The 140,583-nt window shown below is 51.6% G+C and overlaps 4 protein-coding genes and 2 non-coding genes across 13 annotated transcripts; 4 read left to right on the top strand and 2 right to left on the bottom strand.

The window, feature by feature from the left end:
- The first annotated feature begins 27,064 nt into the window (after window positions 1-27,064).
- Window positions 27,065-69,735, top strand: MAP3K14 (mitogen-activated protein kinase kinase kinase 14). 2 transcript variants are annotated; one of them, XM_036837631.1, is made up of 16 exons: window positions 27,065-27,164; window positions 49,984-50,259; window positions 51,476-51,545; window positions 52,684-52,894; window positions 53,016-53,636; window positions 54,213-54,350; window positions 60,197-60,326; window positions 60,556-60,687; window positions 61,133-61,237; window positions 62,561-62,724; window positions 63,206-63,356; window positions 65,118-65,507; window positions 65,673-65,779; window positions 66,214-66,358; window positions 67,536-67,636; window positions 67,999-69,734. In XM_036837631.1, exons 2-16 carry the CDS (start codon window positions 50,004-50,006, stop codon window positions 68,161-68,163), a joined length of 2,886 nt encoding a protein of 961 aa, XP_036693526.1. In that variant the 5' UTR covers window positions 27,065-27,164; window positions 49,984-50,003; the 3' UTR covers window positions 68,164-69,734. The 2 variants fall into 2 exon arrangements, with proteins under 2 accessions (XP_036693526.1, XP_036693527.1); XM_036837632.1 differs by lacking the exons at window positions 27,065-27,164; window positions 49,984-50,259 and having other exon boundaries at window positions 52,655-52,894; window positions 67,999-69,735.
- On the top strand, window positions 69,482-83,086 carry SPATA32 (spermatogenesis associated 32). The gene is given in 8 exon segments (XM_036836746.1): window positions 69,482-69,590; window positions 70,075-70,198; window positions 70,450-70,733; window positions 70,736-70,759; window positions 80,108-80,162; window positions 80,987-81,041; window positions 81,363-82,354; window positions 82,977-83,086. Coding segments are annotated over 8 exon segments (1,728 nt in total). The 3' UTR covers window positions 83,062-83,086.
- A 1,040-nt stretch (window positions 83,087-84,126) lies between these two features.
- Window positions 84,127-89,005, top strand: LOC118886682 (EF-hand calcium-binding domain-containing protein 3-like). The gene is given in 10 exon segments (XM_036836745.1): window positions 84,127-84,188; window positions 84,638-84,689; window positions 85,143-85,284; window positions 87,015-87,074; window positions 87,077-87,157; window positions 87,516-87,587; window positions 87,672-87,792; window positions 88,035-88,213; window positions 88,319-88,477; window positions 88,872-89,005. Coding segments are annotated over 10 exon segments (1,062 nt in total).
- Window positions 86,542-86,648, bottom strand: LOC118887620. The gene has a single exon (XR_005018094.1). It is a non-coding gene; the product is annotated as a U6 spliceosomal RNA (small nuclear RNA).
- A 144-nt stretch (window positions 89,006-89,149) lies between the features above and the next one.
- On the bottom strand, window positions 89,150-114,818 carry FMNL1 (formin like 1). Of its 7 annotated transcripts, none has more exons than XM_036835249.1 (28): window positions 114,401-114,818; window positions 105,035-105,118; window positions 103,318-103,431; window positions 102,483-102,556; window positions 102,037-102,120; window positions 101,566-101,703; window positions 101,252-101,269; window positions 99,857-99,965; window positions 98,815-98,891; window positions 98,511-98,604; window positions 97,561-97,635; window positions 97,135-97,245; window positions 95,893-96,042; window positions 95,303-95,404; window positions 94,871-95,123; window positions 94,326-94,625; window positions 93,998-94,122; window positions 93,117-93,319; window positions 92,424-92,658; window positions 92,195-92,263; window positions 91,562-91,642; window positions 91,346-91,475; window positions 91,047-91,210; window positions 90,691-90,792; window positions 90,447-90,542; window positions 90,057-90,177; window positions 89,801-89,899; window positions 89,429-89,546 (listed from the first exon to the last, which is right to left on the bottom strand). In XM_036835249.1, exons 1-27 carry the CDS (start codon window positions 114,527-114,529, stop codon window positions 89,808-89,810), a joined length of 3,330 nt encoding a protein of 1,109 aa, XP_036691144.1. In that variant the 5' UTR covers window positions 114,530-114,818; the 3' UTR covers window positions 89,429-89,546; window positions 89,801-89,807. The 7 variants fall into 7 exon arrangements, 6 of the variants coding, with proteins under 6 accessions (XP_036691143.1, XP_036691147.1, XP_036691145.1 ...); XM_036835254.1 differs by having other exon boundaries at window positions 103,348-103,431; XM_036835248.1 differs by lacking the exon at window positions 89,801-89,899 and having other exon boundaries at window positions 89,150-89,546.
- Window positions 114,819-118,909: 4,091 nt separating this feature from the next.
- TRNAG-UCC lies at window positions 118,910-118,982 on the top strand. The gene has a single exon. It is a non-coding gene; the product is annotated as a tRNA-Gly (tRNA).
- The last annotated feature ends 21,601 nt before the right edge of the window (window positions 118,983-140,583 follow it).

The raw sequence follows: 140,583 nt of genomic DNA, 5'->3' as shown, positions 1-140,583 counted from the left end.
GGATATGCCACATTTTATTTATCCATTCATTAGTTGACGGACATTGGGTTGTTTCCACTTTGGGGTTATTATGAATAATACTTCTATGAACATTCATTCGAGTTTTTGTGTGAATGTATGTTTTTAATTCTCTTGGGTACATACCTAGAAGTGGAATTGCTGGATCATATGGTAACCCTGTGTTTAACCTTTTGAGGAACTCACCCCTCTGGCCTACAGCTGCTTGTGCTTGTGCTGCCCCCAGTCAGAGGTCTGTCGGGGCCTCCATTAGGGTTAGGTGAGTTTTCAGTTGTTTTCCAAAGTGGCTGCACCATCTGTGTTCCCACCAGAAGTGTATTTCTCCACATCCTCACCAACAGTTGTTATTATCTATTGTTGTTGTTGTTAGTATCCTAATGGGTGAGAAGTAGTGTCTCATTATGGCTTTGATTTGCATTTATTTCCCTTAAGACTATGATGTTGAGCAGATTTTCATGTGTTTACTGACCATTTGTATATCTTTTGGGGGGAAATGTCTATTCAGATCGTTTGCCTATTTTTTTCTCCCATTCTATGGGTTGTCTTTCACTTTCTTGATGGTATCCTTTAAAGCACAAAAGTTTTTAATTTTGATGAAGTCCAATTTATCTATTTTTTTCTTTTGTTGCTCGTGCTTTTGTGCCATATTTAAGAAACCAGTGCCTAAGCTGGGGTCACGAAGATTTATCCCTGTACTATGTTCTAAGAGATTTACAGTTTTAACTCTTACATTTAGGCCTTTGATCCATTTTTAATTCATTCTTATATATTGTGTGAGGTAGGGATCCAACTTCATTCTTTTATATGTGGATATCCATTTGTTCCAGCACCACTTATTGAAATTCTTTCCCCATTGAATTGCTTTATCCATGCCAAAAATCAATTGACCATAAATGTGAGGGTTTATTTCTGGACTCTCCATTCTATTCCATTGATCTCTATATCTATCTTTATGCCAGTACCACACTGTCTTTATTATGTAGCTTTGTAGTAAGTTTTGAAATTTGGAAGGGCAAGTTCTTCAACATTGTTCGTTTTCTAAATAGCTTTGAGTTCTGAATCCCTTGAATCTTCATATGAATTTTAGAATCAATTTCTGCAAATAAGACAGCTGAGACTTCAGTAAGAACTGCATTGAATCTAAAAAATAAATTTATCATCTCAACAGTATTAAGTCCTCTAATCCACAAATATGGGATATCTTTTCTTTTATTAGAGAAGCTAGATCTTCTTTAACATCTTTCAGCAATGTTTTGTAGTTTTCAGGAGTATAAAGTTTCACTTCTTTTGTTAAGTTTATTCCTAAGTATTTTATTCTTTTTTATGCTATTGTAAATGGAATTATTTTCTCTATTTTCACATTGTTCATTACAAGTGTATAGAAGTACAACTGATTTTTGTATTCTGAAATCTTTTTGTACTTGCTTATTAGTTCTAATAGTTTTTTAGTGGATTCCTTAGGATTTTCTATATAAAAGATCATGGTATCTGAGAATATAGATATTTTACTCCTTCTTTTCCAATATGGATGCCTTTTATTTCATTTTCTTCCCTAATTGCCCTGGCTAGAACCTCCAATTCTATGGGGTTTTTTTTTTCAAATATAGTTTATTTATCTATTTATTTTATTTATTTATTTTATTTTTGGCTGCGTTGGGTCTTTGTTGCTGCGCACGGGCTTTCTCTAGTTGCGGCAAGCGGGATCTACTCTTCATTGCAGTGCGCAGGCTTCTCATTGAGGTGGCTTCTCTTGTTGCGGAGCACGGGCTCTAGGCGCGCGGGCTTCAGTAGTTGCAGCACGCAGCCTCAGTAGTTGTGACTCTAGGGTTTAGTTGCTCTGCAGCATGTGGGATCTTCCCAGACCAGGGCTCGAACCCCTGTCCCCTGCATTGGCAGGCTATTCTTAACCACTGCACCACCAGGGAAGTACCTCTCTGGGGGTTTTTTAAACAGCTTTATTGAGGTATAATTGATGTACCAAAAACGGCAGATATTTAATGCATACAATTTGGACACATTTGATGAATTCCATACACCCATGAAACCATCACTACAGTCAAGGTAATAAATCTCCAAAAAGTTCCCTCTTGTCCCTTTGTTTTGTCTTGTTTTTTGTGGTAAGAACACTGATCATGAAAGAAATCTACCTTCTTAACAAAGATTTTAAGTGCACAATACAGTATTGTTAACTGTAGGCACCACGTTGTACAGCAGATCTCTAGAATTTAGTCATCTTGCATAACTGAAACTTTATGCCCATTGAACAACAGCTCCCTATTTTCCCCTCCCTCAGCCCCTGGCAACCACCATTCTACACTTTGCTGAGTACAGTATTGAATAGAAAAGGCAAGAGTGATCATCCTTGTTTTGTTCCTAATCTTAGAGGGAAACAATTCAGTCTTTCACCATTAAAAAACCTACTGTGGGGTTTTTGTAGATGTCTTTTATCAAGTTGAGGAAGTTCTTTACTATTCCTAGCTTGAGTGTTTTTATCACGAAGAGGTGTTGGATTTTGTCAAATGCTTTTTCTGTATGCTTTGAGATAATCATATGGTTTGGGTCTTTAATTCTGTCAATATGATGTATTATGAATAGATTTGTTAAACCAACCTTGCACTTCTGGGGTAAATCCCACTTTGTCATGGTGTGTAATCCTTTTGATACGTTGCTGGATTTGGTTTGCTAGTACTTGGTTGAGGATTTTTTCATGTATATTCATGATATATATTGGTCTGCAGTTTTCTCTTCTTGCGGTGTCTTTGCCTGGTTTTGTTATTAGGGCAATACTAGCCTCATAGAATGAGTTGGAAGTGTCTAAGTTTCTTTTTCACTCATGTTTTGGTCAAGCTTATCTCTTGATCTTTACAACATTCTGAGAAAAAAGCCAAGGCCTGGGAAGATTTATCTGGGGTTCTCAAGTTGAGCATGCATCACGATCAACTGGGAGCTTGTTCAAAGCAGTTTCCTGGGTCCCGGCTCCATATACTCTGACTCAGAAACTTTGCAGCAAGACTGGTGACCCTGTATTTCTAACAAGCACTCCCCAAGAGATTCTGAGATAAGTCTTTCTCATTTCACTTTAAAAAACACTGATAGACTTGCCCAAGCCGACCCAGTTAGTAGCCTCAGAGGATGGGCTAAGAAAGCATTGTTTCTTCATATAGGAGTCTCAGAGGCTTCAGTGTGCTCATGTCCCTCATGAATATCTAAAGGGGAAGCTAAAGTAAGCACTGTTTCCCAGACTTATTTGTCCACAAAATCTTTTATTTGTGGAGGACTGGTGTTCCACAGAGCATAGTCTGGGAAACACTGCCCCCAGAATTATTCAAACGTCCCTCTGAACTTTCATGGGACTTTGTTCTAAGCACTCACCCCTTTGGCCTGCAGCTGCTTATATATGTGTGGCTGTGTCAGACATCTGTCCAGGCCTCAGTTAGGGTTGGATAAGTTAGGCATTTGCCTCAAGAGCAAAATTTCAGGAAGTGCCAAGAAACTCAATTATCAAGATAAATTATTATTTGGAGGATGGGTCAACCAGATAGCCCATCAGGCAGCCAATGGGATAAAGGAGGGTATAGTAGTGTAAAGGGAGCTTAATGATTACTGTGTGTGGGACCAAGAGCCACGGTCTGTCCAGAAGGGGTCAAGTCCTGGAGCAGTGGGATGGTTGAGCCAGGTCTGTTGTTTGTCTCCCCCATGGACTGCGACCCTCTCCAGAGTAGGGGCGGGTCTTTCTCACCTCTGAACCCCCAGTCTGAATCCACAGTGCCTGGAGCACAGACTGGTTCCACTCCCTCACGGGAATAATGCCACATTGTCTTACCTCCCAACTCCTACTTGAGCCTCTAACCCACTGCTGGACACAAGGAGACTCAGCCAATTCATATTTTGAAGTGATTGAATGGATTTCATCTAGAAAGCTTCCCCAGAGTATCTGAGCCGTCTGCATGATGGTGCCTTGCTTTGGATGTGCTCCCAAATCTGAATTGGGGAGAGGGGGGCTGGGTGCCAGAGAATTTCTGGGAAAAGTCTGTCCTTTCCCAAATACCCTTCCTCTCTGTGTCCAACAGCGCTTGACCTCAAATGTGCAAGCTCTAACATTTGTAAAAGTTGGGCTGATTGGGCTGCCGCTAGATGTTTGTGATTTGTGCAGTCATCATGGCCTGATTGGGCTCTGTGACTAGGAGGCCCTCAGCCCTGACCTTGGAAAACAATCTGAAAGCCAAGAGTGGTTGCCCAGGGGTACCGTCCTGGGCCCACCCTTCAGGCTGGTTCCAGGGCATTTCCCTGCCTCAACCCTACTCATTCTTTGCCTCATTAAAACTGCTTTAGGGGCTTCCCTGGTGGCGCAGTGGTTAAGAATCTGCCTGCCAATGCAGGAGACACGGGCTTGAGCCCTTGTCCGGGAAGATCCCACATGCCGCGGAGCAGCTAAGCCGATGCGCCACAACTACTGAGCCTGCGCTCTAGAGCCCGCGAGTCACAACTACTGAAGCCCGCACACCTAGAGCCCACGCAAAAGCCACCACAATGTGAAGCCCGTGCACCGCAATGAACAGCAGCCCCCGCTAGCTGCAACTAGAGAAAAGCCCACGCGCAGCAACGAGGACCCGACGCAAGTAAAAATTGATTAGTTAATTAATTTTAAAAAAACAAAAAACTGCTTTATAGGCCTAAAATCTCATCAATTAATTGGGCAACAAGGAATAAGAACAGGGTTCCCTTTAAATAACTTGTGTAAAAATTATTACAGTGGCTCCATGTTGACCTGCTCAAGAGAGGAAACATGTTCACTCTCTTAGGCAACATCTAACTGTAAATAAGCCTCCAGCTGATTATAGAAGATTCTCGTCTATGCCATAAAAAGCTGATCCCCCATGACCTCTACTTATCAACACCTCATAAGTTTACTATGGGTTGCTTCATAACCTCACGGGTACAGTGATGTCTTCTGGGAACTAAGCTTTATAGTAACTCGATTGTGTTAAATAAACTTCAGGGAGACTTCCCTGGTGGTGCAGTGGTTGGGAGTCCTCCTGCGAATGCAGGGAACACAGGTTCGAGCCCTGGTCCAGGAAGATCCCACACGCCGCGGAGCAACTAAGCCTGCGAGCCACAACTACTGAGCCCACATGACACAACTACTGAAGCCCACGTGCCTAGAGCCGTGCTCCACAAGAAGAGAAGCCACCACAATGAGAAGCCCGTGCCCTGCAATGAAGAGTAGCCCCTGCTCGACGCAACTAGAGAAAGCCCGCCTGCAGCAACGAAGAGCCAATGCAGCCAAAAATAAATAAATTTTTAAAATAAAATAAAATAAGAAATAAATAAATAAATAAAAACTTCAGGAAGCAGGGCAAGCTAGAGCCCAGGGAATCTGTGTGGATGAGCAGGGTTTAGGATGGTTGGAAAGCTGGTTCTTAGGGATTGTGGAATTGGCCCTGGCTCTAGGATGATGGCTTTCAAAGGAATGTCATCTCACAGAGGGGTTACTGAGACCCCGGTTGAGGGAAAGGAGTGACTTGTCTATATTTACATGGTGGCAAAGCTGAGGTTAAGACGTGGGTCTCCAGACACCAGACCCTCTCTCTCCTTTCCCTTCCAACTCCCAGGGCCCAGCCCCTCTGCTCTAATCCCCTTCCTGCTAGGAAAGCAGAAAAGAATCTGACAGCTGACTGAGAGCATGTGTAGGAAAGAAATTCAGCCATTTTCTCTCCTCAATTCGTCCTCTGCATTTTAAGCCGTTACTTTTTATTGTGCCATGAAAGTCTTTGTGCTGTGTCAAATGAACTTCAGGCAGGTGGGAAGAAGGCAGTGTAGAGGTAGGAGGCCACTGAAGTCACACCTGGGGTAAGGCAGCAGGTCTCACCCTTGGCTGCCTGGTAGAATCACCTGGGGCCATTGTAAAAGTCCCAATGTCCAGGCCACGTCCCAGATCAATTACATCAGAATTCTCTGGAGCTGAGCTCAGGCATTAGGATTTTTTTTTAACTCCCCTTTGATTCTAACATATAGCCAAGTTTGGGAACCACAGCAGTAACGCCATTCTAAATCCGATGAAGCCAACTTCGGAGTGGAACAGCTGTGGTGGATGTTCACCACTGATGTAGACAAAGTCAGTGGACCCTGGGCCCTCACCCTCACCCACCCCTGTCTCCAGAGAGAATCCCCATCATAGCAGCCTGCTCCGCTTGCATTTGTTCAGTGCGTGCTCTGCCCCAACAGGCGTTCTGTTAAGTGCTTTATGTGCGTTGCCTCACTTTCCCCACAGTTGCCCGGTGATCCAGGTGCGATTATTACCCACACTTTGAAGATGACAAACCTGAGGCTGGCTGAGATGGCACATGAACCCAGGTCTGTGTGACTCCTAAGCTTATCTTCCAGTAAATAGTTGTTGAAGTCATTATTCTATGGATTAATACTATATGCTTAGACATAATAATGGCGTCAAGAAATATTTCCCGTGTGCCTCTTGTGGGCTGGGCACTGAGCTGGCGCTGGGTATAGAGTGGTGAGCAGGACCGGACAAGTCCTGGCCCTCGGGGAGCTTACGAGCCAGTGGGGCAGATGCACTCAATTTAAAGACTCTACGCCAACACTCATGCCCATAAACATTTCCAGATGCTGAAGGCTGTGAAGAAGGCCACCTGGAGGCTGGAATGGGGAGTAATGGTGGGCCTGTGTCAGCCAGAGGGAGAGGAAGTGAGATGTGGAGAAGGAGCCAGCTGGTTCCAGCGGGCAGGGGGCATGGTCCTGCTGGGCTGGGGAGGGGTACAAGCCAGAGGGGTCCCTGAGGGTTTCAGGCAGAACAGTGACAGGATCAGATCTGGGTCATCAAGAGACCACCCCCAGCAAACGGATTCCCCTTCCATTTCAAAGCCGATTAGCTGGGTGACCTGTCCTCCCCACCCCTACCCTCTTCCTCCTCTGGCAAAGGAAGGGCAAGACCAGTGATATCTCAGGCCACCAAGCCACGGAGTCCATGGGTAAAGGGCTGAGGAGCAGATTTGTCATCCGGCCCCAGCTCAGATTCTTAGGAAATACCAAAATAACGAGAGACCAACGTGGCCTAATTCAGCTAGAAGAGCTGGGAGGTTTTAATTAGAAACATCACAGAAATAAAAACCTTAATCCAAACCATCCCCACCAGCTGGAAATTCAGTCTCTCTTTCAAGGTCTTTAAAAAGAGTTTGCTTTACACTACACAGTGATAAGTTTTTGTACTTAAACAATATTTATGAGCTGGGAATTCTTCTTCGTCCTGGGGCTAAGACTTCTTTACTGAAATCTAACATGAATACCAGCTTTTCAATATATTTCTATTTGTGAAATCACGTATATTTGAAGATAAGAAATTATTGTCCAATAAAAAGTTAAAAAATTAAAGATGACTCTGGAGCTCTAACATAAAGGAGTGGCCGTTCTCTTAAGCCACTTTCTTCCCTGGGTCCTGTACCCAGTAGGTGCCTAAATATGTTGCTACTAAGGACACAGCGAGTAAAGAGGAGCAGGAGCACGGAAAGGAGGGAGGGAGGGGTGTGTCTGGAGCAGCACAGCAAGAAGCTGGTCTTGGCCCAGGCCCCAAGCAGGGCAAAGACAAAAGTCCAGATCCTCAGGGACCCCGCGGGGGACAGCAAGAGACATGTTACATCTATGAACCCCCTGTCAACATATCCCAGCAAGGTCCTGAGCCCTTCCACAGTCACTCCAATCATTGACACCTCCTTGGTCACAAGAACCAACACACACACATACACACACTGGTTGCCATGAACATCTTGGGGTGTCAGGTTTAACAGAGTCAACTGAGGTCAGGGTTGACAGATCTAAACTCTTGTCCCAGCTCTGTCCCTGCCAGCTGTGTGACCTTAGACAAGGTACCTAACCTCTCTGTTGGTCAGTATCCTCTCTGGGAAAATGGGAGGAATAAACACATAAGACATTCTTCGTGGGGTTGTTGTGAGGACTGATGGGGTTATGGGGTGAAGTGGTTTGTGAGCTGGACCCACACGATTCATTAGATTCATTGTTACCTTGGGTCTGACTCTGAAGCAGGGGTCAAAGAGGGACAGACAGGAAAGGAGGGAGAAGTTAAAGAGGTTGGAACTCTGGGACTGTCCCCAAACCCCAAGGCCAGGCACCTTGCAGCTGCTGTGGTCTCCCCCTGGGCTCTGAAATTCACAGACACTGTGAAAACAGCGGGGGGGCCTCCTCCGAGCAGGTCCTGGGCAGACACTTTTCACAAGATCAGATGTTCTCATGGCCCCATTCTACAGAAGAGGAAACTGAGGCTCAGCGAGGTTCTATTTCTAGGCTGAGCCAGGCATTCCCCTCTAATGTCTGAGTGCTAATCCCTGTGTCACGGGGCCATGTGTGGGGAGCACAGCTTCTGCAGAACAGGAAAGCACTAGAAGTTTCCCCCACGGAGCTGCCTTATCTTTTAGGCACAGGGCCCACAGTACTTTCAGGGGCCCATGCAAATGTTTTCATTTTAATTTATTTTAAAATCAAAAGATAAATTGAATAAAATAATGAATATATAATCATGAATCCAGCTTGGATTATATTCATCTTTATACCGATACAGTTGTATCATATACTTTTTAGTATTTTTTATGAAGGAAGGGGCCCACAAAGGCAAAAGTCATAAGTGGCCCTGGTGCCCCATAATTATGTCCCCACCTGGGAGAGGAAGGTCAGGAGCTCCTCCTCCTGACACCCCACCTTCCCGCATGTTCCTGGTCCCTGGGGGCGCTCAGCAAGGCCAGGCCAGAGCAAGCCCAGCCTATTAAGCCCAGCCCCTCAGCGAGGCGGCGGGGTCCAAGCCACCCTGGCTTGGGCTGCAGAGCGCCAACCCCACACGCTGTCCCATGTCCTGTCCCCAGCACCATCACAGTGTCCTCCAGCCCAGGGCTGAGGAAGGGTGTGTTCCGATTCCTGGCAGAGCCCAGCTTCCTGTTTTTCTTCAAGTAGACGAGGTCAGGCTGCTGCTGGAAAGGGACACAGGGACCAGTTATGGGCCAGCAGATCCCGGCCGCGCTGATGGGCTCGGCAGCTGAGGGAGGAGGGGCCGGCAGGCAGGCACACTGGGCCCCAGGACCCAGAGGGGGCCCTCTCTTCCTGACACCCCCTTGGACCCCCCACAGACCTCTGCAAGGCCTCCTCGTCCTCTCTGACTTCCTGGGCTTCAATTTGCTCATCTGCGAAACAGACAGGGAGGTTCTGCAGTGCCTGCCCGCCTGCTAAGAGGATCCAAGTCAGGCTGAGATGGGAGCAGAAAGGGCTTTGTCAACCGTAAAGACCCCATTGGCCATCCGCACAGTAGGGCTAGTGACCAGGAGCTGCAGTGTAACAGCGTCTATTTATTGCCTCTCTGCCCCTTGTGGGGTCTGTCCCTGTGCAATTTCATCTCCACAAAGACCCTATGAGGATGGATCTACTATTCCTATTTTCTGATGGAGGAAAGTGAGCCTAAGTGCCTCTACTCTGGCCTCGGGGGCAGGAAATGACCGACGTCAAGCTGTGCCCACACCACAGTCTCCTCACTCCTCACACAGTCGGTGTGGGTTGTGGGAACTGAGAACTGGTAAATCCAGGTCTCCTTCTGGCTGGTGGATTTCGGGGCCCTGATCAAGGTGGCTGAGGAATTACGGGGTGGGGAAGGTAAGATGCTTCACTAGCCGGTGCCTACAGACACCAGGGATTTACATAGTCAGTTCGTAGCCTTCAGCCTCAACCCGCCTGAATCCCCATCCATTCAACACTATTCATCGAGTGCCAGCTGTATGCCAGGTGCACGCCCTCCTCCTCAGGATGCCCTGTTGGGACTTCTACACCCTCCCGCCTCCGGGGAGTGGAGACAGACTCTGAGTTCAAATTCGAGCACTGCCACTTACAAGCCATAAGGCTTTGGGCAAGTTTCATAATCCAGCTTTGCCTCCTCCCCTGTAAAATGGGGATGATAATCGTGCTGACCTCACAGGGCTATTATGTGGATTAAGGCATCAATGTGTTAAATTCATGTCACATGTTGTCATCGGCATCCTCCCTCCCTCCTTCCGTTTCAACCTCCTTTCCTCGCTTGGCCCCACTTCTTTCTTCCACTTGCTCTGCCCACTGCTCTCTTTGGATTACCCCTCCCTCGTCTCTTCCAGAGCCTTTCCTGACATCAGGAGAGACATCCAGGAAAAGAAAACACAGGCCAAGAGTACACAAGGCCAAGGACAATGTAGGATGCGGTCACATGAAAGAGGAGGGCTCCATGCTGCAAAGGGCCTTCCCTCCCACTGAGCCCTCTGGGGTCCAAGAGGAAGGATCCATGGGGCCGTTCGTGACACTCACTCTCAGCCAGCAGCTGAAGGTCCAGAAGGGAGGACAAGAGGTAGCTGGGTCACATGGAGACTGGCTTTACATCTGGGTGACCCTGAGCGTGTACAAGAAATGGGGGTCAGGGGGACAGGGCCTCCCATCTCCAGCAAAAGCAAACCCAAGGCAGGACTTGTGGGATGCTCAAGGATTTGTGAGATGCAGAAGACTAAAACAAGAGTTTAGTGGCCGGTACCATGGGTAGGCATTCAAGAACTATTTGTTGAATGGATAAATGACTCCATGTGGGAGTGGGGTAGGGTGTGTTGGAAACAGGAGCAGAAGGAAGATGGGGACCAATAAGGGTACCAACAATCACATCTGCCATGCAGAATGTGGACCAAGATGGCAGCTCACAGGGTAATACCGGTAGCTAACCCTGGAGAAGCACTTCCTGTGTGCCCCAAGCACTGTTCTAAATGTCTTACCCATAGTTCTGTTATCATCACCTCTGTCTTACAGACAAGGAAATTGAGGCACAGAGAAATCAAGAAGCTGGCTCGAGGTTACACGAACCCAGGCACTCTGACCTCAGTGGCCGTGTCGCTAACCACTGTGCCCTCCTGCCTCTCAATTTACTCTGGAGAGGGAATAGCTTCAAATTTCAGGTAATGTGCTGATTTTCCAGATCAAGTATCGTGTTTGTGGCTTTCCTAAAGTTTGTTTAGTTCATATGCTCTACTTGAGGCTCCTTCAGTTGTCTTATTTTTTTGTTCACATTGTTACCCGTCTTTTCAGCAGCTCCATACTGTTGGCCATCTTGGCTCAAAATCAAAACAATGTCAGCAGTTAGGAAAGAGGTGGAGATGGAGAAAGGGAATAGTCTGGAGCTCTGTTTTGGAGGTCACAGTCAGAGGACTTCCTGATAGTTTGGATGTGGGGGTGAGAATAAAAATTACACCCTTCTCGCTGCAAATCAAGTGATACAGTGCGTGTGAAGTGAATGATATAATGCATGCAAAAGCCACAAATGATCCCCTAAAGCAAAGGAAACAGATGAAGGAAAGGAGGAGAGCTAGCAATGAAGAGGTTGCAGACTGAACCAGCCCTGATGTTGTTCCTGTTGCCTGGAGCTTCATGCCATCCTGCACTGATACAGGGTTCCAGCTGAAACATCCAGCAGGTGCTCCTGCTGTGGGCACCTGACACAGCCTGGGTTACACCTATTGCCCGGACATGGTTGTCATCATGCCCCTGTGGCAGATGCTGTGAGGCACCATCCAAATCCCCAGCTGTTGGGTTGGCTACCCAAGCTGCCTTCAGCTGTCAGCCCTCTTTGGGCGTTACCTCAGCTAAAGGAAACAGCCTCCCCCGAGGTCACACCTCCTTCCAGAGGCCACAAGTATCCAGTGACTGCTCGTTGTTATACAAGATGTTATACAAGCCAGGCCCCCGGCCCCAGCTGGAGATGATAGTGAAGGGCCATCTTAGCTCTGGGCTCCCCGTGGGGTTAGCTGAGACCTTCACTCAGACTGTGTCACATCTCAACTTCTCCCTCTGCCCAGTCTGGCTTCTGTCCCTTCCTTTCCACGTGTATTGATCCCAAAAGTACTCCTAATAATCTTTCTGCACGCAAATCCCACTCCGACCTCCCACCCTCATCTTAAAATCTGCTTCCTGGGGAACTTAACCTGCAACGATCATTTTTACTCTCAATAGTGTCCTAGTTAGAATACTAAACGGTACGGTCACCCTAGCTCCATGAGACCTACCAGGTCACAGCACTTGTCACAGCTCATTGCAATGACTTATTTAGTGACACTAGACTGGGAGCCCCCTGAGGCAGGCAATGTGGAGGTCTCATTCCCAATCATGCAGAACCCAGTGCTTGTCACAGCAGTGCTGAATAAATATTTGTTGAATGGATGGATTAAGCACCTTATCTGAGAGTTTAGAGACCAGACGAGCTGGAGGGTGGGGGGGTGGGGGGGGGGAGGAGGAGGAGGAGGAGGAGGAAGCTGCCCTGAGCCCCTAAAATGCAAAGTAGCAGCAAGACACATGCATCTACCACCGTCCTCCCCAGTCTGCCTTTGCTCCTCCTGGCTTTATTGCCTCCTCCCAACAACATCCCATCCCTGACTATAGTTCTTCTTGTTTATGGCTTCATTCATTTGTTCATTCATTCATTCATTCATGGAATACCTGCGGAGCCCTCCCTGTGTGCCAGGCCCAGGGCAGGACACTGGGATACAGAGGTGAATACAACCAGCCCTCTGTCCTCCAGGAGCTCACAGGTCAGAGGAAGAGACAGATGTGGGAAGGGCTCTTGTGACATAGTATGAGAAGGCAATAGTATACCAAGGCTACCCTTGATTTTTATTTTAGCAAGATTTCACTTGCACTAATGTTGGGCGGAGGGAGGAAAAAGGATCCTTGGGTTTGTCTGCAAGCCCAGGAATGGCTCTGATCCCAATTGTACCCATCCCTAAGAACTGGCCCCGACCCCGACCCCACTACTGCTCCCACTCCCTCCCCCTCCCGCCTCCTCCTGAAATCCATCAGTCCTGCAGCCCAGGCCAGGTTAGGTGCCTTCCAAGATGACAAGTACCGAATCCTAAAAATGGCCCTGGGGTCACATTTCCCTTCCTGGGTAGAGGTCATGTTGTAAAGCTGGCCTTCTAGAGACAATGGCCTCAGATTGGTGGCCTGCTCCAGACCAGGTGGGCAGAGAGCTGGATCCTGGGTGGGAAGAGAACCTGTCTTGTAGACTTGCCCCACACCTTACACAGCAGGCAGCCACCCACCCTTGTGGATGAGGTTCTTGGGAGACCCAGGTCAGCTCCTGGAGGAAACCTGGAACCGGTCTGCAGAATGGGCAGTGCCCAGGAGAGCCGCCAGGCCAAGCTACCTCTCCACCCGCCCTCTCGCTTCCCATTCTCATCTCCTGTTAGTCAGAGGGGCCTTGGCAGCTGAGGGAAACTCATACACAAAGCAGAATTCCAGGAACTCCAGGCTGAGCAGACTCCTGGCTGTTCTCTCAGTTCCTTTTTGCTTTTCTTAAAGGTCTCTGGTGCCGGAGCTCAGCCCCATGACCTTCCAAGCAGAATCCTGGTTGATGGTCTCCATGCTGCCTCCCTCCTTCCCCCACAATTACACTTCTCTTCGGAGGCTTCTGAGAATCCTAGAAGGTCACACCGCTGGAAAGGACCGTATATAGATAGCGAAAGAGGAAGCTGAGAGGCTCCAGCCTAAGGAGGCAGCCTCCATCTAGCTGGTTCCCACCTGTCAGGCTGCATCTCCCCAGGGTCCCCAGCCTCCAGAAATGCCGCCACTAATTAGGTACCAAGAGGTATGGAGCACTGGAACAATAACACCTTCACACTTGTATGCCTGACCCTTTCTACAGGTGATGAAATAAAAAGGTGGAACAGAAAAGGGTACGGGGGTTGTTGATAACATACAAAGCCCAGGATATGAAAGGAAAAGGCAGAGAGCTCCCCATCCCACCAAGCAGAACAGGGGGAGATGCAGATTTTTTCCAGAAGGATGAAGACTACCTGGAGGGACTGCTAAATGGAGTGTCTGAGTGCCAAGTGATGGGAAGATTGAGTAGAGGTAACTCCAGGCAAAAAAGAGGATGACCTGAATTGCTTTGGAGTTTTTAGGAAGAGACGTTTCTAGCCTGTGATTCATCCTGTGATTTTGATGATGCAACAGTTTTGGATAAGTGTATATAAGTGCATTACAACCCCCTTCCCCTCCCCTATCCTCACTCCTCCTTCTTTGGGGCCACAGAGGGGAACTCTGGGTAGGAGGGACTCATCCTGCCTTCACATGAAATGTCTATGCATTTATTTATTCATTTCTTTCTTCAGCAAAGATTTTCAAGCACCTATTCCAGACCCTGATGAAACAATTTTAATCAAGGTAGATGCAGTGTCTGCTCTCATGGAGAGTACAGTCCAATGGGGACAATGAAATGATTCCACAGTAGTGTGGAGTAAAGTGCTATGTGGGCAGAAAAAAGTGAGAAAGCTAAGGAACACAGATGAGGGACCCCTCAGTGAGACCTGTGTGAGGGAGGAAGTCAAGTCTCCTCCCTCATGACAATGGGTTAAACAAATGACAATGCTTCAGACTCAGAGACTAATTGCCTCCAAGATCACACATCTAGTGACAGTCACCAACTGAATCTCATCTCTATAAACTGACTTTGACTCCTAACTCTGCCACTTTCTAGCGAAGTGCCCTTGGGTAAGTTACTCAACTTCTCTGTGCCTCAGTTTCTCCGTCTGTTAAATCGGGATAATAAGAAACCTGCCTCATTAGGCTGTTTGGAAAAAGTAAATGTATTAGTACAGCAATTCTTGTTTTTTAAAATTTATTTTTTATTGAAGTATAGTTGAATTACAATGTGGTGTTAATTATTGCTGTACCGCAGGTGACTCGGTTACATATATATATATATATTCTTTTTCATACTCTTTTCCATTATGGCTTATCACAGGATATTGAATATAGTTCCCTGTGCTATACAGTAGGACCTTGTTGTTGTTGTTGTTTTCTAATTTATTTATTTTATTTTTGGCTGCGTTGGGTCTTCGTTGCTGCACGCGGGCTTTCTCCAGTTGCAGCGAGCAGGGACTACTCTTCGTTGCTGTGCGCGGGCTTCGCATTGCGGTGGCTTCTCTTGTTGCGGAGCACGGGCTCTAGGTGCGTGAGCTTCAGTAGTTGTGGCACATGAGCTTAGCTGTTCCGTGGCATGTGGGATCCTTCCAGACCGGGGCTTGAACCCGTGTCCCCTGCATTGGCAGGCGGATTCTTAACCACTGCTCCACCAGGGAAGCCTGACCTTGTTGTTTATCCATTCTACATATACCAGTTTGCATCTGCTAACCCCAAACTCCCACTCCAACACTCTCCCACCCCACTCCCCCTTGGCAACCACCAGTCTAATCACTATGTCCCTGATTCAGTACAGCAGCTTTTAAAGTGTGGTCCAGGGACCCTTGGAAGTCCTCAGGATTTTGTCTGGGGGTCCAAAAGGTAAAAACTATTTTCATAGTAATAGTAAAATATTATTTACCTTCATTGCTCTCCAGTGTTTTCCAGAGACCATATGATGTGTGACATCACAACAGATTGAATGCAGAAGATGTGTGAATCAAACAGTCTTTGATTGAACTAGACGTTACAGGGAATTGCAAAAATATTTTTAAAAAAAAGTCACCCTCTTCACTAAATATTGTTTATTTTGGAAAATAACAGTTATTTTTGCAAAGAATGTTATTTATACTGACATGCAATGTGTTTGTTATTAGTATTTTTAATGGATGCATAGTTTAACTTTTTCTCAATTTTAATTTCTAATACCTTAAATATTGATAAATATCCCAGCAGGGTGCTGGAGTCAGCTTGCACTGGCTTGGGAGAGTTGATTGTGCACATCTCTCCCCATTTCACATTCGGTTATGTCAGGGGGAATCTTAAAATGGGTCACAGTAGAAGTATTTACACCATGGGAATTGGCAAATGCTACACCTCAGAATTTTTCTCCCAGAGAACCAGTTATTAAGCATCACACCACCAGATATAATCCACAGAAATAAAAGCTCTTTGGGGGTTTTCAAGAATTTTTGAGGCAGCCAGAAAAGTTTGAGAACCATTGAGTTAAGTACTCACAAAATACTTAAATCAATGCCTAGTATGAGGTAGGTCCTCAGTAATTAATTATCAATAATTAATCTCCACCAGATTTCAAAGTTCAAGGATGTAGTCATTAATAGAGGGCCTTATTTTTTGTTTTTCATTTTCCAAGTCCCCAATGCTCCTTGCTCTCACCCCCAACCTCACCCCTCCATTCGACTGTGGCCCTCTTATCTCCCACCAGAAAGTTTCTCTGCTCCAGGTCCTTGAGGCACCATCCACCCTCTGACCATAGCCAGCAACCTCTGCCAGAGGCTTTCTACCACCTACTCGGCATAAAGAGCCCATTTGTGAAAGGTACTCTTGTTTACACTTGCAACCACCCAGCTAATTGTGTCTTTAGCTAACAAGCTGTGGGTGATTACGGGCCCACTGGTGGCTGTGGGGATTGTTCAGAAGGTTCTGGCTTTGAGATCTCCTCAAAGGCCTACTTGGGTTGGTTGTTTCATCATATTATATTTTAAGAGCATTATCGAGCAAGCCTCAACCAGATTAAGAAAATCTGACTAAGGGTGCTGCATGAACACCCCTGGCAGAGGCATTTCCAAATATCTCCAGGGACGGCAATGACATAGAGGCTGGGGCATCTGGGGAACCCAAGTGGAAGAGATTCTGTGAGAGAATGCAAATTGGAACAGTTCAACCAAAAAACAAAACAAAACAAAACAAAAAAACCCTTTCATGACCAGAAGCTCAGTGCAATTTAAGCATAAGAATTAACAAGCAAATAGTAAATGACAAACAAATAACCTGCCTAGGAAGAAATACGGATGCAAGTCCATTTCAACACCAAAGATGAGTGAGGATACAAAAATAAACACCAAATACAGTAGAAAGAGCCTCACCTTTTCTCCTTGCTTTGTTTCCATCAGTGATTTCCCAACCTCAGTCATTTGAATAATACCTTCGCGGGTTTTGCGGGTTTTTTCCACCCCCGAATTCCCACCTATGTTATTATTTACTTAGCATTCTTCTCTAAATTGACTCACCTTTTTTTTTTAACTTAAATTATTTTGAAAGGAACCTTCATATTTTGATTGTAGATGGAAAATCTATGTAAAACTATATCCAATAAAAACCAAACATTGTTATTATACTCTAGCTAGGCTCCGGCCAAAGACTCTAATCCGAGACCAACACTCTGTCTTGAAGAGATTAGCAAGTATTAGAGAAAGATAATATTAAAGACATATTGGCACTAGTGAGACTTTCTCACCCTAGTGAGATTCTTCTTGACATCATTAGAAGGATTGAAAGAAAGTGTGACCCACTTCTAGGAATTTATCCTGTAGCTTTCTCCACTATAGATTGTCAGCTCCATGATGCAAGGACTGGGCTTGTTGTGCTCACTACTCTGCACACACACACACACACACACACACACGCACACACACGCACACACACACCATGCCTAGAGCTGGCCTGGTGCATAGTAAGTGCTCAATAACATTTGTGGAATGCATGGATGAATTAATATGCAAAATGAAATAGGTACAAAGATATTTACTGCAACAATTCTTATAGTAGGAAATGGGTTGGAAACAGGTAACTCCATCAATAGGGGACCAGGTAAATTACATACCAGACGTACAATGGGGTAGAATGAAGCATGTACAGTGTGGAACTCACTGATATGTAAAGTGAAATAAAGTACAGAGCTGTTGTGTATAGCATGCTTCCGTTACTTTTTTTTTATATATATATAAATTTATTTATTTTTGGCTGTGTTGGGTCTTTGTTGATGCACACGGGCTTTCTCTAGTTGCAGCAAGTGGGGGCCACTCTTTGTTGTGGTGGGCAGGCTTCTCATTGTGGTGGCTTCTCTTGTTGTGGAGCATGGGCTCTAGGCATGTGGGCTTCAGTAGTTGTGGCACGCAGGCTCAGTAGTTGTGGCTCGCGGGCTCTAGAGCACAGGCTCAGTAGTTGTGATACACGGGCTTAGTTGCTCCACGGCATGTGGGATCTTCCCGGACAAGGGCTCAGACCCGTGTCCCCTGCATTGGCAGGCGGAGTCTTAACCACTGCACCACCAGGGAAGTCCACTTCCGTTACTTTTTAAAAAAGAGGCTACCTGAATTTATGTGTTTGTAGATGCATGAAACACATCTGGAAAAATACATAAGAAACTATATTTTTGAATTGTTGTTTCAAAAGAGGGAAACCTGGGGCCAGAGGTGGGAGAAGCACACTCTTTTGAAATTTGTACAAAGTGCACACATCAACTATTCAAGGAATAGACAAACCTGGAGGACTGGAGGTTTGAAAAACGAACTGGAGGACTTCCCCAGTGGCACAGTGGTTAAGAATCCGCCTGCCAATGCAGTGGACACGGGTTCAAGCCCTGGTCCAGGAAAATCCCACATGCCAAGGAGCAACTAAGCCCGCAAGCCACAACTACTGAGCCTGCGCTCTAGAGCCCTCGAGCCGCAACTACTGAGTCCACGTGCCACAACTACTGAAGGAACCGTCAGGGACTCAAAGCCCATCTAGCTTTCTGCTCTGCCATCAGAGGATGAAGTTTTCATGCTTATGCTCAAACACTGGCTGCTATACCTCCTGGCAGTGGGTCTACATTCTAGACTAAAGAAGGATAATAAGACAAAGGACAAAAGACAAAGGGTATGTGCCAGCTGGGTTGGTCCTCTTTAGCAAGTTTTCCCAGAAGCCCCACCCAGAGACTTCCATGTACATCTCACTGGCCAGAATTTTGTCACATGGCCATCCTAGCTTCAAGGGAGTCCAGGAAGCATTTAAAAAGGAGCAGGTCACCATTATGAACAAAATTAGAATTTCAATCTTAAAGAAGGAAAGGCAGGAGAACTCGTGAGTGAAAGATATTATTTTAAACTGATAGTAGTTATCAGTAGGCATAGTTTATCCACCCTGGTAGATACGGGAAGGGAAGGCAGGGAAGGTGTATTTTATTCATTTTTCTATCTTTCACACTTCTAGCATAGAGTTGAAATTGAACAAGGGCCATATTTGGGGGAACAGTGGGGGAATAAGATTAGATACCTAAGATGGAGCCTGGGAAGCCACTAGGAACAGGTTTGAAGCGGTGGACAATGAGGAGCCACAACAGGTTCTTGATCTGAGGAATGTTTTTTGAGCCAATTCAGTTCAACACACATTTAGTGAATACCAACTCCTCATACGGTGATTAAAAGCTGCCCTTAAGGTGCTGTCTGTTAAGAGAGATGAGGCAGACAATTACCTGGGAAATATGGTGCGTGGAGAGGAAGCATTTCATCGGGGCCTTGAGGGATGGGTGTGATTTGACAGGCAGAGGCAGGAGAAGATGCATTGCAGTCTGCAGGAAAGCCTGTGGTCTGGACGCACAAGACGTGGCATGGTTTGGGGCGATGGTAAGGGTGTCTGCCAGGAAGTTGTGAAAATTAAGAGCCAAAAAGGTAAGTGGGGGCTGGACTGTGAGGACCTTGAGAGCCAGAGAACAAGCGTGTACTTTATCAGTAGGCAATGGGCAGGCACTGAAAGTTTTGAGCAAGGGAGTGTCAGACAGACAGTAGGAAGGATCGGAATGGAAATGACAGGAAGCAAGAGGAAATGGTGGACATCACAGGGGCACTGGCAGAAAGAGGAGCCAAAGGGAGGCCACAGACTCAAAGGGCGTTATGGAGGCAGAATCAGTGTGGCTCGGGGTGAGTCGGCGAGAGAAGGAGAGGACACTCCTGGGGTTGGTGGTGACGTCACTAACAGAAGGAGACGGGCGAGGCACAGGTTTGGGGGACTACGTAGAGGTAGAGGTGACAGGCGACTGGCTAGAAGGTGGAAATGCTCTACGGGCCCCTGGAAATTCCGGTTTGGAGCTCAGGATCGAGGTCAGAGCTGAAGGTGTTCATTTGGAAGTGAACAGTCAAGAAGGACAATTGATGGGGCCAGATGTACTTCAGCTACAATATGTCCAAAGCCGATACTCCTCTTCTTCCCAGAACCTGTCTCCTCCAATGGGTCCTGACCTCAGCAGTATCAGCCCAGACTCGCCGTTCCCACCCTCGGTCCACGCCCTACCAGCTGACTTCTTTTCTCAATTCTGAATCTCTCCATATTTTGCTAGACTGTCCTGGCTCCGCATCCCCTTGCACTGCCTGAGTCCAGCCCCCATTGTCTCTCACCTGGTTTACTACAAAGCCCCCCAACTAGCCTCCTAGTTTGTAACCTGCTCCACCACCCCAACCCTTTCACACTACAGACAGAGAAACGTCTCTAAAATTGTGTTCTACGGACTTGAGGACACGGGGGGAAAAGGGAAGCTAGGACGAAGTGAGAGAGTGTCATGGACATATATACACTACCAAATGTAAAATGGATGGCTAGTGGGAAGCTGCTGCATCGCACAGGGAGATCAGCTCGGTGCTTTGTGACCACCTAGAGGGGTGGGATAGGGAGGGTGGGAGGGAGGCTCAAGAGGAAGGGGATATGGGGATATATGTATACATATAGCTGATTCACTTTGTTGTACAGCAGAAACTAACACACCATTGTAAAGCAATTATACTCCAATAAAGATGAAAAAAAAATTTTTTTTAATGAAATTGTGTTCTAGAAATGTTGTCTTTTCCCCAGCCCAGCCTACTAAGTATATAAGGCCCTCTGCAATCCAGATGGAAGCCTTCCGGGCCAGCCTGAGGCTCTCTCTCTCCCCGCATACCTTGCATTCCACACCCAAGTCCACAATGTGCCTTGACATGCCCCTTGTCTCCATGCCTGTTCACATGTTATTCCTTCCACCTGAATGTTCTTCCCAGCACATTCACCTGGCTCACTGCTAGCGTACCTGGCAGCAATCGGCTCAAAGGTCACCTCCTCCAGGAAGCCTTCTTTGATCTCTTCTATGTGTTCTTACCTCACCCAGGACTTCCTTCTATCATCCACATTGTATTGCAACTTTGTCCATCTCCTCTTTGAGGGCGGGCCTCATGACTCATTCATCTCTCACTGTCACCAGGGGCCTACTCAAGTGTCTGGCACACACCAGGTGCTCAATTAATGTTTGTCGAATGATTAAGTGAAGTTAGGAATGGATGAGAACTCCAAAGGAAAAAGTGCAGAGAAGTGGGGGGCTTAGGACTGAAACTTGGGGTGTGCCTCAATCTTTAAGAATGGGAGAAAGAGGGAATGCCAGGGAACTAAGATCCCACAAGCCGCGTAGCACGGCCAAAAAAAAAAAAAAAAAAACTGGAGAAAGAAACAGAAAGTACAGTATCTGTGAAGTCTCAGAAGGAGAATGGGCAAAAAAATACCACTGACCTTTTTACTGTCTCCATACTTTTGCCTTTTCCAGAATGTCACATAGTTGGAATCATACAGTATGGAATCTTTTCATACTGTCTTCTTTCCCTTAGTAATACGCATATAAGTCTTTTAAGTAATATGCATTTAAGTCTTTTCATGTTGGACAGCTCATTCCGTTTTAGCGCTGAATAGTATTTCATTGGTTGGATGTATCACAATTTATTTATTTATTACTATGGAGATAGTAAAAATATCAGTGGCTGCCAGGGTTTGGGGTGGTGGGGTGGGAGGAGGGAGGAATGAACATACAGAGCACAGAGGATTTTTAGGGCAGTGAAAATACTCTGTATGATATTATAATAATGAATACATGTCATCATACACTTGTCCAAACCCACAGACTGTATTATAGACTGTACAACAGCAAAAGTGAACCCTAATGTAAACTGTGGACTTTGGGTGATTACAACGTGTCAATGTAGGTTCATCGACCGTAACAAAGGTACCACTCTGGTGTGTGATGCTGATAGTGGGGAGGCTATGCGTGTGCGGGGGCAGGGGGTAGATGGCAAATCTCTGCACCTTCTACTCAATTTTGCTGGGAACCTTATGCTCTAAAAAATTAGTCTTTTTAAAATGTCAGTGATTGCTGGGAACATTTTCTCCTCCAATTCCCCTTCACCTTGCAGGTCTCAGCTTAGTTCCTCAGGGAAGCCGTCTCTGAGCCCCCTCCACTAAGTCAGTCCCCCCTCATCCTCTCCCATCCCATCCTGGTAGTGGTCCTGGGCTGTTGCCCTCCCGTCTGGTCCTCACCTTCTCTGTTCTGCACTGCAGGTGACTGACCCCTGCAGGCTCCGGACCAATGAGAGGCTCTGGCAGGAGACCAGAGGGTGGAACGTGGAAGGAAAGGAGAATCTTCGTCCGGCTCAGTCCTGAGCGGTATCTATGGAAGTGGATTGTATCTCCTCTGTGGTTCCAACTTCTTCCAAGTGACCCTGGCCCTCCACCACTGATTACACTGTTTTCCCCCCAACCCAGGACTAATAGTGGATTCCTGGTTACCTTGCCATCTCCTCCTGGGCTTCTCAGCTCTTCCAACCTCTGTGTAACCAATTCCTTGTATGAAATTCCATGTTTAAAAACTCGGAATGAGTTCTGTTTCCCTGGTTGGGCCCTGCATGATACAGTACACTCTGTCCATCCTCTCAACATCCTCAACACTGGAATGATTTCGGTCCTCATCTGTAGTCACTTTTCAAGGTCTGCCCACCCTTGGGAAGGGTGTTCCCTAAGGGCAGGGCAGGGACTGGTCTGGAGGTCCCACACTCCCTCCCCAGGGCCTGGCACCGTAGGTGCCCGGAGCATCACATCTGTAGCTGGCTGCATATGAGAGCTAAGACAAGGTCATCTGACTCGGAGGCGGTTAGTGGGGTGTCCATGGAGAGAAGGGATAGTGGGCCAAAAACAGACTGCCGGGGTTACACACAAGTGGGAGATGAAGCAGACACCAGGAGTACCAAGAAGTTTGGAGCTGAGAGGGGAAAGAAGGCTGGGGCAATAGTGTAGGGGAGAGCCAAGACAGAGGAAGTGTTTTTTTTTCTTTACTGGTCTGTTTTTCGGCTGGGGAGACTCGATAACATTTGGAGGTTGAGAAGAAAAAGCTAAAGGTGAGGAATTGAAAGGCGAGAGATGTGGAGACACTGGGGCTAGAACACATGACCTAAGTGGTCTCTTAGGAGGATTAAATCCACCAGAAGGGTTGAGAATGATGTTGAGAGGAGACTGGAGGCAGGGAGGTGAGTTAGGAGGGGATAACCCATCAGGAAGTGAGAAGAATTTGAGTCAAGCCTTAACCCAGGGCTCCCTAAGAAGCCTAAGAAGGCTCCAAGGTCAGGAGGGGTCTCGGGTACGCCCAGGAGATGACCTCTTGGTAAGGTCATTTTTGCCCAGTGCTCCAGAGACCCCCACCCAGGCAGCTCTGTCCTTTGTGGAGATGAACATCTCTCTCCTCAGCCACGTCACCAGGGCTCCTCCTATTGTCCCACAGCTCTGTGGCTCGCCATGCCCCCTCCTATCCCCCCTTGTGAAGCAGAATTAGTGAGAGTCAATCAGGATCCAGAATCTGCATGCAATGGTGTGCTGGTAAATGCTGAACAACCAGCTTGCTGGTAGGTAGCCCTGGTTTATATTGTTTGCTAATTTCTCTGGTGTAAATACTCCCATCATGTCTGATTTCAAGCAACATGAGTTCCTGGCGGCAGGATAGGAAGAGAGCCCCAGCACACCACTGCCTGCACCCATTCCCTCTCCTGCTTCCCTAGTCCCACCGATACCTCTGGACTGGGTGGCAGCAATGGGGCAGGTCCAAGCCTGGGAGGGCAGCAACAGCACTACAGCTGCAGCCTCGGCCAGGCCCCTGATGGAGAAAGAAAGCTGCTTCTCCTTCAGGAACATCCATTCCCACCCCCCAGTCCTCTCTGATCTCAGCCTCACATCCGAGTTCTTCTCAAGCATAACTTCAGGATCTCCCAGCAAAGTGGGGCCTAAGACCCACAGACACAGAGATGATTCACTAGCTAATTTCCCACTAGACATCACTGGACACCGTGAACTGTGCTGACCAAGGCAATAAAAACCAGAATATAATTGCCTTTCTTCCAAAGCAAACAGAAAAGGAGAAATGATCCAAGAATGGCATTCTCTCACTGATTCACAGAATTCACTCACTCTTCATCACTCTTCTACAGAAGTGATTGGGCAATTTGCTCCTTGAAGCCCACAGTCTCTTTGCAGAGTCCTGCACGCAGAAGAGCAGGGGCTCTGGGTCACACCTGGTTTAAATCCCAGATCTTCTATTACAGTGAAGTGACCTTGGGCAAGTTACTTTTCTCTGAGCCTCAGTTTCCTCATCTGTGAAGTGGGGATGATAATAATAGTTATTATTCTATGAGGTTAGACTGCAAAGTTTCTCAACTGGGGGCAGTTTTGCTCCCTTTGGGACATCTGTCAAGGTCTGAAGACATTTTTTTTGTTGTCACAACTGGGTGTAGGAGGGCGGTGTTACTGGCATCAAGTGGGCAGAGGCCAGGAATGCTCTTAAACATCTTATAATATATATGATAGCCTCCCCACAACAAAGAATTATCCAATCCAAAATGTCAGTGGTGCCAGGTTGGGAAACCCTAGACAGGAGTGAATATTTAGCGAGGTTATTATGCATACAAAGCACTTAGAAATATCTGGTTTATTTTTTATAAGCTCTCAAAAAACAGAAGCTGCTATTCTTTTTGGAAGAGCATAGTCTTGCCCTTCCATTTCCGGACTTGAACCATGGGAGTGGGATGCAGAAATCCTTGAGTGCTGAGAACCCAGCTCACTGCTCCAGGTGTGAGTCATCCCATAAATAGCAATTTATTTTATTTAAAGCAGAGCTGAGGCTGCACGACTGACTCAGGGCTAGAAGCCTTCCCAGGTTCTCGTGACTTAACTAGCTGGGCTGGAAGGAAGTAATTTTACCCTGAAGCTCTCCTTCCAGAAGATGCCAGCATTTCAAGGCTCAGAAGTGCTCAGTGCTCACTTGCAGTGGGTGTCATGTTGTTTCTTACCTCACATCACACACAGTTGGGCTTGGAAAGGCCTGGGGAAAGTAGCTGAAACCAGGAGTCCCAAATCTTGTCCTCATTAGTCTGTAGAGGTTTGTTCCTCTCCTGCAACCTGATGTGAAATTCCTTCTTGCGAGTTGCAACTATGGGTCAACAGGTTCACTCTCTCCCAGTAATACACATTAGTGTTAGTGGATAGATTTAAAGACAGATAGTCTTGATAGGGTGGGTGGGTCATCGCAGGACCGAGAGACGTGTCGAGGGAAGCTGGGTAAAGTACATGGGCACTGGGTGTCATAAAGAAGGAATGGTGAAAGAGGGAGAAGGCAAAGGCAGGCCAGGGAATGTCTGCAGACTCTGGCCCTGTGCCCACATCTTTCCTGAGAAGCGGTGTGCCCAGAGGCAAACAGGTGGTGGAAGAGGCAAGCCCTGCATCCAGGCTTGCTGATACTGACCTGTAACCCACCATCTGGCCAAGCTCCACCTCTCCCTGAGTCACTGAAATGAAAACCCTGTGGGTTGGAAGCAGCTTTAAGGGCCCCCAGCTTCTTTCTTACCCATCATCTCCCACGCCAGTCAGTAGCAGAGCGAGTTTATGCAACAGAGACTGTCCAGCTCCAAAGTATGGGGTATCTCTGGACCATGACCACAAACGCTTTAGTGGCCAGGCAAATGACATAGGTTAAGTGGTTGGGTGTAAGACAACAGGGGCTGGGGCTGTGAGGAACTGCAGGCTCTGCTCGAAGGCATTCAAATTCAATTAAAAAAAAACATTGGGCCAGCCAAACAAAACTTATCTATGGCCTGAGTGAGTGGGTGAGGCCTCTAGATGGTTCAGTTTTCTGCCTAAATGGTCTTCCGTATCCCCTGACAACCAAGATGTCTGTTGGATGCAGATCTCCAGAAACAGACTTCAAGCTATGAACCACTGTCTGCAAAGTGGTCCTGAGCAGGTCTTTGCTCCAACACTTCCAGAGATAGGGTGATCCTTACTTTCCCAGACAGCCTTGAATGGGGCCTGCTTACCCGTACCACTAGAGCCACTTACCACACCTGCCTGTTGTAGACCACTTATTGGGGTGGGGTGCCCACGTAGGGGCATATCTTTTATTTTGCAAACTTTTTTTAAGCGTGGAAATATTTTCTTTATTATAAATAAAATACAAGCTCACTGTGGAAACACTGGAAAATATGGAAAAGCAAAAGTTAGAAAAGAAAAAATATCCATACCTCCCTTAAGCACCTCCCCTACCCCTTCCCCAACGCCCACCCCCACCCCCCATTCAGAGAGAAGCATTGTTGACACCTTGGTGCATATCCAGACTCCGAGTCCTTTTTTTAAATAAGTAAAGCTCTAGTCTTCTTTCTGGCTCCATAACCTGTAAACCCAGCGAGGAGCTGCTTCACGCAGCGCTCACACCACGTTGCTTCTCTGGCTGTGGAAAGGGATTGCACCACGCCAGCCGCACGCTCTCACCAGACCTGGGTTTCAAAACACAGGTCTGACCTGCGTAGGCCTTTAGCCCCCCAACCTTCTCGAGGGCAGGCACGAGAACCTACCCTGTCCTCAGAGACTCTACAGCACCAGGCTCACAGCAAGTGCTCAATTAAGTGTTTCTAAATACACACCCCTGCCCCGCCCCGCTCCCTCCACAACCAACACACCTGCCTCAGCCGCCACAGCCTGGAGCAAAGAGGAAACACACCCAAAGCCTGGAGCGAGAGCACGCCTCGCCGTCTCCTAGGTAACCAGGTCCTAGGCTGGGGAGGGCCCACGCATGCGCACGCTCACCCTTTCTTCCCGTAACCTCCAGAAGAAAGCAACCCGAAAGATTGCCAGAAGCCGAGCGCGCATGTGTGGTTACACCAACACCCCTACCGCCTCCGCCTTCTGTGGATCAGTCTGCCCAGCAATCTCTTCTCTATAAACACTGTCCGGAAATAGTGCCCATTCCTGGAAACGAGGCCTCGTTAACCAATCGTTGCTTGGGGCGGTAGGCCAGAACTGGCTGGGACGCGCTGTCTCATTGGTTAGACTGGAGGAGTGGGCGGGGCCAAGGGTCTAGGTGAGGCCAAAGCAAGGAGGCGCGAAGCGAGGCAAATTTGCTGCCGCTGGCGGAGGCGTGGCCCCGGGGGCGGCCGGGAAGGCGGTGAGGGGGCGGGGCCCGAGGCGGGGCGGGGCGACCGTGGGCCCTGAGAGCAGCGGTCGGCGACCGGCGGCGGGAGATCGTGGACGAAGGGAGCGCGACACTCGCTGGTGGGGAGATCGGCGCTCGGCCGGTAGGTGACTGGAGCGAGTCCCGGGGCGAGGGGCAGAGGGGATGGGTCGCTCCTCAACCCGGGGCCGGGCTGCGGCCTGGCCCGCCGCCCCGGAATGGTGGGGGTCGGCGGCGCGGCCGGGGGACCCACTCGCGCGCGGGCCCTCGGCCCTGGCGGCCGGCCGCCGGCGCTCTCTCACTCACGCTGCCAGGGCCACGGTCTCACGCCGTGCTCAACCAGCACACCCACAGGCCACACGCTCGCCCGAAGCGCGCGCAGGGACGCCTTGCTTCCCCTTCTCCAACATCCTTGTTTCTCTGCGCCAAGCTGCCCCACCGCCAGGCCTGCCCCTCCTGCTCTGTTCCCTGGATGCCCCCCAGGATGAGGGCTCACCTCGGCACCGGGCAGAAGGTGCCTAACGCCCAGGTGCGCCGGGTCCGTGAGCCCTCCCACCTGTCCGGGCAGTGAAACTCTCAGGCCTTTCCTGGGAAGTTCTGGGGTCACACCCCGAGCCTGGGAGAAGAGGCAGAACCTGCCCTTGGCACCCAGCGGGGCAGTGCAGGCTACTCGCAGCATCCTCTTTCTCTCCCTGACCCCTCTGTAATTCTTCTGTCCATTCCACTCAGGACTTTATCTGTCAGCTCAGATAAAATATCCCATCTTGGAAGCCCATCGTGGCCCTGGCAGCCTGCAGCCACCGGCACCAGGCAGAAGGAGGCCACTTGTAAAGTACAGAGAGTCCCACCTGCCCGGGAACCTCCTCGGTGCTGGATAACTTCAGAAAAAGCCGTTTTTTCCTAATTGAAGTTAAAATATTGCTCTCGGTCCTAAGGGTGGACTAGGGGATGAATGGAGAAAAGAGACAGAAATCAGTGGTGTAAATGGTAAAATTATTATTTTTTAACTGGGGGACAGTGAGTACCTGTCCCTTGATTAAGAACTTGAAAAGCAAATGAAGTTAAATGATGAGAGATGGGGCCTAATACAGAATAGAAGTCTGAAGTTTATTCCAGGAAAAATGTTGAAAACCCCTTGACTAGAAACATGGTCTTTCTGAAAGAGTAGAGGGAGATAGTATCTTAACATTAGTGATGTGTTTTTTACTTAGTATCTTCATACTTGTAACCTCCTTTTCCCTTCAGATGTCCATGTGATAAGATAGTTAGTATTGTCCTGCTTTAGAGGTGAGGCACCTGAGGCAGGTGTGTGTTTGTCGGGGGCGGGGATGTAAATAGATCTTGCCTAATGCCTCATAGCTAGGACTCAGGGTGAAGACTTGAACCTGGGCCACTGGAGTCTTTCCCAGGCTCCTTCCCCTGGACCAGGACCACATTTATGGGACTTAAGATGCAGGACAGAGGGAGAAGTGTTTGCTGGGGTATTTATGCTTTTAACATGAGAGAACAGGTGCTTGTCTTACAAAGTGTTTGGATTTACTCTTGGTGTTTTTTAAGTGATGTCAAAGACAGTTCCTTTGGTGCAGCAATGCCAGACATCTGAGATTTTCAGACACCTTGAGGACATCCTCGTTTATTTTGAAGGGTGTGGTGAACTTCTCAGAAGGCCTCAAAGTAAAAGTACTAGTCTCTGACTTCAATTTTAGAAATATATACCCAGGTATATGTTCCAGCACTTTTGTGAAATCAGACAGCAGTAAGCCGCCAAGCTTTAGGTCACCTTCTGACTGTTTTCAGAGTCTAAGGAGTAGTTAGTTCTGAAGGGGGTTTTTCGCCCCTAGTATTGTCAGTTAGAGATTGCGGGAGCGGCACCACAGAGACCCTGCCAAATGAGCCTTCATCTATTAAACAAAAATGTCTGGTTGGCCATTTCGCCTCAACAGACGGAGGTTTGGTTCCTCATTTTGGTTCTCCTGTTGAACACTGACTCCATTGTGATCTGCTTGGAGTGTTTGTATATCACTTAATGTTGAGAAGCAGGCCTGCCCTGATTGGTTGTCCAACTCCAGGCAGCTGTTGTGATTTTGTTTGGTGCGTGGTAACCGTTCATCCTGACCAGGGTCTGGTGAGAGATCTGTAGATATGCGAAAGAGGTAAAGCCCGATCCAGGGTTGTTTTCCTCATTGTTGGCACCCTCTTAAGAGTGTCCTATCACTTTGGCCTGCAAAGTCACTTTTAATTTCCTATTTTTTTTCCTGTCTCGATGGACAGCACATGAGCTTTCCTAACAGGCCTGCCTGCCTTGATGAAGAGCTGAGAGATTAATGTTGGTTGACCTGACACATGTTTTTTCTGGGAGAGTAATTAAGAAATCTTAAGGGCTTCCCTGGTGGCGCAGTGGTTGAGAATCTGCCTGCTAATTCAGGGGACACGGGTTCAAGCCCTGGTCTGGGAGGATCCCACATGCCACGGAGCAACCGGGCCCGTGAGCCACAGCTACTGAGCCTGCGCGTCTGGAGCCTATGCTCCGCAACAAGAGAGGCCACGATAGTGAGAGGCCCGCGCACCGCGATGAAGAGTGGCCCCCGCTTGCCGCAACTAGAGAAAGCCCTAGCACAGAAACGAAGACCCAACATAGCAATCAATCAATCAATCAATCAATCAATCTTTAAAAAAAAAAGAAAGAAATCTTAAAACCAAATTCAGTCCTAAATCAAAAGTGTAAGTCAGCTTGATACACACATAGACAGCATCTTTTGTACCAATGGCTTCCATCATCTCAGAGGTGTTTTTTTTTTCCTGGCAAAAGGTTAAAATGCAACTAAAATTCTGCTTTCATGATTAATAAGTCACTACCGCAGTTGTGTCTGATGCTTCCTGTTTGCCCCATTTTAGTATTTCAGTTAAACTGGAAACATCTGAGCCTTATGGGCACTTTTGATGGCACCAACGTGAAATTGGCGGGAAGGGGGACAGTTCCCTGTCAGTGGATTTAGGGAGCTTTAAGGATAAGCCAGCCTCTCTGGGCGCTGCACGCCTGAGATCCTTCAGCAGGAGAAGGAATGGGGGTTGAGCACCTTCAAGGGGTAGGTGAGCGTTTAGAGTGATGCACGTGTGAAGGCTTTGCATTTGCTTGGCGATGCTGACTGAAATGTTGAAAGCAGTAGATGAGAAGTGGAAGGCCAAACATAGGGCAGATCGTGTGGTAGAACATTTCAGTTGAGCTGAGCGAGACACTGAAGTATGTTGGATTTGGGGTCTTCAGTTCTGGCCTTGTCTTACTGCCTGAGTGACAATGCAGAGAAAAGTCACTTTTTCTCAGCAGCCTGTGCACCCTTCTTTGTACTCTATCAATAGTTTAAAAGATCCCCTTCCTGTGGTTGCCAAGGTGGGGGGGCGGGGTTGGATTGGGAGTCTGGGATGAGAAGATGCAAGCTATTACATATAGAATGGATAAACAACAAGGTCCTACTGTATAGCACAGGGAACTATATTCAATATCCTGTGATAAACCATAATGGAAAAGAATATGAAAAAGAATATATATATATGTATAACTGAATCACTTTTCTATACACCAGAAATTAACACATTGTAAATCAACTATACTTCAATTAAAAAAAAAAAAAGATCCCCTTGCCCTTGCTATTTTATACCCTTTAATCTCTTATCCTCCTGATGTAAATCCCTTGAAATTATATGGCATCCAGAGTAATGGTACTTAGTGGCTATTTTCTGTATTTTCTCACAATACTCCCGTAAAGAAAGGCAGGGACAAAGATCAGGAATGTGAGGCCTAGTAAGGAGAAATAAAGGGGATGAGATTACTCAGGAAATCAGTGTCATGCCTAGAAGCTAAACCCACGTTTCTTGATATCTAGTTCACTGCCTCTTCTACTAACTTACTCATGAAAGGGTAAGTTGTTTTCTTTTTTTTTTTTTTCCAAAACAGGTCAGTTTTGAATATAACTAAACCAGGGTAGCTGCTTTATTTATCTATTTATGTTAACAAGTATTAATTAATAAGTGTTAGCAATTAATTATTAGTTGATATTGATTATCCATAATAATTATTAACAAAAGTCTAAAAGAAGAATAGAGCATCCTCTGGGCGAGTCTGCTTATCCCCGTTTTACAGATGCAGAAATTAAAGCAGAGTGGTCAAGTGATTTGCCCGGAGCGGTAGAGCAAGTCCGCGGCATCTTCGTATCCAACTTGGGGGTTTAGGCTGTTGGGTCAGGTCCAGGTCTGCCACTGTCTGCCTGTGTGACCTCAGGCAAATCACTTCACTTCTCTAAGCATTGGGTGCCTCGTCTGTAAATACTTCATGGTGTTGTTTTGAGTAGAAAAGGAGAGAATGTATGTAAAGTGCTGAGCTCGGTGCCTGGCACAGAATAAGCCATAGGACACAATGGCTATAACTGCTGATGGTGGTTGTAGTAGTAATCGCAGTACTAGTAGTTGCCGATTACCACTTTGACTAGACCTGTTTTCTGTAAGATGACGTCAGGAAGGGTCACACTGCCTGATAAGGGCAGTCATTTTCTCAGCAGGACCTCTCGGGGGACATTTCTTCTGTCTAGAGGGTTTAGCTGTCAGGTTTTCCCTGTCTTACACTAAATACTGCCCTTACCACCCTCCAAACGAGTCTAAAAAAGCTCCGGCTCTGCCTGGTCAGAGTTGGCGAGCCTAACCCTTGGCCACCCTCGGCCCTCCCAGGACTCTGGCAAGAGGCAGAGCTGAGCCTTTCTAGGGCCGTCCTGTGTCCCCCGTGCAGCAAAGTGGGTCCCAGCCTTAACTCTGGAGGGGAAAAAAAGGAAAACACTGTGTAGAATATAAGTCAGCAAGGACTCATTCTTCTCTGTTTGGGAGACCAGGAGGGAAACCTGGGTTCTGTGGGGCAAGGTTCCCACCACCATGTGGCAGCCTCAGCTCACTACGCTTTGTCGCCTTATTGCCAGTCTGGGGGCCCTGGATCCGCAGTCAGGGACTTGCAGATTTCCCTTTAAATCACCCAAGAAAAAAACCAGTTTCACATTATATTTTAAATTCTTTTTTTTCCCCTTCTTAATACAAAACAAAAATACAGGCTCCCACCAGGCTGACGTTGCCTTTAAATAACATTTTGTTTTCTCTTGGGGAAGCTTCCTTCGTGGCCAAAGAGTCATTTCTAAAGTGAACCTAGTTTTTAGAAAAAATAGATCACCGGATGTCAAGCCTCGTGTGGAGCTCGGTTCAGATGAAAATGAAACCAGCAGACCTGGAGTGGCAGCTCCACACTTCACTTCAGGCTGCAGGTGAGAGGCAGAGTGTGTCTGGGCCCGGCTTGGTAACTGGTCGGCCCCACAGGGTGCATTTGATAGGCGCCTTAGTCATTTTCCAGGCAGCTTTGCTTAGGTGAGCAGAGCACTTTCTCTGGAAGGTGAGTCACCCTTGCAGGGGTGTAGGTGACAGGCGATTTATTCCCCAGCTCAGTCGCAGAGGAAGTCTCGAACAGACCTTGTTGAGAAGCCCTTTGCCAAAGGTCATGTTCATTTCAGTCCAAGGACTTTGGAGGCAGGGGTAAGGAAGCAAACCGAAGGCTCCCGGGGCTTGCGGACTGACAGAGAGATGGATTCCCCGGCAGGGGGTTCATGTGGACCCGGCACAGAGCCCAGATCAGCAGTGTCACTGCACTCTTGAGTCCAGCCACCTTGAGAGTGGAAAATGGCCCACTTCCAGTGAGAGTCAACAAAGAAGCAGGAGGGGAGCTTTGGCTCTAGGGAGCTGGGAAACCCCTTGGCAAAAAGCAGAGAGATACATACCATACTTTGGTGTGAAAGGGCTTTTGGGGAACCCTTTTCTACCTGCCTTCCTTTTCGCCACCTGAGTTGGAGGCTCTGAAGAGCTCCAGTGATTAGGAAGGCTAGATTCAACCCTGGCTTTCAGGAAACTTTGGAATTCTGAGCCTGCCACACTTCTGGAACCAGTGTTTGGACTCAGAAAGAAGCTGCAGGGCTTCCCTGGTGGCTCAGCGGTTAAGAATCTGCCTGCCAATGCAGGGAACACGGGTTCGAGCCCTGGTCTGGGAAGATCCCACATGCCACGGAGCAACTAAGCCCGTGTGCCACAACTACTGAGCCTGTGCTCTAGAGTCTGCGAACTACAACTACTGAGCCCACGTGCCCCAACTACTGAAGCCCGTGTGCCTAGAGCCCGTGCTCCGCAACAAGAGAAGCCACCGCCATGAGAAACCCGCGCACCCCAACGAAGAGTAGCCCCCACTCGCCGCAACTAGAGAAAAGCCCACGCGCAGCAATGAAGACCCAACACAGCCAAAAATAAAATAAAATAAATAAATTAATTTATTTAAAAAGAAAAGAAAGAAGCGGCAGAGGGAACTCCTGAGCCATCTCTTCCACCCGGTTTCTGGATGCTGTGCCTTCTGACCTTCTTACCACTAAAGCCGTGACCAGGTGTCCTTCAAGGCAAAAAGTTTGTTCAGACTCTGTGTTCTAGACCAGTGCAGTTGGTGTTGAACTTGACTGCTGAGGGTCAAGGACCTCTCTAAGCAATGTCCAGATCACACCACCAGGTGGGCTTGACTTTATTGAAGCCACAGCGGAAGAGCTAGTATTACCTTGTTTCCTTTATCTGTTGCAGGCTCCCCTCCAGCCCCCCCTACCCACACCTCATCCATCTGGACTAGCCAGCAGTCACTTTGGGTGGGCATGGCTAAGTGACCTTAGGCCTGAACCGCTCTGTCAAGAAAGAGCTATTTGAGTTATAGCCTGGAAGTGATCATAACCGTTTGCGTGCTCTGTTTTACAAACGAGAAAATGGTGACCCCAAGAAGCTGAGTTGCCCAAGGCTACACGGCTAGTTAATTGCAGAATCTGAACTAAAGTCCAGGCTCTCTGCACTGTGCTGTGCTGCTCCTTGAACAAAAGAACTACTCCTGGAGTAGGAATTGTATTTTTTTAACTAGCTCCTCCTTCATATCCACACCCAATCCCATCACTCCCGGCCTTTCTTCAAGCTTTGCCAGACCTGGGGAGGGTGGAGCCAAAGCGGCAGCTGCTCTGAGTCTAAGAAAAAGTAAACAGAAAGCTATTTATTTGACACTCTCTTGTACCATGAGGTTCGTGTAACCAAAAGGAGGTGAAGGTTGATAAGAAAATACAATTCTGGGCAGGGTTACCCGGAAGTCTCAAAGGTTGCCTACACCTGTAGGTCACTGTCCTACCTCACCAGGCAGTATCTTACCCAAAGTGGGTCTTCAGTAGCTATGAATGATTGATTGTGAGGCTACAAACCCACTGGGCACCATGAAGCTCCTCTGCATCTTTCTCCTGTTGTGTTACCTGTGGTGTGCAGGTAGCCAGAAGACCCAGAGTAGTTGGGCGTCATTCCCTCGGGATCCGTCCAGCTCCTCTCAGTGAAGAGGCTCTTTCTCGTGGGCAAAGCTCGATGTCACATCTAGATGGTGGCCTCCATAAGTGCAAAGAGCTGTTGTATCTGAGATCCACCACCCACCTTCTGCTGACTGCGACATTTCCTTTTATCAGAACAGAATTAGTCCTGGTCAATACTAGGGATAGGTGGGAGGCTTGGGAGGAAGGGGGCTTTGCCAGCCTCAAATGAGGATGCTATTGCCAATTAAGATTAGAAATGGAGGGACTTCCCTGATGGCACAGTGGTTAAGAATCCTCCTGCCGATGCAGGAGACACGGGTTCGAGCCCTAGTCCAGGAAGATCCCACATGCCGCGGAGCAATTAAGCCCATGCACCACAACTACTGAGCCCGCGCTCTAGAGCCCGCGAGCCACAACTGCTGAGCCCGTGTGCCACAACTACTGAAGCCCGCACGCCTAGAGCCCGTGCTCCGCAACAAGGGAAGCCACCACAATGAGAAGCCCTCCCACCGCAACGAAGAGTAGCCCCTGCTCACCACGACTAGAGAAAGCCTGCACACAGCAATGAAGACCCAGCGCAGCCAAAAATAAAATTTTTTAAAAATAATAATAAAAATATAAATAAAGAGTCTGCCTTCCAGAGATCCTCTGCGAACATTCCCTGTCATACCACAGGTCCCAAACCCTTTCCTCCCTTCCTGGGGGAGGACAAGAATGTGACCCTGTGTTGAAAGGGACATGTCCTCAAGCTGCTCACTCAGGCCAGTCTGTCAAAGGATGTGTAGGGCAGCATCTGAAACGAGGCCATGATCAGGGTGCCACTGCCAAAGGGCAGAGCTGGACTGTGTACTTCCTTCCATTTACCCCCATACATTGGAAGCCTTCTGTGGAAAGCCAAGTTGTTTGGGTTTCTTGTTTATTCTGAAGTTCCTCAAACTAGTTCCTCAATTTCAGGACCAGTCACCAATAACTACAATGAATTTGACGCCTCTTCCCTTCCAAAGAGGCTGAGCCCGTCTTTCTCCATCTCCGAAAACAGGTAGACCCTGCTTGAAGCCAGTCCCACCTGTGAAAAGCAGAGTTACCAACCAACAGAGGAGGGAAGTGGTTGTGTTGCAGCAGGATTGACCATAGCCCAGGGAACTGCTCCTTGCTCAGAATCCAATCCGAAAAGTTAAATAAGGAGAAGTTTTTCACAAGCAGACCTTGCTTGCAATGATGACCTCAAGGCTTGGCAAGATCCAGAAGTGCATTTTGACTCATCAAAGAAAGCTGGTTGTGTTTGGCACGACTTTAGTGTTGAGGGCAGTTAGTGGCACTATAATCTTTGGAAACTGATCGTTATTGAGTGGTACACACTGCAGCCCCCACTTAATCAGAATATTCAGTTACACAGAATACCCCAACCTACAGATTTCAGTGACCCTATGAAATTTTTATATATAACATACATTAAAGATTCCTTGCTGTGTATTGTAGAAAATGAAGTGGTTGAGGTTTTTCTCAATACTACCCCACCCCCCATTCTCCTGAGTAACTGCCTCTGTGGATCAGTGATGCCCCAGTGGCATCTTTTCTATATGCTATTGGCTCTCCTCATGCAAAGGATTTGAAAGTTGAATTGAAAATGTCGTTGTAATACTTTTCTTTTAAAGTTTATACAATGCCCTATATCAGGGCCTGGAGACAAAGTAATAACCATATTTATGAATTTAGTAACTGATGCTCAACGCTTTGCTATTAAAAACAAAAACAAAAAACAGTAAAATAGGCTCAAGAAGCCTGGAGCCAGGCTTTATAAAATGAATGGTGAATTTGAACTTTGTCATACTGTTGGTCCCTGGGATGGGTCCAGCTGTGCTGGGCATGGGTGGGCTAAGGAACACAGACCTGCCACATGCTTGGAGTCTTTGATCCCCATTGCCATTTTAAAGTTGCTTTTTCCAAAACTTAGGCTGGCTGTATTTATGCTTCCTAATTGAGATGCTTCCTCCTGGGTCAGTCCCTGGGTTTCTCACTAACAAACCTTTGGCTTGTGGCAGCTTCTGCTTTGGGGTCCCAATTTTTAAAGCTTGAATCATTTGAAAATGGATTCAGTGTCATGGTTAAGAGTATGGACTTTGACATAAAAGAGTCCCACGTGCAAATCCTGCTTCTGCCACTTCCTTGCAGTGTGACCATGGGAAAATTACTTGACCTACTGAGCCTCAATTTATTCCTCCATATAAGGGGAATGATACTAGAGTTATTGTGAGGATTCAAGAAGTAATACATAGCAAACATTGCCTAATGTACCTAATACATAGCAAACAATAATAGCTGTCATTATTATTTTTATTATTATTGACAACCAGCATGTAATTCTGTGTATACATATAGCAGCAGGTTGTTGAAAACACCCAAAGATCTCCACAGGACAACTGATTTCGGCTCTAGGTGCCGAGGAGTTCTGGGTCCTTGTTCATTGTGCACTGGTGGGTCATTCTTGAGTCCATTCAGAGCTGAGGCACTGCCAGGAGAGAGAGGCTGGATGGCGTGTGCAGAATGCTCTTCAAAGAACAACCCCCTCAGGAATTCCCTGGCGGTCCAGTGGTTAGGGCTCTGTGCTTCCACTGCAGGGGACACGGGTTCGAGCCCTGCTCAGGGAACTAAGATCCTGCATGCAAGGCGAAGCCAAAAAAAAACCCAAACAAACAAAGAACACCCCTGTCATGGGTGGTCCTTTTCCTGCTGGCCGCTTCTGCCTCCCTGCTCTTGGGATGCTCCCCTCCTCCTTTGACAGTGCCTGTTGCAGACTTTCCTTCCAACACTAGGGCTGCTGGCTGGTGGGTTTCAGCTCTGCACAGGCGAGGACTGTCAAACAACTGGCAATTCCAGTCCCGGAAAGAACTGCTCATCTTGTAACAGCTTCCCTCTCACTGGAGGTTCTGCTAATGTTTCTAGAGCATCCCCTGTGTGCCAGGCATTCTGTTGGGCATTTAAACATTGTTTCTTGTATTTAATTGTCCTGTAAAATCCTGTTATGTACGTTTGAGGATCCTTATTTAACAGATGAGATACCTGAGTCTCAGATTAAGAGATCTGCCCATGGTTACACAGCAGAATGTTAAGACTAAGATTCAAACTCAGATCTTTTGATGCCAGGACCATCCTGTTAAGTAGCTGGATGGCCATCCCTCAGGATCATTGAGTGCTATGTTGGAATAAATGACGTCCAGGGCCCTTCTGATCCCAAGGTCATTTTGAGATTCCTTGATCATCTATTTATCCATCCACCCATTTGCACCAACTAGATTATAAGCACCTTGAGGGCAAGTATAGTCTTTATAGCAAATAACTAGTGTAGTGTTTGTTAACCACCTGTCCTTAACTGATGGATGCTGCCTACTTCCCTGACACATAGAAACAGGAGAGAAGAAAGGGCCACTAACCCACTAAGAAAAGGGTTACCCAGGAATTCTGATCCCAGCAATTTACCACCTAGAGTTACTTGTAAGAGTGCACAGAGAGGGAATTCCCTGGTGGTCCAGTGGTTAGGACTCTGCACTTTCACTGCCGAGCACATGGGTTCAATCCCTGGTCAGGGAACTAAGATCCCACAAGCCGCAAGCCACGCGGCACGGCCGAAAAAAAAAAAGAAGAAAAGAAAAGTGCACAAAGAAGTGAATAAAAGTGTTGTTTTGCAATATTACTTACAAGAATAAAAAATGGAAACGATTTGAAAATCCATCCATAGAAGAAAAAGTGGGAAAATGATAGTACATCTGTACCATAAAATCTTATGGAACCATTAAAAAGAATGAGATAGATCTACATACACTGAAATGGAACAGTATTCATAATTTATTGTTAAGTGAAAGAAGCAACGTGTAGAATATTATGTATGTATAATCCTAGGTTTATTTTAAAAATAGTCCCAAACTCTATGTTCGTATATGTACAGTAATGGAACTAGAGGGGTTTACACCAAACCTTTTTTTTTTTTTTTTTTTTTTTTTAATTTTATTTATTTATTTATTTTTTTTTTTTTGGCTGTGTTGGGTCTTTGTTTCTGCGTGAGGGCTTTCTCTAGTTGCGGCGAGCGAGGGCCACTCTTCATCGCAGTGCGCGGGCCTCTCACTGTCGCGGCCTCTCTTGTTGCGGAGCACAGGCTCTAGACGCGCAGGCTCTGTGGTTGTGGCTCACGGGCCCAGTTGCTCCGCGGCATGTGGGATCTTCCCAGACCAGGGCTCGAACCCGTGTCCCCTGCATTGGCAGGCAGATTCTCAACCACTGCGCCACCAGGGAAGCCCACCAAACCTGTTTCTAACATTGCAGGGAGAAGGGAATGGTGCAGGGATTTTTTTTTTAATATATACACTTTTTGTATTGTTTAATTTTTTATAATGAACAAGTATTATATTTGTATTTGAAAACAAAATAAAGATTTTTTTTTCTTTTTTTTTTTTTTAAAAAGCAGCGTCAGATATACAAGGAAGCAGCTTCAGATACACTAGCCTGAAACCCTTGCCTCTTTCAGGTTCCCCGGGTTGGGACCAGCCCTCAGATCCTACCCCTTGACATCAGCAGCCACGGAGGGGCCAGTGGTTTTCTCTCAGGTCCAGTTCTGCTCTTTCCCACTCTTTATGGGGCCACTTGTGCCCACGAGCATGTCTTACCCAGCATCTTCACCGCTGCATACACTTGTCATTGGATGGTTATAAAGTAAACGCAGGGAAGCACTGGCCATCAGAGTTGAGGACGGCTGGCACAGCGATCGCTGAGCACCTTCCTGCTTCTTGAGTCACAACGGATGAAACTCACAGTCCCCCGGGGAAAACTAGAAAGAGAGTGAAATGAAAACCAAAACCAGGAGGGACAAGCTTACCCATCTCCAGCTTCTGTTTTAGCGGCCCTGCTGCCAGAACTCACTGAACAGCCCCCGAGGTTCTGGCAAGGTTTCCTGTGTGTGTGGTGTGTGTGTGCGGGGTGAGGAAGCAGTCGTCACGTATTTATGAAGCCCCAGTCACAGATGTGGACCAGACACCTCCTAAATTCTCATCCCATACCAAGAGACCTTATTTTAGTTACAGCTTGTTTTCACCATAAAAGTAATACCCCGCAGAGAACATCTCTGGAGGGATATGTAAGAAACTGGTAATGGGGATCCCCTCAGAAGAATGGGGGAGCGGTGGGAAGGACTTATATTTCTCATTGTTTATCCTTTCTGTATTTTATTTTTACCACTTGGAAACATCTGTTGAAGAATGAAGACTGGGGAAAGTAGTACTTGCTCACTGCAAAAAATGTGGAAAAATTAGAAAAGTATAAAGAATATTACCACCACCAAGGGAGAACCATTGCTGCATGTCTGTGCTAGGTGTCTGCATTTTTATAAATGTTGATAAAATATACAGACACATGCTAGGTGGGATCATACCTTAGATATAATTCTGTATCCTTTTTCTTTTAACATTGTATCCCATATGCATTTTTCCATATAGTTAAATATTATTTGTAAGCATTTTTAATGGATGTACCATGACTTATTTAATAATTATCCTCCCCATGTAATTAGACATTTTTGTTTCAGTGTTTTACTATTATAAAAATACACTGAACATCTTTGTACATCTTTTCCCATATTTCTATCTGCTCCATACCTCCTAGATTGCAATTATGGAGTTGTGCGCACAAGAAATGGCTATCTTCCCTTGGTATATGATGATTTATCACATTTAGAGTTCTTTCACCTACATTATCTTATTTAACGAGTAAAGGGAGTGAGGGTGAGGAGAGTAAGGAGACCAGGTGCTATCGGCGGGGACTTCCTGGAGGTGGAAGGCCTGAGCTTCGCCTGGGAAGGACAAGCAGGATGTGCAGCACGGCCCACACAAGGACAAAGTGCACACGGAGACCTGTAGATCTGAGTAGCCAGCGGGGTGTGGAGAGATCAGACTGGCCAGAGCCAAACCCTGTGTTTAGGGAAACAGTGGTAAGACAGATTATGGACCACAGAGTTGGGACCAGGCCCATAAGCAGTGCACAGCCAACAGATGTCTTTGAGCTTGAGGTTATCTTAAGGACATAATGATTTAAGATTAGCTTGGCCTCATTGTGAGATGGGAGGGGTCAGGGAGAAGCTGGAAGTGGGTAAGGCCTGTGCTAATAGAATAGTGAGGTGACTTTGTGTCTTAAACATTTGAAAGGGCCTGTAGACAGCGGTGTTCCTGCACATGTGGGGCTAGTTAACCTTTTTTTTTTTAACATCTTTATTGGAGTATAATTGCTTTACAATGTTGTGTTAGTTTCTGCTGTATAACAAAGTGAATCAGCTATACATATACATATATCCCCATATCTCCTCCCTCTTGTGTCTCCCTCCCACCCTCCCTATCCCACCCCTCTAGGTGGTCACAGAGCATCGAGCTGATCTCCCTGTGCTATGCGGCTGCTTCCCACTAGCTATATTTTGCATTTGGTAGTGTATATATGTCCATGCCACTCTCTCACTTCATCCCAGCTTCCCCTTCCCCCTCCCCGTGTCCTCAAGTCCATTCTCTACATCTGCGTCTTTATTCCTGTCCTGCCCCTAGGTTCATCAGAAGCATTTTCTTTTTTTTAGATTCCACATATATGTGTTAGCATATGGTATTTGTTTTTCTCTTTCTGACTTACTTCACTCTGTATGACAGACAGGGCTGGTTAACCTTGATGTGTGGTGGGAATTAGGGATGGTCATAAATTTTATTCCATACATTTCATCTACCTGGCAGTTTGACCTATGGAATTGGCAGTGAGATTGAGTTTTGTGGGTGTGACAGGTTTCTTTTTCATAACTGGCCTGTAAGATTTTAATGATTAATGTATTACATTCACATTTCATATCCTCTTTAATGGGAAATGCTTACGCAGAAATTGCTCTCCTGGGAAGCAGGCCTCAAGCTGGCGAGGAGGCAGGTGTTGAGATTCCTCCAGCTGCATTTCACTCAGAGTGCTCCTTCCTCCGATGTCTGTTTCTAGGTCCAAATGCCCACTCCGTCTCTCTGCCGAAGGGAAATTAGCAAGCCTTCCAGAGGCCTGTAACTTGTGATTTTATCAGCCCAGGCTGGGCAGGTGGTGGAGAGTTCTGTCCCAATGGCAGGATTTTCATTTAATGCCCAGCATCCACCATCTGCCCTTAGGCTGTAGGTTCCTCCATCTGGAACTCTGCCCCTGAATTAGACGCCTCTCGCTCTTCTGAGAATTTCACCCCTGGGGGTGTATCAGGACCGAGCACAGTTCCATGATCTGGTACCTGAACTCCACAGGCAACCTCATCTCCTGCAGCTCTCGACAAGCTTTGCTCACCAACAACTTCAAGCTGTTTGTGATTCCTACATAGACTTACCCCTGTTCCTTAACTTTTGCCATCCCCTCTACTTGGAATACCCTCTCCTTTTTTCTTGGGAACTTCTCACTCACCCCTTGAGACTCAGCCCAGGTGTCACCTGCTTTAAGAAACCTTTCCTGATCCCCACCAGGCTGGGCTAGCTGTCCCTCCATGTGTTCCCACTGCATCTGCTATGTGTCTGTGCCTGTCATTGCATCGCTGTGTGGTAAGAGACTACTTGTCTCTTTCCCCAGTAGACTGTAAGCTCCTCAATGGGCTGCTGCATCTTCTTCCTCAGTGTACACCCAGTGCTCAGCAAAGCCCCTATACCCAGCAGACCAATACATGTTCAAAGAATGCTGTGTTATAAGATCCTGCAGTTCTCTGCAGTGTGACAGGACACTCCGAAGGCAAGACCTTACTCATCCAGAAAGCCTCAACCTGCCACAAGTCTCTGGATTTCGAGGCTCCTTATTGCGTGCATATAAGTGATTGTTATATCTTTTTGTCTTAAGTGTTTGGTCTGATATTAATATTAAATGTTTTTGGTTAGTATAGGCCTGGCATATCTCTTTGCATCCTTTGTTCTCAATCTTTCTGTATAATTTTGTTTGGTCTCTTTTAGTTAGCATTTAGAGGGATCTTTTAAAATCCTGATTGTCTGACTTGAAAACTTAATGTTTTAAAGTGCTTTAAACTAATTTTTTTTTGAGATTTTAAAATTTCTTTATTTTTGCTATTTTCCCAAAGGCTTGTATAATGTAGAAACCATCCTATATATTTGATAGAAAAATATAAAACTACTGGATTGTTTACTATTTTTGACTTATAAAAATGATGATTGCATATTGTTCAATCTAAAAGTTTCCTCATTTAATCACATATAATTTTGGTCTGTTTGAGAAATACTTTCCATTGATTTGTTTGTTTCATCTGTCTGTTCTTGAACATTTTCTATTTGGCGAAATGTTCACGGCTATCAAATGTAGTTTTTGTTTTTAGTGGTAAAATGAACAAGTTATTTCTGTTTCTCTTTTATATTATAAGATAATTTTTTAAAATGTAGACCATATGTGCTTATGTAGATTAAATTCTTTTTTTTAATAGATCTTTATTGGAGTATAATTGCTTCACAATACTGTTAGTTTCTGTTTTACACCGAAGTGGATCAGCCATATGCATACATATGTCCCCATTTCCCCTCCCTCTTGAGCCTCCCTCCCATCGTCCCTATCCCACCCCTCTAGGTCATTGCAAAGCACCAAACTGATCTCCCTGTGCTATGCTGCTGCTTCCCACTAGCTAACTATTTACGTTCGGCGGTGTATATATGTTGATGCTACTCTCACTTCGCCCCAGCTTCCCCCTCCCACCCTCTGTCCTCAGGTCCATTCTCTATGTCTACATCTTTATTCCTGCCCTGCAACTAGGTTCATCAGTACCATTTTCCTTTTTTTTAGACTCCATATATATGCATTAGCATACGGTATTTGTTTTTCTCTTTCTGACTAACTTCACTCTGTGTGACAGACTCTAGGTCCATCCACCTCACTACAAATAACTCAATTTCATTTCTTTTTATGGCTGAGTAATATTCCATTGTATATATGTGCCACATCTTCTTTATGCATTCATCTGTCGATGGACATTTAGGTTGGTTCCATGTCTAGGCTATTGTAAATAGTGCTGCAGTGAACATTGTTGTACATGTCTCTTTTTGAATTATGGTTTTCTCAGGGTGAAACTAATTTTTTTACATTCAATTGTTAATTAAATTGACCAACATATCGTATCGATTCCTATGCCTACCATTGTTTCTTGCATCCCATTTCTTCTCTGGTTTACTTTTCTGCTTGCCAAAGCACAACCTTCAGTGCTTCTTTCCCTGAAGATAGTACCATCTTTCCTGGAGCTCTTGTCGCTGTGTTTGTGTATTGTGTGCATTTTTTTTAATTGTATTAAGAAAATGAAATGACCTGTTAAAACTAATCAAGTGAAAAATGGTAACATCCCAGGAACATGTACCGGAGTAACTCCACTAGAAGTCTGACCAATTTATTGCTGATCCAGCCCTTACTGATGAGACCCCTCATTTTTAGTTCTTGTCCTTCCTGCCTACACAGGCTAAGAAATTATTACCAACAGTGGGCAGATTCTGCGGGTAAAATAGGGGTAGTAATATGCACATGGGTAGTAATATTGCTCAGTTCCTGAAGTTCCAGGTAACTTTGCCAACAAGCTTTTATCCTAGAAAGGAACTAAGGATCCTTGGGTCCCAGGGGAAAGGGCCAGGAGTGTCCTGCCTTTAGCCCTAACCCCATGTTAGATGCTCTAGTTGTATAAATTGGGACTTATTAGTTTCTGCAGGCAGTTTACCTCTCAGAGCCTTAGTTTCTTCATCTGTAAAAATATTACCAACCTTGCAGTGTTGCTGTGAGGTTCATCAATAACATGGATAAAGCCCCTAGCACATGCCCAACACACAGAAGATGTTTAATGAGTGGTAGTGACTATGACAGTCCCTGGCACTTAGGAGACTGTCATTTAATACCTGTTGAGTGAATGCAGGAGCCTACCGGAAAAGGTTTCATTGAGGAGATAGGTTATAAAGGATAGGTGAGATCTGGACAGATAGTAATAAAGGAAGAAGACACTCTTTACAGGGAACAGGATGAGCAGAGGAAGAGAATCAGGCTCACCCATTGCTGCCCTGCTCAGGGAAGTGAAAGGAGCAGTGTGGCTGGAACAGAGGCTGAGGGTAGGGGCTTGGGGAGGGTAGGCAGGGCAGAAAAGGGAGCTGGGATTGAGAACGCATGGGGATCTCCATGTCCGCCTGGCCAGATGGCCGTTTTGCCTGGCCAGCTCACTCTGCCCGGCACTTGCCCTTGGTTCCCCTTCCTGCATACCCCTTGTTCTTGATAGGCAGAGGCTGGCCCATTGTGGCCTAGTAGCCAGGCAAGCTGAAGGCTTAAAAGAGGAAGCATCAGAATGAGATTGGTTTTCAACTAATATCTTATTAAGGAAGTTGAGTTATTCTACTTCTGCTATTTGTCCCCTCTGGGCATTCAGAGAAGGACAAGTTTTTATTTCCAGATGAAATATCATGAGAGGGATTTGCCCTGGTCTGCCCTGGCCCCTCAGTGGACATTTTCAAGATGGCCCTATATTTCTCTTTGATATACAGCGAACCAAGGCTCAAAGTGTTGAGTGCCTTAGGTAAGGCTTGACACCTTGGCTGTATGATGCTGAAACAAAGAAGTCCCATTGTCTCAGTGAGGGCGTTTATCAGCTTCTATTGGCCAGGCAAGCTGATTGGCATTTCATGTACTCTACCTCCTTCAGCCCTCAAAACAACTCTGAAGAAGCTATGAGAAGAAACTCAGTGGCCTGCTCAAGGTTTAGCATGAAGGCTGGGGAGGCAGCAGTGCACGTTCAGCCCCACCTCTGCAACTTGTTCCTGTGTGACTGTTTTGGCAGGCTCCTGAACTTCTCTAAGCCTCAGTTTTCACATCTGAAATTGACATTAATAATGGCGGTGCTTAGTAAATATTGACAATTATCATTCTGAATTGGAGTCATCCAGCCCTCAAATAATCCTGACAAATCAGTGGCATTTGGGAAACTAGAAGGAATCTCAAAAGGTTTCCTAGGCCACTAGTTTTCAGACTCTTTTCCCTGGAGACCTAGGATTCTGGGGAGGTCCGTGGTGGATGAAGGGAAGCTGAGTATGTGTGGCCCTTGCCCACCTTCTTCAGCAGAGCAGCTGTTTCTAATGTGAATTACATAGCAGTTGCACGTTTCTCGCTCTTTTATATTGTGGGGGTTGAGGTGGATTTCATTTAATAAAAATGGTCCTGCTGCTTTTTAAAAAAAGCTTCCAAGGCTTGACCTCGTATCTCCTGGTTCCTAATCTAGTGTTTTTACTGACCTTACTAAAACAGGGAACTGAAATATGATACATTTTAGGAAGGTTGTCATCAAAATTTTAAACATGATTCTTGTACCTTCCAGTTAATCAAGCACTCATTTAGTCTAAACCCCATTCCTGTCCCAGAATCCTAGGAACAGAAATTTTGCTGTCAGAGAAAGCATTGCTACCATAGCCTTAGACAAGAACTGTCTAATAGAACTTTCTGCAGTGATGGAAATGTTCTCTGTGTGCACCGTCATATATGGTAGCTAGCGTAACTGAGGAACTGATTTTTAAATTTTATTTAAAATGAATTGACTTAAATGTAAATAGCCATGTGGCTAGTGGCTGCCATGTTGGACAGTGCCGCCTTACAGTATAGAGCAGGGGTCAGATGGCAGTCCCCGGCCTCTGGGCATGAGAATCATCCAGAGAACTTGTCAAAAGTACAGATTCTGGGCCTAATGCCCAGCGACTGATTCAGTAGACCTAGGGCGAGTGCGTTTGAGACGGTTATTCTAACTTGCAGTCAGGTAGGAAGGCACTACATTAGTGAGCTTTCCCTCGGCGTAAAAATATGGAGCCAGAACAAGCATTTTGCCCTGGCCTTGATTTTCTGGGGAGACTAGAGCAACTTTCTGAGGAATGTCAGACCCTTGGAGAATGTGATGAAAGCTATGGACCTCTTCCCTGGAAAAATACAAAAATAGTTTCTAGGGCTCCCAGACCTCCCTGAAGCCATCCTTGAACCCACATTAAGAACACCTCAACTTGGACAGAAGATCTTTACTAGCTGCTGAGGGAGTTGAGCTTGAGCCCAGGAGCCTTGTGACACGCAGGCATGTCACACAGATATGCCCAAGGGTTAATCTGGTACCATCCAGCTCATTCCTACGCCCGGATCCCTCCAGGGGGTCATGGAGGCACCACAGAAGAGAGAACAGGCAGTGTATGTGGATCAGGCCCTGAAAGAATACTGAATTAGTTCTGCCCCTTTCCTTTCCCCTTGTGTTTTCATAGCCTTGTGGGTGAGCTGAGAGGGTGTGGCTATTGTCACTGCTCATGTCCTCAGCTCTGACACAGAGAGCAGAGGGAAGAATGCATCTGGGGCCTGAGTGGAGCTGTGGAGAGAGTCCAGCTGAGTAATGGATCAGGATTTTGACTTGCCTTCAAAGGCAGAGACACAACGGGCTCCCACTTAGTCCTCACTTCCCACAGGCTGCAGGAGTGAGAGAGAAGGGGCAAAGCTGCGGGGCTCTGGGCTGGGGCAATGAGCCAGGGACCAAAGCCCAGAGCTGGGCAGGCCACCCAATCAGCAGCCCCAGGCTTAGTGCAGAACCCCATTTTTTGTAGATCAGAACCCATGTAGAAGTGGGGAAGAGTGAGGAAGCAAGCGTGTGTATGTGTCGGAGAGCTGCTGTCAGGCCAAAGTGTCCTGAAAATAGCCTCTTGAACTTGGAGACTGTCGGTGAGGGTCTGAGTCATGGTCATGTGGCACAGGAAAGCCAGACACAGGAGAAGCTGTACAGCTCCCGGGCCGAGATTTCGTGCCCCTGGGAGGTGAGGGTCAGCCTGTTTTCCCCATGCCCTTCACAGGTTCAGCTGCCAGCTGCTGGGTTAGCTTCTCAGGCTGCCTTGTTCCTCTCTCTGCCTGCTAGGCTGCCGGATGAGTCATCAGGGAACTACAAGGAGGAGGCCTCAAGCTCGGCTGCCTCAGCCTCGGCTTCTCTGGGACAAGGGCGCCTGGAGTGCTCCTGGAGGGAGGATCAGGGCCCCTGGCCAGCTGCCTACCTAGCCACCAAGGTGAAAGGGCAGCTTCTCGGGAAGGGGTTGCCCCACAGCCTGTCTGGAGGAGCTCCAGCTCAGGATGAGCCGCGTCAGGCAGGACAGGCCACTTGAGCCTGAGTGCAGCTCTATAGACCTCTAAACATCTGGGTTTAAGATGTTGGGTTTAAGATCTTGCCCTCGGAGCAAGATTGACTGCTGGCCTCATTTCTCTCACCGTCAGATGAAACTCTCTCTTCATCCCCGATGCTCAGCATCACGCTTTGATTCCCTCATGCAGCCAGCGCCGGCTGTTTCATCTATGCCCCACTCTGCTGTACACCGGCAACACCACCTCTGACCCTCAGAAGCCTTCTGCCCAGGGAGGACCACGACTTTCCTCCTTGTGTTTGCCTGCAGCCCAGGGGACTGGGGAGTGGGCAGCACAGCCCACTAGGTCCGGCCCCGCACTGCCCCACACAGGCTGGGTGATCTGGGGCAAGTCTCCACCTAATCAGGCCTGCGTTTCTTCAAGTAAAAATGAGGAGACGGACTTCCCTGGTGGTCCAGCGGTTAAGTCTCCGTGTTCCCAATGCAGGGTCAGGGAACTAGATCCCACATGCATGCCACAACTAAAGGAGCCCGCATGCTGCAACTAAGACCCAGTGCAGCCAAATAAACAAAAAAAAATTTTTTAAATGAGGAGATTAAAGCAATGTCCCTGTAGGCACGCTTCTAATACTATTAGGTTTGGAGGGCTTGGGGTCTGTTTTTAAGATCTCATTTCCCTTATAAAGAGGCTGAGAGAGGTGGGCCCTACTCTAGGCCCTGGATCAAGTTCTTTCTGGAGATGGAAGGGGCTGTGGAAGTGTGGGGTGGGATGACAGTATGGTTACAAGTAAAACAGCCTGCCTTGGAGGGCTTTCACCTAACTGAAGTCAGAACACCCCTTAGACTTCTTAAGGTCATCAAGAAACAATGAGGCCACCCATTCAGCCTCCTGAGCATCCGGCCTGCAGGACCACACCCAGGCATCCAGGCTGAAAGCTGGAGCTGCTGAGTTCAAAGCTAGAAGGCCCTTGAAGGCACCCCACACACCCACACCCCAGTCAAGCTGACTCAGCCTTTCGTAGCCACTGTGGTGAGACAGATGCAGTAGGAAGGAGGTTTCAGCCTAGTGTTTCCCAGCACCCCATTGTCTCTTGTAAGCTTCCAGCCTGATCCGGCAGAAGGTCAGAGGTGTTGGAGGGTCGGCTTCCCACGGTCTGCCTTTCTCGCGCAAGAGCAGATGGAGGAGTGATCCGGGATGAATGGAGCTACCGCAGGGAAGGCCGCATCTGTTAGTAACAGCCTTAGGACCAGGCTGCCATCAGAGAGCACTTATTAAAGGCCTGTCTGCAGTTGATGCCTTCTCAGGCTTTGTCTCAAGCAGGTCACGACCCAGAAGGGCCCTGCCCTTGGGAGTCCACAGCCCCAGTCTTTAAAAAGGTTCCCAAATGGTAACAATCTCAGGGCGGTGCCATTCTCTTTCATGACAACTCTAGCCCACGTGCTGTTTGCACAGATTGTCACAACAGTGGGCTCTCTCTCCCTTCTGGCTTTGTGGGAACGCAGAGCTGGTAGAGATGGAGCCCAGAGCGAGGTGACTTCTTGTGCTTTGTCCTCATATTTCTAGAGGTGTCGGTTGGTGTCCTGGGCTCTAATATAAATTCCACTACTAATGTTGCCTGAAAGAAAAATGATACTTAGGAGAGGTTTTCAGCAAATGAGTTTGGACATTACAGAAGGAAGCATGTCAGTTCCTTCTGGAGAGCCACAAACAGATGCATCTTGTGAAAGGAGCCAAGTGCTGGTATTGCCATTTGCATGCTGGTTTTTCAATTTGCAAGATTTCATTTGTGTGTATGTATGTAATGTTTATATAAATATACACACAAATCTATATATATATGCACACACACATATGGATGCCTATGTACACACACGCGTGCACACACACATATACATACATATATCTACCTCTAGCTAGGGAACAAAACAAAACCTTGGTTCTCTCCACTTGGAGAAAAGCCATCATGGATGGTGCAGGCATGTCCTCTACGAAGCAAGGCTTATGCGGAATCAGTGATGTGACTGATGGTTTTGGAGTATGGGATCCACCACCCTGTTCTGGGGAAGCAAAGTTCACCACAAAACAAACAACAGAAAAAGATTCAGCCATTATTTATAAAGGCAAGAAAGAACCAACCCAGATGTTGGTCCACGTCTCTCCTGGAGGAGGCGGGCTGGAGTTCCCCTTGTGGGGTGGAGAGAGGGGCCATTTACGGTGGAGGGACCAGTAGGGCTGGGGGGCTCACCCCACTTGGAACAATGGTGAGGTTGCCATTTGGAACATTTGGAGGATAGCTACGTGTGGCATGAGGAGGTAGAGACCCTTTGCCCCCTGCTTTTCTCCTCCCACCCAAGCCTGACCTGGGCGCCTCGGGGTCTGGGGGTGACCTGCTCTGTGTGTGTTCTCTCACAGGGTGAGCGTGAGCCTGGGAGATGGCAGTGATGGAAATGGCCTGCCCAGGTGCCCCCGGCTCCGCGGTCGGGCAGCAGAAGGAGTTCGCCAAAGCCAAGGAGAAGACACAGGCAACGGAGACGAAGCAGAGCTCCGTCCACAAGCTCGAGGCCGTGGAGAAGAGCCCCATGTTCTGCGGGAAGTGGGAGATCCTGAACGACGTGATTACCAAAGGCACAGCCAAGGAAGGCTCCGAGGGCGGGCCGGCCGCCATCTCCATTATCGCCCAGGCCGAATGTAAGGAGCCCTGGGCTGGGAGTGTTGGCAGAGAGGGCAGGTGGGGAGCCTGCAGGTGGGTGCAGCGCTTGTGCAAGGATGGTTGGGCACCGATGGGGCTGGGCTCAGGGTCCCCCTGTGGAAGAGGGAAGTCAGGGTGACCACCATAGAAGACTTGCAAGACACACCTGGGAATTAAGCCAAGGATCAGTGTGAAGTGGGAGCTTGAACAGTGCAGGGGAGTGAAGCACAAGAAGGGAGAAGTGGCAGACAGAGGCCTTGCTCATGACCAGAGCAGGGGAAGGGAGCTGGGAGACAGGAATGCTTGGGCTCCAAGGTCCTGGGGACTCTCTGCAGGACCATCAGGCAGGCCTTCTGCTGGGACCTTGGGCAGCCTGAGCATCTCTGGAGAGGCCCAGGCAGGAAAGGCCAGGTCTCCCGGAAAGCCTCTCTGGGCCCTGGGACCTGGGCCCTTCACCTCCTTCCACGCCGGTGCTTGCCGCCCCCCACCCCCCCAAAGAATGAACGCCTGCCCTTGGGCCTGCAGGGCCGATGCAGGGTCTGTGGGGCATCCTGGGCTGATCCTTTCTGCTTCCACTCGCAATACCTCAAGATGGCTCGGAACAGTGGCTGCCACCAGAGCCTGAGAAACTCCCAGGGGCGTGAGGAGGGCCAGGAATCCCCTCTCTACCCCACACCTACCCTCCACCCCAGGAGGTTTCCTGGGGTGGAGCCTGGCGAGACCTACAGCTCATAATGGTATTTTCTCACATACACACACCCTTCCCCTCATCTTCCGCTTCCTTCTGGCTGGCCTTTGACGAGAGATGAGAGAATAAATAATTAAAGTGGAGTGAGTGACATAGTAACGATAGTACTGCACACACGCACGCGCACACACGCGTTATATGTAATAGTGTATATTTGTTGAGCTGTCACTGTGTGCCAGGCACCGAGTTGAGTGTTTTATAGATCATCTCACTTACACCTCACAGTACGTGAAGTGAGGTGGGCACCCTATGATCCCATATTGTAGGCATGCCCTGGGCCTTGACCCTCAGGCTGGGAGGGAGGGGTGAGGCTGCCAGTGAGAGGAGGTGAGCCTCCAGGCGGAAGGGGTCTGGGAAGGAGGAGTGGCCCGGGAGGGTATCTGCAAAGTGCCTCTCTCCTAAGTGCTGAATTCCTGTTCTTTCTCTCTCCTTTCTGCTCATCCAACCCCTTTGCCTTTACCTAAAAGGTGAGAATAGCCAAGAGTTCAGCCCCACCTTTTCAGAACGGATCTTCATCGCTGGCTCGAAACAGTACAGGTAAGGAGGTCAGCTTGAGTGGGGTGGCAGGGAGCTGCCGCGGGGGCGTCCCCACCCCAGCTGCTTGCTCAGGCCGCTCCCAAGTGACCCCTGGCTCCTTCCTTCAGCACCTGTGGTTCGGCTCTTGGAACCCACCCAGGCTTCCTCGCTGAGCTGCTCTTGCAGCCAAATAAGCTTTTCAAAAGCTTTTCACAGCGTGTGGGTGACTGCCTCTGGGTCACCTCAGGGTCACATCAGCTTGACGTTTTATTTTTATTCTCCTCCTCGGAGTCCTTGCTGCTCCCCTCGGTTCCCATCAGTAGGGAGGGTGCTGGGAACAGGAGGCACTTTGCCGCTGGTGCGTGACCACGAGTGCAGGCCCAGAGAAGCCGCTCTAACTCGGGGAGAAACCTGCTGTGTCTTTCCTTCTGTGAGACACACCCAAGGAGGGATGAGGGCTTGGAAACAGGCAGGGACAGACTTGCAGCTGGTGGCCCTGTAGAAAGGAGGCCAAGTGAGGCTCGGTCTGTTCCCAGCCTCCCCAGCCCCAAAGAAGATTTTTGGCAGCTGGAGGTTGAACCTGGAAACGGTTCCTCCCCTACTACCAGGTGGACTTCTTTATCGTTGGAATTTGGGAACTGCTAGCGGGAAAGTGACCAACCTCAGCTGTCCCTGCTTCGGAGGCAACAGAAGCCAACTCAGTTAGAGCCGAGAATGCCTGCCGTGGGCTGTGGCCCTCTGAGCCACATGCCCCCCTCCCGGGACCTCTCAAGGGCAAGCCCCCCCTTGGAGAGCAAGGAGAGAACCATGTCTCCCCCTCCACACCAGAAGAGCAGTGTGCACCCTCACTTTACTAATAACCACTGTTGATCAGAAGCTTGCCGTGGGGCAGGGCACCGAGGCAGGCTTTTTAAATGAGCTATTTCATATTTCATTTAAACCCCATCTTCGCCCTGCCTGGCAGGAAACACCACCTCCATTTTATCAGTGAGGAGCCTAAAGGTCTTTGGGGCTTGGGAACTTTCCCACTTTCACACAAGTCCTGACCAAGCTGGGATTTGACCTTGGGTCTGTATGACTCCAGCCGCAGCTACCTGAGCCGTTCTGTCTCCCTGCCCCGTCACACTCAGAATGCGTGTCTGTGTCCCCTTGCTGACAGCCAGTCCGAGAGTCTTGATCAAATCCCCAATAATGTGGCCCACTCGACCGAGGGCAAGATGGCCCGCGTGTGTTGGAAGGGGAAGCGTCGCAGCAAAGCCCGGAGGAAACGCAAAAAGAAGAGCTCCAAGTCCCTGGCTCAGGCAGGAGTGGCCTTGGCCAGACCCCTCCCCAGAACCCCTGAGCAGGAGAGCTGCACGGTCCCGGTGCAGGTGAGACCCGCCCCTACGCCCAGACCCCTGTGCCGGGCACCCCCTGGGCTCACAGGCCATCGGAACAGCACCTGTGCCTTGGCCCCAGCTCCGCATCCTAACAGCTGTGTTTCCCCCGCAGGAGGATGAGTCTCCGCTAGGCACCCCGTATGTTAGAAACACCCCCCAGTTCTCCAAGCCTCTGAAGGAGCCAGGCCTTGGCCATCTCTGGTTTAAGAAACTCGGGGAGGGCCTGCGGCCAGCGCTGCCTCGACCGGAACTCCACAAACTGATCAGCCCCCTGCAGTGCCTAAACCACGTGTGGAAACTCCACCACCCCCAGGACGTAGGCCCCCTGCCCCAGCCCGCTCACCCCTTCCCCTACAGCAGACGGCCCCACCCCTTCCCGTTCCACCCTCTCCAGCCCTGGAAACCTCACCCCTTAGAGTCCTTCTTCCTAGGCAAACTGGCAAACTGTGTAGACAGCCAGCGGCCCCTGCCCGGCCCTCCCCTGGGCAGACTGGCCTGTGTAGACGGCCAGAAGCCCCTGCCTGGCCCACATGTGAAGCCCAGCCGCCCATCTCATGGCTCGAGTGACAAGCTGTCCGTGGAGGAGTACCTGGTGCACGCCCTGCAAGGCAGCGTGAGCTCCGGCCAGGCCCACGGCCTGGCCAGCCTGGCCAAGACCTGGTTGGTGGGGGGCTCCAAGCCGCGGGAGCCCGGCCCTGAAACCGAGGACAGTGAGGGGGTCCTGCTTATCGAGGCGAGTAGTCCCCAAACACACGTACACCTACCACCGCCTCCCCCTCCACCTCCAGGGCCGTCCACCTTCACTACCCCCCTTCCCTTCCCCTTTTCCTCTAGTTCTCTGCCTGGATCACTGTGTAATGTTATGTGATTTTCCCAAACTTAGATCTCTGGGTGTTATCCCGTCCATCTCTGACACTACCCCTTGTCCCCCGCCCCTCTTCACTGTCCTTCCCTTTCCTCTGCCACTTAGCTCCTGAGTCATTTTTTCTCATGGTCAAGGCGGTTGACAATTTCGTTTCTGTCCCACAATCACAAGTCTGGGGAGGAGGTTTCTTCATCGCAAGGATCGGCTTGCCTCAGCCCGTGAAGCTCTCCTTTGCCTTCGCCTGACTCCTGCAACCCCCTCTCTGGGTCCGTCCCCACACCCCGACCCCGAGCCCTGCCTCAGACCTGCTGGTATTCTTGGATGTGAGGGCTCAGCCCAGCAGCCTGGCAAGGGCCACCAGTTGGAGAGCCTTCCTCACTGTAACCCTTCGTCCCTCCACTGCCCTGGCCACTGAAACCGGCCTCTGTCTCCCGCCAACCCCAGAAACTCAAGCCGGTGGATTATGAGTACCGAGAGGACGTCCACTGGGCCACGCGCCAGCCCTGCCTGGGCAGAGGCTCCTTCGGAGAGGTCCACAGGATGGAGGACAAGCAAACTGGCTTCCAGTGTGCCGTCAAAAAGGTATGCCAGGCTCCGGGGCTGAGGAGGGAAGGCGGCCAGGAGGGCTGTCGCGTTCCCTCTTCTTCCTTTCAAGGTTAGCACAGGGAGGCCATGGGTCTGACTCGTTAACAGCGTCTGGCTACCCTGGCTGCCCTGGGTCAGCTGGAGCTGGAAGGGGACAGTCCAGGTCACGTGTCCCCGCCTGGGCACCGCACTTGGTGCGCGTGTATGTGAGAGGGAGCATGAGAGTGTGCACGCAGCCTGGACCACTCCTGATGCCAGGCCCCTAGGGCAAGTCAAAACCTGGAAGATGGTTGGATTGTCATGAAATTCATGTTGAGCTGAAACCCCTAAACTACATAGTGGACCAGAAGGTAATAGCAAGAGCATAGCCTCCACCTAACAGGTGGCTCCCGAAGGAGGCCGTGCACCTTGGGAGTCAGATCTGACTTGAGTTTGGGCTCTGCTTCCTGTCGGCCGGAGGTACTAGGTCCTGCGAGATGGACGTTATGAGGAAATGAGACTTAGCGAGAAGCCCCAGGCTTGTCCGACTGTAGAGTTTGGCTTTGAACCTCTCTTCGGGAAGGGACGGGAGGAAGACTCATGCTTCTAGGATTTTGGTTAGAGGCAGAGGCCTGAGTCACCTCTCCCACTCCCTCGTCTCACTGATGTTAGAACTGGAGACCAGAGAGGGTCTGCACCTTGCCCACAGCTGCACAGCTGGGCCTGGAACTGAGGCCTCCTTCTGTCAGATCACACTGCCCAGGCCTAGCAGTCCTTGAGGGTGTCAGCCCTGCTCTCCTTCAGATACCATTTCTCCTCCTCTCCCCTCACCTTGGCTAGAAGCCACCTTGTCCTTGACCCCAACTCAGCCTGAGGGCTAGCACCAAGGACTTCCTAAGGTAGAAATCAGAAACATTTCCGTGGGGCATTTCCTTGGCCCTTGGGCAGCATGAAATAAGCTAATTCAAAGATAGACCTTGTTTTCAAATGGCTTTTGTCAAGGACACTCTGATCCCCAAAAGGAAAGGGACCAAATAGCCAGCCCAGGCGGGTCCATCCCACTCAGGCCCCACACAGAGTAGACACTGCTGCCGCCACTGTCTTGGGTGCCTGTGACTTTAAGGGGAGATGGTACAGATTGTGTTGTGAGTAAACCTGGCTTCCCTGGCTTGTGTGTGACCAGGTGTTAGAGTTCTAGAGTTTGGGCCTCGGGGTGATGGGATGAGAGAGGGGACTATCCGTAGGTATTACCCCAAGCTTCAGACATACTGTGTCAAATAAGCCAGCTCCACCCCTGCCCACCCCCACCGGCCAAAACACGTGCTTAGTTCTTGCCAGCACGGGTCATCTTTCGCTGGGATGCCAAGGCCACGTGCCTGACCTCCTCAGCTGCAGTCCCCTCCCCAGGCCACCGGAGAAGGCTCAGCTGTTCCTCCTGAGAGGCGGGTGGGAGGAGGGCAAGAGAGTGTGAAGTGTCCTGGAGATGAGCGCCCATGCTGGGGAGCTTAGTCACCGGGCTCCTCAGCTGTTCCCCTGCTGAGGTTCTCAGAGTCCCAGGCAACAAGGTAAACAACCCTAATATAGTAGAAGAGGACAGAGACTCCATTTCTCACCTCCCCAAGGCAGTCGGACAAGCTCCAAGCACAAGGCACGGACTTGCCAGCCCCCAGAGCTGCTGCCCCAGCCCACCAGAGCCAGCGCTTCTCAGAACTCCGCCTCCCCCATCCAGGATCTTAGCAGGGTTGGCTTTTGGCAGCCCACACAGCTGCCTTTGGTCGGGCAGACCACCCCTCCTTTCTCTCCAGGGCAGCGGGGTAGGGAAGGCAGTAGTGTCCTTTAGCGTTTTCAGCTGGAAGATCTCAGAAACAGTTCCCTGCTAGGGGGTAGGGGTGGAGGGTGGGGACCAAGGATCAGAGGTCAAGCCGCACAGGGGGTCAGAGCAAGTCTGCACACCCTCTGACGCTCCCTAGGGAGGATCCAGGATGTGGAGTATCATGTGGTGACATCAGCACCCCATTGGTCCTCCTTCTAGAACATTCACGGCCCCAGGTCAGATGTTGATTGGTCACAAGTCCAGGGCTTAATGTAGGGTTTGGGGGGGGGGGGGCGGTTTAGGGTTTTGTTTGAGCTTACTTTTAATTTCAAATTAATAGAGGCTCGTTGTAAAAGAATGATACCCAAAAAGCAAAAGTCTCTCTGTTGCCCAGTCCCCTTCTGAGGTAACCAGCCTTTGACATAAATCTTTTTTAGACTTGTTACGCATATATAAACATGTAGTTGTTTCTTTTATTGAAATGAGATTGCACTCATTTGTTGTTCTGTACCATGTTTTTTCATGTGATGGTGTATCATGGATAGATTTCCTTATTGGTACATATACATTTGTCCAGTGCTTTTTAACAGCCAGTGTATAAGTTCTTAACGTAGTCAGTGGATGAATTCATAAGATCCATGAATTCCTGGAAGTTTATTCTAAAGTGTGTATGTGTGTGGCACGTGTGGACACACACACATTTTTTTTTTTTTTTTTGGCTGTGTTGGGTCTTCGTTTCTGTGCGAGGGCTTTCTCCAGTTGTGGCGAGCGGGGGCCACTCTTCATCGCGGTGCGCGGGCCTCTCACTGTCGCGGCCTCTCCCGTTTCGGAGCACAGGCTCCAGACGCACAGGCTCAGTGGGTGTGGTTCACGGGCTTAGTTGCTCCGCGGCATGTGGGATCTTCCCAGACCAGGGCTCGAACCCGTGTCCCCTGCATTGGCAGGCAGACTCTCAACCACTGCGCCACCAGGGAAGCCCCACATTTTTTATTTATTAGATTTTCAAAGGGGTCTGTGGCTCAAAGAGGGTTAAGAACTGTTCATTTGAGAACATCTGGCTCGAGCATGGAGTTCTGGGAGCCTCCTTTTGCCTCTTCCCTGATCTGGGGTAGTGTGGCCTTGGCCAAGTCCAGCCAGCTGTTGTTACCAAGCACCTGTTCTGTGCCAGGCGCTGTGCCAGGGAGACAGAGGTGTGGAATCCACACGCCTGACCTGAAGGAGCTCAGACTGTAATGGGGGGTGGACACTTACATGGTGTAAAGGTGGCAGAAGCAGCCATCAGCCGGGGACATGGTGAAATCAGCCGGGACAAGTGTTGAGAAGGAAATCAGAACAAGGACCGAGGGGAGCATATCTCGATGGTGATGACGAAATAAGGCGGCAAGCTATGTGCCCAATACTGTGTTAGTCACCTTCACATATTTATGTTCCTGGGATCTTTAAAAGAACTTATTAGAGTTTCTGTTACTCCCTTTTTTACCGATGAAATAAAATGGATACGAATACTAAAGAAAACAAGAGGGGAAGTTTCAAGAAGGAAAAAGCGATCCGCAGTGTAAAGCGTGCAGGCAGTTAAGCAGAGGGAAGTGGCTTGTGGATTTGGCAGTTAGGTGATTGTTGACCATGTTTCCACCTGGGTAGGCGCGTGCCTGAACGTAGGTAAAAACGTCCCGGATGTCAAAGCTAATACACCTGGAAGGGCCTTCAGCGAGGTGGGGTAGCTGGGAGCTCTGGAGACAGGCTTCCCCCACCAAAATCCCAGCTTTGCTACTTTATATCCAGTGACCTTGAGCAGATTACTGGTCCAGTTTTCAGCTTCCTTGTCTGTAAAATGAGATAATCTCACCTCCTAGGCTATCGTAAGACGTGAACGACTAATGCTTATAAAGTGCTGAGCACAGTACCTGGCACGTGTTAAGTGGGCATTAAATATTAGTCCTCATTAACATCCTCATCAGAGTCCAGCCCTCACTTGACAGACGAGGACACTCAAGTCCAGGGAGGAGAGGTGGCCAGACGGGCAGCTGGCCTGGTCCAGAAGGCCGTCCTTTCTCCCTTGGGACCGCCCTTTCAGCCTGCTCTCCCTGGGGCTGGCCCAGACTTCTAACGCACCTTGTGTTTTGAGGTGTCCCTTCCAACCCCCTCTGATCTGGGTGGTTGGGAAGGGTTTTAATATTCCTGGGACACTCCAGAGGACTTACGGATTTCTTCAAAGTTAAAGCCGAGGCTCCCAGACTTTCTTGGTTCACAGCCCTTAATGTCTCGGTCATTTTTTCAAGGTGCTCCAGGCCAAAACAAGTACTGACCAGTTCCATTTATTAAATAATTGGGTCAAATAATAAGTCTTTATCCTAATAACCTAGTAGCCATTTGAATAACAACACACATAAATTGAGAGAGAAATTTTGTTCTTAAACAAACGTAATTACTAACGGGATGCATGCCTTGCTGGGCAGGCACAACTTCTCCAACTTAGAAATCACTGGACACCGTCACTTTCATTTCCTGCTCCACATTATCCCCTTATCCCCCTGAAGTACCTTTTTGTCACAACAACCTCCAAAAACCTAGCTTCATAAAGATATATCATCAAAAGAATGCAGTTCGATCATAGAAACTGAACTGTCTCACGCTAGTAGTTTGTGTGGTGTCCCCAGATGTCAATCGTTGCTGTTTCCCTCAAATGCAAAAAATACCCTGTAACCCCCTTCCAAGTTCTCTGCAGTGCCCCAGGGCGCTTCACCCCACAGTTTGGGAGCAGTAGGATTAAAGACATTTGCTAATACAAGTCCGGTTGGTGAATTAGTTCCAACTGAGTTTCAGAGCTGGAAACACTGACAGGGAGTCAAAGTTCATGTGAGTTGATTAACCAAACCAGATATTCTGCAGGTAACCAGAAGAGGGACATTTTCCACTGACAGGCTAAAATCCAAGAGCTACACAAGTCAGCAGGTCTCGGAAGAAAACTGCCAGGCCCTGACTGACGGCTTCCAGGCTAGTTTTGTTACCACTCATGCCCCCTGGTGGCACTTCTCAGGGCTAACATGAGAACCAGCTGCAGCCGGAAAGGACGAGTCTCTATTAGGAAGTGTAAGCATTTAGTAAGCTGCGCTTATTTGAGCTGGAGGGAGGAGGTGGGGAGCTGGCATTTCCTGAGCACCCACTAGTTGCCAGGCCCGGTGCTGGTTATCACCCCTCCAGATCCCCACTCTACCCTGGAGCAGATGCCACTGTCCCCACCGTTCACATGTGGAGCCACATAGCTTGGGGGAAGTGATCTACCTTTGGAAATGGCCAAGCCAGGGTCTCAGCCCAGGATGTTTGTATCCAAGGCCTATTTCTTCCCTCCATGTCATGCTGGTCCCTGCAGAAAGGAGTGGGGGGTCCCTGGCCTGCCAGTCCCCTGCAGGAGGGGCCTTGGCCAAACCCCTCCCCATAGGAAAATCCTCTCCTATGCCCAGATCCTGGGGAAACAGCTGCAAACAGAATAAACAAGCACTGCCCCATCTATGTGGACATTTTAGCCCTCAGGGGAAAAGGCAAATAATTATGAGCAAATAATAAGTGCTGAGAAGGATGCTGAGGACCCAGGGGCACTTGACAGAGCCAGAGTCTTGGCCGCATCAACTCTGGCTACAGAAGCCCAGCATCTTAAGAGTAGAAGTGGTTGTTGATACACAAAAGGTCCCATGACCTAGAAACTGTCCAGACATTTGGGCTGGGGAAAAGAAAGTTCTGTGTTTGGCAGATCTCTGAGGGTGGGCAGCATGCCAGGGGCCTGGATAAGGATTGTAGTTTTTGTGACTATATTTCCATAGGCATCAGCACTGCAGAACTTTAATCAAGTACTAGGCGTTGACCCCGACCCCCAGGGGGCACAGTTTAGTCTCTAAGGGTCCAGTAGGCCCACCAGGGCCCCTGCCTGGCCTCAGAATCGTCACCGGGAACATCAGCGGTCTCTGTGCAGGGAGCTTCAAGGGTCCTGACAGGATGCCAGGGAACCAGCCCTGGTCCGTCACCCTGACTCACACCCACCTGTGGGCCCTTCCAGGTGCGAGTTGAAGTGTTTCGGGCTGAGGAGTTGATGGCATGTGCGGGATTGACCTCCCCCAGAATCGTCCCTTTGTATGGAGCTGTGAAGGAAGGTCCTTGGGTCAACATCTTCATGGAGCTGCTAGAAGGTAAGGAGCCAGCTGCCACTCCTTCTCCCTCCAAATTCAGAGCCAAGGGTTTCCCCGAGTCTTGCCCAGGTTGACCCTCGTCCCCAGTCAATCCGTTTTTAATCTCTTGACCCTGTGACATCGGCAAGAAAGGACTGCTTTCTACCACCTGCCCTTCGAAGGTACTTGCCCTTGGCTGGCTTGCAGGCCTGGAAAAGCCCCATGTAAAGACTGGCCATTGGTCTCCTAGGTGGCTCGCTGGGCCAGCTCATAAAGCAGAGGGGCTGTCTGCCGGAGGACCGGGCCCTTTATTACCTGGGCCAGGCTCTGGAAGGGCTGGAATACCTCCATACCCGAAGGATTCTACATGGAGATGTGAAAGGTAAGGCTCAGGGCGCCCGTGGCCCTGGTCCCCTTGGGGCTCCTTCCTCACCCCACCCTGCCTGGTTTCCTCCCAGGTCTTCTGGGCCTGCTCCAGTAGGAAGGGGAAGTGTGTTCTCCCAGCCCTCAGCCTGGCACTGTAGTTTCCAGTGGGTGATGCCCACAGAGAACAGTAGATCAAGCTCCTACCACACTGGTGACCACTGGGGGAGGGTGGGGACAGCAGAGCTGAGTGGCACTGTCCCCTCACCCTCAGTGATCCTGCTTGCTGCCTGCATCCAGGCTGAACTGACTCCCTCCTCCCTCCCTCCATGACTAATGAAAGTAATCAGAAGCAGCAGCTGCCATGCAGGGTCAGCCAGAAAATCGCCTCGCCGGAGGTGCAGATTGGGCCGGGGCCCTTGGTGACTCACCTGTTCCTCTTCTTCCCGGGGGTGGCCTGGCAGCCGACAACGTGCTCCTGTCCAGCGATGGGAGCCACGCAGCCCTCTGCGACTTTGGCCATGCTGTGTGCCTTCAGCCCGATGGCCTGGGGAAGCCTTTGCTCACAGGTATGCCCCTCCCCGCCACCGCTCCCCACAATGGTAATAGCCAGTAGCCTTTGCTACGCATTAGCCATGCGCCTTCTCCTGTACTTTCCTTAATGGCAATCAGAGATGTGAGCACTTTAGGTCCACCAAGATACTTCAGTCCCACAGCAACCCTAGGTTATCATGAGGCTTTTGTTGTTAGGCTTAAATGCAATAATGCATGTCAGATGCTTGTTTCTGATGTTCCTGTTATACAGAGGAGGGAACAGAAAGGCTGGGTGCCTCGCCCGAGGTCCCCAGGTCTCCTACCTCAGAGCCCCCAGAGCTCCACCCCTCTTGTCCAGCCTTTTCTGGGGAGCTGTGCTCCCAGCCTGCGACCTCAGCCCTCCTGTGCCTCTGAGAGCACAGTCTCTGAAAGCAAAATGGGAAGGCTGACCAAGGGGCTGGGGCTCAGTAGCTGAAGAAATCCCTGTTTTTAACTTACATTCTTCTGATTATCAAAATAATCCATACCCACTGTAAAATATTTGGCAACTACAGTGTTAAGTGGTATGGAAGGGGAGGAAAAAAGAATTCTCACCATTCCTCTTGCCCAGAGAGATAATCGTGAATATTTTAGATAATTCCCTCCAGGTCTTTTTTTTTTCCGTACATAGTTAAGGCCATTATAACACAATTTTGTGCCCTGCTTTTTTTTTTTATTTATAGCATTAGCATAAAATTATTTCATTTTGACCAAAGGAAAAACAGTCTTTTAGAAGTGATTCTTTGTTGTTAAAGGACTGTTGGTAATTCTGAAGATGTAAATTGAACATGGACACCTGCCCTCCACTTTGAAAGAACTGTAGTGTTTTCTTCTTATTACAAAAATATCTTTTCTAATATCTTTTACAGAAAGTAAAGCTAAGCAAAAATAAAAAATACAAACCACCAGAAAAAAATACTGTTCACATCTGGCATCAATCTTTCTAGTCTTTTATGCATATAAGTTTTCTTTTTCCTTTTTTTTTTTTTTTAACCTGCATTTTAGGAACATCATACCACTAATCAGTCTTCTACAACCGAATTTCCAGTGTCTAGGCCCCTCCCCCTTTTTGGAAAGCACTTTAAGGGTTTGGTCCACAGGGCAGAGCCCGTGTTTTGGATGATATATTCTTTGTCCTAGTGCCCAGGACAATCCCCGACTTGGCTCAGCCCCAGCAAGTTTGATTTGGAGGCTTTATCTCTATTTAAAGTACTCTGAGACAGTCAGGGTGTTTCAGGAATTGACTCGGGTGGTCATTGCCGAGGCGTTTGCCCATCAGAGTTCACAGTTGCCTTTTCTGTCTCTCCTCACCTTCTCAGGGGACTACATCCCCGGTACAGAGACCCACATGGCGCCAGAGGTGGTGATGGGCAAGCCCTGTGATGCCAAGGTGGACATCTGGAGCAGCTGTTGCATGATGCTGCACATGCTCAATGGCTGTCACCCTTGGACCCAGTACTTCCGAGGGCCGCTGTGCCTCAAGGTCCGTGACAGCACCTGGGACAGCCAGCAGGGCCACAGGGCCCAGGCCGCAGGCTTGATGTGGCCTCCCATTTTGGCCGCTCTTCAGTGGCAGATGGGAGCAAGCAGAGGCCTCATCCTAAATGTGGGATCCTGACTAAAATACTTGGCTACTCGAATCTGAGGGTCCAAGGGCAGATGCTAGGTGAGGGGTCTTCTTGGGTTCATGGTTCAGGGCTCTCTTGCGTCCACACCCCGGGCCACCTCTGCCTGCCTCCTGACAGGCTGGGCCTGGGGGTCATGGGTGCCTCACTCCCTGGCTCTGTGCTGTCCTACCTTTTCTTGGAAAAGTCCCAGCCCTCACTGTAGCCCAGGCCACTCTAGTCCTTGCGACCGACCCCAGCACAGCAGGGCAGGGGAGAGTGGGGAGGAGCAAGAACAGAAAGCTGGGGGCCAGGAAGTGACGGGGAGGCAGGCCTCATATGTTGCCTTTTGACCCCCAGATTGCCAGCGAGCCTCCACCTGTGAGGGAGATCCCGCCCTCCTGTGCCCCCCTCACAGCCCAGGCCATCCAGGAGGGGCTCAGGAAAGAGCCTGTCCACCGAGCGTCTGCAGCGGAGCTGGGGGGGAAGGTCAGCCTGGCGCTGCAGCATGGTAAGAGCCCCATGCTGGCTGCAGGGGGCGAGAGAGGCGGCGGGGTCGTGTAGTGGCTAAGAGCAAGGTACTCAGCCTCTCAGAGCCTTGGTTTCCCCATCTAGAGCATGGGCATGACACCAACCTCAGGCTTGTTAGGAAGACTGAGGTCATGTGAGTCAAAGTGCTTAGTACTGTGCCTTGTATTGTGCTTAGTACTGTGTCTTGATGCAGAGGCTGTGCTCAGAGATGGGGCAAGGGGTTACAACATATAAAGGGAGGCTTGAACTCATTAGTATCAGAGAATGTGAAATAAAGCCAGGTATCACTTTCTAGCCATTTGTGTGAGGAAAATCAGGAAGTTGGTGTCACACCAAGTGTTGGTGGGGATGAGGGACAGTGGCCTTTAGGCTCTGCTGGAGAGCACCTGGCAGCACTCTGGCAGACGTCTGTAGACCCAGGACCCGGGACCCAGCACCCCGCTCCAGGGCGCACCGCCAAAGAAACTCTGCCCAGGTCCATGAGGGGACACGCCTGCGGATGCACGCTACAGTGTCGTTCGTGGGAGGGGAGTCGGATGCAGTCAGGTGTCCCTCCCTGGGAGCTTGGAGAGGCCAAAGGTGGGGGGTGGGGGACACTCCACGCAGCGCTCACGGCAGTTAAAGCAACTCAGTGCTCATGGGGCAACCTGGCTGGATCTTCAGGCCACAGTGCTGGCTGCAAAGAGGACCAACAGAGCGAGGCCTAGAACACAGTGCCTTTCTGTAAATTAAAAATTGATAAATAGGGCTTCCCTGGTGGCGCAGTGGTTAAGAATCCGCCTGCCAATGCGGGGGATGCAGGTTCGAGCCCTGGGCCGGGAAGATCCCACATGCCGCGGAGCAGCTAGACCCATGCGCCACAACTACTGAGCCTGCGCTCTAGAGCCCGCGAGCCACAACGGCTGAGCCCGCGTGCCACAACTACTGAAGCCCGCGCGCCTAGAGGCTGTGTTCCGCAACAAGAGAAGCCACTGCAATGAGAAGCCTACGCACCACGACGGAGCGTAGCCCCCGCTCGCCACAACTACAGAAAGTCCACGCACAGCAACAAAGACCCAACGCAGCCAAAAATAAAATAAGTGTATTAAAAAAAATTGATAAATAAAAACAACACATGCTTTGCAAGAATTCGATCAAACCCAAAATGACATGTTGAACATAAGAGAACATCAGCCGGGGGCGGAGTAGGGGGTGGCAAGGGAGAGACAGTGGTTATGGGAACGAAAGGGAATAAGTAAAACACAAGAGAGACTGCATAGCCCCCCGACGCCAAACATAGATGGTAGTTGTAATGGCCCCGGGGCTGAATTGCCCCCCACTCCAGAGGTAAGGTGTCTTCAGGAAGCACTGACTATCGGGAAGGGAGGGGTAAGAGAGACGGAGGGTCAGCGAGGCCCATTCGCCTGGGAACTCTGTGTTGGCATTACCCCAGAGCTATTTTTAAATCTTCTCTTTACTATTAATATTGACAAAGTCCTTCTCTGGAGCCAATTCTGTAATTTTTAAATTTGCAGTTGTTACCTAGGAGGAAAATGGAATAAAAGAAATACTGTCCTAGTCCCATCATCGAGGCCATCTTATGGAAGAGGCCTCCTCTGGAGACCACGCACTGCCCTCCAAAGCCATGTCCTGGCCGGGCAAAAGGTCACCCTCACTGTCCGCTTCTGGCCCTCTTCTGCTCAGGAAAGGCCACCTGGCCTGGCCCATGTCCACCTCACCACATGTGCTCTCTGTTTTGTAGTGGGAGGTCTGAGGAGCCCTTGGAGGGGAGAGTACAAAGAACCAAGACATCCGCCGCCACTCCAAGCCCACCCACCGCCAAGCCAAGGGCACCCTCACCAGACCCTACGTGCCCCACCAGTGGAGCTCTCGCCAGGGGAGCTCTCTCCAGAGGCCCCAGGGCCCCAGCCAGCTGAGGACGCAGCAGGCGGGGCCCCTAAGCTGCAGCCTCCTCCACCCCCGGAGCCCCCAGAGCAGAACAAGTCTCCCAGCCTGCACTGGGGCAAAGAAGAGTCCGGGACGTGGGAACCACTGGCTCTGTCCTCCCTAGATACGGCCCCAGCCAAGAACTCCAGCTCACCAGAGCGGAAGGCAACCTTCCCCGAGCAAGAGCTGCAACAGCTGGAAATAGGTACGGGCAGCCACGGCCTCCAGGCCCCTGAGCACGGGCCTGGGCCCTGCAGCAAGGCCTGGGCTTCGTCCTCTTCCCCAGGGTCAGCAGTCTGTGCAGAAGAAGGCCGACGGCACGGCCAGACCCTCCCAGTCTTTCACAGCCGTCTTCTGCCTTTCTCTGCAGAATTATTTCTGAACAGCCTGTCGCAGCCGTTTTCTCTGGAGGAACAGGAGCAAATCCTCTCGTGCCTCAGCGTCGACAGCCTCTCCCTGTCAGATGACAGTGAGAAGGTGAGTCGGCCGTGGACCAGGAGCCGGGGCACAGGGCAGGTGGCTTTGTGTCCGGCCAGTGAAGGGGCCGTGTGCAAGTAGTGGGTAAAGGGCGGGTGACAGGATTGCCCGTTCCTCCTGGGAGGGGTCCTCACTGGGGCAGGGGTCCTGGTTTCTCAGAATGAGACGGTCCATCTCCAACACACCTGGGAATTAGGGACTGGTTTGGCTACTAGGATAGTGAGGGGAAAGGCTTGGCTTTGGTCCCCATAGAATTACTGTTCACCCTCCTCCAGCCCAAGGGCCCCTCAGGAACTCAGTCCTGTGCTGAGCCCCAGTGCTCAGGAGAGCCACGCTCCAGCCTAGGACATGGGCACTTCCTCGCCAAATCAGGCCAAGGCCAGAGATGGTTCCCTGAGCCCAGGAGCCTGAGTCTGTGCCCACTCTTGTTTCAGAACCCGTCCAGGGCCTCTCAGAGCTCGCGGGACACCCTGAGTTCCGGCGTGCACTCGTGGGGCAGCCAGGCGGAGGCCCGCAGCTCCAGCTGGAACATGGTGCTGGCCCGGGGGCGGCCCACCGACATGCCGAGCTATTTCAACGGTACAGTCACCTGATCCGCCTGGGACTGGGGAGTCTGAGAGTGGGGCACAGTGGGGAAGGGAGAGGAAGGCACCTGGCACCCAGAATTTGAGGTACCTGGCCATTAAGTTGGTTTAGAGTAAAGGCCCTGATCACCCAGAGCCTTTCCTCATGGGGCAGTCGAGGACCATTGCCCCTTGTGAGCAGCTGATAGAGTCCCAGAAGGCCTCTAGCTTGGGGCAGAGAGCAGTCTTTCCTGCCCTGGAGTCCAAAAACTGAGCAATTAATGTCTTCTAAAGAGAAAAGGAAGAACAGGACCCCATGAGCGTTTTAATCAAGAACTCAGCAATAGGGGCTTCCCTCGTGGCGCAGTGGTTAAGAATCCACCTGCCAGTGCAGGGGACGCAGGTTTGAGCCCTGGTCCGGGAAGATCCCCCATGCCACAGAGCAACAAAGCCCGTGCGCCACAACTACTGAGCCTGAGCTCTAGAGCCCGTGAGCCACAACTACTGAAGCCCGCGTGCCTAGAGCCCATGCTCCGCAACAAGAGAAGCCACCGCAATGAGAAGCCTGTGCACCGCAACAAAGAGTAGCCTCTGCTCTCCACAACTAGAGAAAGCCCGCGCACAGCTACAAAGACCCAACACAGCCAAAAATAAATAAATATTAAAAAAAAAAAAAAACTCAGCAGTAGGTTTGCTGAGATCCTCCTCTGACATTTGAAGTCAGAAGATGAGAAGGACAACATATGTAGAACTCTGTTTTCAAGCGTGGTTGCAGAGGTCATGTTGTGATTTTGATAGAATGAGGGTTTCATCAGCTCACGGTTCCCTGGGGACAGTGAGACTCATGGCATCAAGCCCCCATGCCTGGCCAGAGGCTGCTCCACCTCAGGGACTTACAATCTAAGTTGCCCACAATCTAATTTAAGAATCTTTGTGTCCAGTTCCTTTCTGCTTTGTAAGTTGAAATACTACTTTCCCACAGGAGCCAACCTTAGATCTTTGCACTGTGCAGGCCAAATTCCTGGTGTTGACAGGAAATGGCCAGTAAGAGCTAGCAGGGGTATAACATTACAGCCACTCCATCCTCAATGTCATCTCTGCAGCTTCCCCACAGCCACCTTGCTTCCCCCTACATAGGGCGCCTTAGGGAGCTAGCAGCCACTCTCTTGATGGTCACCTTACCTGCCTTCTAGGTGTGAAAGTCCAAATACAGTCTCTCAATGGCGAACACCTGCACATCCGGGAATTCCACCGGGTCAAGGTGGGAGACATCGCAACTGGCATCAGCAGCCAGGTAAGGGGGCAGGTACACACTTAGGGGCAGAGCCCCACAACCCAGTGCACCTAGCCCAGTCATCCAGGAAGGAGGCTTTTGAATAAGTAGAAATGGCCCCAGAGGGAATAGTTGGCCCCAGATGTCCCCCGGGGTCCCAGGGCAAGACTGGCCGTGGTGATTGAAGGGTCCTCAGGATCCACACTTGGGCCAGGTGAGATTCTCCAAGTGTTCCAGAATGAAAGGCAGATGATACTTCAGGGCTGCCTACTCGGCTGGAGGGAGGTGTCTGCCAGCACGGCAGGAGACCATCAGCACCGCACTTCTAGGAACCTTTGGTGCCCCTTGCCACTCTCAAGCCCATTGGTTTGCTCTGCCCCTAGATCCCAGCCTCAGCCTTCAGCTTGGTGACCAAGGACGGGCAGCCCGTGCGCTACGACATGGAGGTGCCAGACTCGGGCATCGACCTGCAGTGCACCCTGGCCCCTGATGGCAGCTTCGCCTGGAGCTGGAGGGTCAAGCACGGCCAGCTGGAGAACAGGCCCTAACCAGCCTTCCACCACTGGCTCCACTCGGCCAGAAGCGACCTTCCTTCTCGGTGCTCAACGCTGCTCCTGAGACACAGGCTCAGCCTGCCTGCTCCCAGGGGTCTGCCAGCCCGTGGCTCAGCGGTGGGACCAGGGGCTGGCAGCAGTCAGGTGGGGCTAGCAGAACACCTCCCAGGATCTCCCACCTGTGTCCTGCCTGAGCCCACATGAGGAGGAGGAGGAGGAAGGCAGGAGGCCTCTTCCCATGGGGAACAAAGAGGGTCTTCTCTGCCTTGGTCCTGACAAGCTGGCCTGACCCATTCGGATCAGTGACCACTTGCTGGCAGTCAGGGGAGAGTGGCTTCCGGCCCAGGTCCCAGAGAGGTGGGCGAGCCCCTCCCTCGGCTTCCAGGAGGGTATGAGCATCTAATGACCTACCCCCAGGCCCAGTACAGGACGGGGGCAGCAGGTGTGCCTACCCTTGGGTTAATGGAGGGGGCCCTCTGGCCCCCTTGGCCGGCCTTGCCTGGCCATCAGCCCCCCTTCTATCTCTAGGTGCTTTTCAGACCAGGTCAGGGAGGGAGGAATGCCTGACACTGGGGGTCTCCCTGGGAGAAAACACCACACTTCTCAGGGAGCCGCAACCCAGGCCCTGAGCTGAGCTCAGCTTCAGCCAAGGACCAGAGAAGGCGTTCAAGTGACATGGTTCTCAGTCCCTAAGCACATGCCCCTTTGCTGCTGGCCACCAGTCTTCCCCAGAGCAGCAGGCCCTGAGCCCCAACCACAGGCCCAGCACCGCCCCTGCCCAGCTGGCACTCGGCTCCCTCATCTGTAGTAGTGAAGGGTGACATGAGACCTACCTGACGGGAACGGTCTGAGGACAGAGCACGATAGACTCGAGAGAAGGCAGCAGACGCAGGCGCTACTGTTACCCAGGCCACGGCTCTCAGCATCCTCACATGAGCTTCCCGAGACACTCACTGATCCTGCTGCCCCTGGTCTCGGGGGCACTGCCAGCTGCACTTTGCACTCTGATGACCTCAAGCACTTTCATGGCTGCCCTCCAGGAGGGCAGGCCAGCGGTCCTGCATGAGCACAAGCAGGCCAGGAGATGGGGTGAAGGGACTCAGCTCTTGACCCTTCTCCATGCATGTGACCCCTCAAACCTCCTTCGGGTTTCTTTAAGGTGAGCACCCCCTACCATCACCCCAGCCCAGCCTCTTCTTTCCGGGGGAGCTGATCAGCACTCATGTAGCATTAATCAACTGTGAATTGTTGCGGGGTGAGGGGATGTCCCCTGAGATTCCATCTGGGGAGAAGCTCATCCCCACATTTTGCCATGGTGGCCTCTGCCCAGCTCTCCACATTGAGCCATGCTGCTCCCCAGGGAGAGACCCCCGGCCCCCCGTACGTGAAGAACTGCAGCCTTGGTCCTGCAGAGTTGAGACGTTAGAGAACTCCTCCTGAGCAATAAAGTTTGCAGTAATGATAAGTGTGTTTAGGCCACAGTTGTCTCCACTCAGGCCTGCCTGTGTGCTGAACCTCGCATCCTAACAGCAGCCTCCTTGTGCCTTCTTGGTGGGATCTTGTCAAGTCTTGCCCCGTAGGCAAGGACTGTTTTCAGCCCTTGAATGGGGCTGCTTTTCCCACCACTCCTCCCAGTTGGTGCTTCCAGTTCCGCCTCTGAGCTATCCATTCAGACCAGTTAGGCAAGATCCCCCACCCGGTGACAGCAGGGAAGTCAGGCAAGATCCCCCACCCGGTGACAGCAGGGAAGTCCCTGGCAGGACGCTGCCAGGCTGAGGGGAGGAGGAGGATGTTGAGGCCTCGGCACTGACCCAGCAGGGATAGGTGGGGGCAGACCACATGCCCAGAACAAAGACATGCCCCCCCTCCCCCCCACTCTTCTGTCCCTGAGGTCTGGCTTCCCAGGAACTGAACTGGGAGTGAGCCTGCGCTCCCGGCCCTTCCAGCCACCCAAGTGTCTGCAGGTGATCAGAGATGACTTTCCCAAAGTCGGTTCCCTGGTGGTGGGAGAGGACCTGTCTGAGGATGGGTGCCACCAGCACACAGGGTGCCTTATCTAATCTGGCTCTACACCCCAAAGCTGTGCCCCAGTGTGTGTGCACTGGACACATGTGCACAGCTTGGGGTAAAGGTGGCAGGTTCAGCAGGTTCTTGGAGGGTCCTGGGCGCACGGAAGGGGCAGCGGCCTTGTGCCAGTGTGCCCAGGGCAGGTGCGAAGTTCAGCCTAGCAGACCCCAGGCTTACAGGTCGCCGCCCTCCACTGCTCTGGGCCTGCTGCAGAGAGCAGAGCCGCCCCGTGTCTCCGGGAGAGGGGCTCCGGCTGCGGGGCGAGGTGGGGCAGCCCAATCCAGAAGATGCCCCCCAACCGCCAAGCCCACCCACGCGCCGGGATCGTGAGCGCTGTTCCCTGCCCGCGGGGTTCGTGGCAGGGATGTCACAGAGGCGGCGACATCACAGACGCCGGCGCCCCCGGCATCTCCACCGCCCTCCACAGCCCGCCACCAAAGAGCGCACTGGAGGCGGAGGGGCAGCAGCCACCAGCCCGCTCCCCGCCTTCCCGACGGAGCCTCGGTCAGCATGGGGGTGACAGGTGGGAGCGGGCGGGCGCGCGGCGAGGCGGGGCCGGGCGCGGAGGGAGGGCCGGGGCGGGAAAAGTGAAAGTGAGGGGCGGGGCGCCGGGGGCGGGGATCGGCCAGGGCCCCTGCCAGGCGCCTGAAAGGAAGGTCGACCCCAGCCAAAACCCTCGCGATCCCCGCGAGGATGAGGGGCGGTGCTACCCTGACCACCACACCCACCCAGCGTTGGCCCTGCGCGGTGCACAAGCGTGTGTGTACACACGTGCACACCGAGGGGTGGAGGCCGCAGACCCGGCGGGTTCTTGGAGGGCTTCAGGGTACCCAGAAAGAGCAGTGGCCCTGTGCCCAGAAACGACACATGAATTATCCCAAACTGCCGAGAACCACCCCCAAATCAAATCAAGTTGTTCCTGGTTGATGCTTGGAGCTTTTGCAGGGAAAAGCAATCTGCTTCAACAGATGTTTACTGAGCGCATCCGTTGTGCTTTGCACTCTTCTGTGTACCAACGAGCAAAGATGTTTGCCCCTCAGGGCCCTGGATCTCCCAGGTTTCTAATAATGGGGGCTCAGATCCCCCCCACCCCCGAAATGGAGGCTTTCTTCTCAGGACCTTGTCTCCCAGGAGGACATGGGCCAGCCTTCAAAACGTGCCAAGAACCAACTACCAGAGAGCAGCTTCCCCCCCCACCCGCCCCCACCCCGTCCCAAATGCCTAAGGCAAACAAATTGATGCAGACAACTTAAATCACTCCTGCAACATTTATTGCACCCCCTTCAGGACTTACTCTTTTTTTTCTTTTTCTTTTTTCTTTTTTTTTTTTCTCAGCAGAGAACAGTATTTTATTTTATAAATTTACTTATACATTTATTTATTTATTTATTTATGGCTACGTTGGATCTTCATTGCTGTGCGTGGGCTTTCAGTGAGCAGGAGCTACTCTTCTTTGGGGCGCGCGGGCTTCTCATTGCAGTGGCTTCTCTTTGTTCTGGAGCGTGGGCTCTAGATGCATGGGCTTCAGTAGTTGTGACACGCATGCTCAGTAGTTGTGGCTCCCGGGCTCAGTTGCTCCACGGCATGTGGTATCTTCCCAGACCAGGGCTCAAACCCGTGTCCCCTGCACTGGCAGGCAGATTCTCAACCACTGCACCACCAGGGAAGTCCTATTTTATTTTTTAATTGTATAGTTGATTTACAATGTCGTATTAGTTTCAGGTGTACAGCACAGTAGTTGTTATATATATATATTTTTCAGATCCTTTTCCCTTATAGGCTATTACAAAATGTTGAGTATACTTCCCTGTGCTATACAGTGAGTCCTTGTTGGTTATCTATTTTAATATATAGTAGTGTGTATATGTTATCCCTACCCCCCTGCCCCCGCTTTCCCTTTGGTAACCATAAGTTTGTTTTCCGTGCCTGTGAGTCTCTTTCTATTTTGTAAATAAGTTCGTTTGTATCTTTTATTTTTTTTAGATTCTACATATAAGTGATATCATATGATATTTGTCTTTCTTTGTCTCTCTCACTTCACTTAGTATGATAATCTCTAGGTCCATCCATGTTGCTGCAAATGGCATTATTTCAGCCTTTTTAATGGCTGAGTAATATTCCATTATGTATATATATACCACATCTTCTTTATCCATTCATCTGTCCATGGATATTTAGGTTGCTTCAATGCCTTGGCTATTGTAAATAGTGCTGCAATGAACATTGGGGTGCATGTATCTTTTTGAATTAGAGTTTTCTCCAGGTATATGCCCAGGAGTGGGATTGCAGGATCATATGGTAACTCTATTTTTAGTTTTTTAAGGAACCTCCATACTGTTCTCCATAGTGGTTGTACCAATTTACATTCCCACCAACAGTATAGGAGGGTTTCTTTTTCTACACACCCTCGCTAGCATTTATTATTTGTAAGGGCTTAGTCTTGTGCTAGGCCGAGTCTGATGAGTTAACTAAAAATTAAAATGTAGGTTGGACAGCTAGGTTTATCACTGAGATGACGACAATGGAGATTTGAGCTGTCAGGCATGAGTAGGATTTTGTCAGGAGAGAGACTTTCTGCATATCAGAAATAGCATGTGCAAAGGCACTGGGGCACAAAAGACCCTGCCATGCTCCAGGGTGTCTTGGGCTTGGGGCAAGGCAAGGAACTGGATACCAGGAGATGAAAAAAGAAGGCAGAGGTCAGACCATGCAGGATCTTTGAGGCCACCCTAGAGTCTGGACGTGAGCAGAGGCAGGGGTGATGCAGCAGGCTCACTCTGCAGTCATTGAGATGCCCAGGTTGGAGTGGGGATGGGGGTGGGGTGACATGGTTCAGTGGTCCATCTAGAGGCCTAAAGAAATTTCAGACAGCACAATGGTTAGCACCACAGGGTTTGGAGCCAGTTCGATTTGTGTTCAGGTCATGGTACTGCTCTTAAGAGCTGTGTGACTTGTGCAAGCTTCCTCATCTGTAAGAGGAGAGTCGTGGCCACCTGTGCATAGAGTGGCTCTGAGGATTGAATGTGTGCAAAGCACTCAGAACTGAGTTTTGAGGGGTAGTGAGTCCTGGGTTTGTGTTGACTTTGGTGTCGGAAGAGAAGGTCAGCAACAGCGGTGGTGGGAAGGTCAGAAGCTGGGGAAGTGAGAAGGTCACAAATGACCCAGGTCTCTAATTGGGGTGATAGGATGAAGGATGAATCAGGCAGAGAAGGTTATCGAGAGATGAGAGATTGGAAAGGAAGACAGGTCAGACATGCAGAACCGTGTTGGCCAGGCTAGAGTCTGGACACCAGGGTGTGAGGTTGAGGTCAGAAATGGGGGATAAACCACAGGGTTTGGCAGGGTGAGAGGGATAAGGAAACCATTTTTTTGCACAGACTTTTGTTGAGCATCCACGTTATGTCTGACTCTCTGTGTGGAGGATCAGAGATTCAAAGTGAGCAACCCACGCACCCGACCCACCTCTAATTGAGGGTCAGCAAGAAGCTGTGTGCTTAGATAGAAGTCCACAGGGGTGGGGTGGGGGCAATTGGACGAGGAGTCCCTAGCTCAGCACCTCGAGGTAGAGTCTGGAAGGTCTTCAGGAAGAGGTGAATCCTGAGCAACCTCACAATAGGAAACAGGGGAATTCCAGGCTTTGACAAGGAATCCGTAGTGTTTTGGACAAGGTGAAGTTGAGGCCCCCCTGAGGGAGAAATGTGTAATCAGTGATTGCAGTTTGAGTCTAGAACTCAGGAGAAGTGAGAGTAAGAAATAGAGATTGGAGGGTCTCCTGCGGTCACAGCCACAGGCTTGAAAGCTCCAAGGGGGCAGAGACTGTGTATGTTCATCACTATCTCCTCCTCCCCTAGCACAGTGCCTGGCCAGTAGCTGGGGCTCAACATTTTCTTTTAACTTTATCAGAGAAATATATGCATGTGGTTAAATAGCACTGAAGAGCTTATTCAGTGATGAGAAACAAGAATCCCCTATACCACACACCCCCAGCCTCACTCCTCAGAGCAACTACTCTTGTTTCATGTGAACAGTTTTTCTGCCTAGTTCCCTTCTTATCTCTCTACAAGCTCACAGGCTTTTTCTTGGTTTATCAGCTCTAGACATCACCACTTTCTTGCTCTAATGGCACCACCCTCCCCTATCCTCCCAACTTCAATTGTTTTTAGATATGCTGATAACCTTTGTAAATTTAATATACTTATATCTTTATTTTTTTTATCAACTTTAGAGAATATCTTTTGACACCACACATAGTAAGATGAAGTTTTTAGTGACCCTACCTTTCCCTTCAGCTTTCCTCCCTGCCTTACACCTCCCAAAGCCTCTAACCTGTATTTTTTTTTTAATATCAAGGTTGGTAACATTCATATTGTCCCATAACCATAATTATGTTTTCCAGATTTTGTTTATATATTGATTCTAAAAGTTGAAAGTTAATAAACAGGATTTACCTTATTGTGACTACATAACAACTGTTCACTGCAGGACCAGAAAAGGTAACACAACTACCTTTTCTTTCTCATGCAGCTTTTTGTTTTTCCTGGAGTTTTTAGTGGCCTTTTCCTTGTACTCTTTGCTTTTATTATAGTCTTTGTTTTCTTCAACCTCTACATCTAGCCAACTACCTTGTCAGGTCTTCTTTATTTCAGAGACCTACTGCCCAGGATCCTCTATTCTCCTGCACCAATGTGTACTGGTTGTAGGCCTCTATACAGTTAACATCTGGGACTTAGCTTCTTTCCGGGGATGGACACACTATTTCATTTCTGACTCTCTTGTTTTACACCTTTATTTTGCTTTAGCACAGCCTCAAATAACTTCCCAAAAAAAAAAAAAAAAAAAAAAAAAGAGGAGGTAAATTTTCTGAGTTTTCCATGACTGAAATGATAGTTGGGCTGGATATAAAATTCTAGGTTAAAAACCATTTTCCTCAGAAATTTTAAAGACAACCTTTGTTGCTAACTCTGCTGCCAATATGATTCTCCTCCCCTTGTAGGTGACTTGTTTTTCCACTTAGAAACAATGAGGAATCCTTTGTTCTTGGTGCAATGAACTTTTACAGCAAAGATCTTTTGACATCTGTAGTGCTGGGCATTCAGTGAACCCTTTTAAGCCAATGACATCCTTCAGCTCAGGGAAATATTGATTTCTCTTTTCTTCTCCATGTTCTCCATTCTTTCTGAATCCCCTTTCTATAACCCAGAATTAGATTTCCTTTTAACTTTATTTTATTTATTTATTTTTGGCTGCATTGGGTCTTCATTGCTGCGCGTGGGCTTTCTCTAGGTGCGATGAGTGGGGGGCTGCTCTTCGTTGCGGTGTGTGGGCTTCTCATTGCAGTGGCTTCTCTTGTTGCGGAGAACAGGCTCTAGGCACGTGGGCTTCAGTAGTTGTGGCTCGCGGGCTCTAGAGCGCAGGCTCAGTAGTTGTGGCACACAGGCTTAGTTGCTCTGCGGCATGTGGGATCTTCCCGGACCAGGGCTCAAGCCCATGTCCCCTGCATTGGCAGGCAGATTCCTAACCACTGTGCCACCAGGGAAGCCCTAGATTTCCTTTTGATCCTTTTCTCTCACATTGTCTTGATATTTTGGTTCTACTTTCTAGAAATATTCTCTGTATTTTATTTTCCAATTCTATTTGCCAAAAAGCTCTTTCTTTTCTTAATTCTTTTAAAATAGTATCCTGTTCTTGTTTTCTGGATGCAATATATTGTTGAATATCTTCATTTCTGAATCTCTGAAGATGATTAGAGTTTTTAAGTTTCCTCAAGTTTCTCAAATTACCTCTGGTACTCTGGAGTGCTTTTTTCTCTTGGTCTGTCACTCCTATGTTAGCAGTTTTCTCAAATGCCTGGTAATGCTTGGTTGTTCATGTGTAATAGTGAAATCATAAAAAACTGTTTGGGAACCTATGACTTCAGGAGCGTATTGCCTGGCAGATGTCACTTTAGGGTGACCAGACAGGAATCAGACATATCTCTGGCTGGTTCAAGAAGACCAACAAAATTGATAAATCTCCAGCCAAAATGAACAAGAAAAAAAGAAAGACAAAAATTACTAGCATGAGGAATGAAAGAGGTGACATCACTACAGATTCTGTAGATATGAAAAAGATAACAAGGGAATATTAGGAACAAATTGTGCCAATAAATTTGACAACTTAGGTGAAATGGATAAATTCCTTTAAAAAAAATTATACACTCCAAAAGCTGACTCAAGAAAAATAGATATTCTGGGGATGGATAGTGTTGGTTGCACAACAGTGTGAATGTACTTAATGCCACTGAACTGTATACTTAAAAATAGTTTTAAAAGGGCAATTTATGTTATATATATTTTACCACAATAAAAAAGAAGAAATAGATATGCTAAATAGCCCTGTATCTATTTTTGAAAGTTGAATTTGTAATTAAAAATCTTCACACAAGGAAAGTCCAGGCCCAGGTCCACAAGCTTCATTTGTGATTTCTACCAAACATAAGAAGAAATAATATCAATTTTACACAAACTGTTTCAGAAAATTGAAGAGGGGTTACTTCTCAACTCATTCTATGAGGCCAGCATATCAAAACCTAACAAAGGGGCTTCCCTGGTGGCGCAGCGGTTGAGAATCCGCCTGCCAATGCAGGGGACACAGGTTCGAGCCCTGGTCTGGGAAGATCCCACATGCCGCGGAGCGACTGGGCCCGTGAGCCACAACTACTGAGCCTGCACGTCTGGAGCCTGTGCTCCGCAACAAGAGAGGCCGCGATGGTGAGAGGCCCGCGCACCGCGATGAAGAGTGGCCCCCACTTGCCACAACTAGAGAAAGCCCTAGCACAGAAACGAAGACCCAACATAGCAATCAATCAATCAATCAATCAATTAATCAATAAAATAAATCTAAAAAAAAAAAAAAACCTAACAAAGACATAATAAGAAAAGAAAATTACACACCAATATACCTCGTGAACGTGTATGTGAAAATCCTTTTTGAAAGTTAGCAAATCAAATTCAACGATGTATAAAAAGATAGTACATCATGATCAAATGAGATTTATCCCAGGAATGCAAGATTGAGTTAACATCTAAAAAAATCAATTTAGGGCTTCCCTGGTGGCACAGTGGTTAGGAATCCACCTGCCAATGCAGGGGACATGGGTTCAAGCCCTGGTCTGGGAAGACCCCACATGCCACGGAACAACTAAGCCCATGCGCCACAACTACTGAGCCCACGTGCCACAACTACTGAAGCCCACAAGCCTAGAGCCTGTGCTCCGCAACAAGAGAAGCCACCGCAATGAGAAGCCCACGCACCACAACAAAGATTAGCCCCCACTCACCACAACTAGAGAAAGCCCGCGTGCGGCAATGAAGACCCAACGCAGCCATAAATAAATAAAAAAATAAATTTTTTTAAAAAATCAATTTATTTCACCATAAAAAAATTATAAAAGAATTATTAACAGAATAATATGTAACATATGTTAACATAATATATGCTATATATAACTTACATAATATATTAACAGAATATAAAAGAAAAACCATATGATAATCTCAATAAATTCAGAAAAAGCATCAGATAAAATCCAACATCCCTTCCTATTTAAAAATTAAGTAAACTAGGAATAGAAGGGAACTTCCTCAACCTGACAAAGGGCATCTATGAGAAAAATTATAACATTATACCTCGTGGTGAAATACTGAATGCTTTCCCCCTAAGCTCAGGAGCAAAGCAAGGATGTCCACTCTCAATTCTCTTCAACATTTTACTGGAGATTATTCTCAGTGCAATAAGGCAAGAAAAGAAAATTAGAGACATCCAAGTTGGGAACGAAGAAGTAAGACTGTGTTGAGTCACGAACATTATTGTTTACATAGAAAACCCTATGGAGGGCTTCCCTGGTGGTACAGTGGTTAAGAATCCACCCGCCAATTCAGGAGACACGGGTTTGAGCCCTGGTCCAGAAAGATCCCACATGCCACGGAGCAACTAAGCCCGTGCGCCACAACTACTGAGCCTGTGCTCTAGAGCCCGCGAACCACAGCTACTAAGCCCTCATGTCACAACTACTGAAGCCCCACGCCTAGAGCCCGTGCTCAGCAACAAGAGAAGCCCGCACACCGCAATGAAGAGTAGCCCCCGCTCACCACAACCAGAGAAATGCCAGGCGCAGCAACGAGGACACAACACAGCCAAAAATAAATAAATAAAATAAATAAAAATTAAAAAAAAAAAAAAGAAAACCCTATGGAATCTAAAAAAAGTTACTAGAACTAATAAGATTTTACGATGGTACGATGGTTACAGGATACAAGATCAATACATTTCTATATAATAGCAACCCACAATTGGAAATTGAAATGATTTCATGCACTACAGAATGTCACTTGAATCCCTAATAGAACATCCCCAAGTTGGGTACAGAGGCCCCAAGTTGAATCAACCTCAGACTTTTGCTTCCATCCCCCAGTGCTGCAATGAGGTTTACACCATAATAATTTCTCCCCTTCTATCCATATTCAGTTGCTGTTTATGGAAGGGTTAAGGCTGCAGGTGTTGATTAAATTTCCCAGGGAAACTTTGTAAAGCAAGCAAAAGAAGGCTCTGAGGTCAGAAGCCTGAGGAATAGCAGCACTTGGGGCAGGTAGAATTGCAGAGGAAAAGAGACGTGGGGAGAAAGCCAAGGGATGGTCGAAGGAAGCATGGTGGCCAAGGAGGTGATGGGTTCTGAAGAGACCACTGAGCCCACCACTGTGAGCCTGTCCCTGGTGTACTCTTAGCCCAGCACTCTGGATCCCAGGCCCAGGCTGAACATGGAGGAAGCCAAATCCCAGGAACAGCACCAGCCATGCAAGGACACTCTCCAGCACACTCTAATCCTTCTGGTCTAATCCTGGGAGCAATTCTTCTCAGCCAGAGCCAAGGCTGTCACTTCCTGCCACACTCCAGGCTCGTAGGGACCCAGCTTGCCCATTGCCATGATGGCCCCACCATCAACTTCTATCCAGTACGCTGGGGAGCAGAGAACGGGACAGCCTGGTGGCCCCTATCCCCAAAAGATGAAAAAGAAGCTTCTGCAATAAAAGATACAAGCTTACAGGAAGGGGACTGGGGCTCCCTCCCCAAGGGAGTCAGTCTCTCCTGCAGAGGATGATTGGAGCTCATAAATAACCAGATGGGTGTCAGCATCACCTCAAACCAAGCACCTGGGGTGAGAACTCTGGCCCAGAGTTGGAGATAGATGACCCAAGGGTGTGATGGTGTGAGAAGCCAGGGGAAGAGAGGACAGATTTCAGGGCAGGAGAGGCCAGGGTTAGAGTGAGTGGCAAATCTGAAGCCTGGCCAGAGAGAGTGGAGAAAGGGGGCAGAGGGGGCAGGAATGGAGAAAGGTGAAGTTCATCTGGGGTGTGATGGGGAACCCCACACAGAGTTAGGCTCCAGGGTAGGACGGCATGTGGGACAGGGGAGTAAAGAGTTTCTTGAGTGAAATCTGCATTCAGGTCCTGACTTCCTGAATGATCAGCTGAGGGACTTTGGGCAAATGAACGTCTTCTCATTTTTTGTGTTGAATCAATGAGCTAAAGCATATAAAGTGCGCCACACAATACCTGGGCTAGAAGCCCTCAATGAACGGAAGTGACCACTGTTAGTATTCGCCCTAATGGAGGACAGTGATGGATCACGGAAGGTGGAGGGAGCAGACGTGGAGGATAGGGCTGGTGACCCTGGCAAGGGAGGGGGAGGAGACGAGGGGCAGGATGGGCGAGGGGATGGCACATGGGCTTAGGTGAGGGACAGGGAGGGAGGGGGTAGCTGGAGCAGAGCCACCAGCCCGGGCTCCAGAACCCCTCAGGGACTGTCCCCGCCCTCACCTCCTTCTCCCTGCCAGGTGCCAATGGATTTCCCTGCTGTGACAAGGAGTCGGTGGACGTTGTCGATACACAGTGAGAACTAGTCCCCCCATCATCGTAGGACCTCTCCCCAACCCTCCAAGATCACCAACCCTCACTGGCTGCCATGGCTGTGAAGTTTTCATGTGTACCCACCCAGGATCTCCCTCTATCTTGCCCGTTTCCAAAATCTCCCCAAGGGCAGTATCCAGGCCAAAAGGCAGCAGGGGCTGGGCGTACTATTCTCCTCTGCTTCTGCCCCCAGCCCCTGACGTTGGAGGAGGACTGAGGGGTGGTGGGGCACACCCAAGACATGGATGGGACCTGACCCCTTAGAGCTGCATTTCTCTGAGGACAGAGCTGTCCAAGGGAAGGGTGGGCAGTTGCCTAAAGACAGAGAGGGGTCACAGTGGCTGAGCGCTGAGGGCAACGGCCAAGATGACAGCAAAATACCAACAAGAACCAAGGCCACCCTCCATATACACCCCTGCATTTCAGATCTGCCAAGCTGAGAGGGGGCAGGTCCCGGAGAGGGCGTTGCTCTGGGCTTTTCCCTCTGTGGGGAGCCGCTTTCAAGGGCGCTGGCTCACTGGAATTCTGGATTAAAATGAAGATTCCTGGGCCTCACCTCCAACCAACTGTATCCCTCTTTGCGGGTGGTGGGGGGCAACTTGGCCAGCTCTCTAGGCGCTTCCTGAACTCACTGAAGTTTGAGAATGAGTCTGGAATTCTTGGTGGGAGTGGGCACAGACAGGGGAGTGAGCTGAGGGCATCTTGCCAGCTCGTGTACAAGGCAGGGGGCCTTAAGGGCTCCAGACACCGTCCCCTGAAGCCACCCCATGGAGCCCTGTCACCCACTCTGTCTCCTTCTGTCTTAGGGGTGGCATAAACCAAAACCAGTTCCAACCAATACAAGAGGAAGATGACATGGAGGTAATAATGGGCAGCATCACATCTTATGGGGAGGTGGGAGTCCAGGGGCAGGGCTCTTTGGGGCCCGTCTTCTCTAAAGCCCGACCAGCCCCTACCCTGGACAATTCTGGGACCCTAGCACCAGGCCAGTGTCGGCACGAGCGCGCACACCCGCCCTCACCAGCTGCCCACACCGCCTCCCTGCCCTAGGCAGGTCACTTGGAAGAGGCAAGTGTGGGAAAGGAAGTGAGAAGAAGCACGAGGGGGGCAGGGCAGGGAATGGGTGACGGGGAGGACTTTGGGGGGCAGGCGCCTCCTCAGCTTTCTGTTGAAACCTTTCAGCTGGAGAAAGAATTGCTAGAGCTGGAGCCCCCAGACAAAGAAGTCCTGTGCCTAGACCCAGAACTGGAGCCGGAACGGAAGCCCAAGCCTTTCCCGCAGCCAGAGATGCGCCCGCTTCTCATGCTCAAGCCCGAGGCCAAGCTGGACACAGAGCCCAAGCTGAAGGTGGTTAACTTGGAACCCTTCAGTGAAGACCCTGAGCCACAGGGGCATAAGACAGAGTCACTCCACCCCTACATGGAAGGGCTAACGCAGCAGGACATCAGCCGATGGAGTATGAGGTCAAACTCCAGCTACCTGAGTACCACAGAGGAGGACCCGGTGTCCACCGACCACCGCTCCCTCTGTGTGCAGACCTCCAAACACCTCTTCTGGGCAGACAAGTTCGTCCAGGCCTCAGAACACAGCCTGCAACAGGCTAACAGCATGCAGCCCATCAAGGAGAGCACAAAAGAGACCGCCTGCCACCCAGACCAGCCGTCGGCCCCCAAGGACACTGTGTGCTCCAAGAAGCAGAGCCAGGCCCCCAGTGCCCAGCCAGCTCTTTCAGACAAAGTCTCCCAGCAGCCTCCAAGCCCCCAGCCGTCCCCCTCCCCACAAACCATCAGCCTGGCAGAGCTGATCAACGTCACATCTTCCCTGGCCATGGCCTCCTCCAGCAGGATGGACTTGCCCAATTTGGGGCATGTGATCAAAGCCCCACTCCAGATGGCCATGACGCCTTCCACAGAGCCCACTGTGGATCACACTGCCCAGCCCACCGTGGAAGAGCCAGAGCAGGAAAACCTCACTAAGGATGTGCTAGAGAAGCCACCAGAGGAACCACTAAAAGCCAGGGAGCTGCAGGATGCTTCAAAGCAGGAAGACAAGCACTTCCCTCACCCTTACCTTGACTTCAGCAAGCCAGGGTTCAAGAGGGCCACCATTGAAGGGGAAGTGAAGTTTCTCCAGCCCCCAAACATGTCCCCTCAGCCGCAAGGAGCTGGGAAAGAGTAAGTGAGGCTGGCCCAAAGCTCCCCCAGGAGGGGGCTGTGTTATGATGTGCAGGTGGCCCCATTCCTCACACAGCCAGGTGGGGGTGGGGACAGTGGAATGAGGGACTGGCTGGGGGATGGGTGGGCTGTGATGTCTCAACCTCAGTGACCTCATAAAGGCTGCTGGAAACAAGGTTACGGTGGGCTGAGGCGCAGTGCCAAGGCCAGGGCTGGAGGCCTGGGAACCATGGAGGGTAAGCGCTCCAGGGCAGGGGCAAGGACCTGGGTTCAAAGAGGGAACTAGAATGTCGTCCTAGCGTCAGGAGGCTTCTCACCCAGAGTATAGACAGCCTCACCCTCACTGGAAATGCTCAGGCTAGTGTCTTCCCTACTGAGAACCCGATGGCCCCAGCCCTGGGCCCAGGACACCTCCATCAAGCCAGGAATGAGGAAACAGGGCTCCCCAGCACCCCGTGCTTCCTGGTGTTGAATGAACACAACAGAACACCAGCCGCCCATCAGCTTGGCAGGAAGAGGCCCTCTTAGCCCCAGGGCCTTCCTCGGAGAGGCCTCTGGGCTCACCCCTCTCTTTTGACCTTCCCACCAAAGCCCAAGTGACACTCTCTCTTTTGCATTGCAGTTCGGGAGGGAGTCCATTATTGCTGAAAATCCATTTTAAGCTGTCGTCCCCCACTTCCCCAGAGAAGACTAGACAACACCAGTAAAGCCTCCATTGCTGGCCCCCGGCTCAGACTTTTTCCGCAAATGCTCCTGGACCAGTGAACTCCTCTGGCTGCGGCATCCTGGTCTCGATTTTTTTAGGGATGCCACCCCCACTGTAGCTACCCCAGCAGCCCCTGCCCTCTGAGGGCTCTGCCAGCCCTGTTTTGTGCCTGCTCACTCCCCATGGCTGGTCCCACTTCCCCTGCACCTAGCCGGACCTCCCAGCCAGCAGCAGACTCATGACTAGGGCAGGCCTCAGTGGTGCCCTTTCTGGGGCTTCTGTTTCTTAGATGTAAAAGGGGGCATGTTGGGATCGCCTGAGGCGAGAGCCTGCTGGGGGTGGGGCTGGGCAGGTGAGAAGTCTTCTGGAAGGAGTTCTTCCTGCTTCTCTCCATGGGGAAGGCCTGGCATGGGAAAGGGGTGGTGTCCAGGGCTTGAAGGAGGGCAAGAATGAAGCTAAAGGATTGGTCCTCCAGGGGCCACCGCCTTGAGTCCGAGGTACCTCTAGTGTAGGGGAGAGCCCATGTGTAATGATGCACTTCTGCATGCAACCCAGACACACACACACACACACACACACACACACACACACACACACACACACCAGCAGCTGACCAGCATGTTACACATACAGATAGTCACATGACATAACCACATGCAGACCGAGGAAGTATGTTCCACACATGCCATGCACACAGGCACACACAAACACAGTACCTGTGACCCAAACACATGCACACAAACGCACAAGCCTCCCCACGGTGGGGGAGGACAGGCAATGTGGCGAAGCTTCTGGAAGAGGAGATGGCAGCAAAGGAGGGAAGAGAACTTGGAGTGCGGGGATGCACATGGGCAGGAAGAGGGAAGTTGGGGAGGAAGAGAAGGGGAGGCAGCACCGAGGCTTGGGACCTGGTGAGCCTTGAGACCTACTCTGGGCCAAGGCTCCCCGTGCAGTGAAAGCTCCACCTTGCAGATCCTCAGAATCCTGCCCTGCCTTGAGACGGGGCTGAGGAGGCAGGTGCCCAGGGCCTGGGAGAATGGGATTAGGAAGGGGTGAGCAGTTAAGAATGGGCCAGGGCCAGAGAAGGGGGCAGGAGGCTGGAAAGAAGGATGAAGAAGAGATCCAGAGGTGAGTGTCTGGGGAGGAGCTGGGCCAGAACGGTCATCTGGCTGTTGGGATGCCTCTTCCCAGAGTATTTTGTTAATGTGGTTTGTGGGTTTGCATCATCTGGAGGAAGGGCTTCTTCCCTCCCGGGGGTCCTGGGGTAAGGTGGGCCACAGCCCCAACTTGGCTAGATCCCACCCTCCCACGCCTTGACTTGGGGCCTCTGGGGCCTGCTTCTCCCCTGGGTCTCAGCCATCCTGTTAGCTTCCAAGTGGAGTCACAAATGTACATGCCTTAAGGGAGGCAGAAATGCAAAAGACGAAAACTGCAGGTACCCCAGCAGAGAGGAGCAGGCCAGTGGTGAGGGAGAAGGGCACCCCTGCCAAAAGTTGTTAAGATCCACCCCAAAGCCAGCCTGGGGACTGCGGACCTGGGACATTGGACCAGCCTCCGAGCCTGTGACTGCCTTTCAGGCAGCAGAGGATGGAAGACCAAGATATCACCATCGGCAAAGAGAACGTCCAGGTGACGAGGGCAGGGGGAAGGTCCGCCACTCCTCCAAACTACTGCCCCAGGAATCCCCCAGGGAGAGGACTTTGGGTGCAGGCTGGCGGGGGCGGGGCAGGTCCTGGGAGGGGAAGCTGTGCACCCACAGGTCTGGTCTCAGGTCCCCTGGAGTCTGAGCACTCAAGTGGGCTGGGCCCCTCGGTCCTGTCTTCTTCCCGCCTCCAAGGTCTCCACAGAAGCCTCAAAGACTGCTCGCACGAGACCCAGGAGAGGAGCAGGCCGGGAGGACGCAGGGGAGGAGGCCGCAGCAGCGCGTACCCTGCTGACCCAGACAGAAGCAGCAGCGGCCACAGCCACGGGCTGAGCAGCCCTCCCAGGACGCGAGGGAGTTCAAGGGCCTTGCAGCCACCCGTATAGTACAGACAGGCCCAAGCGCTGGGTCTGAGAAGTGAGGGCAGGGACTGAGGCCAGGCCTGGGGTGCTGGGTTTGGGGAAAGGCCTGCCTGGCCCTGGCATCTCTCTGCAGCAGGTACAAAAGCCTTTCCAGCTTCCTTCCCGCGAGGCGGCTTTGCAGACAAGAACTTGCTACCCCTGACACCCGGGCAACTGGCAGGTGAGGGCCTCAGGGCTGGGAGCAGGGAGGAAAACTAGGGGGTGCTCCGAGCAGAATACAATGGAGTTGCCTGCCCAGAGGCTGGGGACACAGTGAGAAGCCAGTGATTGTGTTGTAACCTCTCCATGCCAGCCTAATTTGCTCATCTCTGCAATCCCAGGGCTTGTTGCTCTGTGTGTGTGTGTGTGTGTGTGTGTGTGTGTGTGTGTGTGTGAGTGAAGGGGAAGGAGGGATGGGATTGGTGGATAGCAAGGTATTTGGATGGTGGATGGACGGATGGTGGATGGATGAACAGGATGAAAGGAAGAAGGGAAACTGGGAGAAAGGATGGAAAAAAAGAATCTGAGGTCCCTGCCCCGCTGGGGTTTGGAGCTGTGGGAGTAGGGATGGAAGGAATCATTTCCACATTTGGGGGCCCCAATGTCCCTGCAAAGATCATGCCCTGATACTGGTAGGGGCCCCTCGAAGCAGAATCATTCTATTCATCATCAATAATTTTCAGTGCCTACTACAAGCCAGGTGCCAGCAGGGCTCCTGGAGCCTCTGGGCATCGTAGCTCCAGAGCCAGACTGCCCGAGTCCAAAGCCCAGCATTGCCCCTACTGGTGGTGTGGCCTTGGACATGAGTTATTTTGTTGTTTGTTTTTGTTGTTGTTGTTGTTGTTTGGGGTTTTTTTCCATAGGATCGCTAGAATGATTTAATATTTATAGATCCTTAGAATTGCAACAGATATACAGTAACATAGGGGTTAGCAAGCTACAAGTCTTGGACCAGGTCCAGCATTTGGCCTCTTTTTGTACTTCCTGTGAACTGAGAATGGTCATTACATTTTTTTTATGTTACATATATTTTATCTATTTTTTTAACATCTTTATTGGAGTATAATTGCTTTACAATGTTGTGTTCGTTTCTGCTGTACAACAAAGTTAATCAGCTATACGTACACATAAAAAATATGGAACGGGGCTTCCCTGGTGGCGCAGTGGTTGGGAATCTGCCTGCCAATGCAGGGGACACGGGTTCGTGCCCTGGTCTGGGAAGATCCCACATGCCGCGGAGCGGCTGGGCCCGTGAGCCGCAGTTGCTGAGCCTGCGCGTCTGGAGCCTGTGCTCCACAACAAGTGAGGCCGCGACGGTGAGAGGCCCACGCACCGCGATGAAGAGTGGCCCCCGCTTGCCGCAACTAGAGAAAGCCCTCGCACAGAAACGAAGATCCAACACAGCCATAAATAAATAAAAAAAAAAAATTAAAAAAAAAAATATATGGAACGCTTCGTGAATTTGCGTGTCATCCTTGCACAGGGGCCATGCTAATCTTCTCTGTATCATTCCAATTTTAGTGTATGTGCTGTCGAAGCAAGCATGTTGTCGTTTTTAAAATATTTATTTATTTATTTGGCTGCACCGGGTCTTAGTCGCGGCACGCGGGATCTTCGTTGCCACGTGAGGGAATCTTCACTGCAGCATGCGGGATCTTTAGTTGCTGCACGCAGGATCTAGTTCCCTGACCAGGGATTGAACCTGGGCCCTGAGTTCAGTTTCTGGACATGAGAATTGAACGGACACTTAACAAGTGCCAAAACACAGCAGCCACTGTTCTCCATTAAGTTATAATGCACGGGGGGTTGGTGAACCCAAGTCCTCAGTCCCATCTGAGCTAGAGTGGGTGAATCTCAGGGTTCCTGTGCCTGTGGTTCACCTTGCACACCTGCTCCCCTCCCCACCCTCAGCGTTCCAGGATGTCTTCAAACTGTTCAGCTCCAGCCCGACAGGCACCATGGACATGCGCAGCAGAAAGCTGCCCAGTGCCATGTGGGTGTCCAGCTGAGCCCGCAGGAGATGTGTGAGGTTCTGCAGCAGGCAGACTTGGATGGTGGGTGACCCTGTCCCTGCCCTCCTCTCCTCTCCCACCTCTAGCCCTGAAGAACGCCTCCCTTGCCCACAAAATCCTGGGCCTGGTCCTATTCTAAAGTCCCCTCTTCCAGGAAGCCTGCCCTGAACAACACACCTATCCCGGAGCCCCTAAACATTCCTGCTGTGATAATCATCCTGACTTGGGGCTCCCAAGGGCAAGGGCTATTTCTCCCCCACTCAACCTGGGACAACGCTTGGCCAGAGGCAGGACTGGATGCTCTATGCCTCGAACTGCTGGCAAGCCCCTAACGCATATGCAGAGTAGGGCTTTGGCAGGGGGTAGGCACCTACAGCCCCCCTCCTTTCTCTCTTCCCAGGTGATGGAACCGTAAGCTTCAAAGACTTCCTGGGTGTCCTCACTGACAGCCACCGACTAGCTCAGTGCTTGGGTGAGGGGCAAGGCTGGTGGGGCAGGAGTGGATCTGGCCAGGGAGAGGCTCTTCCTTACCTGCCCCCATGTTCTCTGCCCCTAGGCAAGGTGAGGAACAGCCGGGTCTGTGGTCCCCAGGGCTTGCAAACCCTGTTCTTAGAGATGCTGTTCAAGTTGATGAGTCTGGGCTTTGTGCCCTTCAAGTCGGTACAGGAGGTGATGAGGTGGGCACAACTGGACCCAGCTTCAGGGCCCAAGATGGGGGGAGCAGACTCTGCCCCTGCAGGAGTCCCCAGATGTCCCTGCCCCAGAGACGGGAGCCCTGAATTCTGGGTCAGTTTCCTGGGCCCCAACTTGCCCCCCAGACCAAAGTGGCTTTCTGTCCTGCTTTGGTTTCCCCACCGGTGAGATGGAGAGGACTGGGGGAGGCGGTGTCTGAGGCGGCTACCCACTTTCCTCCTTCAAGCTACTACTACAAGAAGCAGCGGTCTCTGCGGCCGAACTCGAACTGGAAGGGCGGGTCCGGCGGCCACGGCCGCACCTCGCGCTCTCAGGCGGGCCTCGCGATCTTCTGCCAGGCCGCGCACCTTAGCGGCCTTTCCAGTGCCGAGTTGGCGTGCTCGCTGCACGGACTGCACAAAGCGGGTGCGCCCCGGGCTGGGCGGGGACCTGCGGGACTGGGGACTCTCTCTCAGGACCCGCTCTCAGAACTGGCCGTTCCTTTTCCTCCTACCGGCTTCCTCGCTCCAGGTGCGCGCAGCGCCTACTCCCAGATACCTAACCTGAACGGGCGGACGCAGTCAGAATTCCACACGCGGAACCGAACCCCGCGCCCAGACGTCCGACTTCCCAAGTCCTACCAGCCCAGCCAACCCAAGCGCCGGCCCAACCGTGGGCGGCTCAGCCAAGGTGAAAGTCTAAAGAGGCAGGGCCAGCGGGTGGGGCCGGGTCATGCAGATAAGGGGCGGGCCATGTGAGGGGTGGGGCGGGACCGAGAGCATAGGGGCGGGGCAGACGGACCGGGGGCGGGGCAGACAGACGGGGAGGGGAGGGGCAGGCGAAGAGTGGAAGAAGAACTCCAAGAAGTTGGGACCTGACTGGCGGAGATGCAATAAATCACTCAAGGGCGCGACTAAGGATACGGCGGGGCGTAAGAAAACGAGGCCGGGGACCCAGGTAGGAGGGGGGACTGACGGAAATGGGGCGGGGCCGGCAGAAAGGTGGACTGAGGTGGAGCTAACCCTGCGTCTCTAACCCGAGCAGCAGGCTTGATCGTCTGCACGCCTCCTCCGCGCTTCCGCAGGGTTCGTGGGCCAGACGCTAGGGTATACGCGCCCTTCGAAGCTGGCTCCCTCCCCACCAACTCTAGTGCAGAAGCAGCCCTTCTCCTTTCCAGCCTGTTTGCAGAGACCTGCTATGAAGAACTTGTACAAGTAAAGCGTTTGCTGAGCGAAAACAGGTTGCGCTTGGTGGGGGCGGGCACGGAGCGGGACGCGGATCTTTTGCAAACGTCTTTATTAATCTTGTATAAAAATAAGGTCCACGGGGGGTGCCCGGAGTTGAGGCGGGGTGGGGGGTGGAGGGGGCGCGAGGTTGCACTTTATAAGTTACAGGCCAGGCTCCGGCTGAGGCTAAGTATGGCTATTGGGGGAAGAGGGGTGCTGCAAGCAGCATTTGGGGGGAGGGGCCAGAGATGCTGCCCCCAGTGGCCAGATGAGGGTGCACCCACCTATCTGAGGTGGGCGCATGGTCGGGGACCTCGGCGGAGGAGACTGCCCGGCCCAGCCGAGCTGAGGACCACCTTCCTTGAGTCCTGGCTTGCCACCCTCCCTGCCCCCTCTCCCAGCCTCCCAGTCCATCTGCAGAAATAGTGGCTACAGCGAGAGGTCGGAGGTGAGCTGAAGGGGGGGTCCGGGGGGGCGCCGACGAGCGCTGCGACGGCCTGTGTCTGCGCGGATGTAGGGCTGGTTCCGCAGATCTGGAGGCGGAGAGGAGAGACATTTACCTTTTCAGGAGTCTGCTCAGGGTTGGGACACCACTCCAGGGCACAGGTCTCACCCCTCTAGGGACACAGGTTGTGTTCACGTGGGTGGGAGCCTGTTTGTTTATCAGACCTCCCTCCAACACAGCCCAGCCATGCATGGTCCAGGGGAGGGCAGCATGACTCAGTCCCCCCAAGGGCCCCCAGGGCTGTGGGCAGCCACTGGGATCAGAGGCCAGGCCGCTGGGTACCTGGGGGCTAGAGGGGGATCTCCTCTCCCAGGCTGGCCTCACAGAGGAGCCTGGACGTCCTCTTGCCGGTGCGAGCAGTGAAGGGCACCGTCTTGAGCACTGAGGGTTGGAAGGGAGGAGGGGAGAGAAAGGGAAAAGGAAAAAAAGACAGAAGTAGCAAAGAGGCAGTGAGGCAGCCAGACCCCCAGGGTTGGGCGGTGGATGGAGGACAGCATAGGACAGACCAAGGACGGGACAGGCCCCACCAAGTCCTCACCTGTGATGATATCTTCAATGGCCCCATCACGGTCACTCTCATAGATGAGTGGCTCCTTCTGCTGCTTCCGTTTCAGCTCAGAGATGAGGTCCATCTGTTGCCGCCGGATCTTGGGTGGGGACTGGGGGGGAGGGCGAGGGTATATAGCTCCAACTCCAGGATCCCCTTCCCCCCTGTGCCACTAAACCCTAGACCATCTGCCTGGTCTCCCACGGTAAGAGGAGCTGGCTTGAGGAAAAGGAACCCATTTCCACCCCAGGCTACTGGAGCATCCTGGCCTTGGGCAGGGTCAGTCCATAAAAATAAGGGTGTGCAGGAGGGCCAGATCTTTGGGGTGAGGATACCAAGCATCATTGGATCCTAGTTCCAAGTTCAGGGGCAGCTGCCTACCTTGGGTGCTGGGGGCTCCCCTTTCCCCGGGGTGTCGGTGCCTGCCTCCTGGGCAGCTGCTGCTTTCTTCCACTGTTCCACCTCCTGCTCGGCTTTCTGAGGGGCCAAGGCAGGTCTGCGTAAGGGGAGTCCTCCCTTCCCTATTCCACCCCCCAGCAGAAATAACCCCTACCACTCCCACTGCCCATGTGGAGAGGCTGCAATGCCCTGCAGGGGTCCCAGCCTGCCCACCAAACACACATACCTTATAGGCTTTGATGAAGCGACTGAAGAGGGAAAAGAACATGGAGGGGGACGTGGTCTTGGGGTTCTCTCCAAAGTACTCCACCACAGACTCGTAGGCTTCCTGCGGGCACAGCCTGTCAGCCCCACCAGCACAGACCCCTCAGAGCCTGACCACTGTTCTGTACCCCCTTAAGACACTGGCCACTTCATCTCTCCTCCTCCAGGCAGATGGCTGCTCCCTCCTGCCCCATCCCCCCAAGGCGTCCCTGCTGTGGTCACAGCGCTCCAGGCCTTGGCTACACAACCCCACCTAGGTAGTCCTTCACCCCCCAACCCAGCTTCCCCACCTCCCGGGCCGGGTCAGCCCCAGCCCACCTGAGCCGTCTTGCTGTCTGCCAGCAGCTTATCCATGATGGGCGAGTTGGCCCTCAGGAACTCCTTGAGCACTGCGCAGTCATCCTGTCGCACAAACTCCCGCTGGGTCAACTCCAGGCCTCGCTGCAGGGAGCGTACGTCGGCCAGCACGCTGTCCAGGGACACTGAGTGGGAGGTGGGGCAGTAGAGAAGCAGGGAATCAGAGAGGCAGCATTCCCGTCCAGTTACCTCCTGTGGTCCTGTTGCTTTCTCCCAACCTGTATCCGTCCCCAGGGCTGAGCCCCTCCCCCCACCCATACCTGTGCCTGCCTTGTCCAGAAAGTGCAGGTCGCTGTGGAAACCTGTGAGCTGTGGGTACTTCTCAGCAATGACCTTCACCAGGTAGTGCAGCAGCGTCTGCTTGCGGTCAGTCGACTTCATCTCCAGCAGCTGCAATGAGGACCTGCTGTAAGCCCCAGGCCACCAGCCATCCCCCAGCCCCCGGGCCAGGGCACCTCTCCTTGCCCGCCCCTCACCGCATCCAGACTCTGGAGCCGGAAGCCATAGGCTGCTCCACGCTTGCCGCTGTTCATGTAGTTGCCGAAAGCCAGGACGATCTGCAAGAGGCGGGGTGGGGGTGGCGGGGGGAGCTCAGCCAGGTGTTGGGGCTGAGGAAACCCCCTAAAGTATAAATTGCACAAGAAGAAAAGGTGGTAAAGAGCAAGCCCTGCACTAAGCGCCCACCGAACTCCTGCGTGGATGCCTCAGGTCCATGACGCATGTACATGCGTGTCTGACACATGTGCACAGCCAACACCATGGCACACCCAATTTTGTCACCTGCTATCCTTACCCAAAGCTGTGCTGCCAACACCTCCTCCAAGGCTGTGGGGTCACCGTCTCCCTCACAGCCATGTCTATTGGTTCCCCGACAACACGATGCTCTGCTAATGAACCCTCAGGCAGGGTGTGAGGTGCGCTGTTGTAACATGTCCCCCAACCCCACCTTAGCTTTGCCCTCCTGAGCCTGGATGTTAGAAGTGGAAACCTTATCGTTGTTGCATCCCAGGGACTCAGGGCAGGGCCTGGGTCTCCCTCTCACACAACCCAGAACAGGCAAGGCATCATGGGTGGGCCCCGCCTCCTAGACCCTTGCCCTAGGCTCTCACCTCCAGGATCTGGCGGAGTTTGTCCGAGGACTTGATGGACATTGAGGCTGCAATGATGGCATTCAGTTGCTGGGGGTGGGATGGGGGAGGCATGGTAAGTTGGGGTGGGAGTTGGGGGAAGCCCATAGGAGGCTCAAGTACTCCCAGATGCCCTCTTGGAGACCAGGCTGCAAGCTGCCTCCTCCCCAATCCCAGCCCAGGCCGCATCGCCCTGACAGCCCGCGCACACCGGCATGAGCAGCTGGACAGTGTCTGGGAAGTTGCCCAGGAAGGTGAGCGTGTTCACGCGCTCGGGCAGGCGGGGGATGCGGCTGAAGCGCAGCATGAAACGGTCCTCCTCTGACAGCTCCTCTATGGGTCGCTGCTCCCGCTCGAAACGGGCGATGAGGCTCTGTTCATACTCTGTGGGCAGGAAGCGGGTCAGCAACTCCAGGAAGTCCAGGCCAAGGGTCTGTAGGTCGTACCTGTGAAGGGAGGGGCCGGTATCACTCCACACTCACCAGTTCTTGAGAGCAGGACCACTCCTACCCCATTACTTTATTGAATAAATGAACTTAACTATTTGCTATTGCCAACAGCTTCAGGGAATAAGAGATAACAGTCAAGGGAAGCTGGGAGCTAGGAAGCCCGGAGTCCCAATCATACATCAGTGGCGGATGTCCAAGCTGTAAATGCCTGGGCCTGAGTGCAAGGAAGCAAGAAGGCAAAAGGAACATCTCCATCCGGGCATGGACTCACAGTATGACCTCAGTTTTCTTAACCTGAAAATGGGAACACAGTTCCCTGCCCTACTCTCCGACCAGCATTGGTATGAAACTTGATGGACTCCGTTCCATAGTTGGGGCTCTTTTACTATCTGTCTAACAACCCCGGCCTAGCAGAGGGGCTGCGCTGCCTATAAGCCTGGGGCAGAGGTACTCACGTCTCGATGGCCTGGCAGATGCGGTCCGCCCCCAGGTTGCCCTTGCGCAGGGTGATGGCCAGGTTCTTGGCCCGGTTGGCCTCGATGAGCGTGGCTTTGCTGGGGGCCTTCTGGGCTGCCTTACTCTTGAGAGCACTAAGGTCTAGATTGGGACCTTGGGACTTAGTCTTGAACTGCTCCTCAAAGTCACTCATGTCCAGCTCCTAAGGGTGCAGAGAGAGGAGGCGGGGCTGGGCGGGGCCGGGGTCTGGTGCGTTCCTGGCTGAGCACTGTGCTTGGTGCCAGAGCCACCTATCCAGCCCTGACCAGGCCACCAGCAGAGAAACAAACCAGTACCCAGCCTGACCATGCACCTTGATGGGGGATACAGGGGAAGCACATGGAGCACTAAGGAGGAGCAGGAACAGCACCCCATCCAGGGGACCCAGACTCCAAGCCGCTTCAGCTGAAGGAAGAGCCAAATTGGCCAGAGTTAAAAAGAGGAAAGGGAAGGGCATTCCAGGTAGAGGAACAGCATGAGCAATGGCCCGGAGGCAACAGAACACAACCCTTTTGAAAAACTGAAAATGTAATTAGAAGGGCTGAGGCCCTGGTTGTCTGTGGGAAGGTGGTGGGAGAGGGGCCTGAAAGGAGGAGAGAGGCCAGACTTAGGGGAGGGATGAGCCCCTCTGCAAGGATGGAGGGAACGCCTCCAAGGGAGTCAGGACACACTGCCTACGAGATGCACTAGTCCAGTTTGGCTTAACCCCCATTCTTGGGCCTCCGTGTCCTCCTCCATAAAATGGGGTAGAGGAGGTGACCACCCCCAGTGCCCAGCATGATCCAGGCAGGTCCCCCCCCTCCTCTGGTGCCCACACTGGCAGCAAGGCAGGACCACTCACCTGCAGCACCTTCTCGTCATTGAGCTCAGTGAAGACAGTGCCTGTGATCTGGTTGGGTTTCAGGGCCACCCAGTTTAAGAGCGGCATTCTGAACTTGGTCTGGATGGGTTTCTTGGCCTTCATTCCTGGGACAGAGAGAGAGTGGTCACTGGGGCAGTAGTAGGTGCCATGGCTGGAAGGAACCTGGGCCCAGGCCCAGTGAGGACAGACAGAGCAGACTGGAGGCAGTAGGAGGCCCACAGACAGAGGGTCCTGGAGGATACTGAAGCCAGAGTACCCCCCCCACCGCACCTCCGCCTCGTCCCCCTGCCCTGGGCAGTCTACTCACCCGGGCCCATCTCTGAGCTAGGCCCTCCAAGAGCAGCAGAGGGACCTCCCGGAGGCGGTGGGGGCGGTGGAGGCACCGGCCCGTCAGCGCCGGGAGGCAGCGGTGGCGGCGGGGGTGGGGGCGGCTGGTCTCCCGGCAGCGGCGGCGGGGGCGGGGGCACCGGACTGCCTGGGAGGGGCGGGGCCAGTGGGGGCGCCAGGGGCGTGGCTTCCTGCTGGGAGGGGAGACCAGGTAGTGGGGGCGGCAGCGGCGGCGGTGGGGCTGCTGCTCCGGGAACCGGCTCTGCTGCAGGTGGGAGTTCTGAGCCCAGCGAGAACCGGGGAGGGGGCGGGGAGAAGGGCGTGTCAACTTCTTAGGTTGAGGGGTTGTGTCTCCGCCTCCCCGCCCTGCGCATGCGCATTGGGCTCGTTTCGACCCACCCGCACCTGCCTGAGCCACGCCCACAATCCAAACCTACCTCTCCCCGCCTGAGATGTCCCCAGGCTCCCTCACGCAGGTCCCGGTTCCGCCATTCCTACCCCACCCGGCTTGAAGCCCCTGCACACCTGGGCTGGGGGAGCCGGTGGGCACCCCCGGAGTCGGGGCATCACTGCCGCTCGGAGTTGCCACAGCGACAGGGAGGATCTCGATGGAGACGGCATCCCCGGGCCCCCTCAGGATACGGATCAACCCCTTCTCCTCCAGCTCCTCCACTTTCAGCTCTAGCGCTGAGGGCTGCGCCGGGGCAGGGGCAGGCACTTTCTCAGGCTCAGAGGGACGTCTGGAGGTGCCCATGGGGGTCGATTCGCTGAAGCGCTCCTGCGAGCCCCCGGTGGGGGGTTAGTAACCACCGGCAAGCCTGGCACAGAGCCCCCATTTTCTTGCCGGGGTGGAGGGAGGTGTCAAGCCTAGAAGCCCCAAATGGTCTGTTCTTGGGAGTCCGTTCCCCCCCTGGCCCGGCCCACCCACCCCCCAACCCCCAGTCCCCCCAACCTCACCCGCAGGGTCTCCAACTCCTTTCGGGCCTGGCTTAGCTGCTTTTCCAGTTCTGCGATCTTGGCCATGGATTCGTTCTCCGCGTCCCGAAGCCGCTCTGTCAGCTGTGGCACCAGCACATGGTGAGCTCCCACCCGCAGCCGGGCATTAGCATGGGCACCGAGGGGGCGGCACCAGGCATGCCTGCCTGGAGGGCTAGGGGAGGCTTCCGGATGTGCTTAGCCCTGGGGTGCCGCGGGTCAGCCGAGCCTAGCACTTGAACCCAAGTAGGTGAGGTACTGAGAGCACTGAAGTGCTCTCAGGAGGGGAAACCAAGGCACCACTGATGAGGGAGGGAGCTGGAGAGGAGACTGAGCTGGCAGGGGCCCCAGGCACCCAATTCCACCCAAACCAGGGCCTGGGGTCCGAGCACCTGGAGAGGAGGAGAGCTGCCTTTCTTCCAATGAATGAACATTCATTCATTGAGAAAGGCACCCAAAGGATTCAGGTCAAACTCAGGGGTCCCCAGCTCACACCTAGAACCAGTGCCTGATATCGTGTGGGGCTCTGTGGGCCTACTCTGTGCTGGGCCAAGTTCAGGAGCAGCTCTCACCAGGGCCACCTGCTCCTGCAGCTCCTCCACGTGCTCCAGCACAGCATTCTTAGTCTCAGTGTCCTCCAGCAGCGCACCCACATCAAAAACATTGTCCAAGTAGGCCTGAATCTGCACCTGCAGCTTGTCACTCTCCGTGAGCCGAAGCCTCTGTCCCCAGATGGAAGGTTCAGGTTGAGGCCTGGTGTGAGGGATCTTTCCAGTACCCCCCATTACCACCAGAGCCCAGACAAAGGGGCCTGAGCCCTAGCCCACTTTTGTTTCTTTATTTTTTATTGAGATATAATTCATATACCATAAAATTCACTATTTTAAAGCGTACAATTCAGTAGTTTTTAGTATATTCACAAGGTTGTGCAAACCAGCACCACTATCTAATTTCAGAACATTTTCATCACCCCAAAAAGAAACCCTGTACCTGTTAGCAGTCACTCCCCATCCTCTCCTCTCCCAGCCCCTGGCAACCACCAATCTTACTGTCTCTATGGACTTACCTATTCCGGACATTTCGTATAAAGGAATCATACAATATATGGGCTTTGTGTCTGGCTTCTTTCACTGAGCATAATAGCATAATGTTTTCAAGGCCCATCCACGTTCTACCATGTATCACTACTTTGCTCCTTTTCGTGGCTGAATAATATTCCATTGAATGGACATATCACTCTAGCCTGCTTTTCACCTTTTGTTGATCCTGGTTTTCAAAAATCCAATCCCAAAGGCCCTGCTTCTCTGGGGCGCCTCACAAAGAAATCAGAAGAAAGCTACAACTTCTCTGCTCAGGCTGAGCGACAAAGTACAAGCCCCTCTGCCCATCTTCCCCAGAGTAAGGAACTCCCCCATGACCCAGACCCATACAGCATGAGCCAGCTCCTGCTTTTGCCCAGTATCTCTGTGCTCCCCACTGTGTGCCTATCTGAGTCCGGTGCTCCCAAAGCCAGACCGAGGGCCACCTAGAGCCTGTTCTAGCACCTGAAACAACAGCTCTGTGGTCTGAGTGCCTATTTTGCGGCAGGCACCACTCTATACATTTACAGTCTTTATTATTTCTATGATTCTCCTATCTTACAGATGGGAAAAGTGAGGCTTAGAGAGACGAGACCTATCTAAGGTCACATGAGCTAGGAAGTGACAGAGTCAGGATTTGAACCCAGGTCTGCCTGACCCCGGCACCTGTGCTAACCACTGAGCCATACTCTGCAGCAGGCAAGTGGTTAAGTCTGGGGGGAGTACAGGGCTCACCTCCAAGTACAGGTCCAGGCCCAGGTGGGTGAACTCATATTGCAGGAAGACGCGGAAGTTCATGTTCTCCACTGAATGTACCACAATGTTGATGAATTGCATGCAGGCCACCTGGGAGGCGGGGCAGTGAGCAGGTCTATGATCCTCTTGGTGGGGGGTTCTCAGTGACTTCCACCACCACCCCCCATTTAACCCCAAGTCCCCCACCCTTGCCACATTTCTCACCCCACTAATCCAGCTTTGTCCCACCCATATTTCTCCCACGTCCCCTCCTCCCAACCTCCCCTTCACTGACATCCGCCCCTCCCTCACCAACCACTCAGTCCTCATATCTGCAGGAGCTGAGCCCAGATCCCAGATACCCAGGCTCCTGACTGCTCCTGGCACCCGAGGGTGACCTGGCCCAGGCTGGGCTCCTGAGCTCACCATGAAGTCAATGTTGCTGTCCTCATTCCGGAAATATTCCATCAGCTTTTCAAAGCGGTGCTGCTCCCCACATACCTGGGTAGGAGGAATGGCTGTCACTGAGGTCCCAGTGACACACCTCCTCAGCTATCTTCCAGCTGCCCCCTTTATGCCTCTGTGAGCGCCTCTCAAGTTAAATCTAAGTCAGGCCACGTCACTCTTCTGCTCAAAACCTCTATTCCCTCTTGATCTCTCACAGCCCTCCCCAACACTGACCCATTCTGGCCACACTGGCGTCCTGGCACATTCCTACCTCAGGGCCTTTGCACCTGCTGTTCCACCTGCCTGATGTGCTCTTACTCAAGACAGCCACCACACCAATCCCTCACTTCCCTCACAACTTTGCTCAAATCTTACCTTCTCAATGAGGCTTCCTAACCACCCGGCAACCAGTTCCCCCTCCCCTGACAGCTTCCCTGACTTTTTTCCCCAAAGCATTTACGATTTCTTCATAGACTATGTAATTTGCTTATTTATTATGTCGCTGACTATCTGTCTTCCCCTGCCTTCTTTGTTTCTTTTGTTCACTAATGTATCCCAGGTGCCCACTCTGTGCCTGACACATAGTAGGCCCTTGATAAATATTCATTAAAGGAATGCATTGATCCTATGCTGCCTTATGCATCATATTCTCATGCAGTTACTTCTTGCGAGCCTGTTAAACAGAGTCAGCAACTCCGAGATGTATGGATCAAGGCCAGTTTAAGCAGAGGTTCAGCAGATCCCCATAGTTGTCCCTGTCGCCCCAGGCAGTGCCCCTGCGTGACCCTGTACCTTCCCTTCAGATGAGGAAAGTCCCCAAATACCCACCCAGCGTCCCTAGCTGCCCCCAGCAGAAGCCACAATTGCCAGCAACAGGGCTCCAAGCAACACTAGAGGGCAAGTACATGTTTGGGTGGGGGCTCCATTACCTCCTTGAAGTTGTCAAAGGCGGAGAGGATGATATCGTGTCCTCCCCGAACCAGGCACACAGCCGCCAGCAGCTCCAGCACCAGAGCCTTGGTTCTGGGGAGAGAAGGGGCAGGCTGTCCCTTGCGAACAGGCAGGCCCCGCAGCAAAGGTGGATGTGGGCCTGGCTAGGGGGGAGGACGGGGGAGCTGATGGGGTGGGAATGAGCCTGGGCAGTGGTCCTGAGAACTGAGGGGACAGAGTAGGCAAGGGGTGAAGTAGGAGGAGAATCTAGACATGGAGAAAGTTTAGGGGCCTGGACCTCACCTAGGGTTCTTGTTGTTGAGGCTCAGAGCAATCTCATTGACACAGGCTGGGTGGTTCATGACGAGGCTGAAGCCAGACTGGGGAGAAAGGAGAGGTCAGCTCCTCCAGGCAGACCCCCCAGGGTTCTTTTTTTTTTTTTTTGGCTGCGCGAACCTAGGGCCCCGGCAGTGAGAGCGTGGAGTCCTAACCACTGGACCACCAGGGAATTCCCAGGAAGTTCTTTATATCCAACCACGACCTCTTGGGTGGCAGCCAAAGCCTGGTCCCTCTTTTTAAATACCTTTGTCTGGGACTTCCCTGGTGGCGCAGTGGTTAAGAATCCGCCTGCCAATGCAGGGGACATGGGTGTGATCCTTGGTCCGGGAAGATCCCACATGCCGCGGAGCAACTAAGCCCGTGCGCCACAACTACTGAGCCTGAGCTCTAGAGCCCACGAGCCACAACTACTGAAGCCCGCACACCTAGAACCCGTGCTCCGCAACAAGAGAAGCCACTGCAGTGAGAAGCCCACGCACCGCAACGAAGAGTAGCCCCATTCGCCACAACTAGAGAAAGCCCGCACACAGCAACAAAGACCCAATGCAGCCAAAAATTAATTAATTAATTAATTTAAAAATAATAACAAATAAATACCTTTGCTCAAAAGCCAGTGTCAAGACTCAGTACCTTGGACAAAGTGAGTCCTTTAAGGCCAGCTGAGTGAGGGAGGACCGGCTTCACCAATCACCCCTCCAGATGAAATAAGCCAGAGGCTGCTCTCCCTGGTGTGTGGCCTTTCTTAGTGGGGTGCCTAAGTCCCCACGTGAGGCATATCCAGGCCCCCAGCCATGTCCAGGGTATTCTAGGGGACCTAACCAGGAAGGTGCAGAAATCTGGGCTTCCCCTCAAGACTCATCAGCCTCAAGACCCTGAACTAACAGCCCAGATCCCCAGGGTTCTCCAATGGGGACAGGGTGGGGCACAGTTGGTCCCAGAACCTCAGCAGCTTAGGCAGCCCCCAGGGAGGACAGTCAGTGCCAATGCCCCGGGCCCACTGACCAACCTGGTAGTTCATGATGGCACGCAGACACATGATGCAGACGTGGACGTCATCCTTCTGGCTGACGATGCGGGAATTCCTCAGGGCCTTCCTGCTATGGGCCGGGGTCAGCCTGGGCAGGTGGAGAGGAGGCAGCAGGGGTCAGAGTCCCAAACCCACCTTCCTATTCCCCCCACCACTCAGATGGCCACTGGAGTAAGAGGGGGCACATCTGGAAACTTCTGCTTCCCGTCCACCCAACCAAAGAGGCCAGCTGAGGGCCGGAAGTCTTCCTCAGTTCTTAGGCCTGGGGCCTGGCATTTCCGGGGGGAGGTGAAGAGGCGGGGTCAGGGAAGCAAAGACCCCTAACAGCGACTTGGTATTAAAAAGAGTTGCTGTATTGTGGGGATGGAGAGCTTATAGGGGGAAAAAACCGCCAAAGCTTGTGAACGGCCATGAAAATGCTCTCCACAAGGTGGCGCTCACAGCCACGTGAGTTTACCTTGCATCTTGACAATTCAGGCTGCCATGGGTCAAATCCCAGCTCACTGATTACTAGGCATGCATGTTACTTAATCTCCCTGGGCCTCAGTTTCCTCTTTTGTAAAATAGGAATTGTAATAACAGTACCTTCCTGATAGGGTTGCTGGGACTATGAAATGAGCTTAGAACAGTGCCTGGCACATAGTAAGTGCTCTATGAATGGTTTTGCTGATTCTTTGCTAAAAGAAATGTGATTTTTTCCATTGTCCCAGAACCGCCAATCAATACTGGAAGGCCCCACTCCTCGTTCTTCCCACCACATCTCCCTTTTCCCGTCATTGCTCAAACGTGCCTCTGAGTCTTTGCTTGTGCTGTTCCTTCTGCCTGAAATGCCCTTCCCTGTTCCCACCACTGCTTCTAAAGCCTGTATCCATCTGCAAGACACAGTTCCAGTGTCATCTCTTCTGGGAAGCCTTCCTGATGCCCCAGGCAGTGGCCACCTCCCTACTCAGAGTTTCCAGTCATATTTCCATGACAACCTGTCACACACTTGTCTCCTACTAGATGGAAGGCTCCCAAGGGCAGGGTAATCTGTCACCTGAGAATCTACCACCATGCCTGGTACATAGTAAATGCTAAAAAAATGTTTGTGGAATGAATGAATGAACAAAGAAATATATTGTGAGAGTTTGGAGCTTAAGATGAAGTTGGCTTCCTAGACCCAGAGTGGGAAGGAAGGTACCTGGGGTCCACATGAGGCTCCAGGGCCATCTCCTTCCCTCTCCCCACCTCCCAGCAGATGTCATAAGTTAGGGTGGGCTGATGTATCCGAAGCAGCTGAATCCAGGGGTGTCACCTGAGTTGAACACCTCACCCAACCCCACCACCACCCTGGAAGCTGACCAGGCATGCACCTGCCCCTAGGCGGCTACGTACCGGGGAGAAGGGGGGCATCTGGAGTCCGCATGGGAGAAAACAGGGGGTTAGATGATACAAAAGGGGTCCCACTGACCCCAAAACCCACTCCTTATCTCAGACCCCACCGAGATTCCAGCCTCTAGGTGCACCCCAGAGGCTTCTTAACACACCAATCTCCCGAGCCCTGGGTGAGGCCCTTACTCTGATCCCCGATGCCAGGCTACCCCTCCCACCACCCCCAGGGCCCTGGTGGAGCAGGCTGGGTACAGCCGCCCAGGGGTGAATTCTCCATTCACCCCGCCACCTGCCACCTCCCCAGGGGGCCCACATACTTGATGGTCAGGTGGCGGCTCTTGGGCTGTGGCAGCAAGGATGAGGGCGGGCCCTTGCTGAGATCTTCCACCGACTGCTCCAGCGGCTTGCTCTTCTCGGAGCCCGGGGCCCCGTTGTCTGTGCTCTCCATGTAGTACCTGTGGGGGTTAGACTGGGGATGGAGGCCAACACTGCAGAGCACTTCAGAGGGGGTGGGGGGAACCCAGGGAGAGACAGATCTGCAGGAGAGACTGGGGGCAGGATAGGAGGCTGTGTTCTTGGCGCTGTGCTGGGCCTAGCAGGTCCCAGCTGGCCACCGCAGGCGACCTCCCTCCCCGTCCAAGGCAGGCCATCAGGAAGGGGCCTTGCTCAAGCCAACTGCAGGGCTCCAGGATGGACCCAGTCTAAGTTGCCTGGAAGCGGCCCAAGGAGTGGGCGAGGTGCAGGAAGGCACGGACTCTGGGGGGGCACCAGGGCAGGGCCAGGCTTACGTGACAGAGCACTGCACGAAGGCCAGGTACTCGAGCAGCACATCCAGGCCACGGTTCTCCTCGTTGAGGAACTCCTGCACCCACCTGCAGGGCACAGGGCTCCCTGAGTGCCGCCCAGGAAGGAAGTCCTGCCCAGTGTTGGCACAGAACGGGCACAGCAAGGGGCCCTGGGCTGCCCTTTCCCAGGAAGACAGCCACCAGCCCTGGCCTCGGAAGACCCAGTGATGCCAGGGGATGATGGTGGAAACCTCGGGCAGGACCCACGGCCCAGCCATGCCTCAAGGGGCAGGCAGAGGGTGGGCAAGAGAGGACACCCAGCCTGGAGGGGGCCCATAGGCATAGCCTGTGGGGGTATGGGGGGATAACAAGGGGATCCCAGGGGCTGCCTGCTGGCAGAGCTCTCCCCCTCCCCCGACCTCCCCAGGGAAATCTGAGCCCTTGCTCACCCAATGTGGTTGGTCCTCAGGGAGGTCTCCAACTCCCGTAGCACCTGGGTGGACTCCTGAACTCTCCTCTTAAACTGGGAGCCAAGAAGAGGGGAGTCTGGTGGGTGGAGCCCGGGCCTCAGCCCACAGTGCCTGCCCACCCCGACAGCTGGCCTTTCATGCTCGGCTGTCTCCACCACCTCCACACACCTGCCCAGCAGAATAAGCATACTCAGGCCACACACACGCCCCCCTATACAGACACACAGGGTGCACACCACAAGGCCATGCACAGACACGAAAGAGGCACACACGTCTCTAGACACAGACATACAACGCGCGCACACACACACACACACACACCCATATATGAGGACAAAGGGTACACACACATTCAAACATGAACACCCTGGGTACACACACACGTGCATATCCATACACAAGTACAGTGGGTACACAGACATAAGACACTCACATATCCACACACAGACACAGGGGGCACACACACACACACCTCTATACAAAGACTCAAGGATACACATACATCCATATGTGGACACAAAAGGACGTACATAATACACACACGCACATCCATGCCTGGGCACACAGTGTGCACACATGCACACACACTACACAAGTACACACAAGTGTACACATCTGAGTACAAATAGGAGCTGCAGAGGAACCCGTGAAAGTGCACGTCCAGGGCACTCTCAGTCCCCTGTAAATACCCACACACACTCGTCCATGTACCCACACAAGCCTGCGGAAAAGTCTATACACACAGTTACTCCAGCTGCCCAGAGCTTGGAAAGTGCAGGGGGAAAGGGGCAGAGGAAAAGGGGGAGACATATACCCCTAAGTTGGACATCCAATCTGCTGCTACCTTTCGGCTGACCCCACCGATTTCCAGGTAGCTCTTCAGCTTCTGGATATAGGCTTCAGGGGGGTTCTTGACTTGAAACCGCTCCTGCGGAGATGGAGTAGGATGTACAAGGGACCAGCCAGGGCCACCCCAGGGCAAATGGCCAGCCCTTGTCCCAGAGTCCCTTTCTCAGCTCTGACCCAAGGTCCCAGGCTGCCTTAAGACCCCCCTGAATACCAAAGGCATAAACCCAAACATTCCGCCTGCCACTTGAAAAGACCCCAGTCCCCAGCCAGGCCGTCCCTTGGTCTATGGCCACAGGCCTAGAACAGCCTGGGTGGAGTGTGGAGGGGTCAGTCCTACTATACACCCCACCCTGGAGGGGGAGACTCAGGCAGGCCAGTGGGTGGCACTCTCCCAGCCCTGTGCCCTCCCTGGGCCACATCCCAGCCCAGAAGTGGGAGTACCAGGAGGAAGAACACTCTGGAAGGGCCTTATGAAGCGCCCAGCTCCTAGCAGGCTGGGGGCCCCTCCCGCAGGGCTCCGCCCCAGTCCTCTCGTTCACCTGTGTGTGTGCGTGCGCACGTGACCTGTGCTCAATAAAACAATCCTTAACTCCCCCACCCCATCCAGGGCTCCAGGAGCCACTCACAAAAGAGGCAGGGGCCCCACTAGAGGCCCTCCACCCAAAGGAGCTCCCACCCTTCCCAGTCCAGACCCCTCAGATATGCCCAGCCACCCCCCTCAACCTCCCACTTCTCCCAGGCCTCTGTGAGCTCAACCTGAGATGCCAGGCCAAGGGGCAGGGACCCCTACCCCAGCCCCAAAGCCTCCGGAGGCAGCTCCCCACCCTCTCCCCATAGCCCTGCCCTCACCCCCCAGACCGCTGCTCTGCCAGCTCATCCCATTCTGGTGCATTAGCAGAAGACGAAGGCCCAGCCCTGGCTCCCAGGAGAGGCTCCCTGCTCCCCAACTCCCCACCCCCAGCCTCCAGGGCCACAGGCCCGCCTCCCTCCCTCTCTGAATCACTGTGGCAGCCAGGACCCTCCCTGCCACAGCAGGGGTCCTCCCTGCTACAGCAGGGGTCCTCCCTGCTACCTCGGACAGCAGCCCTACTGCTGAAGGGGCTGGGGCAGCCAAGAGAGCCACGGAGGTGGCAAGTCCACGTGCCCCACTGAGAACCGGGAGACAGGGGCTCTAGTCCCTGCTCTGCCACTTGGTAGCTGGCTGACTTGGGGAACTGCTTGGTTGACTGCAGCTCCTCTGGATCCAAGGTGAAAGGAGGACAGGAATTCCTGACCCTCCTCCCCACCTCCCATGGGGTGGAATGAAGATGTCCAGCCCTAGGGCTGCCCCTTCTCTTCCCCAGCCCAGAGCTGGAGGGTAGACAGAGGCTTCCCCGGGAAGCTCAGCAAGGAGCATGGGGACACGGCCCTAGCTGCACTGGCCAGTACCCTGGACCAGCCCCTGCCAGCTCTTCAGAGGGCAGACCCAGCCCTGCTCGTGACTCATAAGGTCCCTGGGGAGGCCCAGGCCCAAGAGAGGGGGATTCCAGAGTCCTGCATATGTCCTCAGCACCCTCCCCAGATGCTACGCTGGCCTCTGGGCAGGGTCTTGGCCCTGTGGCAGCGTGGCAGTGTCGCCTCTCCTGCCAGCCCCAGCCTGGCCAGGGCAGGGCACCCTGATGACGGAAGGGGCCTGTGCCCACCTGGTCACAGATGAGCTCCCACTTCTTCTCGTTGTCATACTGGCTCAGCAGCTGGACCTTGTCCGGGGGCAAGTTCATGCAGTTCTGGGGAGGAAGACGACAAGATAAAGATGCTGAGTCTGGGGCCCTAACACAAGGGGGAGAGGAGCATGGGCATTTTCAGGGAACCCACTAGAGGCCAGCTCCCTAGTAGGCCTGTCATTCATATGAGTCCCGTCACCACCTCCCCCCTGGAAATAAGTAGCATTAGCCAACGAGAACACCGAGACCCAGAGATGGAGCACCTTTCCGAAGGCCCAACAGCGAGAAAGTGACACTGGGATTTGAATCCAAGTCTGCCTGACTCCAGGGCCTGGGCTCTATCACCCCTAAATCGCCCCCCTGGCACAACTGGCATGGAGGCAGGAGCGCGGGTTCGCAGCCTAACTTCCTGGGGCCTCAGGCACCTCTGGGCTCGTGTCCCCACATGCGATAAGGGAGTATCATCTCTTCTCCCATTTGCATGGGAAGCTAACAGGGACCCATCTCTGGCCAGGCCCAAGTGTGGCCAGGCGTGGACTGTGCCCCATTCCCACATGCCACCAAACAACACGTGTATGTGGTCCCAGCCCAGGGCACCAGTGTCTCACGAACACCACAAAGCCTCTGCAAGGACAGCAGCCAGCAGCCCCCTCCCACTTGGTCACTTCGGGACAGACCGAGGGAGATGAGGTCAGATGGGCAGGGATTTCCAAGCAGGTGCATGGTGGCTGCAGGGCCCAGGGGGATTCCAGGGGAAGGTCACCCACTTACAGGAACCAGGGAGAGCAGCCAGCACGCTGGGTCTGTGGTGCTGGTGGCCCAGGCTGGGACTCCCCTCAAGAGCTAAGAAAGGTCAGCACTGCTCTGCCTGGGTCCTCCTCCCCGAGCCACAGATGACAAGGGTACAATGTGCCTGCCAAACTTCTCCCCACAGGACAGACTTAGTGTCCCACCTGGTGCTATGGAATCACCAGGTGCCACCAGCACTAGGAGCTCCCTGGACCCCCAGGACTTGGCGTGTCTCCCTAAAAGAACCAGCAGATGACGCCAGTTCACCCCGATTCAGTAAACCCCAGGTTTATTGAGGGTCTAGTATATGTCAGGCTCCAAAAGACAGTTCTGGCCCTCAAGGAGCTTAGTCTGTACTGGGGATGTGGGAGCCCCAGGGAGTCCCAGCCCAGGGTAGAAGAGGCCCCTGTCACCAGCTCTGCTGGCTCAGACTACACATCCTCAGTCACACGGCCCTGAGAGGAGGCCACAGCTGGAGCAGAGAAGGGGCCACACCCACCCAAGGCTTCTCGGCCAGCTTCCTCTCCCGGGTGCTAGGCCTAATTCTGGGGCTCTGGCCAGACCTCACCCCGAAAATCACTGCCTTAGGTCGGCCCCAGACAACAGGAAGCTTGGTACCCTCTGCCCCGGTTGCCCAAGCTTTCCGGCCGGGGCCCCACTTGAGAGGTGAAACTGCCCATCCACCAGGCCCTCTCCCCTGGGCCGGCTGGGCATGGCGATACGTCATTCCTCTCCTCCGTTGCGAAAGTGAGCCCAGATTGAGGAAACCGCCTGCGGTCTCATCTGCTGCACGCCCCCCACCAACCTGCCAACAGCCAGGACAGCTCCTGCCCCATGAGAGGGACTGCCCAGGAAGGGGTCCTGGAGCCCAGAGAAGGACGTACCTGGCCAGGGAGGCTTCCCTGGGGCCATTCTCTGTCTCTGTCTCTCTCTCTCTTTCTCCCTGGTCCCTCCAGATCCATCCCCACCTCACAGAGACCCAGGGTGGGGCAGGGCCGAGGTGGGGGTGGGGGTCAAGGCAGAGGGGGGAGGAGGAAGCAGAGAGAGAAGGCAGGCGATGCCAGGGAAACTGGACCAGCGGCCAGCACGAGGGAGGAGGTGGTGGCGGGGGAAGGAGGGCGTGGAGGAGTGAGGGGGATGGCTCAGCAGCTGAGCCTTAGAGGAGATCGCCGCTTCCTGACATGGGTCCATCTGGGCCCTCACCCACCCTGGGGACTTGCTGGCTCCAGGAGTGGCCCCAGTGGCACTTCTAGAGACAGCAACTAATCATCATAATGACTCTGACAACTGTGGTGCCAGCTTTGCCCGAAGGCTTACCAGCCCTGCTCACAGATGGCAGCCTTCCACCCTCACCACCATTATTGGCACTGCTATTAGTCCCATCCCACAGGTGAAGCACAGATTAGTTTAGTCACCTGCCCAAGGTTATGAACCCAGTAAGAGGGGAGCCGGGCTGACTTTGAGCCCTGAGCCAACTCAGAACCAGCGCCCATGTCCACTCCCCCAGTTCAGCCCATGGTTATTACTGGGGAGGGGGAGGTCTCTGCTGGGCCAGCGCCCCTGTCCCAGCAGTGGTGGAGGGCAAGGCACCCCTTTGCCCCTTCCCCACCTGGGCCTCCTCAGGCCCCCGGGCCTCCATGCCAGCCTGCCAGACGAGCTAAATTTAGGCTCGGAAATCAGAAATAGCTCTGACAGCGCTGAGCACTAATTAGCAGCTGTTCCTCGGCTGTGCCCACAGAGGAGATGGGTACCCTAGGGAGCAGGAGAGAGACCAGCAATGCCACTCACTCAGAGTGGGGTGAGGCCATCCTGGAAACAGTGACAGACCCCCAGACTCGGGGCCCTTAGCAAGGAGGGAGCGCCATGGGGCTGGGGACTGGGAGACAAGCAGAAGGTTGGCTGATGGCCCTCAGATGGGACAGGGAAGGACCGGGAAGTCCAGGTGTGCGTGGCGGGGGGGTGGGGGAACACCCGCCTCCTGTGAGGGGTGGAGGGGGGGCGGCTGTGATGTGGAGGAACCCGAGCGGGATTCAGGGGACCCAGGATCTGGGCCCACCTAGCCTGACTGCTTCTTTGTCTCCTTGAGCCTCAACTTCCTCCTCCATAAAATGGGCACACTTCCCTCCTGCCTCAGACTTACCGGGCTCCCGGGAACACTTCAGTGAGAAGCTGTGTGGGTTTTTTTGTTTGTTTGTTTTTGTTTTTTTAACATCTTTATTGGAGTGTAATTGCTTTACAATGGTGTGTTAGTTTCTGCTATATAACAAAGTGAATCAGCCATAGGTATGCATATATCCCCATATCTCCTCCCTCTTGCGTCTCCCTCCCACCCTCCCTATCCCACGCCTCTAGGTGGACACAAAGCACCGAGCTGATCTCCCTGTGCTATGCAGCTGCTTCCCACTAGCTAGCTATTTTACGTTTGGTAGTGTATATAAGTCCATGCCACTCTCTCACTTCATCCCAGCTTCCCCTTCCCCCTCCCCGTGTCCTCAAGTCCATTCTCTACATCTGCGTCTTTATTCCTGTCCTGTTCCTAGGTTAAAAGCTGTGTTTTGATGTAACAATACTCTTCAGGGACATACCACTATGAAGAGGCATGTCACAGGCTGCGGGGGTCAAGGGAGTCCACTGAAGACCCCAAGGTGGGGGCTGTGTGGCGGACAGAAGTTGGTGAAAACATTCGGAGAAGCAGACCTGTCTCCAAGGCTTGGCCAAAAATGAACTGAGCCTTCAGCTCCCACCCGCTGCTGCCCTTCACACTTTGCGAAGAGGGAGATAGGTTTCACCTCTCAAGGTGTGGCCAAGAGAAGGAGCTGTTTCCCTGCTCCTCCTATTAGAATGGGTGGGGGTCATTCCCCTCCTTCCCTGCCCCCTCTCTGTGTGTCAGAGGGACCTCCAGTCCTGCACACCCAAGGCCAGTCCCTTGCAGGCCGCCCCCCATCCCAACACTGACATGTGGGCAGGTGTCCCTGGAGACTGAAGGGGCTCCGGCTACATGTGGACACAGTCACACCCTCCAGTTTCACTTTTAGTTTGAGCTGAGACTATGTCCCAACCCACCTGCCCACCGTCTCCCTAGGAAGCCCAGCCCTTCAAGCCCCAGGATGCCCTTGAACTTAGGCACGAGCCCGTCTCAGATCAGCCCCACAGGCATTCCACAGCCTGATGGGTCCAGAAGCCAGCCCTGTCCCCCGGCCCCACTTCCCCATCCATCTCCCCTGCCCACCTACATGGCCTCAAGCTTGGTTTTAGAGCTCTCAGGGCATCTCCAAAAACAATCAACGTTATCCTCTTTTAAAAATTCTGGTATATAGATTTTCTAGGGCTCATATAAGCAATCCCAGGCTTAGAGGAGGGTGTGGGGTAACCCGGCCCTAGGGTGCTAAGAACCCCAAAAAGCTAACAGCTTCTCCCATCAGGGTTGAAGGGTCCCCATGGCAGGAACAAGGGCAAGTAGGGTAGGAGCCAGGGCAGCAGGCACTGCCCTTATAATCCAGGCTGGTAGGAGAATAACGACAACAACAATAATTAATATTCCCCAAACACTCAATCCGCGCTAGGTGCCATGCTAAGGGCTTTACCTCTATTAACTCATTTAAATCTCAACAACAAGCCTACAAAGTAGATACTATTATAATCCCCTTTTCACAAACGGTAAACTGAGGCACAGAGCCATTAAGCTGCTTGCCCAAGGTGACCTAGCTGGCAAGCTGGTAAGAAGACTCAGTTTCCTCGGAAGAAGGAGCGCTCAGAGCAATGAGAAACATGGGTCCTGGCCTCCCAGGGGTCTTCTGCAGACAGCCTGGCCCCTGTGCCTGTCTGAGGAACCAGGAACAGCCGGCCCCATTTCCTGCCACCCAGCACCCTACGTTTCCTGTTGTTGCCCACACTGAGCTCTTACTCACTGGGGAACCCCCCCTCACCAGCACACCCTCTCTCTGAGGGAAGTGGAGGCCTCCCCACCCCTCCCCATGTGCACACAGCTACCGTTAGTGCCACCGCTGCCCCACCCTCCAGGAGAGGTGGGCCCTCCCTCTCGTGGTTTCCGGCCACCAGGCAGTTTTCATCTAGGCCCCTCTGTGGCTGACGTGTGTGATGGCAGGGAGGGCAGCCTGGCCTGTGATGGCTGAAGACTAAAGACGGCACCCATGGTTGGTCTTGGAAATGGAGGTGGGGGGAGGGAAGAGGCAGGGTCTGGGCTCCTTCACCTCGAAGGGCCCCAAGATGAAGAGGACCAGGTCAGCCTCAACATCATCCCGTCCTCACAGTGGACAGTGTTTATTGAGCACTTGTTCTGTGTCAGGCATTGTGCTAAGCACTCTATTTAATCCCCTCAACTCTATTTAATCCCTTCAGCAACCCTAGCAGGCCAGCATATACCCTTTTTTTGGGGGGGGGCCGCACTGCGCTGCACGCGGGATCTTAGTTCCCCAACCAGGGATGGAACCCGCGCCCCCTGCAGTGGAAGCGAGGAGTCCTAACCACTGGACCACCAGGGAATTCCCTGGCATATACCATTTTTATCTTTTTACACGGGAGGAAAACTGAAGCTCGGAGAAGGTGGGTAACTTGTTCAAGGTCACACAGGTAGTAAGTGGCAAAGACAAAACTCAACTCCCAAACTTCATGACCCCAAAGCCTGGGAAGCTACTCAGCCTTCCCTGTGAGTAACCCCTGCCTTTCTCAGAGGCAGGGAGGGCTGAGCCACCTTCCAGGGCTCCATGCTCCCAGGAAACATTTAGAGGTGGCCCCAAGAGCAGCCCCACCTGTTCCTGCCCATCTCCCCCAGCTCTTTGCCAACTGGTCCCAGATGTCACTGTGAATCATGCCTACCGCATCCCTGGGTTTCCAGGGGCAGCATGTGCCAGCGCTGCCTGCTGGGAATGGCACCCCACGGCCTCTGCCCAGCCCAGCCTCTGACACGGGGCCACAACCCCATTGGGATCCTCCATGTGAGACCCCAGAGATGGGAGGCACAGGGCCTAAGCGACCCACAGCTCCATGTGCCAAACTTCTTCTGCCCCACCCCAGAGGAGGGAGCCGGCTGAGGAGGCAGTGCCTGGGTCACAGCCTACAGAATGGAGACACCCACCTCTGCCCTTCACTCCCAGTCCCAGCCCCAGCAGGGAAGGAGTCCAGCTAAAAGGAGGACTCCCAGCATCCACACCCTGCCAGGGACTGCCCTGACCTCCCCACACAGCCTGGACAAGTGCCCACCACCCTAGGCACATGCTAAGGGCACCCCAGGGTGCCAGGCCCCATCAGGTAAATTCCTCTTCTCTTGAATGGCAGCATCACTTGGCCTCAAGCACATCACAGCGCCTTCCCTTGATCCCTTTGCCCCAAGGTTAGAGGCTCCTCCCCGCCCAGACACATCAGGGGTGTCCTAGGCCAGGCCGTAAGCCTGGCACTTCTGGCAGGCCTGGAAAGAGTGCCCTGCCACCCCAAACCCTGACCCCTGCAGGGGAAGGCCTGAAGAGGCTGGAAGACACCCAGCATTCAGCGTGGCATAGGAGAGGCGAGAGCATGGAGCTTGGCGGGCTGGTTTTCCCACCATTGCAGCAGGCAGCCATCACTCCTCCACTGTTGCTAAGGCAGCAGGTGGAAACCCTGGATCAACCTGCTCTTCCTCCCCACCACCATTTAAGCAAGGGCACCCCTCTCTCTCAGAGCCTCCTCAGAAAAGTAGCTCCCACCACCCATTCTTGCATGGGAAAAAGGCTGCCCAGGGGGAAAGGGAGAACAGCACCCTCATCTCCTGCCTGGCAGTGGGCCTCGGTCAGGATACCCTTAACCCACAAGAGGAGTTCCACAGCCAGAAGCCAAGGAGTGGTTTTAGATTTCAGGATCCTACTCCCCACCAGGGATGAAAGGGCTGAGCTTCAGTGAAAGGAAGAGCTTCCGTGGGGCCATGTGACTAGATCCCAAGGGGAGGGCTGTGCTTCCCCCTTCCAGACTGCGGGATCCCCTGGGGGTGGGAGGCCCACCACTCATCAGTCTGAGATTCTTCTCCTTTTATTAATTTTTTTTTTTTAAGGATTTTATATTTATTTATTTATTTATTTGGCTGTGTTGGGTCTTCGTTGATGCACATGGGCTTTCTCTAGTTGCAGCGAGCGGGGGCTACCCTTTCATTGGGGTGTGCGGGCTTCTCATTGCGGTGGCTTCTCTTGCTGCGGAGCATGGGCTCTAGGCGCGCGGGCTTCAGTAGTTGTGGCTCGCGGGCTCTAGAGCGCAGGCTCAGTAGTTGTGGCGAACGGGCTTAGCTGCACGGCATGTGGGATCTTCCTGGACCAGGGCTCAAACCCATGTCCCCTGCATTGGCAGGCGGATTATTAACCACTGTGCCACCAGGGAAGCCCTCTTCTTTAGACATTCACTGAGGACAGGGCTCAGCTCTGGCCAAGGAGGCAGTGCTCAGATGGAGGCACTCCCTGTAATCCCCGTCACTGGGACTATAGTTTTAGCCAAATCTGCATCCCCCCCCCACCTCTCCCACCCCCGCCAGCCTCAGGCAGGGGCCAAGGGTATAGTCCCAGGGCACAGTGAGGAGTGCGGAACGAGGTTCTTAGCCAAGTGACCTTGGGTTGGGTGCCTTCTGTGCATACAAGACATGGGACAGGCTGATCCATCCCCAGGAAGAAGGGGGAAGTGTGAACACACTGGGGTTCCTTGGGGAGGGGGGCGGTGAACCCCAGTGGGTGCTGCTGCCCTAGATTTCTACCTAGCCACCACCGCTTTCTCCACCAGGACACCTTCGGACCCCTCTCTGGGCCTTCACCCTCCACGCCCTGGTTCTCAGGGAACTCCCAGTGGCATTTAGTGTCAGACTCAGCCAATCAGAGCTAAGGCCAAAAAAAACGCAAGCATGGCAGTCAAGTCCTACACAGGCATCAGAACCTCACCACTTGACTTTTGGATTTTCCAGTGGTCTGAATTATTCACCCAGCTCCTCCCATTAGGTGTGTGTAACAGAGAACAGACTGGGACCTGGACCTCACCCTGAGAGCCCATCCCCCCCATCCATAGACACACACTTAAGGGGAAAGACAGACTGGTGTCCTCCCAGTCAGGCTGGCCAAGGTCCAGGGATCCACCACCAACTCAGGCTCTCCAGAAACCGCCTATCTCATTCTTCCCCCTCCCCCTTCTGCTCCGCTCAACTCAGCTTTGTGAAGCCATGGGTTTGGGGAAAGGGAAGCAGGTGGAGAGGTGGGGTATTTGGGGACTAGCCTGATGTGAGGTGTCCCTCAGCGTCCCTCCCTCTCAACGAATCAAGCAAGGTGCCTTCACATGGACAGATCAGACCCCACCCCACCCTACAGCTCCTCCAAATCCCTCCCAGTCTTTCTCCTGGGAGGGGGGCAGCAGACAAGATTTCCAGGAACTGGGAGGAGGGGCCACACAGGGGATCTGGCAAGTAGGGCCTCACGGCAGGCCAGGGGAGGGGAAATGATGTCAAGGAGGTGGAGGAGACGAAGAATCAACAGGGCCACCAGCCTGCGTGGCTCTGCTGCCTGCGTCTCCCTCCGGCCCCCACCCTCAGACCTGCAGTGCTAGCCTGCTTGGACTTGGAAGTGCCTCTGGGGAAAAGCACGGCCTTACTTGCCTGTCACCCAGGGTCTGGCAAGGGAGCTGACAGCAGACAGGCCACCAGGCAATTAGTTACAGAAGGAGCCTGGGACAGGGTTGAGATAGGGAGAGGGAAGTGAGAATGAGTGGCCATTTCCCCTCCCTTCTTCTACCAGGTCTTAGAGAACCCTGACTTCGCTCTGGAGCCCCTACCCACCACATCCATCCCAACTGCCTCCAGGCTCAGTTGATGGCTTCCTCCCCGGTGGCCTAGTCCCCAAGCCCCCCAATCCCCTGGAGCAGGTGACAGTGAGGGAGAGGGGCTTCCAGACTTTTGTTCCACCCCAAGCCAGAGTGACCAACACATCCTGCCCCCGCCCATCCTTAACCTTAATCCCTCCAGTGGGTGTGAGGGGATGCACAACATAAGGACCCACAGACAAGCTCTCCCGGACATGCAGTGAGGGAGAAACACAGACACCCCCAACTGCATGATCTGACAACCCAGCTCCCAGCAGCTCAGGCACCAGCAGATCAGGACCAAACACCTCTACTCAGTTTGCAGCTCCCAGGAGGTTAAAATATAACCCCTTCTGTCTTTGACCCTGAGACACAAGTAGATGCTCTTGCACCCTGTGGCTGGGCCTGCGTGCAGTGGGGAAGGGGGTGCTCCGGGACCCCCCCCCCCTGCGTTCTGCGCTCCCAACTTCCTCACAGGACATTTTTGTTTAGACCTTTAGACCCAGAAGCGCTGGGGGAGGGGGTATCTTGGGGAGGGAGACTGGACGGTTGCAGAAGAAAGTTTTGGGGGGAGAGTGCTAAGTCACTCTTTAAGAAACCACTGTCACTCCCACCCCCTGGAGGGGCCGCCACCGAGCCGCCGGAGATCTCCAAGCGGTACCTGAGCCCCCGGGGGCGGGGACGCGTGGCGAGCCCCTGCCGCCCCCCGCCCGCGCCCCGCGCACAGCCGGCCACACTCACCAGGACCCGGTTAAACCTCTCCTCCAGCTCTCCGGCCGCGGGCATCGGCTGCTTGGGCGCCGCGGGATGCTTGGGGGACAGCGCTGCGGGGCTCGCGGGCTGCTCCGCGCTGCCGGCCGCGTTGCCCATGGTGGTCCCCACCCAGTCGGCCAGGCGCCTCCAGCCTCGGAAATCCAGCTTTCCCGGGGAGGGCGGATGAGGCTCCCGGCCTGGGGGGCGAGGAGGGCAGCGGCTCTCGGCGGCGGCGGGGGCTCGGCGACGCGGGCGCTCGGCTCAGCGGCGCGCAAGGGCCGGGGCGCGGCGTCCCATCGGGGCAGCCCCGTCCGAGGAGCCGGGCGGCGAGCTGCGGGGTCGGGGGAGGAAGTCAGGCTGCAGGCCGCCGGGGGCAGAGGGCTGGGCCGGGGGCAGGAAGCTGCGGCACGGGCTCCCCCCTCGGCGATCTTCTAACTTCTGCTGTCGCTCCCTGTGCGCGCAAACCGCATTTCGCCTCCGCCGCCGCTACGCACCCAGCCCCAGGGGGGCGGGCTGGAGGGAGGGGGAGGGCGCCGGCCGCCGGCCGGGGGTCGGCCGCAGCCATGGCGCGGCGGAGAGGGGGCTACCGACCCGCTTCACCTGCCGCAGAGGGGGCGGCCGGCGCCGCTTCACCTGCCGCAGCGGGAGCAACCGAGGCGAGGCAGAGGCGGCGGCGCGCTCGGCCGCGCCTCGGGGTCCTAGAACCGCAGGCTCCCGCTCGCTCGGAGCCGGGGGACTGACGGGGTCTGGGTGAAGGGGGTCACGGCCTGGGGGACGGAGGGGGCAATCATCGGAGTCGAGGACTGCCACCACTTACGAGCGCGGCTTGGAGACCCATGACGGTGCGGCGTTGGGGCGCAAGGGCTGCGTCCCCCTCTCGGGTTCCCGCCGGAGAAGGTGGGAACCCCCTTCCAGGCCCCCCACCCCTTGTTTCTCCCCTCCTCTCTTTAGCCCAGGACCGAGCTGAAGACCAGAGGGAACCATCTGCAAATAAGAATCCCAAAGCAGGGCGGGGGGCGCAGATCCAGGCCAGCGGAGACCCCCGCGACCTGTCCACTCTGGACCAACTCTGCGCCTGTGCCGGCATCCCCAGTGCTTTTAGAATGGGGGCGCCCAAGGAAAAAAGCAGGCTGCGAAAATCTGGGGACCACCAAGGCGGTCTCAAGGAGAAGCGAGGGTGTTGAGGAACGGGAAGATTAAAGCCAGCATCCACGCTGGGAAAGGAGCAGGAACCGCAGAGGGGGAAAAAAATCTTGATGCTGTCACCTCCAGAGACCTACGGTGGCTTCTCGCTTGCCTTGACGAATAACAATCTCTGATGTCTGGCAATTACAGAAATACTTCCAGAGGTCTTCTTTCATTCATCCTGACAATGACCAGGGAAGGTAGGTATTGATATCCTCATTTTAGAGGGGGAAATTGAGGCTCAGAGTGGTTAAGGGACTTGCCGAAGGGCACACAGCTAATAAAGGGCAGAAACAGGCCTCCTTTCTGTCCACCTCCAAAATCTACAATGCCTTGGAGCTGCTGCCCCTTCCTCCCACTGGCCCTCTCATTCAGGATGGACCAGAGGATGAGAGAGTATTGCGGTGGGGGAGGGGGGCAGTTAGAACCCCAGGTCTGGGCACAATCTCCAGCCTGAATTTGAGGCTTTTCTCTTTCAGTTGCTCCTCCCACTCCCATCTATTATAATTTGTGGGGATCCCCAGTTGGTCCTTCCTTGCACCATCAAGGCATTGAGGACCGGGGGCCCATTAATGAGCCCTGGATTTTCTCTAGGCCGGGCAGGGGCCATAAATATCCCCTCCACTATAGCTTCCTCTTCCTTCTGCCCTCCCTTCTCAAATTCAGAACCACCGAAGTTTAAGCAGGAGCTGGGAATTTATCTAATCTTAAGGAAGGCCCTGGAATGAGCCAGTCCTTTCCCCCAGGCTGACCTGATTTAAGCCTTTCTTCTGCCAAGGTCACCAGCACCTCTGGTGGGTGAGAGATGTCATCACTTATTTCATGTCCCAGGCAGGGACCCACAAAGTAAGACAAAGCAGGATATTCCTTGAGTGTGCTAAGAAGGTGATCCATTCTGTGCCCACTGCCCTCACCTCCAGCCTAGAGCAGACCACAGTCTTGCCCTTGGATTCTTGCCCTTGAGATTAGCTAAGACCTCTCTCTCTCTCCCTTTCTTTCGTTCCTTCTTTCTTTTTTATTTAAAAAATTTCGTCCCTGTTCTCCTCAATGACTGTCTCTTTCCATTTAACAAGGCTTTACTTAGCACTAGCTCTGTGCCCGGCACTGTGCTCACTCCTGAAGATTCTGTGGCAGATGAGAAGAGTCTCTGTCCTTGGGCTGCTCACAGTCTAGCAAAGGACACACTCTAAACACATCTGGGAGAGTGACTGGGAGAGTCCGCCTATGGTGCCAGGTGTTCATGCTTACTCTTGCTCAGAACTACTTCTTTGAGTGGGTAGGACAAGAGTGGGAGTTGTGCCCCACAGCTGAAAATCCCAGGGGGGTGGGGAGCCTCTAATGACTTAATAGTTGCCAGCCTGCACCCTCGGTCCCTGGGGTTGCTCAGGCCATTGCCAACCACTGCCCACCCAAGGCCTGATGGAAATAAGCCTGGGCTAAGTAGGACCTGTTGTGTGGAAAATGATCAGCCCAACAAGCCTACATTATCTCTCTCTCATGCTGATCAGAACTGTAAGGTACAAAAAAAAGGGTGGGGGGGGGGGAATTTTAATCAATTATTACCTAATAGATTTGGTTGGCTTGGCAGGAAGTGTCTTTCCAATCGTGGTCCACAGAGGAGGAAATCCTAGAAGGGATGCTTGAAGTTTGGGACCAATACTTTGGTGGGTCTGTGCTTCCCCCTGCTGGGCACAGGCGGTATGACAGCCAAGACAGGGCGAGGCCTCCAGAGGTGATAGAGATGGAGTCACAGCATGGGTGACATTTCTGAATTGTTGTCGCCTTGTCACCTCCGATGGAATGATTGTGCAGTCACTGGGCACACTCGGAGCTCAGGTGACTGAGCAGGTTTCCCCAGGAATCTCCTCCCTCCCCATCCCTGCTCACCGTTACTCAGTTGGTGCCTCATTTTTTTTTTAAAAGGTAATACATGTGTACAGTTTAAAAGAAAAACAATTTTAATGTATCTTTCCAGAGATATTTTTGGATATATACAAACAGTATGTTTGTGTGTGTGTGTTTGTATGTTTGACACAAATGATAGCACACATTCCACACTGCTTGACACCTTGCTATTTTCACTTAATAATATATCTGCCTCCACAAAATCTATATAGTCTTCCATCATATGGAATGTGTCACAATTTATTATTTTTTTCAATAATTTTTTTAACATATTTATTGGAGTATAGTCGCTTTACAATGTTGTGTTAGCTTTTTCTGTATAACAAAGTGAATCAGCTATATATATACATACATCCCCATATCTCCTCCCTCTTGCAACTCCCTCCCACCCCTCTAGGGGGTCACAAAGCACCGAGCTGATCTCCCTGTGTTATGCGGCTGCTTCCCACTAGCTATCTATTTTACATTTGGTAGGGTATATATGTCCATGCCACTCTCTCACTTCGTCCCAGCTTACCCTTCCCCCTCCCCGTGTCCTCAAGTCCATTCTCTACATCTCCGTCTTTATTCCTGTCCTGCCCCTAGGTTCATCAGAACCTTTTTCTTTTAGATTCCATATATACGTGTTAGCATACGGTATTTGTTTTTCTCTTTCTGACTTACTTCACTCCGTGCGACAGACTCTAGGTCCATCCACCTCACTACAAATAACTCAATTTTGTTTCTTTTTATGGCGGAGTAATATTCCATTGTATATATGTGCCACATCTTCTTTATCCATTCATCTGTCGATGGACACTTAGGTTGCTTGTGTCCCAATTTATTTTGCTATTCTCTACCTAGTGGACATTTAGGGCGTGTCAGCCTTTTGTTACTATAAACAATGGTGCCTTCAGGAAATATCTTGGTACATATAATTGTTTTGCACTTATGTGTGTATCTGTAAGACAAGTTTATAAATATGACATTGCTGGGTCAAAGGTTATGTGCTTTTAAATTTCAGATAGATTTTCACTGGAATTTGGATAGATTTGGAATTGACTTCCAAAAAGTTTGCACCAATTTGCAACCTCCAGAAATGGATGAGATCACCTGTTTCAACCATCCTAACTAACAGAGGATATTTTCAGGCCTTTTGGTTTTTGATGAGGCCTCCTTGAAAGTCTGTCACAAGGCAGGTGATGATCTTTCTCTTTCTTCAAGACAGAGACTGTGTCTTTTCTGAACCTGTCTCCCCAGCACAGGACTTAAATATTAAATGAAAGAAAATAGGACTGCATTTTGGTAGGACTGGAGAGGGAAGTAGAGGGTTAGGGTTAAGCATGAAGCCTGTCCTTAAGGGTCACTCTTGTTTCCAGGCCCTGGTCAAGCCTCTGCCTCAAACCCAAAAGCCCTCATCTTGAGAATTCCCTGGTGGTCCAGTGGTTAGGACTCTGTGCTTCCATTGCAGGGGGCACAGGTTCGATCCCTGGTCAGGGAACTAAGATCCCTCAAGCCACGCTGTGCGGCCAAAAACAAACAAACAAACAAAAGTGCTTCTCTTGCAGGAGCCTCCAAGATTTCAAGATCTGAGGTTGAAGGTCCAGCATTCCCTAGGCAGTTCTCACTTAGCTCTCTTGCAACCCAGGGATGGGACTCATCATCCCTCAGCTCTTAAAGACTGGAAGTAAGCCAGATGCTCAGCTATAGGGGATTAGTTCAACCAGCAACTCAATAGAACTTTCTGTGATGATGGAAATGTTCTCTGTGCTGTCCAATATGGTAGCTACTAGCTACATGTAGCTACTAAGTGCAACTGAGGAAATGAATTTCAAATTTTACTTAATTGCAATTTTCAGTGTAAATAGCCACATGTGGCTACTATATTGGATGGTGAAGGGTTTAATAAACTGCGGTAAAATGGTATATCCCCCTAGTGGAATACTATGCCGCTGTAAAAAAAAAACAAAAGAGAGAATGACTGACATGGAAAGATCCTCAGGATATATTTTGAAGCAAAAATATGGTGCAGAACAGTATATATAGTATGTTAACTTTTGTATAAGAAAGGGAGGTGGAAATAAGAATAAATGTTTGTATTTGCTTGAATTTACGTAGGGAAGGTAATAAAAGTGGTAACCTATAAGGTCTGGGGAAACAGGGTGAACAAGGCAGAGGTGGGAGCAAGACTTCTCAATGCATTTTTTTTTTTCTTTCTTTCTTTATTTTGGCTGCGTTGGGTCTTCATTGCTGCGCGCGGGCTTTCTCTAGTTGCAGCGAGCAGGGGCTACTCTTCATTGCAGTGCGCGGCCTTCTCATTGTGGTGGCTTCTCTTGTTGCGGAGCACGGGCTCTAGGTGTGCAGGCTTCAGTAGTTGTAGCACGCGGGCTTCATTAGTTGTGGCTCACCGGCTCTAGAGCTCAGGCTCAGTAGCTGTGGCGCACGGGCTTAGTTGCTCCGCGGCATGTGGGATCTTCCCAGACCAGGGATCGAACCCGGGTCCCCCGCATTGGCAGGAGGATTCTTAACCACTGCGCCACGAGGGAAGTCCCTAATTGAATATTTTGAATACTCCAGTTGACTACTGGAGAACACACTGTTGCTTTCAGTCACACATTTACAAAAATGACCACATATCAGATCATAAGGCAAGTCTCCACTAATTCAAAAAAATCATTCAGACCTCATTATCTGACAGCAATATAATTAAATTAGAAATCAATTGGGAATTCCCTGGTGGTCCAGTGGTTAGGACTCCCTGCTTCCACTGCAGGGGGCCCAGGTTCAATTCCTGGTGGGGGAACTAAGATTCCACAAGCCACAGCGGCCAAAAAAAAGGAAATCAATAATCAAAAGGCAACCCCATGAATTTGAAAATGTCAAAACGCACCTCTAAATAATTTATGCGTTGAAGAACTCATAAAAGAAATTAGAAATTATCCAGAATATTTGGGGGGGGGGGTTCTGTAAAACAAACTTGGCAGTAGTCAGTCTTTTTTTTTTTTTTTTTGGCTGCGTTGGGTCTTCGTTGCTGCGCACGGGCTTTCTCTAGCTGCGTGAGTGGGGGCTACTCTTCATTGCAGTGCACGGGCTTCTCATTGTGGTGGCTTGTCTTTGTTGCAGAGCATGAGAGCTAGGGCACACGGGCTTCAGTAGTTGTGGCACACGGGCTCAGTAGTTGTGGCTCGCGGACTCTAGAGCGCAGGGTCAGTAGTTGTGGAGCACGGGCTTAGTTGCTCCGCGGCATGTGGGATCTTCCCAGACCAGGGCTCGAACCCGTGTCCCCTGCATTGGCAGGCAGATTCTTAACCACTGTGCCACCAGAGAAGTCCCCATTAGTCAGTCTTGAGGTCAGAGGAGGAGGAGAAAGTGTGAAAGGCTGAGTTTGAAGGTAACCACTGAGTCTGGGAAGGGAAGACCCCAAGGATGAGTTACAAACAACAACCCTGTGAGTTGGGGATTATTCTGGTCCCATTTTCCTAATGAGGCCACTGAGGCTGCTAATGGTGAGGGAGCCCAAGTCACCTAGTCAGAAAATGGCACAGCCGGGATGCAGACCCAGGTTGGCTCTCTCACTTTCATGGTGCCCCTGAATGGACAGCTGAGGGAGGCAGGGACAGGCTTGTCAGTTAACAATAAATCTCAATCTCAGATCAACTGTCTTAATCTTCGAAATAGTCTGCCAAGGAGGCATTTGCTCGCCTCTCAAGCTCCAAGCTGTCTGGCTGAGCCGAGAGCCCACAAACCACAGCCGTCATAGGTCTGTCTGTCGGTTGGTCTGTCTCAACCAGCTCTGCTAGCCCAGCCAGAAGTGAAAAACGTGGTCTTTCATGCAGGGCCCTGAAGTCCACACAAACTAGGGCAGATGGGGCCCCATTCGACCAGCGGCCAAATGAAGTGGGGCACACAGGTGCCCAGAGCTGCCGACCTGAGAGGCGAAGGCGGCCTGAGGGAGCCACAGGGAGCACCCAGACCCACCCTCCAGGCTAGAGGTCACCTCACCTATGATGGGGAACAAAGCCTTTTGCCTGGCACACAGTAATTGTTTAATGAATGCTGACTGAGGGACATTTATGGAAGACCTGCTGCATACAGGCACAGTGTCTGTGAAAAGGTCTCATTTAGTTTAGTTTGATTCTCATGGTAACATGCTGAGGTTGGTGTTATTATCCCCATTTTTTTACAGATGAGGGGACTAGGGCTCAGAGAGATTATGTGACTTGTCCAAGGTCAAGAAAGTGGCAGAGCAGAGACAAGAATCCAGGTTTGGGGGCCCTGCTTTCCCTACCATGTCTCCCAATCCAGGGACAGCTGGTTTTCAAAGGTCTCCCTCTCAGCCAGTCTGCCGACCCAGAGGTCACTGTGATGAAAGCCAAGATCAGGGCAAGGCCTTGGGCAAGCAGCTGAACCGCTTTACTCGATAACAATCTCTGGTGAGCCAACAGCCTGTCTGGTGAGCCCACAGCCTGCCAGGCACCGGGGAAGAGAGAAGAATTAACACTAGGCCTGACTTGGAAGAGCTCACAGCTGAGAGTGGGGGGCATGAGGGAGGTTCTGTGTGCCCCAGGGGCCACAGAAGAGGAAACTAACCCCAGCCCCACTCCTGACACTTGTGGGTTCAGGACAAGAAGTCAACTGGAGCCCACTTACCATTCATCTAAATGTTTAACAGTTATAAAGCAAGCCAACCCAGGGACTTCCCTGGTGGTCCAGTGGCTAAGACTCCATGCTCCCAATGCAGGGGGCCCAGGTTCAATCCCTGGTCAGGGAACTAGATCCCACATGCCACAACTAAGAGTTCACATGCCGCAACTAAAGATCCCGCATGCCACAACTAAAGATCCCACACGCCACAACAGAGGTCCTGCACACGGCAACGAAGATCCTGCATGCCGCAACTAAGACCCAAACCAGCCAAATAAATAAATATTAAATTAAAAAACAAACAAATAAATAAATACAGCAAGCCAACCCAGATAAGTACATTCTATCCTCTTACCCTCATAAATATACCTTCAAGAGGACCTGGAAAGCCAGTTATAAAAATAAATTCTCCAACTAGAGCTCTGCACTGGAACACCCCCGGCTCTGTTCTGCACTAAGAGGAGCCACAATCACACACACATACACACACACACACACACACACACACACACACACACACACACACCCCTCAGGCTGCATAGCCAAGCCCCTTCCACACCCACACCCTTCCAAGCACCCTGACCCACCTGTACAACTAGAGCTGTGCACACCAGCTGTACAGTCTGCCCTTAGGAGAATAAACCTGGAGGGTGGCCTGTGTAGGCCCTGGAAGCAGGCTTGGGACCCTCTGAGCAGGGAGCCACAGATAACAGGTCCCTAAGGCATGTGCTAGCCCTGGGCGATCCAATATGGTAGCCACTAGCCACATGTAGCTACTTACATTTTGATTTAAACTATTTAAAATTAAATAAAATTCCTCAGTCCCACTGAACCACATATCAAGTGCTCAATAACCACATGTGGCTGGTGGCCACCACACTGGACAGCACAGATAGAGAATATTTCTATTACCGCAGAAAGTTCTACTGAACAGCGCTGGTCTAGACGGTGAGGCAGGCCTCCCAGTGAGCTCCTCACCTGGAAGAGGTCAGAGCTGCACCCATCTTGCCCAGATGTAAAGGCTGCACAGCCTGAGGATGTCAGGAAGTCTTCACAAAGAGGGTGTCATTTGAGCACTTGACCAAATTAGTGGGAGGGGTTGGAAAAAGGAATGTGAATGGCCATTCAAACAGAGAGAACAGCATGTGCATATGCAAAGGTCCAGTGGCCACTGGAATGAGGGGCATGGGATTAGAGGGGGGAGGGGGGTGGGAGTCTGGAAGGATCCACAGGCCCAATCCTCAAGGTCCTGGAGGACATGCTAAGGATATGAGACTTGAGCTGGTGGTTGATGAGGGCAGGAGGGGCAAGAGGGACATGGCCAGCTGGGCACATCAGAAAGAGAAGGAAGAACTGAAGACCAGTTAGGGATTTCAAAACAAAACAGAACAACAGACCAGGAGAGAGAAGCAGAGGGGTGGGGAGGGAGAGATCTTTCAGAGGGAAGACGTGGCTTTGATGTAAGGGTGAAAAACAGCTCATGTTTGGGGAGGAGGTGATGGGGAGATGGTGGGTCACAACAGGGACAAGGACGAAGGAGGAGTCACATATTGGGAGAGAAATAAACAGTTCCATTTGGGATTCCTAGACTCTGAGGGGCATCCACTGGGCCAGTCCAGACAGGGCGGTGGACACTGGACCAGTCCTGCCCTCCTATGTTAGTGAAGAAGAGAGGGGATGTAGACGCCGTGAGAAGGCTGAGCTCTTGCAGGGAGGCGAATGAGTCCAGAGACCCATCTGAGGACAAGAACTGGGACAATGTCTCCACTGGGGTGTGGGGAGGCTACAACAAAGACCAGGACCTGCAGATTTCCCCGGATAAACCACACTTGCAAGGCTGACTCCCAGAGAAGCCAGCAGGCCCAGCCAGCACTCCATCATTTGTTGAGGAGGAAGGATGGGCAGAGACTGGGGAAGCAGGGCCTGGGAGGTTTCAGGGAGGAGGGTTAGATTCCAGCCCTGGGAGGAGGTCAAGAGGGTAAGGACTATGAAGACGACTGAGTTGGGCAATCAGGGTGTCCCTAGTAGCCTTCAAAAAAAATAATGTTTTCCATGGGAGCTCTGAATTTCAAGGGCAAGTTTGGCAGCAGGAGGGAGATGAGGGGAGAAGAGAGGGTCAAAAATCTAAGCCAGCCACCAGCAGACAGAAAACACACACACATAATTAATGGTGCCATTCTTAACCTGTGCTGAAAATCTGGTTCAAGTTTTTACAGATAACTCATGGGTTAATCCTTAGAGGTTCAGGAGTTCCATGAACTCCTTAAGGTGGAGAATCCCACCTCAAGAACATAAAATATTGCTTACGTAGTATTCCCTCCCAGGGCGTGTAGACTGAATCTACCCCTAAGGAAACAGCAGGCAAACCCCAAATGAGGAACACTCAATTAAAAGAAGAAAAGGCAGGGAGGTCTACTCTGAAAAAATGTCACGAAAGATGAAAAAAGATAAGGAATTGTTCCAGATTAAAGAAGCTTAAGAAACATGACAATTGTATGCAATCTGTAATCCTGGTTTGGATCGTACACTAGAGGGAAAAAAATACTCTAAAGGACCCTATTGAATCATCTGGTAAAATTGGAATATGAACAGTAAATTAGATGAAAGTATTGTATCAACTTGAAATTTCCCAAAGTTGAAAAGAGTGCTTATGCAAGAGAATGTCCTTGTTTTTAGGAAATACCCGCTAAAGTATGTACAGGTAAATGCGCATGACGGTTGCCACTTACTACTCTCGGCTCAGGGAATAAATAAATAAATAAACAAACAAATAAATAAATATTAAATATATATTTCACAGAGAATAAGAGAGGGAGCAATTGGGACAAAATTTTAACAACTGGTGAATCTGGGTAAGGCGTATATGAAGGATCTTTATATCTTATTGCAGCTCTTCTGTAAGCTTAAAATTTTTCCAAATAAAAAGTTTTTAAAAACTCTACCCAAACCAGGAGCCTCCTGAAGTTAGGGCCCTTTATCCTTCTCTTTTGCTCCAACGCTGGCCTTGGGCTGGCCCAGGGCGGACCCTCGGTCGGTGTCCTGGGTGTACAGGGCAGCATTAGGGCCGGGGACGGCGACCCGAAGGGACGAGGCCCGCCGCTGGGGGACACGCCTCGGCCGCGACATTTTCTGACCCGACAGCTGGTGCGCTCGGTCGCCAATCCAGCCAGGAGTGACTCACCCGCTGGGCTCCCTGGGCGGAGGGGAAGCCCCGCCCCGCAGGGAGGGGTCCGGCCAGCAGGTGTCGCTGTTGAGCCAGCGCTGGCAGAACCTGGCAGGGGCTCAGGCGGCACCTGGAGAGGGTCAGCCGTGGGGTGTTTTCCAGAACCCAGCCCACTGGGGTCTGTAAGCAGCCTCGCACACCCTTGCTCCCCCTGCATCCTTGCACTTCCCACTCCCGGGGCCTCAGCTTCCCCGCACCCCCTCCCCCACCTTGGATGTCCCAAGGCAACTCTCTTGGATGACGCCCGGTGGAGGAGGGGAGGGGATAAGCAGGAACAGGCTTCAGTCCTCGGCCCTAGAATCCGAGCTGCAAATTAATCCTCCCCTTTTCTCTGCCCCATCTCCCTCTCCTCCTCCTCTTCTCCCCCTTTCACTCGCCTCCTTTCACTCCCCTCCTCCTCCTCCCATTAGAGCGGCCCCAGGGCTTTCAAAACTTGCGCACCCCCTCAGCCCACCCCCAGCCTCCCTGGGCCTTTCTCCAGGAGTTGTTTTTCCTAGACTCCAGCTCCTTCTGCTGGGTCCAGGGATCAGGATGGAGATGGAGAGGGGGTGACAGGGTGCTGAGGGGGGTGGAGAGATGCCCTGATGCCCAGTGAGGTTATTTTTTCCTGTGTGGAAGGGAGTTGCTCTCACAGCCCTTCTGCAGTAGAGGGGGCTGGGGTGGGTGTGCGGAGGTCTTCCCTGCCTGGGAGGTGGAGCTGGCCCTTTACTCCCACTGTTCCCCAGCACTCCCAGACTCGGGGTGAAGGGGGCCTAGCGAGGTCATTTGGTCCATCCCTCTGGCTGCAGGAAGGACCATTTAACTGTGTGAAGTTCTCCGAATCCTGTGTGTTCACTAAGGCCTACGAGAGCCCTTCACTGAGCACCAGCTCTGTGCAAGGTACAAGGAGCCTTAGCTAATGCCAGCACTTTAAATCCGCCCTCACAACCAAAAAAAAATCCTCACTAGGACCACTGGAGACGGGCACTATTACTCTAAGTTGGCTTGTCCAGGGATCCACTTCAATCCAGTGCTCCTCTGTGACTCTTCCTGACTCTCCCAGTGGGGTTGATCTCATTCAGCTTTGGGGTGACCCCTGCACCTCACATGATGTCTCAGTTACTGCAGTTGTCTTCATGGGTCCCCCACCCGTGCCAGACCGGGTTCCAGACCACTTGATGGGAGACAGTGAAACCTGGGAGCCCTGCTCTAGTCCTCACTATGTGGCCTTAAGGAAGTTCCTTAATTTCTTCAAGTTCAGTTTTCTCATCTATAAAACAGGGCTAATGGCAGTACCCTCCGCATGAGGTTGACGTGACAGTAAAATAAGAAGATGCATAGAAAGTGCTTAGCACAGTACATTTAACTTAAAAAAGGAAGTCCTTCCCCACCAGAATGGCTAAAATGAAAAGAGCAGACCCCAAGTGTTGGCCAAGGATGTGGAGCAAAGGAACTCTCATACTCAGTTGGTAGAAGTGGAAAACCATTTAGCAGTTCCTGTCAAAGCTAATTATATGCATACAGTACGACCCAGCACTTTCACTCCTAGATATATACCCCAGAGGAATGTGTGCACAGGGGCACTAAAAGATATGTAAAATAATTTCCATAGCAGCACTCATCATAATCCACGCAAAACTGGAAACAACCCAAATGTACAGCAGCAGCAGAATGAATTCATGCATTTTAGGATATTAATGCAATGGAATACTATACAGCAATGAAAAAAACGAACACTGCTCCTCATAGCAACATAGATAAATCTCACGGACATAATGTTGGTGGAAAGAAACCGAGCACAGAAGAGGTACATATAGCATGTTTATTTTCACAGAAGGTCCCAAAACAGCCAACTTGTCTACGTTAGAGGTCAGGATAGAGGTTGCCCTTGGTGATTAAAAGCGAGGCTTGGGGAGATCTGGGGTGCTGGTAGTGTTCTGTTTCTTTATTAGGTGTGGTTACACAGGTGTGTTGACCTTATGAAAATTCATTAAGCTGTACAAATGATTTATGCACCTGTTTGTATAAATGTTATACTTCAATAAAAAGTATACACTAAGATAGAAAAGACAAATGAATTGACCTACTTGTATCACATCAATAAATCTGAAAACATTTTTGTGCAAAGACCACATTATGAAAAGATTTGGGTCGTATGATTCATAGAAATTTTTAAAGTACCTAACACTACATTTTGTTTAAGCATACATACCCAGGTTGTACAAATAACAGACATGCAGGGGGATGATAAACCCTAAATGCAGAACAGAGGCTCCATTTTAGGGGGAGAGAGGGGACTCAGTTATGCACAAGGGACTTCAAATGTTTTTCTAGCTTTCTTTCAGAAGCTAGGTTGTTCTTATCATGGGTGTTCATTTTATTATTCTGTATCCTTTATACTTTTCTGATTGCCTGACATATTTAAAAGTACTCCTCAGCATTAAAAAAAAACAAAAACAAAAGTGTTGGGGGGGAATTGTGTCTTATTTATCTTTGTCTTTCTGGTGACGATCTAGTGCCTGGCACTCAACAAATGTTGGTGAATGAAAGATCACTTGCCCAGTAAAGTCGTCGGAGCCAAAGTTCAATGTCAGGTCTCCCCATGCCAAATCCCAAGTCCAGGGCACACCCCACACACTGTTCCCCACCCCTCAAGTCGGGGGAGGCTGGGAGGGAACAGCCATGATGCAGGCCCCAGCCTCACTCAGCACTCTCTGTACCTGAGATGAATTACAGAATTACTGAATTACAGGGTACAGAGAAGGAACAAAACGGCTTCATTAATCGGAACTCTGCAAATTCAGAATCTGGTGGCCTAAATTTCTGCGAATCATACTGCCAAAATCTTTTAATAACTTGCTGTTTATCCGAAACCTTTTAAGATTTATCTATACGGTTGCTCAATTCTTTTTTTTTTTTTTTTTGTATTAGTGCATTTAATCTCTCCATGGAACAGAAAAAGGGGGCTTTCTAAGCCAAGGTTTGACCAAAACAGGATTGTGGGGCATATTTGACGCATGCAAGAGAATAAACAAACAGCCTTCAGCACATTAATTCTTTGTGTGTGAAGAGATGCCACTAATTGCAGACGCGTTTTATCTGTTTGTTAGTCCCCTTGTGGAATGCAGACTCTGAGAAAAGCACTTCTCACCACTCAAAACCCACCGAAGCATGCCCAGCCCTGAGAGGGGCTTCTAGGAATGCAAACAAGCGTCTGCCTCTACAGCAATCAGCAGAGTTTAACCGCCTGATGAACACAGGGGAGGGGGTTATTTTTAAGGAAGAGAAGTAGGTCCTACCTACTCCTGTGGAAGACTGATTATTCACTTACCTCCAGAGCTAACAGTTTTTGAAGGGTTGTGAGTGACACTGGTGGTGGCCAGAGCTGGGAGAAGCCCGTCTGGTCATCCATCACATCATCACACACCTGTCTGCACAGCAGATGTCTCCCCCTCACTGATGTGCCTTCCAGCAAGGTCTCTGCTTGGTAACATAGATGAAGGCAGTGCCACGCTGTACTTGAAAGGGAAAAAAATGACGATTCTCTTCAAAAACTCTCATTCAAACTTTCCATTCAGACTGTCTTCTTGCCACCAGCACCCCCGACCAAGGCAGGCTGCGATCAGTTAAACAGTTATTCATTCACTCAGTTACCAATTTAAATTTAATAGGGGGACTTCCCTGGCGGTCCAGTGGTTCAGACTCCGTGCTTCCACAGGGGGCACGGGTTCCGTCCCTGGTTTGGGAATTAAGATCCCACGTGCCACGCGGTGGGCTTAAAAAAAAAAGAGAGAGAGAGAGAGAGAAATTAATAAGGAATTCCCTGGTGGCTTGGTGGTTAGAATTTTGGGCTTTCACTTCTGTGGCCTGGGTTCAATCCCTGGTCGGGGAAATGAGATCTCGCGAGATGTGCGGCGCCACCAAATAAATATATTAATAAATTTAATAAAATCCCCATTTGTGCCAGCCATCGTGTTAGATGCAGGGGTGACAAAGATGACTAAAAGGGTCACTACCCTGAGGATCTCAGAGTGAAGCTAACAGCTCACTGTGAGTCCATGTAATTAGGGCAATGACAGGGAATTACGGAAGTGAGGTCCCCGAGGAGGGCGGGGCTGCCTGCTACCTCCCAAACTCCCTCCTCCCCCACCCGTACCCAGCTTGCCATTGTGCCCAACAACTGCTTCCCAAACTCCTTCATCCGAGCCTTTGCCTTGCCATTCTCTCTGATAGTGATGCCCTTTCCCACCCCCACCTGACTGCAAGCCCCTGCTCCTCCCCCAGGATTCAGCTCAAAATAAGCCCTAAATTCAGGTGGGTGGTTCATCTGGGAGGATGCAGTCAGGGAGGAAAACCCTGGGGATTCTTTTTAATGTTTTATTTCCTAAGGAGGAGGTTCAGCCTATCATCCTATATGCCTTTCTGTGTCTAAAATATTTCATCGGAATGTATTTTCTTTTTTTTTAATACATTTATTTTATTTATTTATTTTTGTCTGTGTTGGGTCTTCGTTGCTGCGCGCCGGCTTTCTCTAGTTGTGGCAAGTGGGGGCTACTGTTCGTTGTGGTGCGCAGGCTTCTCATTGAGGTGGCTTCTCTTGCTGCGGAGCATGGGCTCTAGGCGCATGGGCTTCAGTAGTTGCAGCACGCGAGTTCAGTAGTTGTGGCGCACGGGCTTAGTTGCTCCGCGGCATGTGGGATCTTCCCGGACCAGGTTCCAACCCGTGTCCCCTGCATTGGCAGGCGGATTCTCAACCACTGCGCCACGAGGGAAGCCCCGGCATGCATTTTCAAAAGAGAGTCAGTTCAGGGACTTCCCTCGTAGCACAGTGGTTAAGAATCCACCTAACAGGAATAAAGACGCAGAACAGGAATAAAGACGCAGAGGTAGAGAGTGGACTTGAGGACACGGGGAGGGGGAAGGGGAAGCTGGGACGAAGTGAGAGAGTGGCATGGACTTATAAATACTACCAAATGTAAAATAGATAGCTGGTGGGAAGCAGCCGCATAGCACAGGGAGATCAGCTCAGTGCTTTGTGACCACCTAGAGGGGTGGGATAGGGAGGGTGGGAGGGAGACGCAAGAGGGAGGAGATATGGGGATATATGTTTATGTATAGCTGATTCACTTTGTTATACAGAAGAAACTAACACACCACTGTAAAACAATTATACTCCAAAAAAGATGTTAAAAAATAAATAAATAAAAGAATCCGCCTGCCAGTGCAGGGGACACGGGTTCGAGCCCTGGTCCGGGAAGATCCCACATACCGCAGAGCAACTAAGCCTGTGCGCGACAACTACTGAGCCTGCGCTCTGGAGCCTGCGAGCCACAACTACTGAAACCCGTGCGCCTAGAGCCCGAGCTCCGCAACAAGAGAAGCCACCGCAATGAGAAGCCCGCGCACTGCGACGAAGAGTAGCCCCCACGTGCCACAACTAGAGAAAGCCCGCGCACAGCAACGAAGACCCAACACAGCCAAAAATAAATAAATAAATAAATAAATTTATTTATTTAAAAAAAAAGAAAGAGTCAGTTCAAGCTACACGTCCACCTTGATCCCCACCTCCTGCTATGTTTCCTTGTCAAGAATCAAACTCAAAAAATCCCTTACTGTCAGTCAAAAGCAACGTTGTGTTTCTAAAGATGTATGGAAATGACTGTCATAAATCTAGGATCCTGGTTCCCTTTAGGGTATGGAATGCAGTTGAGGAGTGATTGCTGGTGGGGCTTCAACAATAATAGCAATACTGCTATTTCCTTAACTGGGTGGTGAGATGTTTGTTTTATGTCCAAAATATTATGTAATAAATTAAACATTTAAAAAAGCAACTGGGGCTTCCCTGGTGGCGCAGTGGTTGAGAATCTGCCTGCTAATGCAGGGGGCACGGGTTCGAGTCCTGGTCTGGGAGGATCCCACATGCCGCGGAGCAGCTGGGCCCGTGAGCCACAATTACTGAGCCTGCGCGTCTGGAGCCTGTGCTCTGCAACAAGAGAGGCCGCGATAGTGAGAGGCCCGCGCACCGCGATGAAGAGTGGCCCCCGCTTGCCGCAACTGGAAAAAGCCCTTGCACAGAAACGAAGACCCAACACAGCAATCAATCAATAAATGAATAAATAAATAAACAAATAAGCTTTAAAAAAAAAAAGCAACTGTGGGGCTTCCCTGGTGGCGCAGTGGTTGAGAATCTGCCTGCCAATGCAGGGGACACGGGTTCGAACCCTGGTCTGGGAAGATCCCACATGCCGCGGAGCAACTGGGCCCGTGAGCCACAATTACTGAGCCTGCGCATCTGGAGCCTGTGCTCCGCAACATAGTGAGAGGCCCGCGCACCGCGATGAAGAGTGGCCCCCGCTTGCCACAACTAGAGAAAGCCCTCGCGCAGAAACGAAGACCCCACACAGCCAAAAATAAATAAATAAATAAATAAAATAAAATATGTATGTTATCTCTAAAAAAATAAAATAAAATAAAATAAATGGATAGCAACATTAAATGTTTAAAAAAAAAAAAAAACTGTGTCCAGAGTGAGATGGACAAGAAGGAAGCAGGAAGGGAGAAAGAGCTTTAGAGAAGCTCAGTAAGAAAGAGCAGAGGTGACTTGCTCTCTGCTAGGCATGGAAGGCACATTGAGTAATCAGGTTTGACCTGCTGGTGTGGAGCAGAGGGCAGCGAAAAAGGCACAAGGCTGCATCTCGCTGTAGTGAGCCATGTGGTGGTGGCTAAGAGCATGGACGCTGGAACTGGACCATCTGGGTTTAAGTCCCAGTGCAACCTCTTATCAGCCCATGACATTGGGTAACTGACTTCAATTTCCTCATCTTGAAAAATGCTTGAGGGGATCAAGTGTGTGATGCAGTGTGTGACACTTGCACTGGTTGGAATCTAGCAATTGCTGAATATTGTCATTACTTGCGTTACTACTGCTTAGTCACATGACCCTGAACAAGTCACTCCAAAACTCAGTCTCACCATCTGTGAAGTGGGGACCTCGTCATACGCCCAAAGAAACTCATGTGAATGAAAGCGCTTTGAACACTCCAGTGTGATTCATCAACAAGAGTTAGTCATAAATAAGAAGCTATAGGGGAAAAAAGACCACAAGAGCAGGTAAGCTCCATGAGGGCAGGGGCTGTGTCCATCACTGTGCTACCCCCCAGTGCCTGGCATAGTGCCTGGCACAGCACAGACACCTACTGTTATGGACTGACTTGTGTCCCCCGCCTACAAAAAATATATGCTGAAGTCCGAACCCCAATACCTCAAAATGTAACCTTATTTGGAAATAGGGTCTTTACATAGGTAAATCAAGTTAAAATGAGGTTATCAGGGTGAGCTCTAATCCAACAAGACTAGTGTCCTTATAAAAGGGGGAAATTTGGACACAGAGACAGACACACAGAGAGGGAAGACAAAGAATTGGAGGGATGCATCTACAAGCCAAGGCATGCCAGAGATTGCCAGCAAACCTCCAGAACCTAAGAAGAGGCAAGGAAGGCTTCTTCCCCTGCAGCAGGGGTCCCCAACTACACCCCCCGCCCACCGCCCCATACGGGTCTGAGGCCTATTAGGAACCAGGCTGCACAGCAGGAAGTGAGGGGTGGGCAAGTGAGCGAAGTTTCATCTGCCGTTCCTCATTGCTCACATCACCACCTGAACCATGCCCCCCGACCATGCAAAAATTGTCTTCCACGAAACCAGTCCCTGGTGCCAGAAAGGTTGGGGACTGCTACCCTACAGGTCTCAGAGGGAGCACAGCCTGCCCACACCTTGGTTTCAGACTGCTAACCTCCAGAACTGTGAGACGACACAGTCTCAAGCCACTCAGTTCATGGTACTTTGTTATGGCAGCCCTAGAAGACTAACGCAGCCAGTAAATATCTGTTGGATGAAAAAATGGTGCTTCTAGTGAGACATGGCATCTCTTCACCAGCAGAGGAGGACGTATGTGTCCACAGAGGTGATGGGGAAGGTGCCTCTCCTATTCTGCAGTGGGTGGGGAGCAGCGGTGGACAGAATAAGGCAGGATAGAACCCGAGTAGTCCAATGCCAGAGTCTGTGCTCTTCACCTCTGCACTGGAGAAGCCCAGCTGGCCCTAGAGAACCCTCCTTGCCCAGCCTCCTAGTGGCCTCCTCCCTCCCTACCTCTGCTCTGGGTAAGCAAGGAAAAATGGGACAGGAGATAATCAAGAAGGCACTAAAAAGGGAAGCAAGAATAGCATATGATCCTGAAACTTCAGGCAGACTCATACACAACACTTGCTCACAGATGGATGCCAGTAGCAGGAGGCCGGGTAATCCCCAGTCCAGAGCTCCCACCCAACCCCCGCCCAGATGGGGCAGAATCGTCATCGCACACAAACCACAAGTGGTTGTGCTGCTGTGGCCATGAGGCAATGATTCTGTGCAGAATTTCAGAATCTGATTGCTGGAGGGCCTTCAGCATGTTTTCTGGTCTCACTTCTTGCCTTTCCTCATGAGCCCTGGCACATCCAGTGATGGAGGCTGCAAGTCTCCAGGGACAGTTTGGACCCTCCACTGACTGGTGGAAATTCCTCCTTGCTCTTTAACCTGAGCTCTGCCCATCCCCTTGTCTGCCCTTCAAGGCTCCCCAAACACCCTGCCACCCTGACTCACTGCTGGCATCTGCTCACTGGAGGTCATGCCATCTCGGAGTCTCCTAGGGATGTGGACAGATGCCAGGCACCCACACACCTGGCCAAGGCAAGCTGGGCAGAGAGAACATTTGGAACTCTTAGAACTCTAGCTCTCAGCCCTGGCTGAACCTGCAGATCATGCCCACCCCCCACCCCAGCACCGAGTCTTAAAAATTCCAATGACTGGGAGTTCCCCGGGGGGGCCAGTGGTTAAGGCAACACACTTCCACTGCAGGGGGCGCAGGTTTGATGGGATCCCGGGATCTAAGATCCTGCAAACCACGTGGTGTGGCCAAAAAAAAAAAAAAAGTGGTTAAAGAACATAAGAGAGGGACTTCCCTGGTGGCACAGTGGTTAAGAATCCACCTGCCAATGCAGGGGACACAGATTCGAGCCCTGATCTGGGAAGATCCCACATGCCACGGAGCAACTAAGCCCGTGCGCCACAGCTAATGAGCCCGTGCTCTAGAGCCCACGACCCACAACTACTGAGCCCGTGAGCCACAACTACTGAAGCCCATGCACCTAGAGCCTGGGCTCCGCAACAAGAGAAGCCACTGCAATGAGAAGCCTGTGCACCACAATGAAGAGTAGTCCCGTGCGCAGCAACAAAGACCCAAAGCAGACAAAAATAAATAAATACATGAATTTATTAAAAAAAATAATAATAATATAAGAGAGAGTCACAGATTTAGAAAGATATTTAATTCAGCCTAAAGAGAGGATATTGAACTAGATAACATCTAGAACTCTCTCACATGCTTCCTTCCACGATACCTATATCTGTGTCTATATCTGCATATCTATCTATCTATATCTTTATATATAGATACATAAAGATATGCTTTGGGGAGGGGATCTGGACATACTGCTTTTAAATGTACTCTAGAAAAATTTAAAATCTAAGAATATCCAGGAATCTTTAGTAAAAGAAGGGTAAGGAGAGACAATAGAGCTATCAGTTATTAAAGCGTATTAAGTAGCAATATTGTGATTAGTTTATCAATAAATGAGGTAGATTTAAAATTAGTGGAATAGAAAACTCACAAATGCATTTGTGAAGGTAGTTTTTGACAAGCATGGAATTTCAAATCGTGATGAAAAGAATTTTTCAATAGTGTTAAGATTTGGGGAATTCATGTGGAAGGTTAAAAAAAGGCATCTAGCATTTGAAGCCCAGGGGAGGAGGGGGGAGAGGCAGCTGAGGAGGGGGATCTGAGAAGGATCCTGGAAGTGGGGTGAATCCAGGGAGGGGTGTTGCCTGTGGCTACAAACACAGCTGATGTGGATTACAAGTGAGGACAGTTGGACGAGGGGCCCAGAGGAAAAGATCCTGTTTATCAAAGGCCCAAGAGGGAAATGGCTGAGGCTGGGACGGAGAAGCCAAGGAAGGGAGGTCTAGCCAGTGAGGACAGTGGGGCCCGAGGGCCCAACAGTAAGAGAGGATGCCGGCCAGTCAGGCAGCCACAGGGCTTGGTTCCGGGCACGGCTGTGAGAAAGCCTGCAGCTTCCCTGTGTCCAAGTCCTCTCACTATGGTAAAGGAGTCTGAATGGCTGACTGGGTGTGTGTGGGCCTAAGGAGAACCCCAAGGAGGGTGCTGGAAGGATCAAGAGCCAGGACAGACTGTAGGCCCCAAAAGACCCCTTTCCCTTCCTTCTCCGTGGAACCTTGGGCTGTGGCCGAGGTAGGCTCTGGACACGCTCTTCATGTCTCCTCACAACTTAGCCTCCTTGGGAACTTCCTCTCAGAGCCACGGGACCGGGGTAGGGATGGGGCAGGGGAGGGGGCCCATCCTGGTTGTCCTGAGGCAGGAGACAGCAGGTGCCCAGGGGGCTGATCTGGGCCTTTCCATCTTGGATGGGGTCCCGGGGGGATCTCTGGGGCAGGTGGTCTCTGGAATGTCCATGCCCACAGGCAGCCTGGACACAGTGGCCAACTGGGGAGCCAGCTGTTCAGTCTGTCCGCTGCCAGGCCAGGCCTGTGCAGTCCCCTCCCTCCCCTGGGTCCACAAAGTCCTTTTTGTTTGCGGGGCAGGGGTGGACGTTCAGCCATGGAGAAATGGGTGAACTGAACTCTGCTGAAGGCAGCAGTAACACCTCCTTCTCTAGGGGAGAGGGGAGCTGCGCTTCTCACTCCCACCTGCCTTAAAGGCTCAGGGTCCAGGCAGCCCCTCAGTCCCCACAGAAGCTGTCCTCCTAGGGAGGCCAGTGGAGGACAAATATAAGGTAAGGGGGGGCGAGGGGAACTCCCAAGAACCACCTTGGAATGGATTTATTCACTTCAGGACTATGCAAGTCTCCGCAAATAGTAAAATTTATGGCGGCTTCCATTTGAGAGCACTTCCCACACAGCTGGCACTCTGCTAAGCCCTTAACTTACTTCATCTCTCTGAAGATAGGAGAACACAGTGGTCAAGAGCTCGAATACAATCAGACAGAACCGGCTGCTACTCCAGTGAAGCAGGAGTTGTGGGACCTTGGGCAAGTTTCTCAACCTCTCTGAGCCGAAGTTTCCTCATCTCATGCCTCTGACCCCAAACCCCACGGTATTAATCACACGGTCCCCTGGGGCCACCTTCACTGCCTGGACCCGGTAGCGAGGAGCCAAGAGTATTAAAGAGGAAGATTTTTCAGGCCCGGCACCACAATCCCGGACAGAAGCTCCCAGCCAGGGGTAAGCCCTTGGAGGGCCCAGGATCCTGGCCTGAAGCCCCCCCAGCCCCTTGAACAGGGGAGAGGAGGCTCCTGAGTTAGAAGCAGAACTGGGATGGATCACAGGTCTCGGGACTCCTGGTCCAGCGCTCCCTTCACAGTAGGCCCTCAGGGAATCTGTGCTTTTCACATACAGGCCCCAGAAGACTAGTCTTTCCCTCTTGTCTCTACCACCAGAATACCCAGAATAAGTAAAACCATAGAGACAGAAGGCAGATTGATGGTTGCCTGGGCAGGAATGGGTATGGCGCTTCCTTTTGGGTTGATAATGTTTGGAACTAAATGGAGGTGGCAGTTGTACACATTGTGAAGGTACTAAATGCCACGGAATTATTCACTTTATTTTTATTTATTTTTTTTAAGGTTTTTTTTTTTAAAATAAATTTATTTATTTTTATTTTTGGCTGCGTTGGGTCTCTGTTGCTGCACGCAGGCTTTCTCTAGTTGTGCTGAGCGGGGGCTACTCTTCGTTGTGGTGCGCGGGCTTCTCATAGCAGTGGCTTCTCTTGTTGCAGAGCACGGGCTCTAGGCGCGCGGGCTTCAGTAGTTGTGGCACGTGGGCTCAGTAGTTGTGGCTTGCAGACTCTAGAGCACAGGCTCAGTAGTTGTGGCGCACGGGCATAGGTGCTCCGCGGTATGTGGGATCCTCCCAGACCAGGGCTCGAACCCGTGTCTCCTGCGTTGGCAGGCGGGTTCTTAACCACTGCCACCAGGGAAGCCCCTGAATTGTTCACTTTAAAAGGTTGATTTTATGTTATGTGAATTTCACCTCAATTAAAAATAAGGGTACCTGGGGAATTCCCTGGCCATCCAGTGGTCAGGACTCTGCGCTTTCACGGCCTGGGGCGTGGGTTCGATCCCTGATCGGGGAACTAAGATCCCAGCAAGCCGCTGGGGCACGACCAAAAAATAAAGAAATTAGAAAAAAAGAAAAAAGGGTACCTGAAGATAAGAGATTACAGGAAGAAGAGTGGGCAAGTGCCCAAGGGGGAAGGGAAGGTGAAGGAGAGTCTGAGGTGAGGGAGGAAGGAGGACGTCGTTGCAGAAACAGGGAAGTTGGAGGTGGGGGGAAGGCTTGAGGGGGGTGGTTTCCTAGGCTGCAGGGGAGGGTGGCCTGGAGGATGCAGCTGGTTGGGGAAGCAGAGTTTGATCCTGTGAACTTGGGAGCCCCTGCCCTTTACAGGAAGGAGGGAGAACCAGGAGAGGGAGCGGGGCAGGCGCTTTCAGCCTCTGAGCAGTTTGCTTCCTCTCAGACTTTAGACTGGAAGCTCCCGGGGGTGGGGGCAGGGACCTCATCTTCTTAGCTGCTTTTAATTTTCAGAGCAGAGCGTCATCAAGGTAGGCAGTTCCTTTAGAAACCCTGGCACCAATGGAATGAAATCGAACACGTTAAGCAGCAGGAAGATCACCCACCACCCGCCCACAGCGGGGAAGTGAGGATGGCACTGAGCTGCGTGTGGGTGCCATCTCCGGGCAGCAGGGGGGCTGCCGAGACCTCCCAGGGCTGAGAGGCCACCTGTCACCCCCTTGCAGGCCCCAGAGCCCCCAGAGGACAGCACCACCGGGGGTCTGGGATGGGGGAAGGGATTGGCTGAGCGCCGTGGGCTCCTTTGTCAGACCCAGGAAGGAGAGAGGGGGCAGCTACAGGAAGTAAGGGGGGGGTGAGGCGCTCCCTCCGGAATCTCTCCAGCTACTTCCCTCCCCTCCGGCTCCCACAGCTCCCGCACATGCTCAGTGTGCCCTCGAATTGGGTTGGCTGGGGGAGGGCCTTGACTGGCATCCCCACTTAAAGGGCCAGTGCCATCCTTGTCCGCGCCGAACGGGGGCAATGGGAGCCGGCCACCCTCTTCACTCATACTGAACTACTTCACCTCAGACCCCCTTCCCCACGTCCTGGCAGGCTCCTTCCGCTCCCTCAGCTGCTCTGTCCACCCCATCACCTCTCATTCCCTGACCCCACTGCAGGCAGGGACTGTCCACTGGACACAGGGGTGTCCACCTGGGGTGGGGAAGAAAGGAGGATCCCAGACCAGGGTACGAAATCCCCCCTGGGAACTACCTGCCTCTCTGGGCCTCCCTTCCCCGGCCCAGCTGACCGAGAAGGTCCTGGAAAGCAAATGACCATGAGGGAATGAGGCACTGAGCATCTGCTCTGGAAAGGCCTGGGGAGGAAAGGGGAGTGTGTCTAAGCCCGGCTTCCCCAGCAGATAGGGTGGTGAAGGCTGTAAACTGGAGCTTCCTCACTGAGGTGGGGTCCCACGACCAGGCAGCATGAGAGGGAAAAGCAAAAAGAACCCGCATCTGGCCACCGGGGCTGAGCTGGCTCTACCCAGTGCTGAGCCCCGAGTCACGCCAGCTCTACCCTGGGTTCTGGGCACTGAGGTCAGGGACCCAGGTGGGGGGAAGGAGGTGACACTGACTCTTCACTGATCCCTCTCAGCCCCGCCTGACACTCTCCCATCCCACACCCTTCTCCTCTGGTTTTGTTTTTGGTTTTGTTTTTCTCCTCTGTTTTCTTGACCCATCCTGGGCCCCACCAGCCTTGGGAAAATTAACCCACCTCAGTGTGACCCTGACCCAGAGCCCTTCAGCCATTGTGTGTGTGTGTGTGTGTGTGTGTGTGTGTGTCTGTTGGGGTTGCAGCAGCTTTCCTGTCTCCAGGCTCCTCAGCTCCTTGGCCAAGAAAGGCCAAGCTCCTCACCTGTCCCCTCCCCCGTGTGCAGCTCCTGCCTGCTCAGGGACATGCTGCCCAAGCCACCTCCTGGACACACCTCCAGCACCCTCTCCCTCGACACTGCACCCACACCCCTCCCCCACACTCCAGCAGCCCTCTGGAATCTTCTCTCCCCTCCTAGTTACTTTTACACACTTACACACACACACACACACACACACAGAGGCCTCCTGGTAAACAACCTTGTCCTGGCCCTGGCCCTCCCCTCTCCCTCCAGCTCCATGCTGAGGAATGCAGCAGCTGGGAGGCTGCCTGCGCCCTGCCCAGGGGCCTTCAGTTCCCTGGCTAGCACCCCACAGGGGAAGGCTGGCCTAAGGCCAGCTTTCCTGGAATCCAAAAGCCGCTTCCTCTCTGAGCCTTGGGTTTTCCATCTGCAAAGTGGGGACAATCATTCCTCTAGCCCTTCCTGACAGAGGTGTCTGGGATCAAAGGGGAGGGGGCTAGGACTCCCAGCCAGGGTTGGGTTGGGGGAGACCCCAAAGATGGGAGATTTTGCTTTCTTAAAACCCATCCCTTCCTAGAATCTGTTCTGGCCTTACTTCGCTGTAGAAGACGCTGGAGAGGTCTGGGTGTGACAGGGCAGAAATGAAAGTTGTCCTGGCAACACACAGGATTTTTCAACATTTCCATCCCAGCAGCTCCCAGGCCTGAGCCCTTCTCTCGCCCAGTGTGGCCTGTCAAGATGAGCTTTCCTGGAACGGAGGTTAGGCTGGGCCCGCCAGGCCTCTGCCCCTCCCTGTGCACAGTGGCAGAGCCAATACAGGCTCATTGGTGAGTTGACTAACTTCCCCTCCACCACCGCAGCCTGACACTCTGCAGCCACAAGAACAAGAGACAAGGTGTCTGGGGAGAGGTGGGTCTGAGTGTGAGGGGTGTGTGAGCTCGCTTCAGAGCCCAAGACTGCTGGTGTGTTGGTGGCAATATCCGGGCTGACTCAGCTCTCTATCAGACAGACAGGTGAGGGGCTCACCTCAGAGGGAATTAACCACACAGGTGATTAGGCTAAAAGGAGCAGGATGCACAGACGCATGGCAGGCACCTCGAAAGCCAAGCCTCCAGCTCTGCTAAGGATCGATCCCCTGTCCAACCAGCCTTGGGCTTATTTTCCATCAGGAGAAAACTCCCCTTGAGCGCTTACTTGTAAGTGCTCTTC

This window comes from Balaenoptera musculus, chromosome 20 (assembly GCF_009873245.2).
Source record: "Balaenoptera musculus isolate JJ_BM4_2016_0621 chromosome 20, mBalMus1.pri.v3, whole genome shotgun sequence".
Lineage (NCBI taxonomy): Eukaryota > Metazoa > Chordata > Mammalia > Artiodactyla > Balaenopteridae > Balaenoptera > Balaenoptera musculus.
Note: the sequence above shows the minus strand (reverse complement) of the source record. Positions and strands in the feature narration are given on the sequence as shown.

Coding starts and splice junctions, on each gene's coding strand:
- MAP3K14 (XM_036837631.1), top strand. CDS start 50,004: ATGGCAGTGATGGAAATGGCCTGCCCAGGTGCCCCCGGCTCCGCGGTC. Junction 54,351..60,196: donor TCCAGTGTGCCGTCAAAAAG/GTATGCCAGGCT, acceptor GGGCCCTTCCAG/GTGCGAGTTGAAGTGTTTCG. Junction 66,359..67,535: donor CATGCCGAGCTATTTCAACG/GTACAGTCACCT, acceptor CCTGCCTTCTAG/GTGTGAAAGTCCAAATACAG.
- FMNL1 (XM_036835248.1), bottom strand. CDS start 114,529: ATGGGCAACGCGGCCGGCAGCGCGGAGCAGCCCGCGAGCCCCGCAGCG. Junction 98,605..98,814: donor CTCAACAACAAGAACCCTAG/GTGAGGTCCAGG, acceptor TTCTCTCCCCAG/AACCAAGGCTCTGGTGCTGG. Junction 91,476..91,561: donor GGCTCCAGAGTCTGGATGCG/GTGAGGGGCGGG, acceptor TCCTCATTGCAG/CTGCTGGAGATGAAGTCGAC.